At 42.7% G+C, this 127,463-nt stretch overlaps 8 protein-coding genes across 17 annotated transcripts in view; 3 read left to right on the forward strand and 5 right to left on the reverse strand.

Moving 5' to 3' along the window:
- The window catches only part of LOC113155945 (cholesterol 25-hydroxylase-like protein), a 1,801-nt gene extending 918 nt beyond the window's left edge, over positions 1–883 (reverse strand). The window contains exons 1-2 of the mRNA XM_026350697.1: positions 439–883; positions 1–173 (exon numbers count right to left, since the gene is read on the reverse strand). The exon at positions 1–173 is cut by the window's left edge and continues 918 nt beyond it. Coding sequence (XP_026206482.1) covers positions 1–173; positions 439–861 — 596 coding nt within the window. The 5' untranslated portion in view covers positions 862–883. The remainder of the gene's footprint in view (positions 174–438) is intronic.
- A 4,459-nt stretch (positions 884–5,342) lies between these two features.
- Positions 5,343–12,458, reverse strand: LOC113156690 (interferon-induced protein with tetratricopeptide repeats 5-like). The gene is made up of 10 exons (XM_026351936.1): positions 12,382–12,458; positions 11,942–12,082; positions 10,999–11,188; positions 10,341–10,532; positions 10,019–10,246; positions 6,766–6,913; positions 6,211–6,334; positions 5,878–6,019; positions 5,544–5,591; positions 5,343–5,462 (listed from the first exon to the last, which is right to left on the reverse strand). Exons 1-10 carry the CDS (start codon positions 12,456–12,458, stop codon positions 5,343–5,345), a joined length of 1,410 nt encoding a protein of 469 aa, XP_026207721.1.
- A 3,505-nt stretch (positions 12,459–15,963) lies between these two features.
- LOC113156691 lies at positions 15,964–31,136 on the forward strand. The gene is made up of 19 exons (XM_026351937.1): positions 15,964–16,034; positions 16,441–16,602; positions 16,917–17,106; positions 18,158–18,349; positions 20,063–20,284; positions 20,636–20,783; positions 20,964–21,132; positions 25,322–25,463; positions 25,585–25,632; positions 25,924–26,119; positions 27,572–27,761; positions 28,211–28,400; positions 28,577–28,768; positions 28,882–29,106; positions 29,293–29,434; positions 29,520–29,643; positions 29,735–29,876; positions 30,099–30,146; positions 30,716–31,136. Exons 1-19 carry the CDS (start codon positions 16,030–16,032, stop codon positions 30,911–30,913), a joined length of 2,925 nt encoding a protein of 974 aa, XP_026207722.1. The 5' UTR covers positions 15,964–16,029; the 3' UTR covers positions 30,914–31,136.
- Positions 31,137–31,596: 460 nt separating this feature from the next.
- On the forward strand, positions 31,597–39,998 carry LOC113156022 (interferon-induced protein with tetratricopeptide repeats 1-like). 4 transcript variants are annotated; one of them, XM_026350827.1, is made up of 10 exons: positions 31,597–31,696; positions 31,935–31,965; positions 33,259–33,438; positions 33,773–33,962; positions 34,324–34,752; positions 35,594–35,735; positions 38,709–38,832; positions 39,185–39,326; positions 39,421–39,468; positions 39,551–39,998. In XM_026350827.1, the coding sequence occupies exons 3-10, from the start codon at positions 33,284–33,286 to the stop codon at positions 39,770–39,772; spliced, it is 1,452 nt and encodes a 483-aa protein (XP_026206612.1). In that variant the 5' UTR covers positions 31,597–31,696; positions 31,935–31,965; positions 33,259–33,283; the 3' UTR covers positions 39,773–39,998. The 4 variants fall into 4 exon arrangements, with proteins under 4 accessions (XP_026206612.1, XP_026206608.1, XP_026206607.1 ...); XM_026350822.1 differs by having other exon boundaries at positions 31,603–31,696; positions 31,918–31,965; XM_026350823.1 differs by having other exon boundaries at positions 31,599–31,696; positions 31,935–33,438.
- A 706-nt stretch (positions 39,999–40,704) lies between these two features.
- noc3l (NOC3-like DNA replication regulator) lies at positions 40,705–47,750 on the reverse strand. The gene is made up of 21 exons (XM_026350821.1): positions 47,610–47,750; positions 45,969–46,173; positions 45,597–45,723; positions 45,335–45,489; positions 45,166–45,240; positions 44,736–44,866; positions 44,497–44,658; positions 44,316–44,409; positions 44,040–44,215; positions 43,612–43,740; positions 43,389–43,520; positions 42,990–43,070; positions 42,815–42,915; positions 42,657–42,729; positions 42,499–42,562; positions 42,300–42,371; positions 42,017–42,198; positions 41,761–41,889; positions 41,490–41,587; positions 41,268–41,352; positions 40,705–41,187 (listed from the first exon to the last, which is right to left on the reverse strand). Exons 1-21 carry the CDS (start codon positions 47,616–47,618, stop codon positions 41,038–41,040), a joined length of 2,430 nt encoding a protein of 809 aa, XP_026206606.1. The 5' UTR covers positions 47,619–47,750; the 3' UTR covers positions 40,705–41,037.
- Positions 47,751–49,114: 1,364 nt separating this feature from the next.
- Positions 49,115–53,227, reverse strand: si:ch211-207i20.2 (C2H2-type zinc finger protein). Of its 2 annotated transcripts, none has more exons than XM_026352178.1 (5): positions 52,739–52,822; positions 52,113–52,272; positions 51,734–51,792; positions 51,552–51,648; positions 49,115–50,890 (listed from the first exon to the last, which is right to left on the reverse strand). In XM_026352178.1, the coding sequence occupies exons 2-5, from the start codon at positions 52,252–52,254 to the stop codon at positions 49,866–49,868; spliced, it is 1,323 nt and encodes a 440-aa protein (XP_026207963.1). In that variant the 5' UTR covers positions 52,255–52,272; positions 52,739–52,822; the 3' UTR covers positions 49,115–49,865. The 2 variants fall into 2 exon arrangements, with proteins under 2 accessions (XP_026207963.1, XP_026207962.1); XM_026352177.1 differs by having other exon boundaries at positions 49,116–50,890; positions 52,804–53,227.
- An 893-nt stretch (positions 53,228–54,120) lies between these two features.
- On the reverse strand, positions 54,121–60,683 carry nudt13 (nudix (nucleoside diphosphate linked moiety X)-type motif 13). Of its 5 annotated transcripts, none has more exons than XM_026352198.1 (9): positions 60,637–60,661; positions 58,960–59,125; positions 58,736–58,878; positions 58,331–58,438; positions 58,130–58,236; positions 57,796–57,921; positions 57,493–57,604; positions 57,244–57,398; positions 54,127–55,313 (listed from the first exon to the last, which is right to left on the reverse strand). In XM_026352198.1, the coding sequence occupies exons 2-9, from the start codon at positions 59,049–59,051 to the stop codon at positions 55,122–55,124; spliced, it is 1,035 nt and encodes a 344-aa protein (XP_026207983.1). In that variant the 5' UTR covers positions 59,052–59,125; positions 60,637–60,661; the 3' UTR covers positions 54,127–55,121. The 5 variants fall into 5 exon arrangements, with proteins under 5 accessions (XP_026207984.1, XP_026207983.1, XP_026207980.1 ...); XM_026352195.1 differs by having other exon boundaries at positions 54,128–55,313; positions 58,960–59,128; positions 60,637–60,683; XM_026352197.1 differs by having other exon boundaries at positions 54,128–55,313; positions 60,016–60,669.
- A 1,595-nt stretch (positions 60,684–62,278) lies between these two features.
- Positions 62,279–65,153, forward strand: rpp30 (ribonuclease P/MRP 30 subunit). Of its 2 annotated transcripts, XM_026350682.1 has the most exons (12): positions 62,279–62,466; positions 63,021–63,079; positions 63,235–63,291; positions 63,365–63,430; positions 63,510–63,581; positions 63,805–63,894; positions 64,007–64,123; positions 64,239–64,268; positions 64,355–64,392; positions 64,564–64,643; positions 64,738–64,830; positions 64,988–65,153. In XM_026350682.1, the coding sequence occupies exons 1-12, from the start codon at positions 62,385–62,387 to the stop codon at positions 65,026–65,028; spliced, it is 825 nt and encodes a 274-aa protein (XP_026206467.1). In that variant the 5' UTR covers positions 62,279–62,384; the 3' UTR covers positions 65,029–65,153. The 2 variants fall into 2 exon arrangements, with proteins under 2 accessions (XP_026206467.1, XP_026206466.1); XM_026350681.1 differs by lacking the exon at positions 64,988–65,153 and having other exon boundaries at positions 64,738–64,981.
- Positions 65,154–127,463: the final 62,310 nt, after the last annotated feature.

Here is a 127,463-nt window from a genome sequence, read left to right on the forward strand (position 1 = left end):
CAGTGGTCCTCCACCGACAGCCAGATGTTTAGCATGAAGAAGGCCAGCTCGGTGAGGGGGTGGCAGCCCAGCAGGAGGGGGTTGGCGGCAGCGAAGACACCCAGGCTGAGAGTCTCCCAGGCCCCGGAGTATTCAGCAGTCAGGGCGGAGGTGGAGGTGTATGTGTGGTGCACCTGGATGAGGAAGAAAAGAAGAAATGTGAGTTAACTGTTTCAATTACTTTAGCTTATTTCTAAGTCTGATGTTGTTATTACCATGTACACAGTAATACTACAACTACATAATTAATAATTTTACTCTAATGAACAGGCTGTGATCATTTAAAAAACTAAGTTACAGCACAAAGGGAAAATATTTTTTCTAGAAGACGACCTGATAAATGATGTTTCCCTCAAGCTGTTCATTTAGTTTCTGCAGCTCTAATCGTGAAGTACAAACCTTGTGGAAGGTGCGGTAGAGCCAGGGCACTCTGTGGTGCAGCAAGTGCCATACGAAGCTCTGGAAGTCGAAGAGCAGGAGGCAGACCAGCACCTGAATTAGCAGCCGGGGGAGGGCCGGGGCCTCAACGGGCAGGTGCACCGGCCTCAGGTACCAGTGCATCACGGTCAGGGGGAAGATGAAGACCAGGTGGTTGTAGAGCGTCAAAGCCAGGCAGCTCCGCACCGAGGCCCAGCTGATGGAGCTGTGAGGCTGCAACTTGTACCTGCGCACCAGGGTCCACCTGTGGGCCAGCACGTCCAGCAGCAGGAAGGGCAGACAGAAGGACAGGTAGACAGAGAGGGAGAAGAGGACGGGGAAGAACGGGGAGTGGAGCAGGGAAGAGTGTCCCAGGAGGAAAGTCCAGAGAGGCTGCAGCAACATTATACCGTCTGGTTAGTGTGAGTTTGAGATCTGGTCTCTGAGTTTCATCATCTGCTCCTTTTATTTCCTGCGGCTGCCCCTAACCCAACCCACCAGGTCCTTATAGGGACTCCAGGAAATGAGGAGGCAGGTTTCAGATGAAAACAGGAAACTGGGGACAAGTTCTGACACAAGCACGTCATATGGCTGCAGGGTTCACTTTCCAACTGCTGGAAACTTTCACTGAAACCCAACCCACATGCCAGCTATCATGGCAGTGACTGACTGAAAGATTAAAAACGAGTTTTACTGACTGAAAGATTAAAAACGACTACTGAAAGAGAATGAAGTGAAATCATACACTGCAATACTGTAATAATGCGATAATGTGATACTGTAATACTGGGATACTGTAATACTGTGATAATGTGACACTGTAATACTGTAATACTGTGATACTGTAATACTGTGATAATGTGATACTGTAATACTGGGATACTGTAATACTGTGATAATGTGACACTGTAATACTGTGATACTGTAATACTGTGATACTGTCATACTGTGATACTGTAATACTGTTATACTGTCATACTGTGATAATGTGACACTGTAATACTGTAATACTGTGATACTATAATACTGTGATAATGTGACACTGTAATACTGTGATACTATAATACTGTGATAATGTGACACTGTAATACTGTGATACTGTAATACTGTTATACTGTGATAATGTGACACTGTAATACTGTGATACTATAACACTGATAATGTGACACTGTAATACTGTGATACTGTGATACTGTTATACTGTGATACTATAATACTGTGATAATGTGACACTGTAATACTGTGATACTATAATACTGTGATACTGTAATAATGTGACACTGTAATACTGTGATACTGTAATACTGTTATACTGTGATACTATAATACTGTGATAATGTGACACTGTAATACTGTGATACTATAATACTGTGATACTGTCATAATGTGACACTGTAATACTGTGATACTGTAATACTGTAATACTGTGATACTGTGATACTGTAATACTGTGATACTGTAATACTGTTATACTGTGATACTATAATACTGTGATAATGTGACACTGTAATACTGTGATACTGTCATAATGTGACACTGTAATACTGTGATACTGTAATACTGTAATACTGTTGATACTGTCATAATGTGATACTGTAATACTGTGATAATGTGATACTGTCATAATGTGACACTGTAATAATGTGATACTGTGATACTGTCATAATGTGACACTGTAATAATGTGATACTGTTATACTGTGATACTGTCATAATGTGACACTGTAATAATGTGATACTGTGATACTGTGATAATGTGACACTGTAATAATGTGATACTGTTATACTGTGATAATGTGATACTGTCATAATGTGACACTGTAATAATGTGATACTGTGATACTGTCATAATGTGACACTGTAATAATGTGATACTGTGATACTGTCATAATGTGACACTGTAATAATGTGATACTGTTATACTGTGATACTGTGATACTGTCATAATGTGACACTGTAATACTGTGATAATGTGATACTGTCATAATGTGACACTGTAATAATGTGATACTGTTATACTGTAATACTGTAATACTGTTATACTGTGATACTATAATACTGTGATAATGTGACACTGTAATACTGTGATACTATAATACTGTGATACTGTCATAATGTGACACTGTAATACTGTGATACTGTAATACTGTAATACTGTTATACTGTGATACTGTAATACTGTGATACTGTAATACTGTGATAATGTAATACTGTTATGCTGTGATACTATAATACTGTAATACTGTTATACTGTGATACTATAATACTGTGATAATGTGACACTGTAATACTGTCATAATGTGACACTGTAATACTGTGATACTGTAATACTGTAATACTGTTGATACTGTCATAATGTGACACTGTAATACTGTAATACTGTGATACTGTCATAATGTGACACTGTAATACTGTAATACTGTGATACTGTAATACTGTGATACTGTCATAATGTGACACTGTAATACTGTGATACTGTGATACTACAATACTATAATACTGTAATACTGTGATACTGTCATAATGTGACACTGTAATACTGTGATACTGTGATACTATAATACTGTAATACTGTAATACTGTGATACTGTCATAATGTGACACTGTAATACTGTGATACTGTCATAATGTGACACTGTAATACAACAGCAATCACTGGTTTCCAGTTGGTCTTTGAATTGATTCTAAGTTGGAAGTCTTTAAATAAACTACATGTTGGAACAGTTTGGGACATGACAGCTTTTAAGGTTGCTTTCACACCTACAGGATTTAGTTCGATTAAATCGGACTTAAGTTCGTTTTCCCTCTTGGTGCGGTTCGTTTGGTCCGGTGTGAACACGGTAATCGCACTCGAGCGCGCACCAAAACAACCGCACCGAGACCCCCAAAACAAGGTGGTCTCAATCCGCATCATCTATCGAACTCTGGTGCAGTCCTCCTGGTGAGAACCCGTACTGAACCAAAACGGGACCAAACGCGATGAATCTCATGATTTGAGGACTTTGGGTAGTGTGTAGATTTTCCTCTTTTTTGTTTGTCCACCAAAAACATGCTGTCTGACTAATGGAGGACAAACGTGGAGACGTGAGGAGGTGAAGTGTCTCACAGACACCAGGTGTGATGTAACGTAATAAACAATAATCAACAGGATCAAGGACCAACCTGTGTTTACCTTCATAGTGAAATCACCTCCCTACTGTCACACAAACGTACAGTAGAACAACACTTCACCTTCTTCTTGTATTTACTGTTTCTGTTCAGACACATCTGACCAATAAGTGACGTGTTTTGGTTCGTTTGGATTTTTCTCGGTGTGAAACGAAACCGAACTGAAGAGAAACTGATAGAAACTTATCAACTGATTCAAACCAAAGCAAACGAATTAAGGTGTGAAAGCAACCTTAATCATTGCTTAAAACGTTTTTTTTTTATACATAGAATTGAGATGTCTTCTGTATTTATTTTAGTTTTGCTTCCTTGTAAATAATACATTTATTTTGTAAGTAAAGAACTTTTACTGTTTTAAAGTGCTGTATTAATAAACTTGATTTGGTTGGTTTTGTCTTGGACGTTTTTTGTTTGAATAAAAAAAAAAAATCTACTAAGCGACACGCTGACATCTGGTGGATTGTTGAAGCTTCACAACACAGAATCTGGTTTGTACAGTCTCAGTCTCACGTGTGAGACAAATCCAACACGGGCTGCAGGACATGGACATGTTTAATGTAATGTAAAATCTTTTTGTGGACACATGAAGGAGCTTTAATGGTTTCTCGTGGTTTAATGTGATTAATAATGTGATATTTCAGGATGCATCATACTGTGATGTCATATGTTTTTTTCAATTCAGTTCAGTGTATTTAGACACCAAATCAAAACAGAAATCCTCTTAAGGTACTTTACCTGGCAGGATTACAACCTCACAGAATTATATAAAAAACAACAACAAATGAGTGAGCTGGGGGTTTGATGCTGCACAACGTGAAACGTGCACCTCACGTGAAAATAGAGTGAAAACGTTTATTAAACGTTCTGATGACAATTGGTATCAGGTGGGGGGCTAGTGATTGGGTAGAAAATCAACAAAGGGCTCAGACCTTGTGTTGCTTAAGCCAAGGAGAACTTTAAAGTAAGGTGCTTTAGGAGGAGCTGTGTCAGTTACATGGGGTATAAGTGCATATATAGTATATAGTGTATAGTGTATATATATTCCCACATAATATGATGAATATTAAAACATGGGCTCAGGAGAACTTTGAAAACCACTTAACATGGTCTACTTCTGTATCTAGAATTGCAACCTGAAAGAGGAAGCCAAACATCAGTTCTTTCCAGAAACACCATAGAGTTCTCTGAGCTAATATCAGACAAATTCCTCCCGGACTGTACTCAGTGAAAGGTTCAAAAGCATCTGTGATGGTGTTGGGTTGCATCAGTGCTCGTTTTCTACCCTTAATGAAGGGGAAGTAGTGAGTAGTAAGGATGTCTCCCCCTGCTGGAGCCCTGAGGTAATAGGCATTGCTAAAGTTAGCCCACTCAGAAAACAAATGACACACATGAGTGTGACACAGCGTTGATCTTTGGAAATTAACTTGTACTGTAAAACTTGTAAAAACAGTATTTTAGTGAAAACACTGGAAACGTTTTCTGTTTCCTTTTATTGGATAACAGAAGGTTTTAGAACTTTTCTGATATAATAGTGATTTAAATAGTAAATAGTGGTTTGTAATAGTATATTGTAGAATTTTTACTGGATTCACAGAAGTTCTGCAGCTTAACTGAAAACAGGACTAACTGGAAACAGGACTAACTGGAAGCTGGACTACCTAGAAATAGGACTAATTGGAAATATAACAGTAGTTCTCAGTATCTCCCAGTAGCTTTCTTTTAAAACTGCCCAGCTGTCCTCTCTTCTCCCTCACATCTGTTCACCAGACCCAGCAGACCATGAGCCTTGATGTCGCTTCTGTCTCTGACCAGACATTGTTCTGCAATCTTTCTAAGATTCTGTAACAGAAACAATGAGGAACATCTGAAGGTGACACGTAACTTTCCAAATGTAAAGTGTAACAACATGCTGATACCGACCTGAGCACACTGTCTGCCCTCCATGGTCCTCGTCGTGATCAGCAGACCCTGTTGGACAGAATCGTGTGCAGAATGCATTCATTTCACTGCAACATAGTGGTGAACTGGGAGACAAGACGACAACAGAGACAACTCAGGCTGACAAAGAGACGCACTTTCATGGGTCAAAGTTCATTCAGAGCTCAGGTTGATGTGTCTCATTTAATGTAGAAATGATGTAGGAGCTAATCTGAACTGACTGCACCTTGATGTCATGGAGTCAGTAATCCACACCTGCATCATCACCTGGTTCAGACTGTCCCCATTAAAATGATAAATGTGCACACGCTGGTACCTGTGTGAAGTGTGTGATAGCCTCGTGCTCCTGGTTGTTGTGGTGCAGGTAGAACTGTCCACTGCGCAGGTGGACGAACTGACGAATACGCTCGTCCCTGTTGGACAACAGGTCCAAGGACTGTAGGATCAGCTTCTGAGCCCTGAGACAAAGACAGGTTCCTTGAACATGATCCAGACCTTTACTATAATGAATACGTCCAGTATACAGTACAATATGTAGTGTATATGTACATGTTCATGTGAAAGTCTGACAGAGATAATTTAATAAAGTAAAGGAAGAGAAGAAGTGATGTGAAGTCCGCAGTTGGTAACAGATACACAGATGTGTTACCTGACAACATCTCCCTCTTCCATGTACTGCTGTGGCAGTTCAGCCAGTGCGAACAGGAAGGTGGGTTTTATTGTGACGGCTTCCTCCAGATGCTGAATACACAGACGCCTCCACTCACGGATTTCTGAACACAGTTTCAGACCATCAGCAGTGGTGCTGATATTTTAGATACTGTTCTACATCAGTCTGACAGCATTAGTTACAGATTCAGATTGTAAATATGAAATATAATAATCTATGATTGATTAATACAGAAAAGCAGGGATGGTTTCATCTGTGCTTCACTGCAAATATCCAAATATATCCTAAAATGTTTCTTTCAGAACTACAACAAAGATCCTAAAGAGTTCAAAGGCTCTGCTGTGGACTGTGTGGACTGTGGACTGTGGAGTTGTGCTTTGTTGTAGGAAATGTACTCTGTAAAAGTGCTATTGGTACACTGCAGTAATTTTACACTGTAGTTTTACTTCTTTTACTTTAGACACCTGCTGCTTCTGATTGGTCAGGAGTCAGCCTACAGTCTGCTGTGATTGATTGGCAGGTGCTAGTCCAAACCTCTTTGTGCAACAGTGGACTGTCTCCTGGTGAAAAGGTTGAGCTTCTTCTTCCTGTAGCACAGAGCCAGCTGATGGTGGATGAAATGTGACCGGCTGCTCCTCCTCAGAACTCGCTGCAGCAGATCGATCGACCGATCCAGCTGACCCTGAGACAGGAACAGGAACCATCATGATCCTAGTTCTCTCCTGGGTTAACTTTGTTTTTAACATTTGGTAATAACAGATTTATTTTCTTTTTCAGTAGTTCTCATTAACATTTTAGTAATTTATTTTTTATTTAGTTTTATCCAACGCGACTTACAAGTTACAAGGTACAAGTGTAGGCAGGGCAGCGTGAGGAGGTCTTGCCTAAGGACCGCTACTGGAGGTAGGACACAGCTGGGATATGAACCCCAGTCTCCCACATGAGAGGCAGTGATGTTACCACTACACTAACCAGCCGCTGATTCTCAGTAGGTCTCATTAATTCTCAGTAGTTCTCAGTAGTTCTAATTAGTTCTCAGTAGTTTTCTGTACTTCTCATTAATTCTTAGTAGTTCTCATTAATTCTACGTAGTTCTCATTAATTCTCAGTAGTTCTCATTAATTCTCTGTAGTTCTCAGTAGTTCTCATTAATTCTCAGTAGTTCTCAGTAATTCTCAGTAGTTCTCATTAAATCTCAGTAGTTCTCATTAATTCTCTGTAGTTTTCTGTAGTTCTCATTAATTCTCAGTAGTTCTCATTAATTCTCAGTAGTTCTCAAAAGTTCTCAGTAGTTCTCATTAATTCTCTGTAGTTTTCTGTAGTTCTCATTAATTCTCAGTAGTTCTCATTAATTCTCAGTAGTTCTCAAAAGTTCTCAGTAGTTCTCATTAATTCTCTGTAGTTTTCTGTAGTTCTCATTAATTCTCAGTAGTTCTCATTAATTCTCAGTAGTTCTCATTAATTCTCAGTAGTTCTCATTAATTCTCTGTAGTTTTCTGTAGTTCTCATTAATTCTCAGTAGTTCTCATTAATTCTCATTAATTGTCATTAATTCTCAGTAGTTCTCAATAGTTCTCAGTAGTTTTCTGTACTTCTCATTAATTCTCAGTAGTTCTCATTAATGCTCTTTAGTTTTCTGTAGTTCCCATTAATTCTCAGTAGTTCTCATTAATGCTCTGTAGTTTTCTGTAGTTCCCATTAATTCTCAGTAGTTCCCATTAAATCTCAGTAGTTCTCATTAATTCTCTGTAGTTTTCTGTAGTTCTCATTAATTCTCAGTAGTTCTCATTAATGCTCTGTAGTTTTCTGTAGTTCCCATTAATTCTCAGTAGTTCTCATTAATTCTCTGTAGTTCTCAGTAGTTCTCATTAATTCTCAGTAATTCTCAGTAGTTCTCATTAAATCTCAGTAGTTCTCATTAATTCTCAGTAGTTCTCATTAATTCTCAGTAGTTTTCTGTAGTTCTCATTAATTCTCAGTAGTTCTCATTAATTCTCAGTAGTTCTCATTAATTCTCAGTAGTTCTCATTAATTCTCAGTAGTTCTCATTAATTCTCAGTAGTTCTCAAAAGTTCTCAGTAGTTCTCATTAATTCTCTGTAGTTTTCTGTAGTTCTCATTAATTCTCAGTAGTTCTCATTAATTCTCAGTAGTTCTCAAAAGTTCTCAGTAGTTCTCATTAATTCTCTGTAGTTTTCTGTAGTTCTCATTAATTCTCAGTAGTTCTCATTAATTCTCAGTAGTTCTCATTAATTCTCAGTAGTTCTCATTAATTCTCTGTAGTTTTCTGTAGTTCTCATTAATTCTCAGTAGTTCTCATTAATTCTCATTAATTGTCATTAATTCTCAGTAGTTCTCAATAGTTCTCAGTAGTTTTCTGTACTTCTCATTAATTCTCAGTAGTTCTCATTAATGCTCTTTAGTTTTCTGTAGTTCCCATTAATTCTCAGTAGTTCTCATTAATGCTCTGTAGTTTTCTGTAGTTCCCATTAATTCTCAGTAGTTCCCATTAAATCTCAGTAGTTCCCATTAATTCTCTGTAGTTTTCTGTAGTTCTCATTAATTCTCAGTAGTTCTCATTAATGCTCTGTAGTTTTCTGTAGTTCCCATTAATTCTCAGTAGTTCTCATTAATTCTCTGTAGTTCTCAGTAGTTCTCATTAATTCTCAGTAATTCTCAGTAGTTCTCATTAATTCTCAGTAGTTCTCATTAATTCTCAGTAGTTCTCATTAATTCTCAGTAGTTCTCATTAATTCTCAGTAGTTCTCAGTAATTCTCAGTAGTTCTCATTAATTCTCATTGGTTCTAATTAATTCTCAGTAGTTCTCAGTAGTTCTCAAAGTTCTCAGTAGTTCTAATTAGTTCTCAGTAGTTTTCTGTACTTCTCATTAATTCTCAGTAGTTCTCATTAATTCTCAGTAGTTCTCATTAATTCTCAGTAGTTCTCATTAATTCTCAGTAGTTCTCATTAATTCTCTGTAGTTTTCTGTAGTTCTCATTAATTCTCAGTAGTTCTCATTAATTCTCAGTAGTTCTCAAAAGTTCTCAGTAGTTCTAATTAGTTCTCAGTAGTTTTCTGTACTTCTCATTAAATCTCAGTAGTTCTCATTAATTCTCTGTAGTTTTCTGTAGTTCTCATTAATTCTCAGTAGTTCTCATTAATTCTCAGTAGTTCTCATTAAATCTCAGTAGTTCTCATTAATTCTCTGTAGTTTTCTGTAGTTCTCATTAATTCTCAGTAGTTCTCATTAATTCTCATTAATTGTCATTAATTCTCAGTAGTTCTCAATAGTTCTCAGTAGTTTTCTGTAGTTCTCATTAATTCTCAGTAGTTCTCATTAATGCTCTGTAGTTTTCTGTAGTTCTCATTAATTCTCAGTAGTTCTCATTAATTCTCTGTAGTTTTCTGTAGTTCTCATTAATTCTCAGTAGTTCTCATTAATGCTCTGTAGTTTTCTGTAGTTCCCATTAATTCTCAGTAGTTCTCATTAATGCTCTTTAGTTTTCTGTAGTTCCCATTAATTCTCAGTAGTTCCCCTTAATTCTCAGAAGTTCCCATTAAATCTCAGTAGTTCTCATTAATTCTCTGTAGTTTTCTGTAGTTCTCAGTAATCCTCAGCACTAGTTCTCTAACTTGTGTGTTGTTTTCTGCTTAGTCCGTTCTGGTCTGAGACATTTCTCAGCTCACAGATGAATCTGATGTCCTCCCATTGTCTCACATATCATTTTTTTGATAAATTAACTTTAAATGGAATATGATTTTTTGAACATTGACTGTGCAGCGATACCTGTTGGCGAAGGTACCGGCCAACGTGGCAGATGACCTGTGGATCGTCAGGACTGAGCAGCAGTGCTCTCTCTACCAGACTTTTAGCCTCCTGGTGTTTGTGATGGGCTGCAAGTTTCAGAGCCAGCAGAGCCAGCAGGAAGCCATCATCAGGGTCCAGGTCCAACGCTCGACTGAGCTGTTTGGTGGCTGGAGAGTCCTCAGCTCCTGGAGTTGTTTCTGCATTTCTCTGTGAAACCAAGTTGCAGCAGAGACTGACTACAAAGATACACAATGCACAAAATGACCACTAACACATGCTAATCGACGCCGTGCAATCGTACCGGTTCTGTGCGGTACAGAGCTATTGTGTAGCCTTTGTTCCACTCGCTGGCATCAGGCTGCAGCTCCAGCGCTCTGCAGAAACAGTCGATGGCTTTGTGGTGGTAGGATACAGAGAACTTGAGGAAGGTCCAGGCCTTCTCTCCATAAACCTCTGGGTGGAGAACAGCGGGGGAACCAGTGGGATGCTGAAACTGCAGAGTTAGAGATGTTGTAAGATGTGATCAGAACAGCTACAGTCATGATGTACATGACACCTGTGTCCTTTGAATATCTGCTGCAGCTCACGTGGAGGTAAACTGTGTTTCAGTGTGCTGATCACGCTCAGAGGTGATCCCAGTGGATCCTGAACTGAGGACTAAGGCTGTAAAGGCTGAAAAACCACTGAGACAGTATCAACAAACTATGATTTGATTTAATAATCTGAAGCAAGAAGTACTAATTGAGTTCCGAATACCTAAATAGATTTAATTAAATAATGAAATATTTCACCTCAGTGGAGTCACTCGCCAAAAAGAGTAGGTTAGGTTAGGCTAAGTTAGGTAATTAAAAGTAACTGGTAACTACAACTGTAGTGGAGTATATGCACCATCAAAGTGTACTTAGTAATGTACTTAGTTACATTCCCGCCCCGCAGGTGATGCTGTTGGTGTTTTGTACCAGAACGTCCTGGACTCTCTTGTAGTAGTTCTGCGACTGTGTGTAGTCTCCTCTGTGGTACTTCAGCCAGGCCAGGTCTCCGTACATCACAATGAGACGAAGATCGCTCTTCTCACCGTAACACTCTCTGATCTTCTCCTCTGACTGGCTGAGAATTGATTCCGCCTCTTCTGGTCGACCCTGAAGATACCTGAGGACAGGTGAGGAGGACAGAGGCTGAAGTGAACTAATGGATCAGTGGTCAGGATCAGAACAGGAATAGGAATCTGAACAATCCTTCCTGAGTTCTTCCCTGGGTAGTTTGTTAACAGCAGGGAGCTGTTAGAATCATTTTATAGAACGTGGTGTTCAGTCAGACTCAGAGCAGAACCTACACCTACCGACACCAACCTACTACTGTGAACCTGTCAGCACCTCAGTACTGTACTAGGACCAGAGCATCACACTTTTCATGTGTTTCTAATCATGTTATTCACAGTTGGAACCACTTTTAAATTTAGTTCTGACCCACTAGAAGTCACAAACGAAATGTGGAAACTGGTTCCTTGGATTAAATTGTTGTGCTGGTGGTGAAGGGGTCGAGATCAGAGCAGCGCCATGTTAACAGTCGGGTTTGAAACAGTCTTTGTTTTCGTTTGCATAATGATAATAATAATTTAGCTTCTTTGTAAAACACTTTACATTTGTGTGTTAATCAAAGCATAAAACATATCAAACATACATCAAAAGGAGAAAGTAGCAGTGTCATTAATTCTCTTTAGCTGTTTTTTGAAACAGTCTACAGTCGGCCGAAGCCTCGAATCAAGAGAAAACGTCACCATCGGGAAGCAGGTGGCTGATGAAGTCTGTTTGTGGACAAATGCTGACGGTGTTCTGTCTGTGCACTGTCACCCCGCTAGATTTGAACCTGCCAGAATAAATCAAATCAGTGATGGTCCTGTACCTGACATAAGCCAGGTGGCTGTAAGCATGGAACTGTTCACCCTGCTGCTCTCTGGCATCTTGGAGTTGCCTGCTCAGGTCGTCCAGGTCCATGTCTTCCTGCCTCAGATCCCAGGTGAAGCGATCTGTGTCTGCATGACTGCTGCAAGGACAGAAAGAGAACATCTGAAGAAGAAGAACATCTATAAACTGAATCTTCTCTTTTTATATCACAATCACTCAGATAAGATCAAATGAGACCTCGAGATTGAAGGTGAGTTCCAGCACAAACAAATGAAAACCAGACCCACAGAACAAAACTGTGCAGCAGAACCTACAGTATAACATAGTTCATGCAGAAGTAGATAAATGAATCATCTAGAATATAAAAATAATAAAATACTTGTTTGACTTGAAGTTTTTTATGTTCCTGTTTTTTATTGAGGACTGAAATCAACTCACCTCATGTTGAAATATTCGTGATACTCAGCAGAGAAAAGTCGCAGCACTGATCCAGATGAGTCCAGAGGCTGATTCATTGTGATAAGAGGAGGAAGATGATGATGATGGTGATGGGAAGAAGGCTGATTAGGAGTATGACTGGGAGAATCTCACAGTGAAAGTAACTCATCATCCTGCTCTTCACACAATCATATCAATGTGAAGTTATCATTGAAGTGTGGAGCCGACAGCAGCAACACGATGACTGAGGAGTTTGTGTCTGATTCTGTTTTAGCTGATGAACAGTTGTCACACAGCATCAGACTGTGAACCTATAAAAAATGACTCCTTCTCTTTTTAAAACTAAAGGTTTTCTACCTGACATCACCCACAGTTCTTCTACTTCCAAAACACAGATAAGCTACACTTTGTACTGCACCTGAATGCCTCCTGTGTTGACACACATGCAGCATCGAAGCTGAAGCTGTTGCTCTGCTAACGTGCCGATCATGCTTCTCTTTCAGTGCAGACACAGTGTAGGTCTCTCCTTTACATGATTTCAGACTGGGCAGTGAAAGCATCATCAGACTCCTGTTCAGTTTCATTTCTTCAGTGTGAATCTGAGGCCTGAGTTTCTGTTCAGTCTCAGTGGGATCAACAACACCTAGTCCTCCTGTTCACCTTCAACATCATAAACTGTATATGATGATATATAGATTCCATGTTTTTGCCTTAAAAAGAGTCGAGTTGCTTTCACAGTATTTGGATTATTGTTTTTCGGTTAAACACTTATTGTCTACAGACGACATCTAACCTGTGATTCAGTCAGTCACGGAGTTCTGGATGAATCTATTGTGTCTTACCTGTGATCGTATTTTGTTTTTCTGGTCTCTTCAGTGTTTCTTGTGATTATTTGATTGACACAGCAAACAATTCTGAACCTGTTGTTTGTCACTGACCTGTTCAAACACACAGTGACACAACAAAGCTGCTACTCAAGAAGCCAAAGTGGCGCACAGGAAGAAACTTGGGGTTCTTCACTCCAAAAAATGAAAGACTGACTGTAATTTAAATTTTGTCAATAGTTTCCTCCAATTTGTCTTATTTTAGTTTTACAGCAAACATGTTAAGCTTCGTTAAGATTTAGAACTTAAAGTTTGGTAATTTAACTAATTAAATTAAATTCTGATGAACACAAGATTATTATTAAGTATGAGCCACCTCAATTCAATGATGTTATATTGACTTGAATAGTATATTTACAATCTACATGTTTGACCTGTGTAATTTTAACATGTCAATTACCATTTAGATGAACTCAATTTTAATTTTTTTCAGCAGGTTCCACTCAAGTGACGCCATTAGACCCAACAAGTCTATTTCATTTTCTTTCTTTACCAGCCTCACACTGATTCAATAAAACATTTTTGTGTCATTTGGTCCAAAAATGCAAAACATAAACTTTGATAGAATTAAACATAAACATAACGAATTGAAAGCAAACCACAAACTTTCTGATGGAAACTTGATCTAAAAATGGAAAAAATTTACAGTTGAGTTTCATGTTGTGACATGGTCTTTGCAGTCAAACATGATGGCGACTACCTGACAACGCAACACACTTCCAACAACGCAAAGGAAAGAAATATACCCACATTCATGGGTGGAGTGAAATTCAATCCAGGAACTCAACTTGATGTTTAAAGTAAAATATCATTTATTAAATATGGGCCAATGCCTGAAATAATGAATACTAACATGCTCACAATCCCGTTACTGTCTAACTTTGGGATTTTATCATGCAAACATTTGTTAATAAAAATGATGCTCATGGTACTGTGGATGCTGATGGGAAAGTGTTTAGCTTTTCAGATATTTGACCACATGTGGCTGGATTGTCATTAAGTTTCAATCAGTACACAAACCAACCATCAAACAATAAATAATCAACGTAACACTTTACGGTGTGGGAACAAATTGTGCACTTCACTGAAGTTTAACTCATGTATAACTCGAATCAGTGCTGAAGATGTGCCATACATCTTGTTCACCATTAACACATTATCCCGTCACTATGGCCTTAGGTGATCAGTTACTAGTCACCATCATCATCACTGTTGTTATTCTGGATACACAAATGTTCATTTCTTCAGCCTCTTCATTCTGGAACCAGAGCAGTACGTTTTACCATGAAACCTTTTTCCTCTTTCATGTCCCAGACAATGGTGCATGAAGATCTAAATCATTTAGAAGTTTTCATTTGACAGATTAGAGGAGAATGTGGATAGATGGAACACATCGCCACAGTCTCTAAGTCGTGTAGATATGACCTCCACAATATCAGAAAGATCAGACCCTACCTGACGGAGTACACGACCCAACTCATTGTACAGGCGTTGATCTTATCTCGTCTTGACTACAAACTACAATGCACTGCTGATGGGTTTACCGGCATCCACGACCAAACCCCTCCAGATGATCCAAAGTCAGCAGCACGCCTTGTTTTCAATCAACCAAAAAGGTCTCATGTCACACCGCTCTTCAGATCTTTGCACTGGCTTCCTGTGGCTGCAAGGATCAAGTTCAAAGCTCTGTCTCTTGCCTACAGAGTGGTGAACTCCACAGCTCCATCTTATCTCAATTCAATCGTTCAGGTCTACATCCCCTCCCGTCCACTGCGCTCAACCAGGGAACGTCGTCTGGTGGTACCAGCACCACACAGTCGACACCAAGGAAAACTGTTCAGCTCAGTGATCCCACGATGGTGGAATGAGCTGCCAAACTCTGCACGCTCAGCCACCTCACTTGAATATTTAAAAAACTGCTGAAAACAGAACTCTTCACCATCTTCCTTTGCACTTTTGTTCTCACATCTCTTGAAACAGAAACTCTTCTGTTTTCACAGTTTTTTCTCCTTGACTTAGATTTTTTGCCTTGTTCCTCACTTGTAAGTCTCTTTGGATAAAAGAGTCTGCTAAATGACTAAATGTAAATGTAAATGTGTGACTTGATCATTTATTAATGGTGAACAATATCATTAATGACACGTCTTAAATTAGGTCAATGGTTAAATTATCACAAGTCATGCAGATGACTCACGTAACACCAAACTCTTAACTGGAACAACTACTAAGATTACCCCCCAGGCCTTCCTCGGAGAGGATGCTTGGGTCTTCATTCAGGCAGAACAGATGTCTCAGGTTTTAACGAGGATCAGACCATCACTGGGAGTTCTGTTGATTCACAGAAACTTTGAGAGCAAAAATCAAATTGTGATTTTATAGAAATTTAAATTCTAATTACTTTTAAATGATCTGAAAATAAAATATAAATATAAAGTGCACAAGCCCCCTAGTTAATTTTAAAGGTTATCAAACCCTATCAGACCTAGTTAGTGCTGCTGTTCCTGATCTGTCATCTGTCCAAGATGAAACACACACATATGACACTATAACCAGACAACAACATGTGGAGTCTTAATAAGATGTCTGTGTGAGTTGTGAGGAATTCTTTTCTAACAGGATGTCAGAGGAGACAGTGAAGGCATCACTAGTTTTATTTCCTGATGTCAGCTCTTACTTTCTGTTTAGTTTCTTTCCTTCTCATCACTGATGCTGCTTCACTTCACAGCAGGACACTTGATCCCAGCTCACAGCTCCAAACCTGAGGATGACGTGAGTTTGTTACTGACTCTACTTTATTTCTTCTCTTAAATGTTTCAGCTGTTTTTTTTTTTGTTCATGACTACTTCAGGCGTCAGAATTAGTTTGTGGAAAATCAAATCAAAGATGACATTAAATTCCAAATGGATTTCTCAGTTTCATCATTTCATTTATTATCTTATCTTATTATTATTTTATTCAAATAGCATCAGAATAAAGTTTTACACAGCAAATAAACAGAGAAACAACAAGAACAGAAAAACACTAAAAGTCTGAAAATGCCTAAATAGGAGGAAAAATCTGAACATCTAAATGTTTGACAGTGCAGTGAAACAACCAGCTCCAACTTGTGGCAGCAGCTGTAAGCAGGAGCAGTTTACATCAAGGACATAAAGAAGATTTTGTGTTTGTGTTTCAGTGATGCAGGCGAGGATCTGTATTCTAGACTGCAGCAGCTGCAAAGTCACTTCACCTGGGATCTGAAGAAAGAAGACCTGGAGCTGGAGCAGCAGGATGAAGACCAGGAGCTGGGACAGCAAAGGGCGGTGGCCCACTCCTGCTGCTTCCTGGCGTATGTCAGGTACAGGACTGAAGCTGTGTCCACACAGAAGCTGTTTCAGTCTGTTTTCCAGTAAAGTGTGTGTGTAAGCACTGTGATGTTGTAACTAGCTAAGAGCAGAAAAAAGGGAAGTTCAGCAGTTCTTCAAATCAATACACCATTACCCACGTGTCTGTGCATGACAAGGGAGCAAATATAATTTAGTTTCTACAGCTTTAGACAGATGAAGCTCAGCTGAAACAGAATTTGTCCTAGTGACAGAGTTGAACAAAAGATCTAATTTATTAGACCAGCACAGTCAGTGATGATTTAAAAACCTCCTCACCTGTCCTCAGGTATCTTCAGGGTCGACCAGAAGAGGCGGAATCAATTCTTAGCCAGTCAGAGGAGAAGATCAGAGAGTGTTACGGTGAGGAGAGCGATCTTCGTCTCATCGTGACGTACGGAGACCTGGCCTGGCTGAAGTACCACAGAGGAGACTACACACAGTCGCAGAACTTCTACAAGAGAGTCCAGGACGTTCTGGTCTGTAAACACAAGAAGGGAAAAAACTGCAAATTACAAACCCATTTCCAGAAAGGTTTTTCCAAAGGTTAAAAAAGAATCTGTGAGTTGTTCACTCAGAGGAGAATGTTCCTGCTCAGAGCTATTGTACAGTAGAAGCTTCTGCTTCGTCTGATCTGTTTCTGACATGTTTCTGCTGAAATTCTCTAGGAGAACGGGGTGAGGCAGGAGTCATCCTGAGGGGTGAGGGATTTCATCAAACTCCCTCCAGGCATCTCTGACACATTGATGAGAATAGGAAACATGAAGTTATAGTAACCTGTAGCTCTTTAAAAAATAATAAAAAATAAAAAACGAAGCAGGTCCGGATTTTGTTCCATATTCAAAGTGGAGTCACCAACAACCACAGAACAGGCTATTACAAGTTTAAACCTTGGTGATTCTCAGACATTTGATTCTGGTTTTTCCATTCCCGTCTACAAATGTGCAGTGTTCAGTTCTCTCTGTCCTGATGTGTCTAAAACTTACTGCGAACGGTTGACTCACTCGTGGCCTCACCACTTCTGTTGAACTGTTGTTGCGTGTCGTCAGTGCCTAGGACTCATGGGAATTTGAGTTATTTAAAGACCACTACAAACCTAAGTAGTGAATAAACAATTATTTAAGATAAATTTAAGATAAGATACCTACTTTACCTCTCTAAACACACCAAATACTATAATACAATATTAATTAAGACTGTGTGTCAAGGCTGGAAGAGCTTTAGTTGTTAGTGATGTTAAACATGTTCAGAGAGGAATTCTTATTATTGGAACATAATCTGGTTTCGCTTAGGCTCCCGATATTTGTTTAGTCTTGTTGGATAAAGACTTCAGCTGCAAACTGCTTCAACAGTCTGTGGTCGCTGTAGTTTGAAACTCTAAATACTGAAAATAGAGTATGATTGAAGTTCTTAGCTGACTTCGACACAAAATGCCACAAAGCCAATCAGCTCTAAAAGAAAGAAAGAATCAGAAACATGTTCAAAAAGTGGATAAGAGAAGATGTATGTCTTGTTTCTCACTCTCGGCAGGTGAAGTATCCGGTTGACTCCTCCACTGACCTCCACCCAGAGGTGTATGGAGAAAAGGCCTGGACCTACCTCAAGTTGTCCAAGTCCTATTACAGCAAAGCCATCGACTGTTTCCGCAGAGCCCTGAAGCTGCAGCCTGACAGATATGAATGGAACAAAGGCTATGCTATCGCCCTCTATCGCACAGAAGAGGTACTTTCTATCAGCCAATCACTCAGTCAGACTGATCAATCGATCAATAAATAAACAGCTGTAGACTTTTATCATGCTGAACATCGATTTAACAAATTCATTTCCCCAGGTTAGTTAACTGTTATGTGATGACAGTGACTTTGTAGTCAATATTTTATTTACTGTTGCCCTCAGTTATACCAAATACGAAGCACTACAAAGGACAAAACAATTCAATTCAATTTATATAGCACAAAATAACAATAGAAGTCACCAACGAATATACAAACAAAATATAACTGTATACAGAGTTATATAGAAAACCCAACAACCTCACTGAGCAGCACCAGGAGACCGAGGAAAAGAAAAACTCCCTTTAGAGGAAGAAACCTCCAGCAGAACCAGGATCAGGGTGGGCGGTGGTGAGTGGTGAGAGAGAGAGAGAGAAAAGAACAGCAGGCAACAAAAAACAACAACAAGCAGCAAAAACAGTGTACAGGTTGGTAGGACCAGTAACTGGACAGGAGGATACCTGCAGAGGAGAACAGAGAGAGAGGGAGACAGAGAGAAGGAAACAAAACTACAGGAGAGAGGAGACACAAAGTTAATGACATGAAATGGCAGAATTTGAGCGAGCGAGAAGAAAGGGGCGAGGAGAGGAGCTCAGTGTATCCGTAGGAGACAAAATAACCTTCTTGTCTTGTCTGGATTTAGAAGAAGGAAATTGGAGGACATCCAGGCCTTTATGTCTTTTAAGCAGCTTGAAGTTTGAATAATTAATTAATTTCTTCTGGTTTCATAGATAAGTGTAGCTGGGTATCATCTGCATAACAGTGGAAATTTATAGTGTTTAGAGTGTTTCCTAATAATATTGCCTAAGGGAGTATACATATATATAGAGTGAAGAGGGTCGGTCCGAGCACAGATCCCTGTGGAACTCCATAGCTGACTTTACTGTGCATCGAAGACTCATCATTAACGTGTACAAACTGAAATCTATCCGATAGATACGGATTTAAACCACTCTAGTGCTGTTCCTTTGATTCCAATGACATGTTCCAGTCTGTGTAATAAAATGTTGTGATCTATAGTGTCGAATGCAGCACTAAGATCTAACCTGACGAGTATAGAGAGTAGTCCATTGTCTGATGCTAATAGAAGATCATTAGTGACCTTTACCAGTGCTGTTTCTGTACTATGATGTACTCTAAATCCTGACTGGAAATCTTCATACAAGTTATTACTGCGCAAGTGGTCATACAACTGCTTAGAAACTACCTTTTGAAGAATTTTAGAGATAAAGGGCAGATTGGATTGGTTAGAGCAACTTGCCTGTGGTACGTAGCCTATTTGTAAAGATAGATTGATCTGATCTCATATATTGTGCTGATCAAAGGTAAGATATCTTTGAGGAGTCTAGTCGGGATGGGGTCTAAGAGACATGTTGATGGTTTAGATGAAGTAATTATTGAAATGAACTCAGCATGATCTACGGGGGAAGATGCAGTCTAAGTACCAGTAAGGTCTTACAAATGAATCTAGAGCTGTACATATGGGTCCATCCATGCTTCAGAATCTGATCTTTTTTCCCCTTTTTCCCCTTTTTCCTTATGATTTTATTTGTAAAGAAATTCATGAAATCATCAACCCACTTCAATTTCCTTCAGCTTCTTTAACTTGAAAGTTAAGTTTACTAAAGAAGTCCAACCAATTTAACTGAGCTCTGATCTGCAGAACATTACACAAACAATTACTGAAGAGTCACCAGCCACCAAACAGCTTCACCGAGCCTTGGAGATCAACCCTGATGATGCCATCCTGCTGTCCATGCTGGCTCTGAAGCTGGTGTACTACCAGAAACCCCAAGAGGCCGAAGGTCTGGTGGAGAGAGCGCTGGAGATTGGACCTGATGATTCTCATGTGATTCGCTATGTAGCCAAATATCTTCGCAAGCAGGTATCTGCAAACACTGTCTTTTTAGTTTAGATAGGAAAAAGTAAAATATCGCAACATGTTGAGTCAATCTTTAGAACTCACCAAACGATTAGCAGTTTTACCCTGATTTATTCTTTTCAGCGCAAATGTCCAAGCTGCGTAGTAGTGTACGTGGTGTTCCTAGTGGATCTAAGGGGTCATCTACTTCCATAGCTCCAGTGGTTTCTGAACAGTGGTTCAGTGTGTTGTGTAGTGGATTAAGGTGTCTTCCTTTCTGACAGTAACAGCCAGACAGCAACTTAATTTCAGAAACACACATAATCTTTAAATACTGGTTTCTGAGATTAACTTTAAAAACTGTCCCTGGACCAGGATCAGCTGGATCCATCAATTGAGCTGCTGCAGAGAACACTGAAGACTACATGTAACAGGCAGTCAGCTTTCATCCACCACCAGCTGGCTCTGTGCTACAAGAGGAAGAAGACCAACTTATTAACCTTAAAACCACGTCCTGAAAGAGGTACAAACACTGAAATATACTATTGTACATTGACTTATTTCATTACTTTCTACACTAGGCTGCACTTTTGTATACTGAACTGTGCAGAACTATTCTGTGATATGTAGCTGTATATGAGTATAGTACAGTGTAATGAGCAGCTTTTCATTCAGTGAGTAAAGAGTAACTGATCTGTTTCAGTAAACTTGCTCCTCACTCATAAAACACCACATCCCACTTTGCTAGAGGTGCAGCATTGGAGGAGTCTCTGTATCCACCACCTGGAGGAAGCTCTCAAGTTGAAGAACAACTTAAACCACCCCAAAGCTATTCTGGCCCTGGGGTACGCCGAGGAAAATGATAAAGACAGGTACTGCAGTCTGTCTGTACTGTACTGTACAAAACTATATACTGAGTTGAGCATGGGGGAGGGTGATCTTACCACTACACTATCCAGCGTGAAACAATCTTACAACAATTTTACAACATCAAGGACTGAATTAGATTCAAGATTCAAGATTCAAAAAACTTTATTAATCCCAGAGGGAAATTGTTTTGCCTCATTACCATTGTTCTCAAAACAGACAGAAAGAAAAGGAACCACAACCAGGAAAGATCCAACACCAACATAAATACACAAACATAAATACACAATAACATCAATACTGAAAAAGTCAATATATATACAGAATATGTAAAATAGAAAATAGATAAATGAAATTGGGTCACAAGTATATGACAGTTTCACTTCCCCAACCCCTTACAGAGGGGGGAGGAATTGTACAGATTGATGGCCACAGGTAGAAAGGATCTCCTGTGGCGCTCTGTGGAGCATTTAATGTTAATAAGTCTTTGGCTGAACGTGCTCCTCTGTCCAGCCAACACACTGTGCAGTGGGTGGGAGGGATTGTCCAGGACTGAGAGGAGTTTGGACAGCATCCTCCTCTCAGCCACAACATGTAGAGGGTCCAGCTCCACCCCCAGAACAGAGCCAGCCCTCCTAATCAGCTTGTTTAGTCTGTTAGTGTCTGCCACCTTCATGTTGCTGCCCCAGCAGACCACAGCATAGAAGATGACACTGGCCACCACAGACTCATAAAACATCCGCAGCATGGTGCTGCAGACGTTGAAGGACCTGAGTCTCCTCAGGAAGTACATCCGGCTCTGAGCCTTTCTGTACAGTACTGATGAGTTCTTAGTCCAGTCCAGTTTGTTGTCCAAGTACACTCCCAGGTATTTGTACTCAGATACAGCCTCCACCTCCTCCCCCTGTATAGAGAGAGGAATGACAGGACTCCCAGATTTCCTGAAGTCCATCACCAGCTCCTTTGTTTTATTGATGTTGAGTTGCAGATGGTTGAGTCCACACCAGTCAACAAAACTGTCCACCACTCCACGGTACTCTGTGACATCTCCACCCTGAATACATCCTACAACTGCAGAGTCATCAGAGAACTTCTGAAGATGACAGGACTCTGAGTTGTACCTGAAGTCTGAGGTGTACAGGGTGAAGAGGAATGGAGACAGAACTGTCCCCTGTGGAGCACCTGTGCTACAGATCACAGTGTTAGACACACAGTTCTGCAGGCGGACGTACTGTGGGCGGTTAGTGAGGTAGTCCATGATCCAGGAAATCAGGGGAGTGTTGACCTGCATGTTTTTTAATTTCTCTCCCAGCAGTGCAGGCCGGATGGTGTTGAATGCACTGGAGAAATCAAAAAACATGATCCTCACTAAGCCCCCAGGCTTGTCCAGGTGGGTGTAGGTGCGATGTAGAAGGTGTATGATGGCGTCATCCACTCCAATATGGGGTTGATAAGCAAACTGGAGGGGGTCAAGTGAGGGTTTGACCAGAGGTCGGAGGGACTCCAGGATCAGCCTCTCAAAAGCCTTCATGATGTGTGATGTCAGAGCCACTGGTCTGTAGTCATTGAGGACTCTGGGACGTGGCGTCTTATTCACTGGAACCAGGCACGACTTTTTCCACCCTAGAGGAACTCTCTCCAGGTGCAGGCTGAGATTGAAGATGTGTTGGAGAACAACACATAGCTGAGTAGCACAGGCTTTCAGCACCCTTGGGCTGACTCCATCAGGACCTGCAGCCTTTGTGGGGTGAAGCCTGTGCAGCTCTCTTCTCACCTGCTCAGCTGAGACTGTGAGGGTGGTGGCTGAGTCGTGTGGGGGAGGGACTGAGGAGCAGTTGGTGAACTGAAGTGGGCTCTGTTGATCAGCCTGGAATCGATTGAAGAAATTATTAAATTCATTGGCTCGGTCCACTGTCCCCACATTCTCCTGGCTGCTGGACTTGTAGCCAGTGATGGTCCTCATGCCCCTCCAAACCTCCCTGGCGTTGTTCTGTTGAAGACTCTGTTCCAGTTTTCTCCTGTAAGTCTCCTTCCCCTCCCTGATCTTGACAGACAGCAGTCTCTGGACCCTCCTTGCTGCCTCCCTGTCTCCTGATCTGAATGCCTTCTTTTTTTCATTCAGGATGGCTTTGATGTCTTGAGTGACCCAGGGCTTATTGTTTGGGAAGCAGCAAATGGTTTTTGTGGGTACGTGGGTGTCCACACAGAAATTAATGTAGTCAGAGATGCAGTCTGTCAGTCCATCAATGTCCTCACCGTGAGGTTCACAGAGAGACTTCCAGTCTGTCTCTTCAAAGCATCCCTGCAGGGCAAGGTGTGCCCCCTCTGTCCACCTCTTTACAGTTTTAATGGTGGCAGGCTGCCTCTGAACCAAAGGTGTGTATTGTGGGATGAGATGTACCAGGTTGTGATCCGACTTTCCCAGAGGGGGGAGGACAGTGGAGCTGTAGGCATCTTTAACATTAGCATACATCAGGTCCAATGTCCTCTCCCCCCTGGTGGGACAGCTCACAAACTGGGTAAAGGTAGGAAGTGTCTTATTGAGGGTGGCGTGATTAAAGTCTCCAGAGATCATAAAGAAGGCGTCGGGGTGTCTGGTCTGCAGGCTGGAGGTGACCGTCTGAATGACGTCACACGCAGCAGCGGCGTTAGCGGATGGAGGAACGTAGACGGTGGTTAATATGGAGTGAGAAAACTCTCTGGGTAAATAATATGGACGAAGTCCCACAGCCAAAAGTTCAATATTAGGGCTGCATACCCGCTCTTTCACAGTGACATGACCAGGATGGCACCACCTGTTGTTAATGAGAACATCACCCCCCCCCCCTCTCCTCTTACCACTCTCCTCTCTCCTCCTGTCCCAGCGCACGGTGCTAAAACCGTCTATATTAACACTGGAGTCAGGAATACCATCATGCAGCCATGTCTCTGTGAAACACATTAAACTACACTCTGTAAAGATTTTCTCCATCCTCACCAGAGCTGTCAGTTCGTCCATCTTATTGTCCAGTGATCTCACATTACCCATAATCAGAGAGGGGAGATGAGGTTTGAATCTTCTCACCTTCTCTCTGAACATCGCTCTTCTCCGTTCCTTATTTCCTTTTTGCTGTTTTTTGCCTCCTCTACATCCCCTCGTTGTCCTTCTTCTGATCTCTTCTGGGATGTTTAAAGTCCCGGACAAAGTTTGATCCTTTACTCCGGCCGTCCTCAGTAAGATCAGCTGATCCCGGGTGTAAACAAAAGAGCTGGCTCCATGGTGATGGAGCAGCTGTTGCGCTCCGGTCTTTCGGATTAGTGAGAGTATGAAACCAAAGGTAAAAACGGAGATAAAAACTCTCTCGAACAACATGATCTGAGAGGGTAGAACTTAATTTCAAAGCTAGTAACTTATCTACACAAAAGGAATAAAAATAATAAGATAAAATACAGAAAAAGACATCACAAGATGAGAACAGCGGTAAATCGGCTGCAGCAAGGCTCGCGCCTGCGCACTAACAATTAGTGTTTGGTTTGTCAACCTCCTGCATCATATTATTGTTTCTTCAGCAATCCACGCTCCTCTTTAATCATCATACTGTCACTAATTAGGGAAAAGGGACGAGGCAGGGATGAATGGAAACAGGATTTATTATAGAAAATTACACAAAAGAAGCAGGGCTAGGAGCAGGGCTGATAGCAGGCTGGGAATAGACAATGATCTGACAGTGGGGAGGGAACTAAGGAGAGGTTTTGTAGGGAAAGGGGAACACAGGTGGAGCCAATATGCAATTAATGACTGGGAGACCAGAGATAGAGGCGGAAAACCCACAGTTGGGCAGGTGCCGGGCTGAAACGGTGACACACACCACCTGTACGCTGGACCACATCCCCACATACACACTCAGCTCAGCTCTTACACAAATCATTAATACATCTCTCACAACAGGCACCTCCATTTAAACAGTTCCACTTCCTCAAGTTTATATTATGATGCATTTAGGGTTTAAATTAATGTCTTCTTGCTGATTTAACTACTTGCTTGATTTATATGAAAATTATAAGTTGTTTTGAATAAAGTGTATGAATTAAGGTAAATGTGCATACAATACATCTAGTGTCTAATCTTTCTAATCATGTCCTTCCAGCTTTTCAACTTCAGTTCATTGATCCAGTTTCTCAGTGGTAATGTGAACCAATTTAATGTGTCTGCAGAGCTCGGGAGATGTTTAAGGAGGTGTTGGAGACGGTAGAGGAGGAACCTGAAGGCATGCGTCAGTTTATCTATCGGTGCTACGCTGAGTTCTGCCACTATCACATCTTCCAGAAAGACCTGGCCATCGCCTTCTACACCAAGGTACAGCTGTCTGAGTTTCTCAGTACACGACCTACTCTACTCACTGATTTTAATCATGTCTGACAGAGAGTTGATGAAAAACTCTACTGTTCTACTGTTTTCTCTTCTCTTCATTTAACAGGGTCTGAAAATCAGTGCCACCACATCAGAGGGGAGGCACTGCATGAAGGTCTGTCAGCTTCACACTGCTGTTCATGATAGATCGAGGTTTCAAATGAGTTATTGTTTTTCCTCCAGAGGTCACATTAGGTAGCCTACAGCTTCGATAGAACAAAATAACATTTAATCTGTCAGACTCTTTTGGCATCATAAAATCCAGTCCACGTAAATTAACTTTTATTATTATTATTATCAAAGCTCAAACTATATGGTTTTATATCATTAGTCCTCCATATCTGACATACACAACTGAACACTTATACTTCAAATATCAGCCACTAATCTGCAGTTTTCTTTTTAGAAACTAAAGCTGATTGCGGAGCGACGACTCTGCAACATCCCCAGAGATGCCGTGGCTTATGGCATTCTGGGAGCAGTGGCCAAAGCTGAGGGTGAGCCGAGGAGAGCAGTGGGATATTACCAGAAAGCCCTGGAAAGAGACAGGAACAACGACGAGTATCTGTCAGCTCTGTGTGAGCTGCGTATGGAGCTGGACTGATGCTTCATGATGATGATCAATGACCCTGAAGAATGCTTTCTAAAAACAATTTGTCTTCAGCGACCATCCAAAGAATCAGATTTTGGCTAGATAGATCTACACACGCTCAGTGGGAGCAGAAATGAGCTGAAACACCTGGTGTTAAGTCTGTCTTAACACCAGGTGTTTCAGCTCATTTCTGGAGCTTCTGATCTTCTTTAGGATTCAGTCATGTTCATGTAGACGTCATCTTAAAAGTAGGTACAGCAGAAGACAACAGGACTAGGGTCTACTAGACCAAGGTCTTCATGGGTCTACTTGGTCCTGTCCCAAGTCATGTCAGGTCCAAAGTTTTGGACCAGGGCAGACCTCTACTAGGAAGAACAAGAGGGTAACAACTGTGACGCATTGTTCATTATTCATGTTGTGTACTGTAATTTAATGTACTCATTGTAGTTTAATGCACGAACAGTGGTTTGTAGAAGGAAATACAAAATAAAGGTTACATTATCCTGTTTCCACTCTCATATATTATTTTATTTATAAAATGAATGCCCATCATCTCCATTTCCTTTAAACTTAGGAGTGAAGCTGGCCATTTCACATTTAGTTTAGTTTCATTCAGAACAGCTGCAGGAAAACACGTGTGGACCAGTGGTTGTCCAGGAAACAGCGCTCGCTCTGGTGGTTGTCTAGAGACAATAAATTACTTCATACGTGGCTGGGCAAACATTTCTCAACGTCACAATATCAACGAAGCGTATGTGGAGCAAACTGCTTCATCTTTTTTTGATCTTTTTTAAATTTCCTTGTCACATAGTCCATCTTCTTAAACGATTTCAGGGTTTTAGTCAGATTTAGACAGTTTTAGTTTCGTTTCTTCTGTTTGATCTCAGGTCTTAGTTTCAGTTCAGTGTCTGAGATGACAGAGCAGTAAAACTCCATCTTCGTCGTCCTCCTCTCACTTGTTATCGTCGTCAGGAGCAGAAGCAGCAGCTGTGGTAGTAGTAATAGTAATAGTAGTTATAGTAGTAGTAGTAGTATTTCTCCAGTAATTCTGAGGAAAGATGACGTGTTTTTTCAGCTAAGACTCTGAACCCTCACATCTCGGCATGAGGTCAGTCGGCTTCAGTTTCAGTAACTGTATGATGGGATGTGATCGTTCTTAACAACGATTCCTTAATTGAAATCAACCTGTGTGTTTAATCTGACTCTTTTCTTTGCTCCAGCATCTTGTTTGTCTGTTCTGATCACATCTGTAGCTGGAGTCACATTTCAACATGTGTATTGCTGCAGACAAACATTTTATTTTCTGTTCACGGATAAATGTAGAGAAATCGAGATAATATGTTGAAGTACAGTGTCTCCCTTATTCTCTAAACTTTACATCTGGTTCTGTCATAGCCTCAAATATAAGTCTGTTTGCCGCACTGGTACATTGTTAGATTAGAAACCTGCTTTTGCTTGTGACTCTCCCGAAGTGACTGTTGCAGCGCTCTAAGCATGCAGCTGCAGCAGCTGCAGAGTCGTTTCACCTGGGATCTGAAGACGGAAGACATGGACTTGGAAAACCTCAGTACTCGACTCCAGGACCATATAGAGCTTAAGCTGGGACAGCGGGGGGCCTTGGCCCGCTCATACAGCTTCTTGGCTTATGTGAGGTACAGTAATTAAAGTGTTCACTCCTGTTTGGTTTGTTCTTTAAGAATTAATTTTATATATTTATTGGTACATTGTGAATTAAACAGGTTAGTTTTAGTGCAAAAGTGTGAAGAGATAAGATTCTTTAAGAACCTCAGAGGCAGCTGTGGCTCCAGAAACTGGTTGGCTGTTCCATCTCCTATTCCATCAAGTGTGTGAATGTGTAAGTGCAGTAAAAGTCCATTCTTCATCCTACAAGCTTCCATCTGCTACTTCACTGACTGTGAGACTTGACCCAGGTTAGTTTTTTATTCAACTATACGCGACAGACCAGAACAAAACAGCCAGAAGGGTCTTTAAAGGCAACGAGGACAAAGATGAACAAACTTTATCGTGATCACAAACCTTTAGACTGAACTGCCCGAAGAGATTTGTAATTTTCACCTGTACACCTGCTCTCTGTCCTCAGGTATCTTCAGGGTCGAACAGAGGAGGCGGAGTCACTTCTCAGCCAATCAGAGGAGAAGACCAGAGAGTATTATCATGAGGAGAGTGAGCTTCGCCTCATCGTGATGTACGGAGACCTGGCCTGGCTGAAATACCACAGAGGAGACTACACACAGTCACAGAATTACTACAAGAGGGTTCAGGACGTTCTGGTCTGTAAACAGCAGAGTTATTATCTTATAGTTCATTAATGCATATTCGTTAATAATAATAATAATTCAATTACCTGAGAGCAAATAGTGACAAAATCTAAACTAACTAGAAACTAGTGTAGTTGTAGTTTCTCAGTAGTGTCTTTCTTCACACGGCCTTCCTTCCTGCTCTACAGTTGAAGTTTCCTGCTGGTTCCACGACAGCTCTCCACCCAGAGGTGTTTGGAGAAAAGGCCTGGACCTACCTCAAGTTTTCCAGATCTTACTACCACAAAGCTGTTGACTGTTTCCGCAGAGCCCTGGAGCTGCAGCCTGATGACAGCGAGTGGAACGCCGGACTCGCTATTTCCCTCTACCGCATTGAATCAGTTAGTTTTCCAATAACATCAAGCTTTAGGTCTGAGATGAGATGAGAGAACATCTGTGATTTGTTCAGAATCACTGGTGCAGCTTTATGCAAACTGTCCAATCTCATTTGCAGGATGCAAAACAATCCCAGGACTCAGAGGAGTCACCAGCCACCAATCAGCTTCGTCGAGCCCTGGACATCAACCCTGATGATGCTGTTCTGATGTCAATGCTGGTTCTGAAGCTGGCTGGCTCTCAGAATCATCAAGAGGCAGAGGGCCTGGTAGAGAGGGCATTGAAGCTGGACCCGGACAACCCTCATGTCACTCGCTACATAGCTAAATACTTTCGGCATCAGGTGGGTTAGAAGTCTTCTCTATCTTAGTATTCAGTTTGAGCTTTTTGATGCACCAACACCACACTTGCTTGGGGTGACACCTCAGGTTCTTCAGGCTAAACCCAAATTCTCTCATAGGCCTGCCACTGGGTGAGGACGAGGTGACTTTGTCTTTTTGACCTAAGATGATATGACTGTCTGTCATAGGGTGAAGTTGAGCGGTCTATTGATCTGCTAAAACAAGGCCTGAAGAGGACCAGTCAGTCTGCTTTCATCCACCACCAGCTGGCCCTGTGCTACCTGAAAAAGAAGACAGCTGAACAGAGCAGGAAGCCCTTCAACAATCAAAGTACACACACATATGCAGGTCTGTAGGTAATTTCTTACCCCACAAACTGCTGAAAACCAAACTGTGTTCTGCTGCACTACCCTAGAGGTGAAGCAGTGGAGGCATCAGAGTATTCAACATCTTGAGGAAGCTGTCAAAATAAAAGCTTCATTTGTCCTTGCACTGGTTGACCTAGCACTGCTGTATGGAGAGGAAAAGAACTTAAGCAGGTACTTATGGCTATCTATTCATCATCAACCCCCTTCTCTGTCCATCGTTCACTGATGCTTGAATTCATCATCATCAGTAATTCTCTCTCAGGGCTGAAGAGCTGTTCCAGCTGGGCTTGCAGAAGTTATCAGAGTCTGACAACGGCATTTGTCAGATCTTCCACCAGCGCTACGGTGACTTTCATCTCTATCACAACAGAAAAGAGGAGAAGGCCATCGATCACTACACCCAGGTAGGTTTCAGGAGAAGGGTGTTGGCAAAGGCTGGCCTGTGTGATCTGATTTAAAATGTATTTTACTCTAAGTGTAGAGGGTAAGATCACTCTCGACTCTGGTTTTAACAGAATAAAACTCAACAACATTTAGAGAAACAGACTGCTGATATCAGAGAGCAATACTGAAACTGTCTCCGTATTGAACTGATGTGTTCCCTGTGGACTTTACTTTTTCTTCAGGGTGTTCTACTACCACCGAGAACATGGGAGTGGAAACTATGTGCTAAGGTGAGCATCAGGTTTTACTGAGCTGTAAAGTAGTTAAGTTCAGACAGTCCCATTCTTCACAGACGAAACAGTCTAAACCTTGGTTGTTGTTGAGCACCAAATCAGACGGTCAGCACAGACAAAGTTCAATTGGCTGAGATGAGGTAGGACAGGTTTAGATGCTGCCTGGTACATGTGGACCACTGGGTCATGGTAGAAAGGAAAGCTTGGTAGTAGAGTTGTCACTGAAGAAACCTCTGTCCTTCAGGACAGGACAGACTGGAAGTGATATTTACTGGTTTCTGGTTCTGCTGCCTCACCTGGGCCAGCGGGTTTGTTCAACCAGATTGTTCACACCACATATTGCCTCATCTGTTTGGGTAATTTTTTAAGTCCAAAACTTCAGGACTTTCACAGTAAGAAAAAGGGAAAGTGGTGACACAGTGGTGTCATTCGGGTCCTTAGTTAACAACTGTAGTGAGCAGGAATATTGATGCCAGAGGCTGCTGTTGTCTTTACCACCACACATGTAGTGTAACGTACCCTGAGCAGACCTAAATGAACCATTAAATGTTCGTGTGTTATCCCAGAAGCTGAAGCGGATCGCAGAGCAACGTCTCTCCACAGATGAGAACAACGGCCAGGCTTACGGCCTGCTGGGTCTGGTGGCCAAAGCTGAGGGCAACAAGAAGAAAGCTGCTGAGTTTTATGAGAAAGCTCTGGACTGTGACAAAGACAACGATACGTACCTGTCTGAGCTCTGTGAGCTGCGTATGGAGCTGCAGTGATGACTTCCATAATATCTCTGAATGCACTTTAACTTGGTTTAATTGCAATCTGAAGAATCACTGATGTACCTGTTTACTTAAATGAGAAGTAATATAATTGTTATTCAGTGTGATCTAAGATCTAAGCTTGGTTTGATACCCTGATATTAGTCTAGCCTGTTGTTAACTGTCCTGTTGGGACACAAATCACCTGCATTAAAGGCTCATTTAAACAAGTCCTGCTGTTTCTCACAATGCTTTAATCGTGTGTGTTACAGTCACCTGCTGCTGTTTAACTCCATGTTTGTGTTGTGATGAAAAGAGTTAAGAGACTGGACAAACAGAGAGTCAAGTGGAGACGCCGAGTGAGTGAAACCTACAGAGAAGGCGGGGAGTGATGCTGCTTTCATGTACTGTGGGAACTCAACTCAACAACTTTCACAGTAAGAAAAAGGAAAGTAGTGACACAGTGGTGTCATTCGGGTCCTTAGCTAACAACTGAAGTGAGCAGGAATATTGATGCCAGAGGCTGCTGTTGTCTTTACCACCACGCATGCAGTTTGTCACCTAACGTACCCTGAGCAGACCTAAATTAACCATTAAATGTTCGTAAAAGTTGTTGTGGAATCTCTGAGCAGACAGAAGAACCTGAAACCTGATGTGTTCCTGAAGGCATCATCACTTGTTTTCCGTCTCTGTCTCTGACTTTATATTTGGTTTCACTCCTTCTCATCACTTCACTGCTCCTCACAGACACAACAGGAAGATCATTTCAAGCTCAGAGCCTGAGGATCCTAACATGACGTGAGATTATTCCTGACTTTTCTTAATTTCTTTTGCAAAATGCTTTGGCAGCTGTTTTTAAGTTGTTCAGATGTCAGAATGAAAGTTTGTTTTGACAGGTTGAAGTTTGAAAGACAAATCCTCCTCCTGTGTCTCTATTTGTCTATGTGAAAATGATTCTTCTGTTTCTAGACTAAACTGACAAAACATACATGAGTGTACAGTTTTCTCCCACTTCACAGGTGTGTTTCTTCTGCAGCACAGGACGGAGTCCCTGCAGGTCTGAACAAGTATGTTTAATAAACCGCTGGCTGGGGAAGCAAGTTCTACTGGAGGGAATTTTGATCAAATCATTCTGAACACTGTCATTTTAGTAGCTGCCAAATCTGAATGAGAGACTAGATGGGTTGATAAGAATGAGTCACAAGTCAGCATCACTCTGGTGACTCCCTGGGACACTGGGAGCCTGATAAAACGTTTCCAAATCGCAAACAGCAAGAAACCTGTGAGATTTAAACAGTTGTCTGTAAAAAAATTACTTCCTGAATTTCTCATGCAGAGTCAGAGACAGTTGGACCATAGACTGGAACATGTGATCGGGGTTAAAGGATCAGCACCCGGCTGGTTTAAATCATATCTATCAGATAGATTCCACTTTGTGCATGTTAATGATGAGACTTCCATGCAAAGCAAAGTTAGCTACAGAGTTCCTGTCAAGATCAGAGTTTTGTAATTCCTGTCCCGTGAACTCCAGCTCTGTCCTGGGTTGTCCTCTGGACTCAGTAAGAAAGGGGGGGGGGCCAGAAGGGTCCAGGCTAAACTAGCATCTATGCTGGACCACGAGTCTCACCCCCTGCAGGACACCCTGTCTGCCCTGGAGAGCAGCTCAGTGACAGGCTGATCCACCCTCGCTGTGTGAGGGAGACATGCCCACATCTTTTCTTCCTGCTGCAGTCAGACTCTACCACGAACACTAACACTGTACATTTGGCTTCCATCTGCTGTAATCGTGATATACAGTAGTCACTACTGTATTTGTTTATTGATCCATTGATATCCATATACTGTACATACCCATTGGGACATATTTATACCACTTTAATTTCTTATTTCTCCTACATCTTTGCTACTCATGGGACTCAGTTGTGTACTTGTACTTTGCTTTTGCAACAATGCAATTTTCCCATTGTGGGACAAATAAAGGTTTTCTTATCTTATCTTATATTATTTTGATGTTTTTTGTGTCTCCCTCCATTTTCCAGTCCCCAGCTTCACACAGTCACCATTACTGGTTTCACCTGTGCCCCTCTGCTGCTATTTAAACCTGCCTCAGTTGCCAGGGCTCTGCCAGATTGACAGTTTGCATACTGCTCTCCAGCCAGTTTTCTTGCCTTGCATCTAGCTTCTAGAATAAATCGTGTCTAAGTCTTATAATCCTGCAAAATAAATAATCAGAAAAACCTCAGAACACTGAAATATTTGTCTGGAATGAATCATGGACAACTCATGCACGCTGTAGTAAGTGAAAGGAAATAAGGGAACATGCAGATGTGCGATTGGTGTAATTTGTGTTTTTGTTGCAGTGATACAGGCAAAGATCTGCTCTCCATGCTGCAGCAGCTGCAGAGTCGCTTCACTTGGGAACTGAAGAAGGAAGACTTGAAGCTGGATGACCTCAGCAAGCAGCTGCAGCACGATATAGACGTGGAGCTAGGAGAGCCGGGGACTGTGGCCCACTACTACAGGTTCCTGGCTTATGTGAGGTACAGGAGGCTGCGCTGTTGAGCTCAAATGCAGAAAAACAGCAGATAGACATTTCTGCGAGACACTATTGATGTTTTTCTAAGAAGGATGTCCATGTACAAATACTTGTTGATCCAGCAAGCAGCTGCTGTTGTTCTGGGGATTTGACGCATGGTGCAGCTGGTTGTCGAGATGTCGAGATTCAGTTATCTAATGACTAAACGCAGAAACTAGCACATAATAATAAAATAGTAGAAGCAGCATATATAAAGAATATTGCCATGCCACTTTTGGACAAGCATTTCCAGCAAACCAGCAAACAGTCAGACTCATGTCTTTCTAACCTGTCCTTAGGTATCTTCAGGGTTGGCCAAAGAAGGCGGAGACACTTCTCAGCCAATCAGAGCAGAAGACCATAGAGTGTTACGGTGAGGACAGTGAGCTTCGCCTCATCGTGACGTACGGAGACCTGGCCTGGCTGAAATACCACAGAGGACTCTACACACAGTCACAGAGCTACTACAAGAGGGTCCAGGATATTCTGGTCTGTACAGATTTGTTTAGCTAAGTTGGGCAAAACAACAGGGGGAAACCCACTTGTCTCCCCTGAACCATCCCGTTCAGTTTTCTACCTGGTTGATGTTGATGTTTCTGTATTGGTTATTAGCAAATAGCTTTCCACTTCTCATCTGAAAGGTGCTAAAAGAGCAGCAGAGGCTACAAAAGACAGATGTGAACCGTTGAGAAAATGGATTTTGGTTTCTCAAGATAAAATTAACTCATCAACTCAAGATATGGCATCAACAGCTGTTCCCAGCTTCAAGCACCACTAACAGTGAAGACAAAAACCACAAGGCTGAAAGGGACTTTTTTTCTTTTAAACTATGTCATGTTGCTCTCTGCAGGTGAAGTATCCGGTTGATTCCTCCACTGACCTCCACCCAGAGGTGTATGGAGAAAAGGCCTGGACCTACCTCAAGTTGTCCAAGTCCTATTACAGCAAAGCCATCGACTGTTTCCGCAGAGCCCTGGAGCTGCAGCCTGACAAATACGAATGGAACAAAGGCTATGCTATCGCCCTCTATCGCACAGAAGAGGTACTTTCCATCAGCCAACAGACACAAACAATTACTGAGGAGTCACCAGCCACCAAACAGCTTCGCCTAGCCTTGGAGATCAACCCTGACGATGCCATCCTGCTGTCCATGCTGGCTCTGATGCTGTTGTACTATCAGAAACCCCAAGAGGCCGAAGGTCTGGTGGAGAGAGCGCTGGAGATTGGACCTGATGATTCTCAAGTGATTCGCTATGTAGCCAAATATCTTCGCAAGCAGGTATCTGCAAACACTGTCTTCTTAGATTCGATGGGAAAAAGGAGAACTACAAAATATGTTTCACATTTATCACAACAAATGTGAAGCTGGAATGAAGGTTCATGAAACCAGGTTGGACATAGTCTTTTCTAATTGGTCTTACTTGGATCCGGAACTGTTACAATAAGGCAGGGTTTCCATTTTGGCAAAACATCTGATCTACACTAATGGTAAAGATGAAGCAGCAGAGTGAGTGAGGACATGGTTACTAACCATCACAGAGCAGAGTCCTACAACTCTTCAGCTCAGCAGAAGGTCACATTTTGCATAAGTACTGAGTTGGTTCTGTCAGTGTCAAGCAGGTCTGGTGATTGCTCCTTACATCACAATTTAAATAAAAAGCTGTGTTACTGAAAAAGCCAGCTACACTCTGTTGAACGTACTGTCTAACAGGGTTAGATTTTAAAAAGGCCGCTCACCCCAGTCTCTGAACCAAAGTCAGAAATCCCAAACTTCAATAAAGTGAAATAATTTATCATTACGAAATAACTGAAAGAGTGACACAAATATGTAATAGTGTAACTCAGGGGGAACCAAGTTCAAAGCAACAAACAAAAGTATCTTTCACCGAAGAAATAGTCCTGACAAAGGACGACATTTACTGAACCCAATATACCATGAATACAATGATGATGCTCTCTGATAGTTCTATACTCTCAGTCTCACAATGTTCACTGTAAAACGTCTGGAGGTCGAGGGCAGGAAATGGAATGAAAAGACACCAGGCAGTCACACAACAGAGCACCAGGTCTGCAGGTTTCATGTTTTTATGTGTCAATTAACTTTAGAAATCCTGTTCTAGGATCATCTGGATACCTCAATTCGTCTGCTGAAGACCATACTGGAGAAGAACAGCCAGTCAGCTTTCATCCACCATCAGCTGGCTCTTTGCTACAAGGAGAAGAAGGACAAACTGTTAAAGCTACGACCAAAACCTGAAAGAGGTATACACACTGTACTATACTCTACTAGGATAGATCATAAACATTTACATTTAGTCATTTTTCAGAAGCTTTTATCTAAAGCCACTAACAAGTGAGGTACAAGGTACAGGCAGGGTAAGCGTGAGGACTTATTATTATTAGCAGATGACTTGTTGACATATGTGAGTAGTCCGTACAATACCGGTTTTCAATTCAATTCAGTTTTATTTGTATAGCGCCAATTCACAACAGAAGTTATCTCAAGGCACTTTACAGTATTTAAGGCCTTACAGAGAATAATTATACAAAAAATGATATAGAAAACCCAACAATCCCATTTGAGCAAGCTTTAGGCAACAGTGGAGAGGAAAAACTCCCTTTAGAGGAAGAAACCTCCAGCAGAACCAGGCTCATAGTGGGCGGCCATCTGCCTCGACCGGTTGGGGTGAGTGGAAAGAGAAGAGAGAAAAGAACAGCAGGCAATAAGACAACAACAAGCAGCAAAGATTTTACTATCTATATGAGGCAAATTATGGAAAGTTAATAGGCGAGGTTAGGTTGAACTTGGAGAGGTGGGAGATTTTACCTTTGACTTTAAAAGGGAGAATAGAAACAATAACCATGAATATCTTGCCAAGGCTATTGTTTCTTTTCCAGTCTTTGCTTATTATGATTCCTAGTGCAACTTTTAAAAGGCTTGACAAAAATATATTAAGTTTTTATGGCAGAATAAGAAGGCAAGACTTAAATATAAGCCCCAAAAATAGGGGGTTGATTTTGCCCAAATTAGGGCCACCGTCTATGGTGGAGCAAAGTGTGTGTCCAAAAACACCACTTGAATCACTGCATTGTGTGACTGGAACAAATAGAAAAGGTATAAGATTAATAATGAATGCATTGTTGGAACAATGGAAATATGGACATTAATTTAAAGAAAAAACACCAAATCGGAGTCTGTGTAGGGCCACAAAATCCAGATTTTATACCATCAACTAAGATGGTAACTAACCCTAACGACTGAGAGGTTAATATACATAGCACAACTCTTCAGAGGTGAAGTTCTAAAGTCGTTTGAGCAACTTAAACAAGAGTTTGACATGATTTTTATAAATATCTACAATTGAGTGAACAATTGAATCTTAAGACGCATAAGAATGGGATAATTTATGCAAAAAACCATCAGCTGGAGGAGCTGTGTGTTATTTACAGAAACAAAGAAAAATGTACTAATCACTACAACATGATTATATAGAAAATAATATGGAGGTCAAAGGAAAATGGGAACTAGAAGCAACTGTTATTAGAGAAGCTGAAGAGTGGGATGAAACCTTAGATAGACATAGATTGACAAGTAGACCAACAGTTGTTTGGAAAGTAAAAATGTGATAGAACTCTAGTTATTATTATGATGGATATTAATAATGCAGAGCATCTGATCTGTGCTGGAGAGACTGTGGGATAGTGGGAGATCTCACACATATACTATGGGACTGCTTGGCTAAGGCTGCAGCCTCCCAGTTTCACAATGGAAATAAAGAGTAAAGAATGTAAATATGATGGAGAAGATTAGAACGAGATTAAGGTTGAAACCAAACTAAACTAACAAAGTTTGGGCACCGGTACAACAATTGATGCTGGAACCTTAGATGCTTTGTGTGTGTGCGCGACAAAGATTATTGTATTTTGTTATTTATACTGCATATACCATGTACGAGGGGATGGGGGTGGGCTTGAGAGGGTTCCTGTACACTATGCCGGCCACTTGGTTATGGCGTTCCATGTACGCCCTGCCTGCCAGCATCTTGCATCCTGCTGTTATGTGCTGGATTGTTTCAGGGGCATCCCAGGGTAGATCCCAGCCTCTATTGATCTTGTACTCAGAGCCTGCTCCTGTGCTGCTAGGTTTAGTGTCTCTGTGCTGTGTCTATCATAAAAAAGTAAAAAGTAAAAAAACAAAACTCCCTGCTCCCCCAGTATCTTAGCTGTTCCTAGGACTGCTCTCGTCTGGACAGAGGTCTACTGCAGACACTCTCCCAGTGTTTTGATTACCAAGGGAACCACTGTGGCCTGCACCTCGGTGTGGTTGACCCTAGCCTGATCCTGTACTTAGAGCCTCTCTGCTATCTTACAGTCACTAGTAGGAAATTCTCAATATCAGCCGGGGGTGCAGTCTTTACTAAGCATGTCATCAGCTGAGGCCATGTTCCTGATGTAATCATGGACCTCTGTTGTTTCCTCCTTGATAGTGGCTCACTAGTCCTCGGCCTTCTTCCTCCCACTTAGCATATAGTCTTGGGGTGCTGGATTCGGGGTGAAACCCTCCATGAAATGTAAAGTGCCTTTTTGTCTTGATGTCAGTGGCTTTTATCTCCTCTTTTGGCTGAACAAGTCAGTCACCAGACCTTATCCCCACTGAACATGTGATTCACCTGCTGAAGGAATTAAAGGAAGAAATCCCCAAAACAAACAACACCTGAAGGAGGCTGCAGCAAGAGTCTGGGAAAGTAAATCAAAACATGAAACCAACAGTTTGGGGTCAGTGATTCACGGGATTGATACAGTTACTGGGATTTGAAACCAAATATAAATTTGTACTTTACTTTACAACTATCTGTTCCAATACTTTTGCTCCCAATAAAGGTATGCTGTTTATCACATTGAGGTGAACATAGCATCAAGTACATGCAGAAATTCCAACATCTTCAGTGAACAGCAATGTCCCTCCAAAACATAATGAATATCTTATATTGAGTATGTACATATTATGCATGTCTGTGACACTGCGTTACTATACTCTACTGTATAGAACAGTATATTTTATATTTTACATGGTACTGACATGTAGTATATCATAAGAAATCAGTTTGGAGTGTTGTTTTTTATGTTGTATGATGTTGTTTGCGGCTCTGTGGTCGTTCATTGAGTAATGAGGAACTGGTTTGTTTTCAAATAACTTGCTCCACACTGATAACACGTGATACTCCTCCTGTCTAGAGGTGCAGCATTGGAGGCGTCTCTGTATCTCGCACCTAGAGGAAGCACTCAGGTTGAAGAGCACCTTAAACCACACCAAGGCTATGCTGGTCCTGGGGTACGCCGAGGAATATGACATAGGAAGGTACTGAAGCTGTATGTGCTGATTTTTTTTTTTTGAAAAGCGGCTTAACTGATATCTGTCTGATCACAAACATTTCAAAACAAACTTACAAGTACTGATATAGTGATATATCATCTATTTATCTATCTATATCATATCCCTGAGCCCCATCATCCACTCACACAGGTTTTGTGAGTGGATGATGGGGCTCCACTCACAAAAAACTCACGTTTTGTGAGTGGAGCATGTCAGGTTTTGTGACATGCTACATGACTGTAGCATGTCTTCTCTAAATGTAAACTTCAAACCTTTAGGCCATTGATTCACCTTCTGGGTGTTAGTGACAACAAATCCAATCTGTGCCCCTGTGCAGAGCTCGGGAGATGTTTACGGAGGTGTTGGAGAAGGTAGAGCAAGAGCCTGACAACATCCGTCAGTTTATCTATCGGTGCTGTGCTGAGTTCTGCCACTATCACATTCTCCAGAGAGACCGGGCCGTCACCTACTACACCAAGGTATAGCTGACTCAGTTCTCAGGACATGACCTGCTCTGCTCACTGACAATATGACTAGTGAAAATATTATAAAGAGAATTCTACTGTTTAACAGGGTCTGCAGATCAGTGCCACCACATCAGAGGGGAAACGCTGCATGAGGGTCTGTCAGCTTCTCATTTTTTATGCCCGTTTCATCAGGTCAACTTAACCATTATCAATAATCCGGAGTTCTTTCCCTGTAGAAACTGGAGCTGATTGCAGGCCAACGACTTCAAGACAACCACAGAGATGCTGCGGCCCATGGCATCCTGGGAGCAGTGGCTAAAGCTAAGGGGGAGCTGAAGAGAGCAGTGGAAAATTATGAGAACGCTCTGGAAAACGACACGAACAATGATGGATATCTGTCGGCTCTGGGTGAGCTGCTTCAGGAGCTGAAGCTTTACGATGATCATCGAGGATCCTGAGTGAAAGCCCATTTGGTTTTAGAGGCCACAGCGGGAACACTTTATTCTCCAGCATGTGGTTCGATTAGAGTCCTGGTCTTACTAACGATACGCATGTTCTACACCAGCAGTCCCCAACATTTTTTGTGCCACGGACCAGTTTAATGTCAGACAATATTTTCACGAACCAGCCTTTAAGGTGTAATGGATAAATACAACAAAATAAAATGATACGACCAGAATAAAACTGGTATTTCTAAATATATAGGGGTTTTCTGATCAAAATTAGATTTTTGCCGATCAAAATGAAGTGGGGAAGCAGTTTTAAAGGCTTTGTTGTCTCATTAGAGAGCCGGTCGCCGCATATTCTGCAGAGCTGGCTTGATGCGTGGGATCAACCTGTCGCAATAAATCCATATTTACAGTAGGAATCCTGGCACTGTCTGTGAAATGCAGCTTTCTTTTTCTGTGAAGTCATAGGCTCTTCTTCTGGCTCCTGACTGGCTCTTTACCCTGCGCAAAGAAACTTTCCAAAGATGTTTGTTTTTTGTTCATTTTGTTAGCTTGGGGGTTTCAGTTAGCGGTAATATGTGATGTGTTACCGACTGGAGCTGCCCCTTTAAGAAGGTAGATGTGTAGATCAGACATGTGCGGCCCGGTATCAATTGACCCATGGAACAGTGCTGGTCCGCATCCTGGGGGTTGGGGACCACTGTACTATAGGATCTAGGTCCAATATTCTTTAGCATGAACAACATAATAGGATTTGATCAGTAAAATGTAAATGTGACTGTATTGCTGGCAGGAGCATTTCTGGAGTGGCTCGGATCAGTAATATTTCACTCATATTAATTATGGTTGAAAACATGTGGAACAATTTGAGTAACTAAAGCTTCTTGTGTGTTTGATATGGGACAGGATCAATGGAAAAAAAACACGTTACAAATACAGTATTCATTTTCAGACATTTCTTGTTGGTGTTTTTATAAAATACTGCATCGTTTTATATCTTCAATAACAATCAGAAAGTAAAATTGTCTCTGCTTCAAAGCGACTTATAAAAACTTTTTAGATTAAAGAGAGAAGTTTGGGAAGCCAGGAACTAGGCATCATGACCACTGCTTTTCGACCCAGAGAGACGGAACATTAGCATTAAGCCAGTATCACCTGGTATAATCTCTACTTGATCAACACTTGTAGAGACCGTGCTCCAGCTCAGTCCCTGGCATCAAGAGACAAATTTGACACAGTCATCGTCTTATAAGGCAGAAATATTGTGTGGGCTTTTATTTTGAAGGCAAAGTCCCGATGTTTGTGTGCGTGTGCTGTGCCACTGTGGTGAAGTCCAGGTCCGCCTCCTCGCATGAGGTAAGCACACTCTGCACTCGACTCTGCAGTTCAGCGTCAAGCAGCGTTGCTCCGACGGTGAATCGATCCTGTGGACAAATCAAGATTAAAAACTCAGAAATCAGCTGATTGGAGACAGAACATGTGAAGGTGCGTTTGATTCTTGTACCTTCTTCTTCGTGGCGGGCGGTGCTACTGGAGGGTTAAAGTTCATGTCTTTAACACTGTAATCACCAAACAGCTCCACTGGAGACCTGCACAAGGCATCAACAAAGACACAAACCAGTTTGACATCAGATTCATTCGGTCATAACTGTTCTACACGGGACAAATAAAGACGCCGTCAAATCATTTGTCAGTGGAGGAAACTTTACGGTTCTGTTGGTTCTACCTGCGGCTCAGCTTCACACCAAGAGCTGCTGATCCTTCACTGGGAGCTCCACGACTCAGGTGGACCGCAAACTGCCGCACCACCGGATGGTAATGTCTCTATAGAGAGAGTGAGAGAGAGAGTAAGACAACGTGTGAGAGAGAGAGAGAGAGAGGAGAGAGAGAGAGAGAGAGAGAGAGGAGAGAGAGAGAGAGAGAGAGAGAGAGAGAGAGAGAGAGAGAGAGAGAGAGAGAGAGAGTGTGTGTGTGTGTGTGTGTGTGTGTGTGTGTACCTGCAGTGTGTGTAGCTCCCACAGAGCTGTGTTCTGAGCGTTGCAGTGTTCAGGTTCCTCGAGCTCCGGCAGGTAGAACCCGCTGCCCTGAACCTCGTTGTCCAGCAGGAAGTCACACTTGGGGAACGACTGACACGAACAAGTGTGATAAACAAACAGGAGCCGGTTAGTTTACTGATCTATCTGAGGTTCAGTCAGCAGCTGAACCACATGAAGCCTGAACCAGGTTTTGCAGCAGTCACACTGTCGGACTCACGTGCACAGCAGCTCTGTTGGCGGCGAGGATTCCCACGCTGGCGTTGGGCAGCACATGAAGACTGAGCGTGCTCAGTCGTTTGACAAACGCCATCGCCCTCTGCAGGGTCACCTGCTTCCTGCGGCGGGTCAGCATGGCATCCAGACACCGCAGAACGATGATGATGTCATCATTGGGTGCCCCTGTCTCAGACAGGATAAGAGTCATTAACGTTTCCATTCTCAAAGTAAAAACTGCTCTTCCTACTAAAATACTGCTCAAGTGACGTCCAGCGGTCTCTGACCTGCGTGCAGCCGCGGCAGCATCCTGTAGAGCTGAGAGTAAAAGTTGAGAGGGTCGATGTTCAAGACGTCACCTGATGCACAAACAAAGATCAACATAAAGAAGCTTATTGATTCATGTCAGTTTAACAGTGGTCAGGATATTCATGCATCCTTTCAAAATAAAATGTTGTTGATTTCATGATCTGCCCTGTCCCTGACCTTGTCCTGATAGGATGGTGAAGACAGCCTGGATGCAGTGGAGAGTCTCCCGATTGGTCAAATCCTGGAGAGGTCACAGCAGCATGATCAATATGACCAGTCAATAATCAATCGATCAGTTTATGAAGCTGCACTGATTGGAATACTGAAATACTCACTCCTGATTGGATGAGGCTTTGCAGCACATTCAGCAGGTCGTCGAAGAACTCCAGGTTGATCAGATGAGAAAAACTGATAGGAAGTGACATCAGAGTGAGCATTACAATACTACTAAAGTACTACTCCAGAAAACTACGGTACTTAGCGTGTGTCGTACTTGGCCAGTCCCTCGAGAACAGCAGGAAGAAGAACAGACTTCTGAGCCTTCTTTAGAATCCTGAAGTAGATGAGGAAGACGATGTTCAGAGTCTCTGTGTGCTGAGGAAGAGGAGGAGGAAGAGTTTAATCTCAGTGATTACTGTGCTGCAATGTTTGATCAGCTTTCAACTCACCAGCTTGATCTTCTTCTCTTTGCTCTCTGAAGCTTCAGCCTCCAGCAGCTCCTTATCCAGCTTCTCCTCCGCCTTCTTCCACTGGACACACATAGATCACAATCGACCGCTCAATAACAGAACGTCACACTAAGGCCTGAAACTCTGTCAGTGGACGAGTGGTCTCTAAAGTCTCCAAACGCCAAGTTTACCAGCCTGAGACGTGGTTTGGAGACAACGACCTTCTTCACCATAAAAGACGTTTACATGGTCAAAGCCGCACACAAGAGTCTGAAATTTGTTCTATTTCTAAATCTTAAAGTCAAACTTCAGGATCAGACTGTGTACTATGTTCCAGCAGAGATTCCACCATGATGCTGAATTTTGATGAGATATTATAATTTCATCAAACAAACAAACCTTCCTCTGCATCCTCGACAGCTGCTTCTTCTTCTCTTTGTTGTTCATGAACTTCTTCTTTGGTGCCGTGTCCTCTATGTCCTTCTTCATCTCCACCTCCTTAATCCTCAGACTCAGCAGCGTCCTCAGCAGCTGTGGGGTGGAGGGGCTACATCTCAATAATCCATGACGGGAAAGAGGTGTTCAAGTAAGGTTTTGTTAAAGTAAAGGTTTGACTCGTTACCTCAGGTCTGACGTTGTAGTTGAGGCTCTTGACAAGACCAGAGATGACGCGAACGGTGGCCAACGAAGCCTCACCCAGTTTGTCCTGGTGAAAGAGCTTTTTGAACGCATCACAGCACATTCCCGACACCTGTAACAGACACCTGAATGCATCACAGCACATTCCCGACACCTGTAACAGACACCTGAATGCATCACAGCACATTCCCCAACACCTGTAACAGACACCTGAACGCATCACAGCACATTCCCGACACCTGTAACAGACACCTGAACGCATCACAGCACATTCCCGACACCTGTAACAGACACCTGAACGCATCACAGCACATTCCCGACACCTGTAACAGACACCTGAACGCATCACAGCACATTCCCGACACCTGTGACAGGCGGGTGATGTACCTGATCAATCACAGACTCTCTCACCTTCTTCACGGGGTCGTTCATCAGAGGCACAAGAGCAACAATGATGTTGTTGTGGAAGTTGAAGTGAGGCAGAGCGAGCAGCAACTCACACAGGCAACGGGCGGAAACTTCAGCCAAGCTACGGTACGACTGGAAACCCACGGCCTGACTGCGCTTCTTCTTCTTCTGCTTCCAGTCTGAAGATAAGATAATGCGTAAGATCCGGGAGGAGCAGTGAAACTGAAACCATCTGTTCAGACGTGCTGTGTGTCGTTGAGTGTCGCTGTGGTTTTGTACCTTTGATGGTCTGCTCCAGATCCTCCAGGTAGAACTTGTACTGACTCACCAAACCTTCTTCGAACTCTCGGAGCTGCTGAGTTTCCTTCTTCACCTGCAGGACAAACCAACAATAAGAACAGGCAGGTCTGAAACTTCTCAGTCAAACTTTGGTACATCCCATATAAATTGTGCAGTGTACCTTGACGGCTTTCTCTGCAGGGGTCAGAGGTCGTATTCTGTAGGTGGGGGCGACATCTTTAAAGATCTCCATCAGAGAAACCATCACCAGCTTCCTGATGGTCACGGCCACACAGGGGTCCGACTCCATCAGCATCCCACGGAGCTCCTTTAGCCTCTTAATCTGATCATACACAGTCAAATTACACAGACTGGACCTTTAAACAGTGCATCTGATCCTGGACCAGAATCCAGACTTACATTATGGACAGGGTCCGAGATGATGGCTGATCCCAGGCTGGCGATGCGCAGCTTCATCTGGTTTATCTTCTGTGCACGAAGCTGCTCTCTCTCTGCCGCTGACAGCCCAGCAAGACTCCATGGCTCCCCCTCTGCACAAGAGGACACATTACAACCACATCAACACCACAACAAGTCCAACAAGTCCCAAAACCAACAAATCCAGAGTGGAAAAACCAAAACAACCAAAACCGGCAACAGCTGAAACCAACAGTTCTGGAGTCAAGTTCAGCTGAAACTAATCTCAACTCTAACCCATGAAACACACCACCTTCAGTGGAGGTCCAAGGTTATGAACAACCTGGTGAGTGCAGATTTACAGTCAGAACAACAGTCGAACGTTGGACATTTGTCCATCACTGAGCAGCTGGTCTGAAGGTTCTGTTCTTACCGTTCTCCACCTCCTCCGGCTCGTCGGCAGGACCCTCGTCCTCCTCTTCTTCGTCCTCCGACGGCTTATTGACGACTTCAAACAGAAGCAGCAGAAGTGACGTTTACTCTACAGTCAGTGAACCGATCACTCGATCATTAATTAATCGATTCATTGATATTAATTTGACCTCTCTCTACGCTCTGTGGGATGACCCCCGTCCTGTCCTTGATAGGCAGCAGGTGGATGACCTCCTTCTCCTCCGTCCTCGCCATCTTCCTGGGAACCTTCTCGTAACTCCGAACCACGTCCGAGGTGCGCTTCTTACCTCCGTGCACCGGCCCACTGGGACGTCCCGGCACACAGAACAAACACACCTCAGTCATAGCCTGTCTACATCTCACCTCAATCCACCACAAAAACAATTCAAGGCGTGTTTGTGTTGGCATTACCATGACGACAGGTCTCTGGTGATGAAGGATGCCTGCCGGGCCATGGCCGTCATCTGCTGCAGGTCGCCGTCCTCCATCATGTCCGTCGGCAGAGTCTCCAGGAACTCCTCCTCACCCTCCTCTTCATCTGCGGGGACAGGTGAGAAACTGTGAGCAGCAGATTTGAAATGTTGTGCAGGTGAGTGACCCTTTAAGTTGTGGAAGAATCCTCACTACATCCACTACACTTCTAACGGAGGGAAGAAAGCGAGCTTTAAAAAACTGAAAGTCATTTTAAATTATTCTCCTGCATCAAACATGAACCTGAGTACGCACACAGCAAGAGCTCGTTGTTTCTTTAAAGATGGAAACTTTCCACCATCGTACTCTCACCTGGTCTCCTCCTGTACGTCTCAAGTGGACGTGGCGTCCTGATGACAGCATCCTTCACCGCCTGTCTCAGCTTCTTCTGCTCTTTGCGCTGCTTCTTGGCGACGTTCTGCTGCTTTAGCTGACGGTTCTTCAGTTTGTTCTCCAGCTTGACGCCGCTCGTCTTCAGCAGGCGGCGGAACGTTGGCCGGCGCTTCTTTGACCGTGGCTGCAATGAGTGAAGAGAAAGAGAGGTTCCCACAGGTCAGTCAAAGGTCGCTGCACAAGGTTAATGACGTGTTTTATCAACAGTTCACACAAACGCTGGAAGCCAGAGACTAAAAACAACCTGAAACACTTTCTCTGTAATTTATGACGATGAATGAATAATAAATGAATCCAAAAGAAGTAACCTTTAGACAAGATGTTGGATTATACACCTCCATTCATTATTTGTACGTACAGCTCGGATATCTTTATACAGTGGCAAGAAAAACTTTATGAACCTTTTGGAAATTTCATTGTTTTCTTCATTAATTGGTCATAAAATGTGCTCTGATCTTCATCTAACTCACAACAATACAAAAACACAGTCTGCTGAAAATAATAGTACACAAACATTATATGTTTTCATGTTTTTTTTTTTTTTTACATAACATGTAAACATTCACAGTGCATGGTGGAAAAAGTATGTGAACCTTGCTCTGTGTTCTTGCTCTGTTTGCACTAGGTTGCACAGGATGCACTTTATGTGGCTAGGACAACTTAGCAGTCCTCAGCCCCATGTTCTGTCTTGTTACCATCTTATGTAGCACCATGGTTCTGGAGAAACGTTGTCTCATTTTACTATGTACTGCTTCAGCTATATGTGGTTGGAATGACAATAAAGCTTCTCGACTTGACTTGCCACTGTACTATGTTCAGCATGACAAATAAGTAGTTTCACCTGTAAACATGAAAACTTTAAATTTCCACATTTCTCTATGGATTCTGGCTGTGGAATGTTAAGACTTAAACTGAGCATTTACAGAACAATGATCATTTTCTGTTTCTCTTTGTGTAAGGGTGTTGCAGGTTGGACTTATCAGTGTATGTTACAGGAATACACGGAAAATTAAATTAGCTGATTTCTCTATGGAGTCTGGCAAAGCTTCATATAGAAAGCCCAGCTTCTAGTTGTACTGTGGGTTTTATTAAATAGCACTTTCATCAGTGTTAGCATGGAGATCTGGGTAAACAGACTACACTTTGAAATTCAGTAAAATGTTAAATTAAAAAGCATAATGCTCTCCGATTAAAAATAATTCATGAAATATTAATGAAACTTCAAATTCACGGATTTCTCTATGTAGTCCCGTAACAGGCAATTTGATAAAGTTCTAAATCACGAAATTCTTCTCTGGGGTTCATTTAATAGAAAAACAGATAATTATTTTCAGTTTCCGGTCTTTTCAAAGTGCTCTGCTATTGAATTTAACGCTAAACGCGCGTTTGGAAACGTTAAATTCGCAGATTTCTTTATGGAGTCTGGCTCTAGGTGGTACCCAGTTTTCCATAACTAGAACCGCAGCTTGGTCTGAACACGAACCGGCTCGGCTCGGAACGTTCATGTAAGTGTGATGAAGTCCAGTTTCTCCTCTTTTCAACTCTCCGGTGTGGACTTACCGGACCCATGTCGGTACGACCGCAGCTTCAACCCGACGTTTGATCAAACCTGCTCGGCCACTGTGATGGACTGTGTCGGTGTGTTTTGGTGGAGAAGCAGCATTTGTTTCAACACGCGTGTTGCTGAGAGAGGCGGGTTCAGACCGGTGACCCGGAAACGGTAACCAGTTGACCTCATGTGGGAAACCACAGCGACACCAGCGGCAGGAGGACGAAAGAACCTGAACAGCACTGAACTTCACCGGAGAGTAACTAAAAACATCGGTACTCTGAGTTACTGTAGTATAAAAGTGAACGTGTGTTAATGAAAATGAACTCATTAATTTAAAATTTAAATTTAAAAATTTTCACAAACGATTTAATTATTAAAATGTGTTTTTTATGATGGAAATAAGATGTTGAATTGTTCTTATGATACCAAATGATGCAGGATCTTTCCAAAGTAAGTAAGAGTAAGACGCAGAAAGATTTGAATAAAACAGTTCAGTTTTTAAAAAGCAGACTAAAACCCTGGATAAAAAACGAGTTCAGAGATTTAAAATTTAATTATTATAAAAAACGAGCCATCGATGAGTTCAGCTGCTTCACTCAAATTCTGAGGTTCATTTTGTGTTGTTATACCCCGGACCACTAGATGGCAGTGCTGTGTATGTTGTGTACTAGGACAGATTTCCTAAACAAGTTACCTTGCTCGCAGTTTGGCAGGTTATTGAATCATAGCTTGTTCCTGGAATAAGGAGCAGTGGTGTGGGGGATCGACTCCGCTGTGAAGGCCTCGCCCTCTGAGCTGACCTCGTGGAGGTCAGAGGTCAAATCCCCCTTCTGTGAGCCAGAATGATGTAGAGCTCACGTGACACCTTCACATCTTTCTCGGAGCTATCGGATTTTTATGTATTAGTTAATTAGCATTAGTATCCTGTCTATAGAAGATAATACATTGTTCTGCTATTAATGGTTTAAAAACAGTATTTGGATTTTACTTTGAAGGTAGGTCTAATTTACCCGGTACAGTTATGTTTCAGGTTTTATTGTGAAGGCAAAGCTCGCTAATTTCCGGATCTCTTCTCGCAAACGACCCCGGCTTTGGCTGCTGCTCCTCGGTGAACCCAGCGTGGTCCCCACCGTGGTCCCCACCGTGGTCCCCTCCGGAGCTTCCTGACGGGAGACAGCGATTCATCTCCTGCAGCTGTGACGTTACTACATTTATTCCAAGTTCCAAACTGATAAATAAAAGATTAAGGTTTCTGTTAAAGATGTTTCACTTTGAAGGTAAATTCAATAGATAATAAAATAAGTAACTAAAACTAAACACCAACATTTTTGATTTATGTCCTTTATCATTATGGAAACACACAGATAGTGTAGTGGAAAGATCGCCGCTTCCTCCTTACCCTGCCTTGTACCGTGTAAATAATCTAATAATAATTATAATCTAAATGTACATGTAGGCATTATGACTTTTTTTTAACTGTATTTTAACAACATTTTAAACATCAAAAAATGATTTCTATATTTTTTATTCTGTCGGTACTGTTCATAACACTGTATAAAACTGTACTGAACTACAAGTCCCAGAAAGCACTACTCACAGAACCATCCAACCAGAGAGCCTCTGAATTCAAATTTAGATCTTTGTAGAACTTTGTTTATGAACTAATTTATCAACCAAATAAAATATTATGTCTCATTCCTGATGGAGTCGTCTCCATAGCAACGGCTACTGAGGCTTGTGGGTACCGTAGTGTTAAAACTAGAGGCTCCGCCCACTTCAACACCTGCCTGACTTTCTGTTCAACAATTTGAACGAATACGACCTAAACGTGTACATTTCACAACTTTTCCTCCGATTGTTCCAAACTTCAATGGAGGACCATGTCAATTTTATTCAGATAAAAAAATTGCTGAATATTCCAAACTCCATGAAAGAAAATATAAATTTTATTCTAAACATTTTAGAAAGTTCACTGAAGAAACTTTACATTTTATTGCAGTATTTAAATTTGCAGTTGGTGCTCTCTGAGACCAAACTCCATTGAAAAAGCTCTGAATGCACCAGACTCCAATGAAGAAAGTAAATTTTACTCCTGTGGAATTGAAGTCTGGTTTTCTCTTAATATGCCAAACTTCACTGCGAAAACTGTAATTTTACTCCAATATAAAAATTTCAAACAGACCAAACTCTGTTGAGGAAACTGTACATTTTCCTGCACACATTCTGGCTAAAGAAGGAACCAGTCGTTGGCCGTGTCATTACATTCATGCGTAGCCGCACTTGTGCAGCTTCAGGTTCCGTTGGTCCGAGTATCTCTTCCCACACTTGTCACAGATGAATTGCTTGCCACCTGCATGCACGTGTCTCTTGTGTGTCCTCAGGTGGCTGCCCTGGCTAAAGGTCTTGCCGCAGATGTCGCAGCCATACGGTTTCTCTCCGGTGTGGATGCGCATGTGCAGCTTCAGGCTGTTGGCATTGTTGAACTTCTTGTCGCAGGAGTCGCAGTGGAACGGCTTCTCTTTGGAGTGTGTGCGGCCGTGTGAGATCAGGCTGCTCTGCTGGCTGAACGTCTTGCCGCACTCCTGACAGCTGAACGGCCGCTCGCCCGTGTGGATCCTGCGGTGGATCTTCAGGTTCACTGATTGGCGAAAGCTCTTCCCGCAGATGTCGCAGCTGAAGGGCCGCACGCCGCTGTGGATCCTCTGGTGGTTCTTCAGGTTGACAACGTGTCGGAAGGTTTTGGGGCACTGCCCGCACTCGAACGGTTTCTGCCCGGTGTGGATGAGCTGGTGAGTTTTCAGCGTGATGGCGCGGGTGAAGCCTTTCCCGCACACATTACAGACAAACAACTTCTTACCGGTGTGTGTGTGTGCGTGGCGGTGCAGGTTCTGCAGCAGGTTAAAGCGGCGGCCGCACACTTCGCAGCCGTACGGCTTTTCCCCGGTGTGGATGATGGAGTGCGTTTTGAGCTGTGCCTGTTTGGAGAAACACTTCCCGCACTGTGGACACTCGTAGGGACGCTCGCCCGTGTGCGTGCGCATGTGGCTTTGCATGCTCTGCCGCTGGCGAAAAGCTCGGCCACACTCGCTGCAGGAGAACGGCTTCTCCCCAGTGTGGATACGATAGTGAGACTTCAAGTTGCTCTGGGACGTGAAGGATTTCCCGCACGCCGTGCACATGAAGTACTTCCAGGTGACGCTCTGCAGGATGAACTCCGGGGAGCTGGAGACTTTGGTCGACTGCTGCTGGAGCTCAAGAGGAACCGGCTGCATTGCTTCAACTCGAGCTCCTGCAGAGACAGAAAACACAACATGGTAAACAGACACTTGGAAGGAGAACAGCAGGTTTCTGAGGGTCCTCCTTAAGAACAGGGACCAGAGCCTCAGGAGGGTCAGAGATCAGAAAACAGACAGTTATAGGAAGGTGGATTTTTCTCACTAAAAACATTTTATGAGGTTGTTTATACATGTTTGTGGCTACACGTTACCACACGTGTGGAATTTATCCTCAGATTTCATTGACTTCGGTCACATGTAGCTCATCTTTTGTTTGTCCAATTAGTTTCACCTGTGAAGCTCTGTGTAAGTTCTGACTGATTCATTTAGATTACTTTGACTGATCTAAGCTAACAGCTTCCCTTTGGTTCCAGTCTTTGTGCTAAGCTCTCTAAAATGACAGACTGCTCCTTTAAGACTTAAAATTGCTGTTCACACAGAGTCTAAACATACTGAGATTTTAACTAACATAAATCATTAGTAATATTTATTCCATATATCTGTCTTGTTTTTAGTCTTCAGAGCATTAAGCTGCTCCAACACTTCACTTCCTCTTAACACCTTCAGCATAAAAGCCTTAAGTGCTAAGAAATACTGGAGGCTTTATTGTAAAAGAGAGAGGAAGTGGTAAATGTTCTAGCAAACAGGTTGTGATGTGACAGATCAAACACTCACTCTCGGCGATGGCTCCCAGGTCGATGTTCCCGTGTTCGTCTTTAACGGTGACTGCCAGAACAAACGGTGTTTCCACTCCATCCTCATCTGCTCTGTTCTGCAGTGACACGTTGTACAGACATCAGTGGGGTCAGTGAATGCACCACTGATGGACATGTGAGCCGGCAGATAAAGGGTCTTACCTGAGGCAACTTATCCTTATCGGAGCTTGGGGGTCGGACTCCATAGGAGTGTTCAACTTCTGTAACAAACAAACTGTCATTAATGTGACTCAAGACTCCCATTACAAAAACTGTCAATTTAAGGAAGAAAAATGCTATAAGGATTCGTGTGAATCTGAATGTTAAATTGTGTTTATTTGTTGTGAGTTGAACTTGGAGGACTTCAGGTTTTATTTAGCCCTGTGTATTTCTGACTTGTGCTTTATGAAATGACATCAAATCATGAAATTTAATTTTCGCTTAGTGACTTTGTATAAAATGATATAATTGTAAGAATATTTTATATTTGAATAAAATATTGTACAGCAGTTTTAGAAGTGTGATAGGTCTGTGTTCGCACCAACTCGTGCTGTATTGAGGATGTTGAGGATACTGGTCTGTGGTCTCTTGCCCCCTGTCCCAGACTCCAGCTCCACCAACATTTTGGCTTTGTCCACGATGTTGATGATCTTCCCCAGAGCCTCGTTGCCCAGAGTCTCCATGATGGAGGCAAACCGCACCTGAGGCCAGAGAAATTGAGGCCAGTTTATTTTCAATATTAAAGAAGATAACCAGTCAACATTCTGATGAATTATGATTTAAAAGCTCTGAAAATCACAGAAGATACGAAGTCAGAGAACAGAATTGAAAACACCAAACTAAAAAATGAGCATTCACACATTCGTCTGAGAAGAAACTATGAAGATTCATCAATCAATCAATAACAAAATATCAGCAAATATTAATTATTTATATTTTTCACTTTTAATGCAGTAATATTAGTGTCACTGTCAGCTTCTTAATTAAAATGAGATTTTTCTGTAGAGTACATTTTACTTAGATCAGATGTAATAAACCTGGATTTATTTTAATATTTTATGTTTTGTTGTCAGATATTTTATTTAGACATTAAATCTTATTAAACCACAGAGGAAAAATTACAAACTAGCATTTTACATTTTAAATGTTACTATAATTATAATTTACCACAAAGAGAAAGACATATTTCTAAGAACCACCAAGGACCAGCTCTCCAGCGTCCCGCTCCTCACCGTCTTCTCCCGACCCTCGGCCTGCACTTTGGCCGGCAGAGGCAGCTCCTCTGCGGCCTTGCTCCCCGAGCCGCCGGTCCGGACCTGCAGGCTGAGACGGGGAAAGGAGTTTTCCTCCACCAGCTTTTTAAGCTCCGCTACTGCGGCGTGGACCAGAGACTCCATGACGGCGGCCAGCTGAGTGTGCAGGCCGACGGAGGAGCTCATCCTGCCGCTAACCGCCGCCGCCGGACCCGGGACAACCACGGCTAACGGCTAACGGCACCTCCTTCTTCCCGCCCTGCGGAGAACATCTAAGGAGCTCCGTTAGTCCTGGTTCGGTTTTTAGAAGATTAAAGCCGTAAAACCCGAACTAGAGAGCAAAGTAACGTGGCAGCAGCTGGCTAAAAACAAACTAGTGGAGTCAGAACCTGGAGGAAGTGTTTGTCTTTCTCTTCCGGGTCGAACAGGAAACAAATTCTTCTTTAAAGAATTTCAGTGTTTCTCTCTATTAAAACAATTGTTACTGCTCTTACTTTCATTTATGTTTATGCTATTACTGATAACCTCCTTTATTTTATGTACTTAACTGTATGTCTACTCAGTCTCAGTTTTAATATAAAGCGATATTCTGTCTATGTTGAGAACAACTGTAATGAGGCAAAACTATTTCCCTCTGAGATTCATAAAGTTTTTTGAATCTTGAATCTTGAAGGTACAACATTCCTGCAAAGTTTGCTGCAGTGCATTCTGGGATGTGTAGTGTGTGCGGTGACCTTCACTTCCTGCTTTGCAGTGTCCTCTGTTTCTCTTTACATCCCATAATCACAGAGATTTTACTGTGTCTGATATTGTTAATAGCTCAGGTTCAGGTTAAAAAGTTTGATGCAAAAACGTATAAAAAATTAAAAACTAGAATAACATAAAAAACTGGTTAGTTTCTCATTAAATTAAGCAGGGATACAACAATGTTGATTACTACAAACAAATACACTTTACTGAAAATACTACCTGAGTAAAAGTACAGAAAAATTCTCAATCCTTGTCATACAGACTGAGCCCCTTAATGGTGGTAGATAAAAGATGAGAAAAGAAAGAAGAATCTAAAATAATTATAAAAGCACTGGTGCATTAATGAGTTGTTGATTTAGCTGAATATTTATAATATATAAAACAGTATAAAGTTTGGGGGTGATTTCCCCTGAAAAATAACTGTTGTTGTAACTTGATAACACTTCATTAGCAGAAATATTTCAACCGGTTTTTAATATGAACCAACCTGTTGACATAGAAAGAATCTCTGACTGTGTCAGTTAGTCCAGTCTGCATCTTTGTCGGCTGGAAACAAACTTTTAAAATTGTTCTCAGTCTGAACTGATTGTTACTTGATTACAGCCAGAGAACTAATGAGTTTGTCAGTTATCTATATAACTGAAGCCTCAGGGAAACGAAGCAAACTCTGGATTTGATTCCTACCAGAAGCACATTGAAACCATTTCTCTGTTCCTATAAACCATGACAGACATAAAAAAATCAGCTCCCAGTTCTGTATTTACAGTATATTACATCAAGTTCTTTTTTAAGATCCGGATGAAGAAAACAGCAGCTGAAATATGAAAATGTCTCAGTATCAGATGTGATTAATGTTTTTCACTTTAATTCAAAAACAAAGTAAAATCACTCAGAGGTAGATGCTGTGTTTTACAGTTGGTTAAATACTGATTTATACAGTCTGAGCAGTCATTTCCTGTGAGAATCTATTACCATTAACACAGATAAGAGATTAAACAGTAAATTTGAAAACATTAAAACCATCCAGAGACATAACGGAGACACAGCTGATGTCGGATTAAGGCACCATGATACAGGAAAGGCAGATTCAGTTTCTCACTCATCATAAAAGTTTGCCGTCGACACAGGAGAAACGAACAGGAGAAACGATTGTTATGAGGAAACTGCAGCATGTGGTTTAAAGTCTCTCATGTTGTTGTTTATCAACTCATCACTTTTTCATTTTCTGTCCTGCTGCCATTCAGTTTGTCTCCTCACTGAGAGCAGGACATTATTTAAATTATCAGAACATTCAGACATGTTGAAACAGTAAAAAGCACCAGTGACATCGTCACATTTCACTTCTGCGTCCACGTTACTTTATCACTTTGAGAAGACGACGGCTACAGGCACAAAGTGTTTACAGGAAAAATATTTTAAAACGAACAATGAACTGTGTTGATCCAGTCAGAACCAGATCCACAATCTGACACTACTGGAGTTCTGGGGCACAGACAAAAAGCTAAACCCCGTTCAGCTTTAGTCTGCCTCGTCTTGGGCTCTGGTTCTCAGCACTCTGAGTTCTGAACCTTACTCTGCACCCACTCAGTGATAAGGCGGTGGGCGATGGCTTGTTTTGGTGGAAGCCACAGGATGGGGGGGTCGCCTCTGCTGGGGGGAGTCTTCACCTTCAAGGCGGAGGTGACTTCCTCCAGGCTGAACCAGCGAGCGTCTTCCAGTTCTGTGTGGTCCACCTGTAACTGCACAGGAAACAGCAGGTCACACGACAACTTCTACCTGCTCGGGTGTCCCTCTAATTTTCTAAACTGTGTTTGTCTGGTTTGTCCCAAAGGGATCTACTGAATGTTTTTTTTAAACCCCTCAAAACACCTTAATTTGAAAAGGCATTAACAAACAAATAAAGGGACACAGAATAACCACGTAACTTCCCCAACTGACATGTGAATGTTTAAGATTTGTTTCACAACTCTGTTAATTATGAAGCTCTTTTTATGGTATATAATTATATTATAGAAATTTAATACAAATATCTCTTTTAATTTGGAAACATAATGACACACACCGACATACATTTAAATATCTGATTCACTTTTTCCTTATCAACCAAATTAATTAATTGTTTTCTGTGTGTATAATGGATTCTCACCATGCTAAATTAAACTTAAACATTACATTATTTTGAAAACCCTTAATAAACAATTTAAATTTAAAGTAAAGTATTTATTAAAGTATTTACTTAACATTTAATACTTAGTAATTAATAACTAAGTTATTAATTAGCTGGATGAAGGTGAACATTTTTGACACAATTAGTTTCCATAAATGTTCAATTTTCCAAAGTTATGGAATAGCCTTCCAAATAGCGTTCGGGACTCAGACACAGTCTCACTGTTTAAGTCTAGGCTGAAAACCTATTTATTTAGTCAAGCAGTTGAGTAAATAGATCTGGGAAGGACTCATGGACGTAGAGCATTATGGTGAACTGGGATGTTTAGATGCTGTCTTCCCAACTCTCACTGATCACTCAGGTTTGTTGATGGTGAAGTGTTCGGTTGCTCCCAGTGCGCCCTCATGTCTGTGTTTTCTTCTGAACCCACCCTTTTAGTTAGGCTGTCATAATTAGTCCTGCCGGAGTCCCTGCTGCACTATTCTAAATATACATTCACCTCAAACTTTATCTGACTGTGATCATATGTAACTGCCATCTGTCCTCTCTCTTTCTCTCCCTCTCTATTTCCCTCTTCCTGTCTCTCTGTCAAGCTACACGTCATTCCACCCTTTGCCTTCTGGACCTGTCTAACTTGTCCTGGTGCCTAACGTCTGGATGGAGATCTCGTTGCTTGGATCCACCGCATGGCCCCTATGGGATGCGTTTGGAGACTGGAGTTGGTCACACACTACTATGATGTCGGTCTTTGCCTCAGCGGACGTCGGAAGCTGTATCTTTGAGGTCTCGACTCAACACTCGATAGTCCAGGACTGGAATTTCCTACAAGTCTACCAGAGCCTGCAATAACTAACTGGACTCCACATTAACTTAAAGACTTTAACTGTTGTACTGGACTGCCTGCTGCCTACACAGCATGTAATCACCCATATGAGGATGGGTTCTCTGTTGAGTCTGGTTCCTCTCAAGGTTTCTTCCTGTTGCCTTCTCAGGGAGTTTTTTCTTTGGCACCGTCGCCCTCGGCTTGCTCATCAGGGACAATCTGATTATTATGATTCATACACATTCACTGTTCATGTACTGTTCTTTGGTTGTGTAAAGCTGCTTTGTGACAATGTCAATTGTAAAAAGCGCTCTACAAATAAAATTGAATTGAATTGAATAAATCCTTAACTCTAATTGATATCGTTTTACTAAAATAACATTAATTACCTTTTAATTTACCAAAGGTAATCAAAATCACGGAGAACCCTTCATTTGTGCTTTAATTTGAAATGCCCTCGCTTAACAAATTAAGTTTCCCTTAATCTTTATTATTAGTTAATTGTTAAGTTATTAAGGTGTTTATGAGGTAAACAGGAGTTAATCAGAAAATATATATATTTGCTGACGATAATGTTTCAAGGGTTAGGGTTAGGGTTTGAGTTGGGTTCTGACATTTAGTCAAGGTTAAGGTGGGGATTACATCACTGATCAGAATACGCAGTATACGCAGAGCTCACCTGAGTGTGGGCGGGGCTGACAGAGGCGTGGCAGCCCAGCATGAGGGAGCTGTGAGGGAAAGGCCAGTGCTGTGAGGAGCTGTAGGAGATGCTCTGAAGCTCCAAACCCACCTCCTCTGCCACCTCCCTGCACAGAGCCTCCTCCAGAGACTCACCTGGGACAAGCAGACAAACAGGTAGGTCAAACAAGGATACAGACAGGAAACCAGGTGAGCAAACAGGTAATCAATTAAAACAGGTGAGTCTGACCCATGTCACAGAAGCCGGCCAGAGCACTGTACATCCCCCGAGGAAACGACGACTGGCGGCCCAACAAACACCGCTTCCCATCAGAAACCAGCACGATCACCACCGGGGACATCTGCCGGAGCACCGGGAGAAACCAGTAAGACCCTTAAGGAACCAGTTAGACCACTCAGAAACCACCTAGAAACTAGTCAGATCGGTTCAGATGTATGTGCTTGTTATAGATCAAGTGCAGATCTGGTTCAAGTCTCGTTTAGATTAGTGTCAGATATGCTTTAGATGTGATCTGCTCTGGATCTGGTTTACCAAAGGATAGTAGACGATGCCGCTGCTGCTGCAGACTCTCTGACTACCCGCCTGGTTGCGGTGGGTGGGCTGACCTGTAGCGCTACAGAATCTGTTGGTTTGATGCCAGCGCAGCAGAGCCTTACCCTGAGGGACAGACCGGATCAGGATCAAGATCAGTATATGGATGAAACATACAGACAATCCAAAGTACACACTGGAGACGGCTTGTGCAGCTGTGATCAAGTCTTTGTGCTTAGAGATTTGATATTTCTGCAGGATTTTCAAAGTAAAAGTGTTTGATAATCCTAAACGACTTTGGAGAGACAATGAGAGTCCTGTTGCAATGCCTTACCTTGGCCAGTAGATGCGCCTCTGCTCCTGTCAGCAGAAACAAAGATTTCCTCAGGTCCATAAAGTTTCCCTCACACTGTTCTTCTACTGCCACCTGATCCAGTTCTCCTACAACATCAGAACAGAACCAACAGTCAGTGAAGAGCTAACCACACTGAACAGAGGCCACAGCCACAGTAATTTCAGTGTTACATGTTCTTACCAACGTCCAGACAGAACAGAGCCTGGTTCTGTTTAGAACAGCCAATCAGAACCGATCTCTTCAGCAGGGATCCATCTGAAGAGAGTCTTTGCAGGACTGACTGCACATCTGGACCACAAAACATCCAGAGTGTTAGAACATGAAACACGTTCTCTATCCGAGCTTCTATGACATTTTTGTCAGTGAACATCCCAAGATTCTGTACTTTCTGAACCTTGGGTTCTAATTAAGGTTAATCCGGAGTATATCTGGTTCTCTACTTGTGGTTCTCTTTCTGTGTGTCTGAGTTCTCCACCTGGGACTCTGTACCTGTTTATTTTCACAGACCTCTACCACAGTGGTACTGTGGTTCTGTACGTATCTGTCTCTAACTATGGTTCTCCTCTTGGTTCTGCTGTTCTCTACCTGAGGTAACGAGGGGTGCAGGTTTGAGGGTTCCTCTTTCTGTGCGTTGCAGCAGAGGAGACAAACGGTGGAACAGGAAAATGTGACCGTTCTGCAGCGCTGCGAGGCACGCCTCATCGTCCTCCTTCAGCCGGTTCATGTACCTGAGAGAACCATCCATCAATCGATACATTAGTCAAATCATCAATCAGTGAATCAGCCAATCGGTGTCTGAGTTACTGAACCTCGCCCTGGAGATGAAGCCTGAGCAGCAGCGGGACGGCAGACACTTTGTGGCACAGAGGATGATCCTCAGATGTCTGAACACAGCTGCCATTCTGGACCGGACCAAACCGGTCTGAACTGAACTGAAACGGTTCTGATGACTGCAGACAGGGAGGAGGCGAGCATCTGCTGTACAGAGAGGAAAACTGTTAGCCTAGCTTAGCACAAAGACTTAAAGAAGGGGGACTCTGTTAGCCTAGCTTAGCACAAAGACTTAAAGAAGGGGGAAACTGTTAGCCTAGCTTAGCACAAAGACTTAAAGAAGGGGGAAACTGTTAGCCTAGCTTAGCACAAAGACTTAAAGAAGGGGGAAACTGTTAGCCTAGCTTAGCACAAAGACTAGAAGAAGGGCAAAACTGTTAGCCTAGCTTAGCACAAAGACTTAAAAAAGGGGGAAACTGTTAGCCCAGCTTAGCACAAAGACTTGAAGCAGGGGGACTCTGTTAGCCTAGCTTAGCACAAAGACTTGAAGCAGGGGGACTCTGTTAGCCTAGCTTAGCACAAAGACTTAAAGAAGGGGGAAACTGTTAGCCTAGCTTAGCACAAAGACTAGAAGAAGGGCAAAACTGTTAGCCTAGCTTAGCACAAAGACTTAAAAAAGGGGGAAACTGTTAGCCCAGCTTAGCACAAAGACTTGAAGCAGGGGGACTCTGTTAGCCTAGCTTAGCACAAAGACTTGAAGCAGGGGGACTCTGTTAGCCTAGCTTAGCACAAAGACTTGAAGCAGGGGGAATCTGTTAGCCTAGCTTAGCACAAAGACTTGAAGCAGGGGGAATCTGTTAGCCTAGCTTAGCACAAAGACTTGAAGCAGGGGGACTCTGTTAGCCTAGCTTAGCACAAAGACTTGAAGCAGGGGGACTCTGTTAGCCTAGCTTAGCACAAAGACTTGAAGCAGGGGGAATCTGTTAGCCTAGCTTAGCACAAAGACTTGAAGCAGGGGGAATCTGTTAGCCTAGCTTAGCACAAAGACTTGAAGCAGGGGGAATCTGTTAGCCTAGCTTAGCACAAAGACTAACCTTCACATACACGTCTTCTATGTCCAAGGTTGGTCTCGGAATGGAGGCAGAACACTGGAGATTTTGAACTGATATGAATTTTGAATGTTGAAACAGACTACAGTACCGAACCCCCTTTAAGAACCATACACCTCTACTACATTTAAATCACCATAACCCTATACACATATTAAAATATAACAAAACACGTTTATGTGACTTAAGAGAATCACCCGAAAACTTCGGCGCATATTTCACTAAACAAGCTGAACAGAAACATCAACGAATGAAAAAATCCTCCTCCATTTACTGTGTGGACAGAAAAAGTTATCGTAGTGTGAAACAACAGGACACTTGTGACATTCGCTTTATTCTGAGTTCTTCTTTTATTCTTGAGTTTTGCGGTGAATCTCAGGTGAACTGGTATTTAACATTTAACCGATCTGTTTACGGATAGAAGAGGTCTCTTAAAATGAGCCGGTTTCGAATGGAGTTTGGCAAAAAAAAAATCGAATGCAATTCAAAGCCCGTGAAAGATAGCAGAGATAAAGAAAACAAGTCTAACTGTGTCATGACAGCAAGTTTTGATTCACAGCTGTCACTAAATTCTGTGTATTTATAGTGTTTGTGTGGATTTATTACCAGCCGCTACTATCCTTCTTCTTCTTCTTCTTCTTCTTCACCCTGAGTCGCTTTACTTCTTCTTCTCTTTTGTTCTACAGCAGCCGGTAGCCTGCCCCCTGGCGTCAGACCAGTTCGAACTCCGTTCACAAAGTGGAGAATTGTATCAGTTTGTGGTATTTGAATATTAAAAAGACAGATCATGTATTTGCATATCCAATAATAGAAAAAACACAGATAGTAAAAGAAATCAAACGAAATCAAAACAATATTAACAAAGTCTTTTTGCTATTTGCTCCTTCAGTGGACGACTGATCCACCCTCAGTGTAAGAAGGAGCGGTACCGCAGATCATTCATTCCCATTAGACTGTACAACTCAACAGTGTAACAAACAGTACACATACAAGTTCATTAGTAATCTGTCTCATCTCAGGAGTTTGTTTGTTTTATTTTAGTTTATACCTATAATTGTAAATCTTGGGCCTGTAAATAAATTTGTAACTGTAACATGTTTCATTTTTGCACTTTTCTTGCACACTTTTCTATTTTCATTCTTTTGCACCTTACTATTGTCTTGGAGCTGTTGTAATAATTGAATTTCCCCACTGTGGGATCAATAAAGATTTATTTTATCTTATATTATTATATTTGCACATGTGCGTCAGAATGACAGCAGCTGTTTGGAGGAGCACGTGGAACAGCGATACCCGGGGTTCACCCATGTCTATATGGATGGATATAAGGATCCCAGGTCTGACAGAACCTGTGCTGCAGTTACAGTGTTGAGTCATAAAACGGACATATTCAAAAGAACATCGAAGGATTTAAGTGTATATTCAGTGGAAATGTATGCCATTGTATTGGCACTGGAATGGATAAGGCAAGCTAGGCCAGGTCAGGTGTTGATATGCAGTGATTCTGCTTCTGTCCTGTGCAGCATTAGGTCCAGTTCATCTAAGAACAGGCAGGACCTGCTGTTAACAATGCCATCAGAGGTAGTAAGTGAGGGCATGGAAATTAGGTTTGTGTGGACACCTACTCATGCAGGCATAACGGGGAATGAGATAGTTGATAAATTAGCCAAGCAAGGTTTTAATCAAGAACACGTAGACATCGATATTAAATTGTCAAAGTCTGAGGGGAAGAGTATTGTCTGGAGGGCCATAAGTAGAAAGTGGCAGCATGACCGGGACCAGGAGAGGAGGGGAAGACATTTACATAGAATACAGAGGAAAGTGGGAGAGGACCGAGGACGGAGCACAAATAGACGAGAAGAAGTGTTTTTACCAGACTAGGACTAGGACAGAGTAACTTAAATGGTGCATTACGTTTAATAGGGAAACATGAAACTGGGATGTGCAGAGACTGTCAGGAGCCAGAGACAGTGGAACATATAGGATGTAGGGGGTACAACCGTGAGAGAGGGGTCATGATGGAGGACTTCGGGTGGGGGGTTACAGGCGACTGATTTAAGTAATATTTTGAATAGTAGAGGCTCCGACAGACGAAGTGTCTTCAACTTCTTAAGAACGTCTGGACTCATGAAGAGAATTTGAATAAGGCAACGCAATAAGTTTCCTACAGGTGGCAGTGATGCAACATTTTTGGATGCCGGCTGCCTTAAAAACTCAGAGAAGAAGAAGAAGAGGCCGAAGCAGAAGAAGACGAAGAAGAAGAAGCTGGTTCGAGGAGGGACTACGGTTCCCAGCAGGCCGGTCGGCTGCACACACGTGGTGGAGCGTTGTGGACAGCAGGCAGCAGCAGCATCATGTCTGTGTTTATGGATTTAAACCTGAGCTACACGACGGACAAGAACCGGCTTCAGAGTGTGATAGAGACGGCCGCTCACCGTGAGTCTCCTCTGAACAGGTTTAACACTAAAACCTGAGTTTTACAGGTGAAGTTTGGTGGCTGCTAAGCGGAGGGCTAACCTGGTTAGCACCTTAGACCTCCGAGTGTCCAGAAGCTCTGCTCTGAGTCCAGGTAATCCAGAGACACCTGCTGGATCAGGTTCTTTACTGGTCTCACCTTTGAGGGCACAGGTGAAGACCTCGAGAAGCTGACAACACACACTGCACCAGACTCTGTTCAAAAAACGGCCATTTGAAAGTTTTTAGTTTTAACATGTTTGTGGTCATAACTACACGGGTAATGTTTAGTTTATTGATATATATTAATTACTAGAAGTTTAGAGGAGACTGTGATACCAGACTATTCAAAATGTTCACATTTAAAGTTTCATCTGTTCTCGTTTAAAATAGACTGGATGTGAGATGGTTTAAAATAAAGTTGAATATACGAACGTTGAACCAGACTCTATTCAGAAATGTGTTACTTTAAAGATTGTATAGATGTAAAATAATCAGTGATTGAGACTAAATCATCACGTGCTTTCTTCCCACAGTCGGATTCTCCACAGTCGCCATCAACTATGGGTTTGAACCCACAGCCAAGAAGAAACAGGTGAGTGCTCTCACCTGCTGTGCTGCATTCAGGAGCACTGTCACACGCAGGAAAACACAAACACCAGTTCAGCTCTGATTACTCTGTGGGGACAGGCTGGACTCAAGCGCACTAGCCTTTTATTTTGTAAATCTGTGTTTGTTTCCTGTTTGCAGGAGATTCCCACCCCTAAGCCCATCAATGAGCTTATCGATCAGCTGCCCATTGTGCAGGTAAGATGATGATGAAAAAAGGTGAAAAGGTCTGTGTTTACTTTGTGTGTTAACACCTGTGTACCTGTGTCAGGGTCGCTCTCGTCCAATCAGAGTGCTGAACAGACTGACCGTGGTGATGTCAGACTCCAGCCACTTTGTAAGTTTTAGTGTCATGTGTAAATTGAGTTAAAGTCATATGTAGTGCAGTGTATAACTGCATGTATTTGTGTGTACAGAGGCCGAATGCTGCAGAGTATCGTAGCTTTGATCTGCTCGCTGTGCAGCCGACCACAGAGAAACTTTTCCATGTAAGATACCAACTCGCACACCAAACATCACGGCTGCTGAGTACAGTTACTCGAGTCCTATTTCTGTGTTTATACTACTTTATACTTCGAAAATCCACCACACTGCTCACAGAATAAGGCATCAACAGTAAACATCCACTAACATGTCATATGACACGGACAGTTGCTCTGCACATTGAGTACTTTTACTCAGATAATATTCCACTGGTGTTTGTGTTTGCAGTCGGCCTGCATGTTACTGGACATCGACATCATCTGTATCTCAGTCACAGAAAAACTTCCCTTCTTCTTCAAAAGAGCACCAGTCAATGGGGTAATTTTTTTAATTCATTATTATTATCAGGTAGTATTGTAAGTAGTAGTAGTTGTAGTAGTACACAACATGATGTCATATTTAATGAGAGTAACGTGTGTCGTGTGTTGAGGCCGTGGACCGAGGCGTGGTGTTTGAGCTCTGCTACTCTGCAGCCATCAGAGACTCCACCATGAGACGCTACACCATCGCCAACGCCCTCAGTCTGATGGAGAGCTGCAAAGGGAAGGTACAGTTCATTCTTTCTGCCGCCGAAGGCTCCCGTAGCTGTGACCTCACCGTGACCTCAGCTTCAGGTCACAGGCTTCACTTCCAGTGTGTTAATCTGACTGTTTGTCTTTCAGAATGTGATCCTGTCCAGTGCAGCCGAGAAGGTAAGTGATTAGTGACACTGTTCAGTGTTAATCGATGATGTTGATCAGTGTAGTCGAGTAAATCTAACCCTCATGTTTGCCTTCAGGCTCTGGAGCTCCGGGGTCCGTATGACATCACCAACCTGTATCTTTCTGTATATGTAACATGTAGATTTCATACTATGTGTATTATCACATCTATATAACTATAGTACTGTAGAAACATCATTGAGTGTAGATGTAGTACTCTGTATATTCTGTGTAATACTGCAGTACTGTGTGTGTACCGTGTTGTTCTCCTGATGTGGTTCTTCAGGGGTTTGTTGTTCGGTTTGTCTGACGCCGAGGCTAAAGAAGCCATTTCCTCCACTTGTCGATCAGTTCTGCTGCACGCTGGTAAGTACTAAATACTACTACCGTCAGTCTGAGTACTAGTGCCACAGCAGAGCTCTGTGTTTTTATTGGATCAACGCCACTGTGTGTCTGTCAGAAACCAGAAAGACGGCCAGCGGCATCATCTACACCACGAAGACCTGCAGCGACTCGACCTGTCAGCAGGAGGCTCCGGCCCGGTCTGAACTCTGTAGGCTCATAGTTCACAGTGCAAAAAGAAACGTGTTACTTTAAAAAAACAAAACAAAAACATGTTAATTAAAAACTGATGAGTCGATAAAGGACCGCTGGCTCCGACTCCAGCTGTGCAGCCGGTACCTGAAACTGTTTTTCTTTTACCTGGACAGGTGAAGCACCTGCAGCCAAGAGACCTCACTTGGCTGAGTGATTGACAGCTGAGGAGGGCGGGACATGGACTCATTTGTTCTTCAGTTTTATTTCCAACAGGTTTTCTCTCAGTTCTGCTTTAAACAGATTTATTTTTTGGACTGAATAAACAGTTTGAACTCTGAAGGTTCTGAGGTCCACATCGTTCCATTTCTGCTGCTCGGGTCCGACGTCGACATGTTTACAACTTTTGCACAGCTTTAAATTTTAGATTTAAAACTTCACCAACATGTCTGTAAAAGACAAACATCTATCAGTCTGATACAAACCAAAATGTCTGATTAACACCTGAAGGCATCACTGAACGTAACATGATGACATCACAGTGAACCAATCAGAGGAGATGTTGAATACTCTGAGCTCATGACCCTGAATATACTCATACTTTTACTTGTCATAAAGTATTTCCACAGTGTGGTATTAGTACTTTTATGTACATAATTACTTGTTCAGTACTCCCCCTGAAAGTAAAAAGTCAAGTTTTACTGTAAACGTACTTTTGTTTGAAGATTTGTTGTTGTTGGACAAAAACATGGAAAAAATTCAACAATAACAAAAGTGACTAATCAGCTATTGATTACTGCTCAGTTGGCTCAGTCTGATAACTCTGACATCATAATATAATGGATCAGCTGCAGCCTGTCAGACAAGGTTCAGGGTTTAGTTTGAAGCAAGCAGAACACAGAAGGTTTCAGTCAAATGTTTTATTTTTTAAAATCTGTACAAAAGCTGTGCTCCGATGGGTCAGATCAAAAATACTTCATCAAAATATAGAATTTGTTTAACAAAAGTATAAATATACAAAAGCACTGTTTTCCCTGTTAGTGAAAAGTTTACCGTTGTTGCTGTCGAAGCTTGACTGCTTTTTACCAACTGACTTTAAATGCGACACAGAACCAGTTTTATCAAACACTGGATCAGCTCCAACAGAACCGCAGCTGTTCTGTTCTAATCTCAGTCCAGACTCGGTCTTTATTAAAGAGTGATTCCGCTGCGCCCAGTGTGGAACTACTGTACGAAGATGTTAGACGAAGGTGTAAAACATCAGATGAAGGAACCTAAAGCGAAGTGTCAGTCGGACCAGGTTACGGATCATAACAGGCTTCATATACTTTACTGTATATAGTACAGTATATTATAATACTTGTACTAGAATCCAGGAGTCATTAAGTTTGTCGTCCAGCACCTCAGACCTGCCCAGGACCAGGTTTGTTTATCAGTGTAAACCAGATCACATAGGGATGGATTGTTGAATTTAAACGCCTCAGAGCAGGAAGTTGGTCCAGGGTCCAAAGTACAGAGGACATGACTTTAAGTTGGGGGACGGAGACACCATGTTGTGAGGAACCTGCTCTTTTTACAGCCGTGGTAAAAATGGTTCTGATGTAGAAAAGGAAAGAAGAAGGAGCTAAGACCAGCATCCGGACTAACATGGATCCATATGCAGCTCCACACAGGATCACAGACCTTGATGTTCCTCTGGCAGCGCGGTCCTCACAACATGTTGTGAACAGAACCGGCATCAGCACCAGCATCGTCTCAAATATCTGAAACCTAAAGACGAGTCCTGCTCTGATCGCTTTCTGTCTGAACTTTGGTTTTATACCAGCAGGAAAGACGACGACAGTTGGAACAAAGAGTGGACGTCATGTCTGAACAGGTAAAACACCTGACGTCACCTGTATGGGATCAAGACTTTGTTATAACAATCATCTTACTTAGAAAGTGCATTAAAACAGTGTACTGGCCCTTTGCAGCCTGCAGCTGTAGACAGTGAACGCCTCATAAGGAGAGGTCAAAGGTCACAGTGATCAATTCTTAATTAATTATTGGCTGATGTGTTCGCTGCAGGTTGGAGGAATTGCCGCTGCTGTAATCACGTGTCTGACAGAACATGAACCAATCAGGTTTCAGGGGTTCTCGTTGGATAAGAAGGGTTAAAGGAGCTTGACTGAGGTTGGTTCAAGGACATGTGGATGTGAGGTTCAGAGTGGGCTGTTGAAACCTGAAGGAACCAAAACAGAAAATGGATCATTTTCCATTTAGTCACATTTCCAGCGTGTAGTGGTAAGATCACCACCTTCCATGTGGGAGACTGGGGTCGAATCCCAGCTCCAGTAGGGGTCCTTAAGCAAGACCTCCATACCCTGGATAAAAGTCTGCTAAATGATTAAATCAAATGTAATGTTCAAATGTAAATTTCCACTGGTGTTAGAGTGAGATCAGTCAGCCCTGGGTTTTACTGACTGTCCCTGAACACATCAGATAGTTCGTCCTAGTTGTGACAAATTCAGCTGGGGACGAATATGATGTGTGGCTGAAAGGTCTGGAAAAAGTGGAGTGTTCAGGGCAGCAGGAGTGTAAAACAAAACACCTGACTGGTCAACTGTGAGTGGGTGCGGCTGTGGTGACATCAACAGAAACGGGAAAAAAGCATAAATGTGATTGGACGGCTAAGAGACACTAGAGCACGGTTTCATGTCTTCGTCGTCATCGTCCGTCGGATCGTTAGCAGCTTACAGACCCAGGATGTGGTTGATGTGACCCTGAAACACAAAGAAACGTCACAGCTGCAAAGTCTCGAAGGTTATTGATCATTAATGATCAAATCTGTTCTTTGTTAATTATTTTTTTCCGTTTCACCAAAATAAAAACTTCACGAGATGTTTGATCTTTGAACATGAAAAAATTCTAAGCTATCAGATTCATCAATCAACATCACACTGACAGTCAGAGGCCAAAGGTCAATCTGTACACCTGAGTTTATCACCTGAGCCACAGCTGATCTCAGCTCTAAGAATAAACACAATAACTAAGAATCATCTTACTGGTTCTCCTCCGAGACACCGAAGGCAGCAGAGCTGAGGTTTGGGCTGAATCACATCAACCTGCATCCACACACACACACAAACACACAAGGACATTATTGTAGCCGCAGTACTGTGACTGTGTACATACAGAATAAAGTACTGTAAATATATGGACAGGTAATAATAACAGAAATCTATATCAATTAATAATCAATTATCTACATTGTTGTTAGACAGCTGCACCCAGATGTTTTTACTGAACAGGTGATATAAATGTGATTACTCAGACTTTGTACCTGTTCCTGCAGTAAACTGACTCAACATCACCTGCTACTGATCTTTGATCAGTGATGCTGTGATACGGGAGACAGGTGCAGGTCGACAGGTGCAGGTAGACAGTATTTGCTACATGTAGTTTACTGCTGTATATATATCAGTTTACATACTACAGAATATATCACACCCACATAGAAAGTAGAAATGCACATTTAGATAAACAGTAAACTCAGCTGTTGTACCTGTGTAACTTATTTTTGCAGTATCGCTACACAAAACTGGTTGTCATGACAACCAGCACTAACCTGCTGTTTTGGCTGCTGATTGGTCAAAGGTAAAGTGTGGCTTGTTTCCATTGGACAGTCAGTCGCTGTGAGATCCGCCTCCAAACACGCGCGCTTCTGAAAACATAAACAAAAACTCTTTATCATCATGTAGCTGCTGTGTGAGACCGGTCTACTGAGACCAGGGCCGCTCAAAACCACTGAGACCAGGGCCGCTCAAAACCACTGAGACCAGGGCCGCTCAAAACCACTGAGACCAGGGCCGCTCAAAACCACTGAGACCAGGGCCGCTCAAAACCACTGAGACCAGGGCCGCTCAAAACCACTGAGACCAGGGCCGCTCAAAACCACTGAGACCAGGGCCGCTCAAAACCACTGAGACCAGGGCCGCTCAAAACCACTGAGACCGGTCTACTGAGACCAGGGCCGCTCAAAACCACTGAGACCAGGGCCGCTCAAACCACTGAGACCAGGGCCGCTCAAAACCACTGAGACCAGGGCCGCTCAAAACCACTGAGACCAGGGCCGCTCAAAACCACTGAGACCAGGGCCGCTCAAAACCACTGAGACCAGGGCCGCTCAAAACCACTGAGACCAGGGCCGCTCAAAACCACTGAGACCGGTCTACTGAGACCAGGGCCGCTCAAAAACTGAGACCAGGGCCGCTCACAACCACTGAGACCAGGGCCGCTCAAAACCACTGAGACCGGTCTACTGAGACCAGGGCCGCTCAAAACCACTGAGACCAGGGCCGCTCAAAACCACTGAGACCAGGGCCGCTCAAAACCACTGAGACCAGGGCCGCTCAAAACCACTGAGACCAGGGCCGCTCAAAACCACTGAGACCAGGGCCTCAAAACCACTGAGACCAGGGCCGCTCAAAACCACTGAGACCAGGGCCGCTCAAAACCACTGAGACCAGGGCCGCTCACAACCACTGAGACCAGGGCCGCTCAAAACCACTGAGACCGGTCTACTGAGACCAGGGCCGCTCAAAACCACTGAGACCAGGGCCGCTCAAAACCACTGAGACCAGGGCCGCTCAAAACCACTGAGACCAGGGCCGCTCAAAACCACTGAGACCAGGGCCGCTCAAAACCACTGAGACCGGTCTACTGAGACCAGGGCCGCTCAAAACCACTGAGACCAGGGCCGCTCAAAACCACTGAGACCAGGGCCGCTCAAAACCACTGAGACCAGGGCCGCTCAAAACCACTGAGACCAGGGCCGCTCAAAACCACTGAGACCAGGGCCGCTCAAAACCACTGAGACCCGTCTACTGAGACCAGGGCCGCTCAAAACCACTGAGACCAGGGCCGCTCAAAACCACTGAGACCGGTCTACTGAGACCAGGGCCGCTCAAAACCACTGAGACCCGTCTACTGAGACCAGGGCCGCTCAAAACCACTGAGACCAGGGCCGCTCAAAACCACTGAGACCGGTCTACTGAGACCAGGGCCGCTCATCTATCTAAAGAATCCAGTCACTGAAGATACTTCAGCTCAATAAACTGCAACAAATCAAATGAGAAAACTTTTATAAACTGGTTTCAAATCAAATCTGAACCAGTTCGACACCAGTAACTCCAGCTACCAGTACATAGAAAACACACACCCTTCAAACAATCAGCCGAACTAATCAGAAATCTAATTAAAACCGATTAACCGAAATTGTGTTCTTGCGGATGATGGACAGAATCTGTGGAAGGTCCAATGATCCACTCAGAACCGGGTTCGTGTTAAAAACCGACCATCTGGCTTCATCAGACATCTCAGGTCCGTTAACGTGAACGGAAACCGATGGTCCGATCTGTGACCTAAGAAACCGGGGTCTGGTTTTTGATCTTAACCATTAAATTCACGGTAACTGTCGCCTTATTCAGCTCTAATCATCATCATCATCATCATCATCATCGTCGTCGTCGTCTTCGGGAGTCTCACCGCTCGGCAGCTCCACGGCTCCGGATCCAAACTCCTCTTCCTCAGGAGGTTAGCACACTGCATGCTAACGGCTAACGGCTAACAGCCTGCTCACCGGCTGGGGACGCTTCTCTTCAGTTAGCCTGGAAGCTAACCACCCGCATATTAGCATTAGCTGACAGCAGCGGAAAGTTCAGTTTCCCGCTCACAGTGAACAAATACAGAAATAAAACCTGTTTAACTTTCTGCTGTGAGTGAACTCCTAACAGTTGTTGTTGACCGACCTTCTGTTGACTGCTATCTTCAACTTTACAGCTACTCTTCCGGTGCAACATCAACACAGTTCTTCACAATAAAAGCATCAGTGCAGACGCATTTTGTTGTACAAGGTTAATTAAAAATTAAACATTGCGGGTGAGTAACTGGATTCTGGAGATATACAGCTCCAAGGAGGAGGATACCTGCAGAAAAGTACAGAGAGAGGGAGACAGAGAGGAGGAAACAACTACAGGAGAGAGAAGACACAAAGTTAATGACATGAAATGATAGAATTTGAATGGATAGAGGAGAAAGGAGAGAGGAGAGGAGCTCAGTGTATCAGTAGAGGTCCCCCAGTAGACTAACCTATAGCAGAAGAACTAAGAGATGGTTCAGAGTCACCTGATCCATCTCTAACTATAAGCTTTATAAAAGGAAAGTTTGAAGTCTAGTCTTAAATGTAGAGAGGGTATCTGCCTCCAGAACCTGAACTGGGAACTGGTTCCACAGGAGAGGGGCTTGATAGCTAAAGGCTCTGCCTCCCATTCTACATTTAGAAACTCTAAGAACATAAAGTTCTGCTGGGAACATATGGAACTATAAGGTCTTTAAGATAAGATGAAGCCTTATTATCAAGTGATTTACAAGTGAGGAGAAGTGTTTTAAATTCAATTCTGGATTTTACAGGGAGCCAATGGAGAGAAGATAAGGTAGGAGAAATATGATCTCTCTTACTAATTTTAGTCAGAACTCTGGCTGCAGCATTTTAGATTCATATACATTAATAATCATATTTTGATGACCTATTGTTTCCTATATTTAACAATTTAGCACATCAAAAAGAAAAGAAAATGACTTCAGCTAGTGGGCACAGGAGAGTGGATTTTCTGAATAGGGTAGTTCTGCTGTCTGAAATTGACATTATTGTCCAGTCTTTGTTTTCCTCTTTTTTTTATTTTATTTTGTTGTTAATTTCTCACTGTAGTTTTTTAAAATAAAGCATCTATTAGCTGCAAATTTTCAACGAAATAAGTGTTTCTCTTTTATTTATTACTATAAACAGTAAACTAACAGCAAAATAAAAGCAGGAATGGAAAGAGCAAGTTCTTAACCTTTTATTTTATAAAGCTCCACTGCACCGGAAGTCTCACTTTCGTCTCTTAGACGTCACGTTGTTGCTTTTTCAACGTGACGTCTAAGTCAAATGAACCAATCAGAGCGAGAACCAACTCTCGCGAGACTTTGAAACGAACCACGAAGCCTAAGAAACATGAATTTACTGTTGCTGATCTAAACTGAGACTGATGCTGCAGTTACAGGATGTGAGCAGCAGGTGGAAGCAGACTGTTGATTAGAAATCCGACTCCACGGTTTCTACTGTGTTTCTACTTCACTGTTGTAACTGATTCACTGAAGGTTGTGACTTAAACATAAAAAAACATGTTCAGTTTTTCACATTTTTAAATCATCAATACGAGAAATTAAATGAATTGAATTCAGTTTCACTTTAATACTGAACAAATTAACATGTCTGAGGAAGAAGAAGTACTATTACTTATAATAACAATACTTTAGAAAAAGATTTTTAAAAAACTTTATTAATCCCAGAGGGAAATTGTTTTGCCTCATTACAGTTGTTCTCAACACAGACAGAAAGAAAGGGAACCACAACCAGAAAAGATCCACATCAACATGAATACAGAATAACATCAATAGAGAGAACTCAGTATATGTACAGAATATGTAAGATGGATAAAAATAGGTCAAGTTTTATAGTCCAGGGTGGAATTTCCCCCCTACCCTTACAGAGGGGGAGGGATTTTACAGTTTGATGGTCTCAGGTAGAAAGGATCTCCTGTGGTTCTTTGTGGACCACTTGATGTTGATCAGTCTTTGGCTGAACGTGCTCCTCTGTCCAGAAGCACACTGTGAAGTGGGTGGGAGGGATTTTCCAGGACTGAGAAAAAGTTCTAAAGTCCCACTGTAAAAACTGTAAAAACTGTTAAATCAACTCAATATATGTGATGTTATGATGTGACCCAGCTCCTCCTTAGAGACCCTGTGGCGACCCCAGACCTGGTCTGGTGTAAAGATTTAAGGTGGTCTGGTGTCAGGTAAAGATTTAAGGTGGTCTGAAGTCAGTGGGTAAAGATTTAGGTGGTCTCATTTAAGGTGGTCTGGTGTCAGGCTTTGGTTAAGATTTAGGTGGTCTGAGGTCATGCATTGATAAAGATTTAAGGTGGTCTGAGGTCATGAGTTGGTAAAGATTTAAGGTGGTCCTGTGTCAGGTGATTGGTAAAGATTTAAGGTGGTCTTCGGTCAGGCTTTGTTAAATATTTAAGGTGGTCTGAGGTCAGGCGCTGGTAAAGATTTAAGGTGGTCTGAGGTTAGGTGACTGGTAAAGATTTAAGGTGGTCTGAGGTCATACGCTGATAAAGATTTAAGTTGGTCTGAGATCATGAGTTGGTAAAGATTTAAGGTGGTCCGGTGTCAGGTGATTGGTAAAGAGTTAAGGTGGTCTGAGGTCAGGCGCTGGTAAAGAGTTAAGGTGGTCTGAGGTCAGGTGCTGGTAAAGAGTTAAGGTGGTCTTCGGTCAGGCTTTGTTAAAGATTTAAGGTGGTCTGAGGTCAGGCGCTGGTAAAGATTTAAGGTGGTCTGAGATCACGAGTTGGTAAAGATTTAAGGTGGTCCGGTGTCAGGTGATTGGTAAAGAGTTAAGGTGGTCTGAGGTCAGGTGTTGGTAAAGAGTTAAGGTGGTCTGAGGTCAGGCGCTGGTAAAGACAGACTGGCAGACAGATTGAGGCATTTCTCCTGAGAATCTGTTAAACCTTTTGAAAGAACAGGAAATAAAAAAATGAAGGAAACGAGTGAAGGTCAGAGTGAGAAATGTTGTTTGAGATAAAGTCTGGTCCCTCTGGTCCTCCCCGTCGCTACTCCGTCCTTCTCCACCCCCTCCGTTCTCCCCCATCAGCAGCTGTGTCCGACTTGTTCCATATTATCTTCATGTTAAAGGATTTTGAGCGGAAAATTTTTGTCCCTGAGGTTCAAAAACACTGAAAATGCTTCATCCCATCGTTCTCCTTTAAACCCAGGTGATTTCTGTTTGGTGTGGGTTTATTTCGTTATATTTTTTACATGGGGGTGTGGGGCACAGACACAGCAACTCTGCAGCATGGCCGTCTGGGGGGGGGGCACAAACACATGCATATGATGTACACTAGGAAACGTCGTTCCTAACACACACGGTGTCTGTGCGTGTTGCTGGAGGTTGGCAGGTTTTGTTTGGGTTGCTCTCAGGAAAAGTAATCACTAAATTAAAATGGCCCCTTGCTCTCGACTAATGATGCTGCAGCATGTTTTATGCTGTGGAGGTCAAACCTAAACCATTATTCTCTGAATTAAAACGAGTTTTAGCTTTAGTTTTTGTCCTTAAACCAGATAGAGTGTCTGTTTGACATTGTAACCATGACGATGTAACAATCCCAGTCTCTAAAAAAGATTTTTCAATTTGTCCGACTCTCGGTTTGTTTTCTTCTTATGAATTAATGAAGTGATTTTCTCTTGTTTCCACTGGAACAGTGAAATGCTCCTTTTCTTCATGTTGCCGTGGGCACTGAAGCGTCTCGACAGAAAACTGTGTCAGAAATAAAAAAAAATCAAACATTAAACATCAGATCGACTGTAACTGTCAGATTAAAAGCTCCTTTTAGTTACAGTTTTAAGGCTTTTATTTTGCTGAGCAGAGACGTTGCTGATAAATTCTTCATGAAGCCAAACTGTGTTGAAAAGGTTCTGAATATATCAGCAGCTTTTCTCTTTCAGATTTCACGTTTAAAACTTTGGGACAACACAAAGTTCATTTTCCTCACATTTCTCATTCTGGTTCCAGTTTTGTCCTCAACATGAGAAATTGTTGGTTCCCCCGGTTTTTGTCTGCGTGGACAACACAGTTCTTATTGATTGATTGACATATTGATTGGTAAGTACCCTGAAAACAGAAACATCCTGTCCTCACTACGATGGTTCTGACTGTGGTGGGTGGTTCTGGTTCTATACTCTGGTTCCCTCGGCCTCCGATGAAAATGTAACTTCACTGATTTGTGTCTGACTGAATCTCAGACAGAAATAATTCTGTTACTGCACAAGTGATCAGGAGACAGATTCACGACATTAAGTCCCTTATTTAGTCCTCCTCAGAACCGTTTGGCCTGATGTCTCGTCATCGACCAATAGGAAGCCTCCACCTGTTCCACCTGTGTCTGTGTGTGTGTCTCTGTGTGTGTTTGTGTGTGTGCATCTGTGTGTGTTTGTCTGTGTGCATCTGTGTGTGTTTGTCTGTGTCTGTTTGTCTGTGTGTGTGTCTCTCTGCGTGTGTCTGTGTGTCTCTGTGTGTGTTTGTCTGTCTGTGTGTGTTTGTCTCTGTGTGTCTGTGTTTGTCTCTGTGTGTCTCTGTGTGTCTGTGTGTCTGTGTGTGTTTGTCTGTGTGTGTCTGTGTGTGTTTGTCTGTCTGTGTTTGTCTGTCTGTGTGTGTCTGTGTTTGTCTGTCTGTGTGTGTCTCTGTGCGTGTTTGTCTCTGTGTGTCTCTGTGTGTCTGTGTGTGTTTGTCTGTGTGTGTCTGTGTGTGTTTGTCTGTGTGTGTCTGTGTGTGTTTGTCTGTGTCTGTGTGTGTTTGTCTGTGTGTGTCTGTGTGTGTTTGTCTGTGTCTGTGTGTGTTTGTCTCTGTGTGTGTCTGTGTATGTCTCTGTGTATGTTTGTCTGTCTGTCTGTGTGTGTGTTTGTCTGTCTGTGTGTCTCTGTGTGTGTTTGTCTGTCTGTGTGTGTTTGTCTCTGTGTGTCTCTGTGTGTCTGTGTTTGTCTGTCTGTGTGTGTGTGTGTGTCTGTGTTTGTCTGTCTGTGTGTGTCTGTGTGTGTCTCTGTGTATGTTTGTCTGTCTGTCTGTGTGTGTGTCTCTCTGCGTGTGTCTGTGTGTCTCTGTGTGTGTCTGTCTGTCTGTGTGTGTTTGTCTCTGTGTGTCTGTGTGTCTGTGTTTGTCTGTCTGTGTGTGTCTGTGTTTGTCTGTCTGTGTGTGTTTGTCTCTGTGTGTCTCTGTGTGTCTGTGTGTGTGTTTGTCTGTCTGTGTGTGTCTGTCTGTGTGTGTCTGTGTTTGTCTGTCTGTGTGTGTCTCTGTGTGTGTTTGTCTGTGTCTGTGTGTGTTTGCCTCTGTGTGTGTTTGTCTCTGTGTGTGTCTGTGTGTGTCTCTGTGTATGTTTGTCTGTCTGTCTGTGTGTGTGTCTGTCTGTGTTTGTCTGTGTGTCTGTGTGTGTTTGTCTCTGTGTGTGTCTGTGTGTGTCTCTGTGTATGTTTGTCTGTCTGTCTGTGTGTGTGTCTGTGTGTGTGTGTCTGTGTGTGTGTGTGTGTCTGTGTGTGTGTGTGCAGGGTGGGTATAACGCTTTGATTGACATATGTGACAGCATCATGATTGATTACCCTCCAACCAACCACAGCCTGATGTGTTGACCCTCCACAGTGTGTGTGTGAGGTCTCTGTTACAGTGTGGGGTCACAGCTGACAGCTGGGTCAAAGGTCACATACCCCCCCCCTTCTTAAATGATCTTAATGAATCGAAACAACTGGACTTGTGGCGATAATGGGGCCAGTCTGAACCTGAGGAGTCACTGACTGAAGACAACAAACACCAGTGGAAGGAAAAGTTAGAGAGTTGGGGGCCGACCTAACGGCCACATACTTTATCCTAAACTCATTTATCAGAAATGTGCACCCAGATGATATCCATCCACATGTTTGCAGTTTCTGATGAAAGAAACCTGAAACTCCTACAATGACAAAATGAAATGTGTGTAAAACTAAAAAACTGGAGAAATCAAATCTGTCTGCATTTAGTTTGTTCGCTCATGAGAAACAGAAAATCAATTAAAAGAAACAAGTTCAGCTGAAAGTCAAACAGAACAAACTTCAACAGAGGAAAAGAAAAAAGAACGAGGTCAGAGGAGACGCGAGTTCCCTTGAGCAAGGCACTGGACCAATCAGAGCGTCAGACTGTCGTCGTCATGGAAACCAAGTGATGCTCGTTAGGAAGAGCAGCTTTCTGTCGTTATGAAAGTGTCACTGATCATCAGACTGAATCTGAGAGGAGGAGGAGGAGGAGGAGGAAGGCTTTCATTGATTTCCTGTCAGTTTGCAGCAGAGAGAATAAAGAAATGCAGTTTGGCCAAAATGTTCAAATAGATTCCCGGGGGTGTGTGTGTGTGTGTGTGTGTGTGTGGTGGGGGGGGTCTGTGAAGCTTTAGAGATTTTAACACACACACACACACACACACACACACACACACACACACATTCAGACATGAGAGGAAACAACAGACGAGTGTGTGTTTCATCTGAATGTTAATTAAAGTTAATTAAAGTTAATTGATCAACTCGTTATGGTGCCGGCCCATCAGGGAGCCCCCACCCCCTCCCCAGTGAAGAGCAGTTAGAACAGTTCCTGTTGAGTATTTAAAGAGTCAGTCGGGGGTTGGGGGGTGGACGAAATAATAGGAACACATTCATTTCTATGTTTTCCCTTTAAAAGAAAATTAACTAACTACAAACTAAGTTTTTGACTGAGGCTGAACTGGATTTGTACTTTGTACCTGAGCAAATACGTAAAGATTATTTTCAGCTTTACGATTTGACAGCAGCATCTCCATCTTCACAGAAGAAGAAGCTTCTCTCAGTTGGACGTGAAAATGTGACTCATGTTTCACACGTAAACCTAAATTAACTCGTTACTTCTGTCACATTGTCTTAACATGATGTTCTGTTAAAAAAGATTTTCAGGTTTTTACTGGAACTTTACTGGAAGGTACTTGTACTTATATTTCTACACCACTGTACTTCAGAAGCCTGTTGCCCTGGTTGAATCAGGGCTTCAGATAAATGTAGGTAATTCTAAGGAATTATGTCCAAAATGTGGAGTTAACGGGTTTTTGAAGGTGTCACAGAGAGGTCCTGAGTTCTGTTCTCATCCTGTTGGTGGAGCTGTGGCTGCACAAAAAATCACAGTATTAATACTGTGATACTACATACTACACATACACCAAGTTCAAACAGCGTGAAAACTGAAGATGGTTTTCAGAACTGAGATCGAGTCAAGAATCAGAGAAAAGTTTCACGTCAAACAGAGATTTCTCTGATCAAAGATAGAAAGTAAGAAAGAAACCAGGGCATCTGCCGCGACCGAGGGAAGAAGGATGGAAGTTTTCCCACAGAGCACAGAAAACTGTGACCCTGTCTCTGTTAGAAAGGTCAAATCAAAGCAGGCTCAGTAGTACTATTACTACTCCCATCTACTGTTCTACGTTGGCAGTAGAACAGTAGATGGGATTCACTCTGGAATCTGGTTTGACAGAACTGAACATTCAACATTGAAACTGGATCCAGGACTGCAGACACAACAGACTGCTCACTGTGAGTTGTACAAAAGGTCAAAGGTCACCATCAGCTCACCAGGACGCCAGCCACACTCCCTTTAAAGGTTCCTCACACCATCTATGGTGCGCCCTGGTTGCTGACGGGTAAATGCACATAACCACAGTGTCTATCCCAGGTCTGCGGTCCATTTGGTCCAGAGCCCGACTCACCAACACACTGGGACAGACTGGTTTCCAGTGTGCTGCAGTGATATGTTACTGTGGAGACGCTGGTGATGACAGAGACCAGCTCCTCCTAACATTTACTTTGGGTCGAGTCGACAGAAAGAAGAAGAAGAAAAGTTTTGACTTTGACCTTTAGAGAAAAATAAAACTGACACAGTGACACAAAGAGACATCGGGCGTGTCCCATAGGAAACAACTCTCTCTCTCTCTCTGTCAGGGTCAGGTGGTGTGGTCCTCGCATGCCCGGCTGAGGGACCAGTATGTAAATCTGTTTCCACACTCAGTCTCACACACACACACAGACATACACACACACACACACACACACACACACATACAGACATACACACACAGACACACACACAGACATACACACACACACACACACAGTGAGTGAGTGTTGGGTTTGTTGGTTTCTGGCTTGGTCACCTGCAGACACTTGACCTTGAAAAGACATCAGACAGGCCTTGAAATCATCTGGAGAGTCCTGGATAGTCCTGGTGGATCTTGGAAGGGTTCAGAGCTGAGGGACTGGGATCGGTTTGGGTCCAGACACCAGAATCAACAACAAACAGCTGATCCAGAGCCAGTTTATCAGAGAGGACAAAGAGGAGCCCAGGGAATGGGACTTGGACTGGTACTGCTTCTGCAACACAGACACACACACACGCCGATCCACACAGCGATGCACAGTGTGAAGGTTCAGAGTGTGATGTGTGAAACTGTTTAACTGTAAAACAAACAAACGTCTGCTGCAGCTGATCTGAGGGTCCAGAGGGACGAGCGTGGTTAAGATGTGGAGCCAGAACCCTCTAAGGGGATTCTGCTGCAGGATCATCAGGCGGGTCGGAGTCTTTGGTTCAGTTATAATGAATAAAAAAAAAAAAAAATTCATTCAAAGTGTCCAAAACTAAAAGCAGCAGGTTGTAATTCAGTTCGCCTGCCACGCGTCTCCAGGGACACAGGATGATAGTCGAGCACTCCCCATCAAAGTGGGCACATTCTGTAAAGCTGGGTGGGGACAGGTCAGGACTCCCTAGAGGTGCTTTTCAGTGGCAACTGGACTGATGAACATGTAATAAAGGAGCTGTAGTGACTGAGGGAGGTGTCATAGATCGGCCCCTGATCAGCTGGCTTCCTTCACTCCTTGTTTGCACCAGCGGTCTACTCGGCCCAGAACGTGGACCTCTCGGTCCCTCTGTCTTTTAGATGGAGATGGACTGCTGAGTCTCCAGGACCAGATTCCAGAGTGACTGGCAGGGACCAACGTCTGCATGTCTCTGTGTGGACAAAGACTTTAGACCAGAGATTTAAGGTGCTGACTTCAGGTGCTGGGATGGAAACAGCTGAGCTCGCTCTGCAGGTCAAAGGTTGGCTGGTAATGAGACGATATTTGGGGGAATCTGCATCAGGTAAATGAATTCTATCGACTGCAGGATGCGAGTGTGTGTATGTGCTGTTTACTGTGTGAGGTCAGAGGTCAGCTGATAATGAACAAGTTTACAGTCAGAAATAAAGTGAAAGTTTCCCGAGCCTGAGGAGCCAGAGTTTGACACAGCTGAACTCTGTGGGTTAATAATTCATTCACACTAAATCGTTTCATAACAGCCCACCTCGCTGTGCTTCAGATCAATAAAACCTGTGAATTATCAGAGGAGGCTTGGAGTGTGCTCCCTGCTCAGGTCTCAGTCAGCTGCTCTGAGGTCAGAACGCTGCAGCTTAATGAGTGTAGAAGAACAAGAATTAACGAGAGAGAGGAGGACGACGTTTACATAAAGTAAACCAAATCTCTTTCACAGGAATGAGTCCACAATACCTGAGACCAGCAGAGGATCAGAAAAATGTTTTATCACCACATTTCCAGAGTTATTTAACTTTTTTCTGGCTCTGTTTAGACATGTCCATTTCCATTACATGTACGTTTAGACTCTGGTCCTGCACAGTTGACCTGGACTGTACCAAACTGAGAGAAGTCAGGTTCAGGCTGCTGCACTAGATTCTCCTCAGAGATAAGCTTCGGTATGTTCGTGTACTCAACTGATCCTTGCAACCCCTCTCTGCCATCCATCCATCCACCAGCCTTACTGAGCTCTGAGCTGTGACTGAAACATGGAAACTCCATTAGCAGCAGGATGCTAACATTAGTTGCTAACAAGTCCTCTGTCTGTCCGATAGATCCAGAAATCCTCCAGATACCATCCAGGGGCCAACAGTCCTCCTCCCTCCCTTTCCTTCCCCTGTCAGGTGGGAGACATTAGAGCAGTTAAGATTAAAGAGTGAGGGATGAAGAGAAGGAGATGTGAAGGTTTAATCAGAAGCTCATTAGAGACACTCTACACCTTTAACAGGTCTTTAACGAGCTTTTCCAGCGGTTTCCTGTTCCTCCCACACACAGATTCAGACCTCATTAGATACCGAGAGTCACATGATCCACGAGAACACCACCACACCTGACAGAGCAGAATCATGCCTAAAATGGACTTGAACTTGACCTGAGCCAGGACAGAACCAAGGACGAACCACTAGGCCTAAATTAGAATGATCAAAAAGATAATCATTACTTTTTGAAATAGGAAATAAAATAAGATAATTCTCTCTGGTCTCTGGTCTGGAGAACTAAAAACGATGCTGGAATGATAGTAGGTAAATGTTTATCTCTGACTTTAACCGATAGAACTATTGATCACTGATCCTTTCATTAGACTTTTGGCTGAGTTAACTGTTTCCATGGTAACCATCATTAATGAACATCCACTGACGACGATGATAATGAAGATAAATGATGAAATTTTAATGCTATAGGACTTGTCATAAACACACCTTCACTTTTTATCTTTTATTTATCTGTTCTTCATTTATCTGCTGCAGGTTTATTCAAATCATTCACTTCACCATATTATTTAGATTTAGATCTAAATTTGATTTAACTTCAAAACTTGTTTTGCACAATAATTTTAATTTGATATCTCATTTTATTTTCATTTACAGTATGTTTAGCACCTGCTAAGCAACATGTTGTTAATTACTGTTAACACTTCAGAGATTCAAGGCTCAAGGACCTCTGTCACATTCTCAAGGACCATTTACATTGCTTCAAGGATTCCTGAAACCTCCTCCAAGACAATATGACCTAACCAAGGGTTAAAATGACTTCACACAATTTTTCCTTTTCCTTTAACAACACAGATTAAACATGAGTTATGATTGACAGCTGTCCCCCAATGTCTGTGCTCACATCTCGTCACCTACTGTTGCCATGGTTTCAGAAGGTGTGGTCGTTACGGAGACAGATGCATTAACTGTGTTTTATTGGCTGATCTCCGTCTGTCTTAACGAGCTCTCATCAGCACCTCGTTAAGGTGGGGAGGGGTCATTAACGAGACAAACTGACCAGCCTCCGGACACGCCCCACCACACACACACTCACACACACACACACACACACACACACACACACACACACACACACACGTACACACACACACACGTACACACAGCAGCTGTGTGATGACCACCTCACATTAAAACTTTCATTTTTTCTTTTATGAGTCTCATTAAGTTTTTCTTTTTTTAGACCCCCCCACCACCACAGACTCAGGTATAATGTAGTTTTTATTTCTGTCATTAGCTGCTGTCGACCTTTAGAACAAACTGACAGATTCACTGAAGAGACACAAAGGTTTTTGATTAGAATCACAAAAAGTTCAGAATTTAACAAATTTAACAACAAATAAATGTGAGAAGAACTCAAACCTGTCCTCACAGTGATAGAAATGTGAGGTCAGTCCTACAAACTAAAGAACTGTTAGTTGACAGATTTTTATTTTCAGAAAGTCTCTGAGGACACGTCGTCTCCCAATCACATTTTTTTGAGAGAAATTTTTTTTACAACAATGAGCAAGTTGTCATTGTTTGTAACATTTTTCCATTTTGCCAGACACCAGTTAAATCAGTCATTTGTTTAAATTTGAATCTGAACTGTTGTAGATTAAAAGTATAAAGTGTCATAAAAAGGAAATAGTAGAACTTGACTTGACTTGAATTGCACTCATATACTTGAGTAAATGTACTTAGTTACTTTCAGCTCTGGGAATAAAACGTGTCCATGTGAAGTGTGCAGATAAAGAGGAATAATATAACGTGTCAGAAACACTTTAAAACCCTGACGAGCGTGTGTGTCTTTCCCCCAGCGATGGGAGCTAATCTTCTCTGATGACCGCTGGGAACGACATGATCGTCACATCATCTGACGACAACAACACACACACACACACACACACACACACACACACACACACACACACACTCTACTCAGTAATTAGTCGTCCTGTGTTCCTGCTGCCAAGCTGCTACTGTGGGCTCTCAGCTGCCAATCACAACGATCCCCTGTGTGATTCAGCAGCCAATCAGCCGCAGAGACAGAGCCCTGCAGCTACAAACAGACGGACAGAGAGAGATGAAGAGAGAGGAAGATGGAGGAGAGAGGAGAGGGAGTCAATTAAAGAGTGAGAGATGCTGTGCTCAAGTAAAAAGACCAAACCACTGAAGGAGCACAACAAGATCTGAGACTAGATCCCGATTCAACATCATCTGCTCTGAAGTTCAGACCTGGTCAGATCATCAAACAGAAAATGAATCTCAGCTTCCACGTGTTCCCTTCACAGAAACACAATCAAACGGCCTTACTGTGGATTTATTTTACAGTGACCAGAAAAATAAATTCACATAGTTGAGGCTTCATTTGGGTTTATTTGACAATGTCTGTAAGATATAAACAGTTAAAGAATAAAAACTAACAGACATGAACGTTCATGTTGTGTGTGTGCAGCTGGATACTGCGTGTGTGTATTTCCGGTCAGGTCCACAGTGACACAATTTTGATCATTTCAACAAAATGTTCTTGTGTGAGATGAACTGGATGATGTGGATCTTTAGTCAATGTTGTTAGTTTAACAATTTGATGATAGTTTGCTGCTCAGTCATGGTCAGCTGGGTGTTGTTTCCTCTTTAGGTCTACAGTTGACTGAACAAGCAAAACTAATCAGGTGTTGGCAAAGATAATATTTGGTTAATTCTTAAAAAGAAAAAAACTATTGAACTGCTCCGATTTACACAAATTTAAAATCTCTTTAAAAGAGATTAAATGGCTTAACAGTGCAGATGGACTATGACCTGAAGATAATGTGAAAACTAGATCCAAGGTTTTTTTTGACAAATCAAAGAAAAACTTTGCAAGGAACACACTCCAGTCAACATGACTTATTATCTAAATTAAATAGCACAGTAAACAATAAACAAGTAAAAATCAGATAAGTATCCTCAGAACTCTACCACAAGCATTATTAGAAAAAAATTACTTCTGGTTCCAAACCTACAACGAATGCCATGGAACTTACTCCACAAATGAAAATCTGTGGGTTTCATCAAAGCTGCAATCTTAGGGCTTATTTTACAAGAAGATCTCAAAAGGTGGATGTTCTCTAGTTCTGGTCCTATGAATGGATTACTGAATGTATCTAACAGCTGGGCCTGTGCCTCTGTAGGAGGTGACGGTTCATATTTTGGTTCAAAATGGATATTCACAAAAACAGACAATGAATGACCAACAGGATGTAAAACTGGTCAATTATGTTTTATCTGTCCATACCTGGTGCCTTACCTCGTGGAGTACCTCAGAGTAGTGTCCTGGGAAAGACATATTCCTAGATCCTGAGTTAATATCAGCATATAGTATGGTGAACTACAGAGTAAAGTATTTCTGTCCTCCTTATTCATTTACCATCACTTTTATATTAATTAAACAGGAGGGAGGTTTGTGATTAACAGCCCAGTGAACATTTACACACTAAAAACAATTAAACAATTAGTATAAAAACTGTTTGTGTAAACACACTGAGTTGCTCGTTAGGTAGCTTTGATGCTAACGGGTGGATATAGGTCCTGTTAGTATCTCTAAGTAATTAAATCATTAGTGGTACATCCAGCCTGTTAAACTCAAGGCCAGCTCCTTGTTAAGGCTCTCAACACTAACAAGCTCACACTGTAAACTAATTAAATTTGAGTCCATGCTGCTAATGAGCTTGCATACACAAACACAGCACTGTTAAGCAGTGTGATGTTGGTATAACTGAGTGTTTGTGTGAACGGATAAATTATCACTGCCTAGTACCAGCGTACAGATCAAGGAAGAAGAAGGAGATACACAAACACACATAGACACGAGTTCCCACAATGTCAGTGAGCATACAGGGTCCCTGAGATGTGATGAATACCAACACAGACACACACAGTCCTTCAGATCATTAACTCTAGCTAAAACCTGTGTATTCTGATTAGCGACTGTAAAGCTCCGTGGCACGGCCTCTGTCCTCTGACCTGTTAAATGTCAGGGATCTGAAGCTGATCTGGATCCAGCTGTGCAGCCTACAAACATGTGGTGTTGGTGAGATGGTCGTCACGCTACAGCTTTGAACACAGTCAGAGTCGTGGTGCTCAGAAATGTCAGTGCACATGTGGCTGATAACTTCAGTTATATCTGAGCGTGGAACAGTAAAGAACAGTGCTCACACAGAGATGAACAATACGCCTCAGATGGGAACATCGTGAGCAGCTGCTGAGATGTTTGGACAGATCCAAACCATGCCAGGACAGACAAACGTTCATGTTTCCCACCAGGTAATTCAATCTAATTTAATATTAATTATTAACATGTTAGAAAAGCACCAGTGTCAAACTCGTCACGATCTTCGTCATAACTGTTATTACAGGTTGGAGATGCTGAGTCGGAGAAACTCAGCCACCGCTTCACTGTTATTTAAATGTGTCGAACAGGGACTCGGCTTCTGAAGGCTGAGCTACACACACCGCTCTTAATTAGCTCTGTCAATCATCCAGCTCTGCGTATGTGTATGTGAACATATTCACACTCCATCCTCCTTCGTTCTTCAGGTCTGCGTGTGATTGGTCTGTTTCCACCTGTCAGTCTACTCTAAAACAGCTTTGAAGAAGTTTCCCTTATCTGTCATTTGAATGTTTATATCTCGTTCTCTGAAACCTTGACAGGCGTCCTGGGAGAATCCGGACAAAACTGTTCCCGTGCTTCAGCAGTTGTATCCGGTGGACTGAGCCCTATCCGAGACCATTATGGTTCTAAACAGTGTTGGTGCAAAAACCTGTTAAATCTCCTGTGTTTGACTGAGGCAGGAGCTGAGACAGAACCCGGGTCTCCAGCTTTACACACTAACAGTACAGAGGTGTCGTGGTCTCGGGGGGTTCTGACCGACGCTGGCGGTCATCATATTCAGTGCTGGAGTGTGAAGGTCACAGGTTTAAACTGTGGAGCAGCAGCAGTGCCCTGGAGCAAGGCAGCAGCAGAGAGTCCAGCTGTCTGCTGTCTGCTCCTCACTAATTAAGATTAATGACCTGCTCGTTAATTTACACTCCCGAGGAGAGACGTGACAGGTCAAGGACAGAGACAGACATGGACCATTAAAACACTGCTGTGAGAATAGATAAAAAATCTGCCTTGTACTTTTACTGCTTCTGTGTACTTTACTGATGAAGTACATGATGTGAAAACTATGTCGACCACTGAGAGAAATAGTTTTAGTGCTTTTCCTCTAATGTCTTTTCCTCGGGGGCTGCTGGGAAGTTTGTCAAAGTTCAGCTTTCTTTAGTCCAATCAGAGCGCTCAGGTGAACACAGCCTGGCTGCTGATTGGCTGCAGGTCGTGACTCAATCTGTTGTGCGTGTCCTGTATGTTTAATGCAGGCATCTATAATGGAGCCAGCAGGCAGCGTGAGTTATTAAAACAGCTGCTGCCACTCGCTCAGTCCGCCTTAAAAACCACTTAGTGGGTTAAATATTAAGCGGGGCTCTCCGGGAACACGTCCTCCTTAAGTGGCCTTGCTGCTGGTTTCACACCGACTTCAGCCCATTAGGCAGCTGACGGAGGAGAATCGAGAGTCCGGTTTATTTTAGCAGAAAAATTCATGTTTGGACAAAATATCAAGCAGAGAAATGGTTCAAATAATCATCTGAATAACTGAGCAGCAGATGAAATCAGGCGCAGTATGAACCAGGTCAGGAGTACTGCATACATTACTACTAACAGGGTATCAGTGTGTACTCTGGTCCAAAACTGTCAAAGGATCAGTTCAGTAAGAGAAAGATCAATGTGGTCTTAATGCTGATGAACAGTACTGAGCCTGGATTACTGAACACGACCGGATCTGGGTTTGTACCGTCTCACTGTACCTGGGTTCATGGGATTGGAACCAGAACCGAGCAGCTGTCTGAGGTCTGGGCTGTGGTGAGAACTGAGGACCAGACCAGACCAGAAGACTTAATACAAAATAAGAGCATCACATGGAACCGACGAGGAACTGAACACACACTGATACACACTGATACACACTGATACACACAAATACACACTGATACACACAAATACACACTGATACACACTGATACACACTGATACACACAAATACACACTGATACACACTGATACACACTGATACACACAAATACACACTGATACACACTGATACACACTGATACACACAAATACACACTGATACACACTGATACACACTGATACACACAAATACACACTGATACACACAAATACACACTGATACACACTGATACACACAAATACACACTGATACACACTGAGACATACTGATACACACTGATACACACTTATACATACTGATACACACTAATACACACTGATACACACAAATACACACTGATACATACTGATACATACTGATACACACTGATACACACTTATACATACTGATACACACTAATGCACACTGATACACACAAATACACACTGATACACACAAATACACACTGATACACACAAATACACACTGATACACACTGATACACACAAATACACACTGATACACACAAATACACACTGATACACACAAATACACACTGATACACACTGATACACACTGATACACACAAATACACACTGATACACACAAATACACACTGATACACACTGATACACACAAATACACACTGATACACACAAATACACACTGATACACACAAATACACACTGATACACACTGATACACACTGATACACACTGATACACACTGATACACACAAATACACACTGATACACACAAATACACACTGATACACACTGATACACACTGATACACACAAATACACACTGATACACACAAATACACACTGATACACACTGATACACACAAATACACACTGATACACACTTATACATACTGATACACACTAATACACACTGATACACACAAATACACACTGATACACACTGATACACACAAATACACACTGATACACACTGATACACACAAATACACACTGATACACACTGATACACACAAATACACACTGATACACACTGATACACATAAATACACACTGATACACACTAATACACACTGATACACACAAATACACACTGATACACACTAATACACACTGATACATACAAATACACACTGATACACACTAATACACACTGATACACACTAATACACACTGATACACACAAATACACACTGATACACACTAATACACACTGATACACACAAATACACACTGATACACACTGCTACACACAAATACACTCTGATACCCACTGATACATACTGAAACACACTAATACACACTGATACACACAAATACACACTGATACACACTAATACACACTGATACACACAAATACACACTGATACACACTGATACACACAAATACACACTGATACACACAAATACACACTGATACACACAAATACACACAAATACACACTGATACACACTGATACACACTGATACACACTGATACACACAAATACACACTGATACACACAAATACACACTGATACACACTGATACACACAAATACACACTGATGCATACAAATACACACTGATACATACAAATACACACTAATACACACTGATACATACAAATACACACTGATACACACTGATACATACTGATACACACTGATACACACAGATACATACTGTCATTGTGTGTCATTGTGTGTGTCATTGTGTGTCATTGTATGTTTTATTGTGCTATGTGTGTCTGTGTTTGTATGTGTGTCTGTGTGTGTCTGTGTTTCATTGTGTGTCATTGTGTGTTTTATTGTGTTATGTGTGTCTGTGTTTGTATGTGTGTCTGTGTGTGTCTGTGTTTCATTGTGTGTCATTGTGTGTTTTATTGTGTTATGTGTGTCTGTGTTTGTATGTGTGTCTGTGTGTGTCTGTGTTTCATTGTGTGTCATTGTGTGTGTCATTGTGTGTCGTGTGTTTTATTGTGTTATGTGTATCATTGTGTGTCATTGTGTGTTTTATTGTGCTATGTGTGTCTGTGTTTGTATGTGTGTCTGTGTGTGTCTGTGTTTCATTGTGTGTCATTGTGTGTTTTATTGTGTTATGTGTGTCTGTGTGTGTCTGTGTTTCATTGTGTGTCATTGTGTGTTTTATTGTGTTATGTGTGTCTGTGTGTGTCTGTGTTTCATTGTGTGTCATTGTGTGTGTCATTGTGTGTCGTGTGTTTTATTGTGTTATGTGTATCATTGTGTGTGTCTGTTTGTATCATTGTGTCATTGTGTGTGTCTGTTTGTGTCATTCTGTGTGTCATTGTGCATTGTTGTGTGTTTCATTGTGTTGTGTGTGTGTCGTTGTGTGTCGTACCAGCCCCGCCCCCTGACCCTCGTCATTGATCTTAATGGGAACAAACAGATTCTCATTCATTAGGACAGAACAGATAAACCTCGTTAAACTTTGATGCTCAGTGAATTTTTCAGCAGCACAGAGTCAACAGAGCTTGTTAGATGTGCATGTGAGCGTGCATGTACATGCGCACGTGTGTGAGTGTGCATGAATTATCCATCTGTGATATTAAATATTAAGACGGACTTCAGCTCTGATCTGGATCACTGCTTCATGCGTCCAGACACAGCTACACGTGTCTGCTGCAGATCACACAGGGTTAAACATGATCCAGATTCATGTGATCCGGTTCTTAGTCCAGTCATATGAGCCCGTTTCCTCTTGTCTGTGTCCTGGTGCTGCTCAGTGGATCTGTTGGGTTTTCCACATAACATCAAATTCACCAGGAAGGACACTAAAGACAGGTTGACCTTCCTGGACTGTGCGGCCATCACTGGGACAGACGGCAGACTCGAAATAGAGGTTTACAGGAATCCCACCAACACGGAGCAGTACCTGTGTTCGACTCACAGCCCCCACTAAGAGTCATTAGGACCCGGAAATAGAGAGTGAAAAACCTCCACATCTCCACAAAAGCCCAAAAGATGGAAGACGGGGATCTGAAGACAGCTCTTAAGACCTGTGGACCCCCAGTAGGCCTTCAAAAGGCAGCACCCTGTTCCAGAAAACAAGAACAGAACAGCCGGAGTCCCAGGTCCAAAGCAAAATCTGGTCATACCTTACATACATGGCGGGGTTTCAGAGAAGCTGAAAATGATTTTTAGAAAACACAGCACAAGTGTCTACTTCAAACCCACCAACACACTGAGACAGAGACTCGTCCACCTCAAAGACCGGACTCCAACACACAAGATGAACAAAACAGTGTCTGTGGTCCAGTGAAGACGCTCTGAGCTGTAGACTGAAGAAACCAAACAGTACCCCCTCAGGACCTGGATCAGCGGTGGACTTTCATCTAAAGGACAAAGGACACTAGAGGACAGTGACATTCAGTGACCTGTCCTCTTATCTGTCTCCTATTTATCATGCTGCCCCTTCATCCATTCCAGAAAGATCAGGACCAGTTCTCACCTGCACCAGGTCGGACACCTAACGACCCACTTTAGGTTGACAGAGGTGTGACTATCACATCCTTCATGTCCATTGTTTCACCTGAAGAGTCTGTTCAGTCCGGGGTGGTAGTGAAACCAAACCTGGAGGATACATTAGTGTCTCTAACCAACTGTCTTCAGACTGAACTAGAAGGAAGTCCAGATACCAGGACTCACCTTCACCTGGACGACCGAGAGTCTTGACAGACATCTAAAAAACACACACACACACACATTTTGTGCATCATGTTGTAGTTATATCTGTGTAAACAGTACACAGGTTCAGTACTAGTACACCAATAGAAATACTTGCAACACACTCTGTGACTTCCTGCAGATTTCAAAACAAACTGCAACTTTTCAGCCACCGTGACACACTGAGCCGCTCCGGCCAAGCACAGTCCATCACATCACACTAATGGACTGCCAACTGGTCAACACACACATACTGCAACCCAACACACACACTGCAACACAACACACACACTGCAACACAACACACACTCAGAGGGTGGTGACCTGCTATTACTGAGCTTTTCTGCTTCACTGCAGCCTGGTAATAATGGTCAGTTTGTGTGTGTGTGTGTGTGTGTGTATGTGTCCGGAAACTAGTAATGTGTCGGTTGACTAACTGAGTGATTGACAGCTCCTCAGAGAGAGGGAGGAAAGGAGGGAGAGAGGGAGGGATGACGGACAGTGTGACAGGAGCGGACGAATAGAAATGGAGAATTGGAAAAAACAGGAAAGTGAGAGTGTGTTGACCCGTCTCTCTTTTCTTGTCCAGAGTTCAACATCAGACCGACACCAAATAAAAAGGCTACAACACACACACACACACACACACACACACACACACACACACACAGACAGAGCAGGTTTTAATTAGTGATGTAGTTTTAGTTGAGTGATCAGCTTGTAAAATCAACAGTGCTGCTGCCCTCCGCAGAAACACAACCGCTCATTTCACCGGAGTCACACAGAGCGGGGAAATTAACGCAGGTTAAATCAATTTCATTTTGTGCTTATGGGATGAAACGTTGAGTCTCTGTGTCAACAAACAGCAGCCGTGTTACACGTGTTCATTAAAACTCAATTTTCTGCTGCAGCTTCTATTGACCTGACTTATTAATTCTGTGTGATTAGGTTTAATATGGGACCTGGTTCACACTGCGCTGATCTGTGGACAAACACTCTACATCCTGCCAGAGCACCGTGTGTCCACACAGTTAAATACTCAAAGCCTGATTGGTGCACTTTGTGCGCAGAACCCTCGTAGTCCTTGTTGTCGTCCTAACCCGGTGAAATGTGGACACGGACGTGAAACGTGTTGATGATTCAGCGTGAATCTGCTGTGATGTTCATCCAGGGTTAGGGTTAAATGGAGGCTGCAGAACTGCAGACACGTCACCCACTGGAAACAGAAAACAGAACCGAAACCAAAAGAGGCCTTGGACTGTTGAGCAGCTGCCAAACTGCTCCAACTTTTCTGGCATCAAATTCACAATGAGCTCGTGTGTTTTTAAGGATCAGACTGAGTCTGTCTGAAAGCAGGTTCACTTCTCAGAAATAAATGGAACCAATTAACCCTTCAGTCCTCTTCATCTGTCCTCCTCTTACTTTTCTTCTTTCACTCTCATCTGTCTTCATCTCTCTCTCCCTCTCCTGCTCTCCATCACTCCACATTAGCTCTGTCTCTCCTCTATTACCTCCCTCTCTCGTCCATTAGTAACACCTGAATCCTTCTATTAGATTGAGGAAGTCGGCCTCATAAATTCGCCGGCGTCTCAGCGCAGCCGAGCGCCTGTTTTTGATAATGAAAGGATCCTGGCTTAAATTCACATTACCTTTGTAATGTACTTCATGCTTGATCATATCAGGCTCTTTGATTTTATTAACGTCTCTGAATGGATTTCTGCCTCTCGCCCCCGTCCATCTCCGTCTGTCTGCCCCCGAACGTTTTCTCCAACGACGGCTTCGTCCTCCGAGCTGCTGCTGAAGGTCGAGGTCCGCCGCACACTGAACCCCACGACTGCTGACGGGCTGCAGAAAGGCATGATGGGAAGTTTTCTAAGAGCGTTTAACACGAGAAGAGAACTAAATGAAAAAAGTCAGTTTGTCTTCAAAGGAGCACGAGAAAACAAAACAGTTTTTTTTCTTTGTGAAAGTCTCCTCTCGGCTTAAACCCATAAACCACCACAGCTCTGAGCTAAACCTGGTTCTAACCCTAAAACCCGAGCTGAACAGGCATCTGAAGATGTGAGAAATGTCCTCACAACAATGGCAGACATTACCACAGTGACAGTCTGACAGGCTGTGTGTTGGGAGGCAGCGGAGCAGCGGCGAGGTCGACCCGGGTTAAATGACTCAGTGTGTGTGTGCAGAAACATTTTGGTTTCACCACGTTAGCAGAGCGACCGCTGTGCGTTTGTGTTTCTGTATCACAGCTAAAAACTCATAAAACCACTTCAGCGTCCAATCACAGATAAGAACTTTGACCAAAGCCCCGCCCCCTGGCTATCAGTCAGGTGGGTTGATTGACAGATGATCTAACAGGAGCTCACAGTGAAAAATGTTAGAAGAGAAATAAAGAGACAAAGGAAACAGTAATTGTACTTTCCTGTGGATTTTGTGATACTACTCTGTGCTTTTTACTTTTATTCGTTGTACTTCCAGTATTCATCGCTTTAGTCAGTTGTCAGGAAGCTAGTTCTGTTGCTCTGGATCTAGGAGGTGGTTACTGAAAAAACAGCTTCAGTTTGAATTTTTCAGATTCCTTAAAATGGCTGGAGGTCTGAGGGGGGTCTAGAGGAGCTTCTAAGGATTTTTCAGTACTGGGCTGGGCATAGAGCAGTTTGGGTCACTGGTTCTGAGGTCTTTGATCAGGTTCCAGGTGTCATTGGGAGGTTTGTGTGTTCGTTTACTATTTCTAGTTGTTGAGGCTTTAGGGTCTTCGTGGTGTCACTGGAGATTGTTGAGGATCTGACACCGGTTCCATGTTCTAAACAGTACATGAGAACAACCAGGTTTATCCTCAGCGTTTAAACACAGAGCTGCTCTTCTTTCTCCTCTCCAGGTTTATTGTTCTGCTGATACTTTACTCACCTGAGACAAAGGTTTGAGTTCTTCTTCCACCTTTGCTCTTTACAGACACATCTCTACACGCGTGTTAACGGGACTTTATGGAGCTCGTATCATGAAAATTGATTAGTCGTACAGAAAAGAAGGTTAATCTGGACCTTAAATAAGAACTATAACTCCCTCTCTCTCTCCAGCAGGGTGGGAGGTGTCACCCTCGGGTGCTTTATGGTGCCGCCGGCCTTAACGACGTCTAACAAAATGTCAGCAGCCGACCAACGACTCACTGGCAGCGAAGAGAGGGAGATTTAGTCGAGTGGGAAGTCTTTAAGAGTCATTTCAGAGAGAAAGATAAAAGGGGGAGGGGGAGGTTTAAATCAGCAGAGGTGTTAGAGCAGCAATTTTCTGCTGAGGCGGCAGTTTCTCCGTCATCAAGACTGTAAGAGAAAAGACAAAAAGAGTTTTGTCCAGCACAGAGCAACACAAATGGTTTGGTTCAGGTTTTGCGCTGGTACCAGGTTCCCCTGGCTCTCGTCTGACCACGGATCCTCCAGCAGGACCCTGTCCTGGAACAGATCCCTGATCCAGACTGGAACAGACTGAACAAATTCATTTCATTCATATACTGATGACTTCTGTTGTTTCTGGTTCCGTTTGTAAAAACAACGTGAATTCAGTGGACGAGACATGAATGTGACAAACTGAGTCTTAAAGATGAGATGATTCCACAGTTTGTTGTACAAAAGTTTAACTGCTTTCATTTGTAAAGAGCTTGTGGACGATCTCTCCCTTGGTTCAATCTGGGCAACAGAACACTCTGTGTCCAGCTGTCTACTCTGTCCTTCACTGATAAAGACTCTGTCCCAGACTGGAGGTTAAAGTTGTGTGATGACACTGAACTAACCAGGGTCCGGATGCGGTCCAAACATTTGTTGGATTAACACACCCGTGCTTGTCTGCTTGTCTTGGTGATTGTGTTCAATCCACTTCTCTCTCTGATTCTGTATGATTTCAAACATTTACCACCAACACACACTCATCCATCATCAGTGTTCACAGCGGACAGACATCAGCTCTAATTGTTCATTGATCAGTTTGGCCATTAAACGTTGAAACTTTCCCTCTTTAAATGCTAATGTTCGTGTGTGTGTGTGTGTGTGTGTGTGTGTGTGTGTGTGTGTATATGTGTGTGTGCTTTTTATGAATGTGTGTGTGACTGTGTTCTTTAAACGTGTGTGTACAATTATTTTCCAGGCGGTGAGGAAATCAATCAATAATTCCCTTGTCGCTGCTGCAGCAGAAAAGCCAATCAGGAGAAAACAGGGAATCATATTTATGAAGCTACAAACTGCTCACGCAGCAAAACGGTGTGTGTGTGTGTGTGTTGACAGATGTCAATAACTCGTTTTGTTTTTACATAGAAAGCAACCAGAGACTTAATTATCGCTGCGAGCAGCAGCTTCACACACACTGACAAATGAAATTTAAACTGCAGAAAAACACTGAATTCATTTAAAGAGAAACAAAAATACGATGGAGCCATTTTCTTATCAATATGTAAAACTGAACCTGTAATTATCATAAGGACACATAAAAAAAAACTTTTCTCCAAAGTTTATAAAACAGAAATAAATGTGAAGTGAATAAACAGTCATGATCCTGTCTCTGTGCTTTAATTTTTTATTTTAGTTTCTCATCGAACATTGTCCTCACTTCTCCAGCTTCCCTTAATCCGTTTCACGGATTGCACCTGTTCTGTCCTGCCACCATCTCCTTGATCAATTTCACCTGGTCCTCCCGTCCCCTTCTATTTCGGCAACTCCCTGACTTCATGCCAGTCGTCACACTACTTTTCCTGTCTCACCCTGTCTTGTTTCTTACCTTGTGGTTTTTTTGGATGAACTTGCCATTTAGTGTGGTCCAAAAAACCTGAACCCTGACATAAACATGAAAAACAACGAGAAAACAAACAAAGACGATAAGAAGAAAACACATATTGGTGAACCGACTGTTGTCATAGTTTCAACAACACACATGTACCTCTCATCACAACACTGCAGGTGAGTCCAGGTAACTCCGCTGAAAAAAGAAAATCAACATATCAAAGCAACTGAGTGTTTCTCCTCAGAGTCTCTGCTGCAGCCGGACGCACTCGTCACAGCCACTGTGGGAAATGATAAAACTGCAGGTCAGCACGTCGTTATGATCCTGTTCACTGTGTAACCACCTGATGTGGTTTCCACATGTTTGTAATGAGATCATGGTCTGATTAAATAGTTGATATGCATCTAATCGATTCGGTGTCTTGTTTTCTGTTCTGCACTTTTCATGGGTTCACTTCTTTGGGTATTTGGAGCTGCTGGACCGGTGCAGTTTGTCCCATCCTGACACAGACCAGAGTTGACATCAAATCCCCACAGTGGTTTTACTGTTGTGGCTCATGTGAAGTTTCTCAGTCTACAAAGTTTCTAAACATGAGGAGAAACAGGAAGTTGTGTCTCACGTGATGATTCAGTTTTAATTAAAACGTCTTTGACAGTTTCACTTGCTGCAGAGAAAAACCTCCCACCCACTGAGGCTGAAAACCTGAAAAATAACTGCACTTGTGAAAATGAATTAATGTGCAGCATCCCACAGGAAAACAGGAGTGTAAAGCTGCTACTACTATTTATTTAAACTCATCTCCTTTCTTACACATCTGCTTGTTCCAGTTCTGACTCACTATTTAAAAAGAATAATAACTTTATTTTATGGTGGGAGGAGTCACCTCCTGCTTCGCTGCACCACAGGGGTCTGTCCTTGACTCTCACTCTTTACACTTAATTAACGATATTTTACCTAAGTTCTACGAAGATGACACTGTTCTATCTTCAATCCAAAACTCATCTCTGCATTTCTTGTACAAAGACTAAACACAGATGAGACAAATCCACCAGCTGAGAGGTATTTAACTAGAGTCCACAGTGACATCTTCAAACTGTCTTTTAGTAATTTCTCAGTTTGACAATTTTTATATGTACATAGTTTATTTTTAATTCAGTTTGATCATTTCGTTTTGTTAACTGTTGATTTATTTGTAAAAATCTTAATTTGTATCCATCCATGCTAAAATTAAATAAATGCTTATCTGCAGCTTTCATTTTAATTGTAACCAGCTGAAATGAAGAAAAAAATATTTTTTATTTTAACTCCGAAGCAGATGAAGCCGAATAATTTCACTGACAACGAACCAACAATCTGCATCACACTTGTTTTGCATCTGATGTTTGAACTCGACTGACTGGGTCTTGCTCGCTGTTTTGATTATTTTGTCCACCCCCCTGTTTTGCAGGCTGCCCGTGTGTCTTCAGCTGATCGTTGCTGCAGCAGCATAAGTGGTGGAGGTGTGTGATAAGGCTGTGCTTGTTAATTAACAGCTGGAAGCTTTCTGGCCGAGACAAAAGACACTAATAACGGCTTTGTTCCTGTGCAGATTGCTTTGGTCGTTATTAAAGAAAGTGGACGAGTTCTCCTGTTTAACCTACTTAACAGGAAGCCAACTAATGAGGAGAAAACTGCACGTCGGATTATTATTATTCTGTTTTCAGTGGATTTAACACAAAAAGTGACCTCTGGCTGCTGGCACAGCCCACAGAATGGAGCCCTCCAGGCTCCTGTAGTCCGACCACACTGGCAGTCGAATGACACTCACATTTAAAAATGAGGAAAATTTCCTACAGCTCTTCTTCTCTTTAAATTCCATCTGAACGTCAAACCTGACAGCAACTGCAACACAAAAAGAGTTGATGGCACAAGAAAGACATAAAATAAAGGCAAAAATACAATGGGCATAAGCTGAGGGAAAACAAAACGCTGAGACTGGAAGTTTGTTCCCCAAAGGGAACATTTTGTTCCACTTTGATTTCCACACAGCAGCAAAAAGGAGAAAAACAGCTCATCCAGCCTCTTCAAGACTTTATTATTCAAAGTCCAGTCACTGTGCTTTTACAGGCCCACGTTGGACGGGTTGGGTTCCAACCACTGCAGCCAAAACCTTGGAGGAGAAACTGAGGAATCGTGTCTTTATAAAAAGTCTGTCTGTAATGATTTATGGTGATTTTAGAAGAACAAGTTAAAGGTTCACCAGTCAGAAGCCCTAAGAACACTGAAACACGTTGTACTTACTTAGCTCAGCTGTCCTTTTCATACTGGTGGAGATGAGGTCCAAACCCAGCAGTCGTTGTTCTGTATGAAAAGCTTTTCAAATGTGTTCCAGTTCCTCCCTTTGTCCCCTGTCAGTTGGTTTGACTTTTGTTTGTTCCACCTTGTCTCCCTCCCTCTCCTGCCACTTCCTGTTTGCCCATACTTGGACTTCCTCTACCTCCACTCGCCGGACTCATTAATCGTGGATTCAATTCACCTGTGTTTTTCGTTCCCTTTATAGCTCCCCTTAGTCTTCTGGTTCACTGCTGGTTTGTTGGACTTTTTGCCTCTAGTTTGTTTGTTGGACTTCTTCTCATTTGTTCGTTTATTGGATTACTTCGGACTGGACTTCACTAGACTACTGGTTCGTCTGTTAGATTTCGTTTGGACTCTCTCCTTTTAGTTCGTGAGTTGGTTGCCAGAGATTTTCGTTTATTACTTTGAGTTCCTTGTTAGCATGTTAGCTACATTTGTTGTCTACATTAATGTATAGGTTTTGTATGTATAGTCTGTGTGTTTAGTTAGTTACCTGCTTCAGAGCAGTGTTTTCCGTAAGTACTATGATTCTTAGTATATTAGTTTGATCTTTGTCAACATTAGACCTTTGATTTTTGTTGGTACATTTTATGTTTTCCCTTTGTGTGTTTCCCGTCACTGCAGTGGAAGGAAAGTCACTAAAAACATTTGTACTAAAAGGCTGCAGCTCTGGAAGAGTCTACTTAATGGGACTAATGCTCACAGATAAACTAATTGTCATGATTTCGGCCTGGCATCAGGCCAAGCTGAGGATTTCCCTCACTGCTCCACCTCACTCTCCCTCTGGACTCCGCCCACCAGCCAGTTCTCTCCCTCTGCTCTTGCCAATCAGCAGCATATTGGACTCACCTGTGTTCCCCTCACACTACATAAACTCTCCTCAGACCTTCCTCCCCTGTCAGATCGTCGTCATTCCCCCCTCTTGTTTCCAGCGTCGTTTTCCCCAACCTGTCTCCAGCCTGTGGTTCCTTGCCTGTGTTCCTGCCTGTTGTTTCCCTGACTGTTGCCCAACCTTGCCTGCTCCTGCTCATTCCTCCTCAGCCCTGTCTGCTTCCCCCCCTGGACTCTGGATTTTGGACTCTCTAGACTTGTTTTCCCCATCCTGAATCTTTGGACTTTGTTACCCTGTTTCAGTGAGTGTTTTCCTGCTATCGTGCAGTGGTTTTTGGTTTTGTACTTTGGAGTCTTGTTTTGTTACTTTGTTCCCAGTCGCACTGATGGTTTTCTGTTGTTACTTTGTCCTCGTGTTTTCCCTGTTTTTGTAGTGTCTGTTGACACCCACCTTAGTTTCCCTTGTTTTGGTACTTTTTGCTAATGATTACAGCAGTAGTCTCTCTGGTCAATTCCTGTTAACACGAACACACAACTCTTGTTTTTGTCCTTTTACAGCGGTAACACACAGTGAATCGAACGCCTCTGAAATCTGGTCATGGCTGCCACAGTGCCCAAAAGCAAGCCACATCTAGAATAAGAATCAGCTTTATTGGCCAAATTTGCACAGGACAAGCAAGAAATTGAATGTGGTCTGACTCCGTCTTTTGTGCCCTCTGGTTGCATTAAAATAAATAAATAAATAATTTACATACTTAAGTGCAATTATGTACATAATATACACCAAACTATATCACATGGGGTTATTGCACTGAGTCCTTGCTTTATGGGATTGGACAGTTCAGCACAGACACAGCTTGAGGGAAGAAGCTGACTCTGTGTCTGATGGTTCTGGTACAGGTGTTGGATGGAACGAAGCTCAGTCCCAGTGATTTTCTCTGCTGACCGAATCACCCGCTGCAGTCTGTGCCTGTCCTGCTTGGTGGCTGAACCAAACCACAGCAGCTCCTGGGGCAGATTGAACTTCCTGAGCTGTCTGGGGAAGTACAGCCTCTGGTGAGACTTTTTGCGGACTGTTTCTATGTGGGAGGACCACTTCATGTCCTGGGAGATTGTGGATCCTAGGAACCTGAATGAGTTCATGGTAGATACTGTGGTATTGTGAATGGTGAGAGAGTGGGCAGGTGGTTCTTCCTAAAGTCCACTGTCACCTCTACAGTCTTGAGCGTGTTGAGCTTCAGCTGGTTCTGACTACACCACTGGACCAGCTGCTCCACCTCCTGCCTGTATGCAGACTCATCACCGTCTTGGATCAGTCCAATAACAGTCATGTCGTCTGCATACTGAGTTTCACAGACGGGTTCCCTGAGGTGCAGTCATTAGTGTACAGGGAGAAAAGCAGTGGAAAGAGGACTCACCCCTGCGGTGCGCCAGTGCTGATGGTTCGGGTGTCAGATGTGATGCCGCCCAGCCTCACCTGCTGCCTCCTGTCAGTCAGAAAGCTCCTGATCCAGAGCTGAACTAAAGTCCACGAACATGATCCTGACATTTGTGCCAGGGAGGTCCAGGTGCTGCAGGATGTAGTGGAGTCCTAGGTTTTCTGCATCATCAGCCAACCTGTTTTTCCTGTAGGCAAACTGCAGGGGGTCCAGCAGGGGTTCTGTCTGGCGCAGACTCTCAGACAGGTTGGGGACACACCATTGGGTCCCATAGCCTTTCTAAATTTCTGCCTTTGAAGGAAGCGACAGACGTCGTCTTCACAGATCTTAAGTGCAGGTAGGGGGTCTGAAGACAGGAGGGTGTGAATGTTGGGGGGTGCAGGTAAGCCTATTGTGTGGCTTCTTTTCAAACCGGCAGTAAAAGTTGTTCAGGTCGTCTGGCAGGGGTTTGCTAGCCTCAGGGTGTGGAGATGGTTTCCTGTAGTTGGTGATGTGCTGCAGGCCTCTCCAGACTGACGCAGGATCGTTTATTGATGAGCTGTTCTGCAGCTTCTCACCATAGCTCCTTTTAGCTCCTTTGACCTCCTTTGTCAGCCTGTTTCTGGAAAGCCTGTACAGGGACTGGTCAGCACACCTGTAGGCTTCTTCCTTGACCTGGATCTCTCACTGCAGCTTCAAAAACCTCCGACAGTGCAGTCAAAACAGCCCTGCAACTCCAGTTTTGACTAACCCTAACCCTTTTCACCATCCTGACCACAGGTTTATTGGTTTTAGATTTCTGCCTGTAAGTTGGGATGAGGTGAAGCAGACAGTGATCAGAGAGTCCCAGTGCTGCCCGTGGGACAGAGTGGTAGGCCTCCTTTACAACAGTGTAGCAGTGGTCCAGTGTGTCCATATCCCTGGTGGGACACTTCAAATGCTGCCTGTATTGTGGAAGTTCGTTGCTCAGACTCACTCTGTTAAAATCACCCATGATTATGAGCAGGGAGTCTGGATCTTTTCTTTCCAAGTCCGTTATGTGGTCAGCCAGGTTCTGTAACGCTGTTGATCCACAGGCCTGAGGTGGAATGTAAACGCCGACCAGAACAAACGAGGCAAACTCCCGCGATGAATAAAAGGGACGGCAGTTGATAAAAAAACACTCTAAGTGAGGGCTGCAGAACTTCTTCAACACTGTGACATCTGTACACCAACCATCGTTAATATAAAAGCAGGTTCCACCTCCCTGTGTTTTCCTGGAGAGCTCCATGACACGGTCCGCACGGAGCAGCTGGAAGCCGGGAAGGTGTAGAGCACCATCAGGGATGTTCCCCCTGAGCCAGGTTTCATTGAAGCACAGGGCGGCTGATCTGTTTAAGTCCTTGTTTTTTGTGCTGAGGAGCAGAAGCTCATCCATCTTATTTACTAGGGAGCACACATTAGCCAGGTGTATTGACGGGAGCGGCGTTCGTGAGCCCCGCTGTCTCAGTCTGACGAGCGCCCCCACGCGTTCTGTAGATCCGATAGAGAGCCGCTGCGCCTCTGACAAGGATCTCCGCGAAACTTTCTGAGCCTGTAAAAACTGTAGGAAAGGTGCCAGGAGATATCTTTTCTAGGTTCAGGAGTGCCTCTCTAGAGTAGGTAATCCGTGAAGCCGCGAGTGGCAAAACACTAAAAACATCCAAAAAGTAGCGTCTGCGGCGCCATCTTGGTCTATTACGAGTAATCACAGTGTGAAATGTCTAGAAACGTCCCCACAGAGATAGGAATGTCCCCGCAGAGACACCCTAACCCCACAGAGACAGGAATGTCCCCGCATAGACAGGAATGTCCTCACAGAGATAGGAATGTCCCCGCAGAGACACCCTAACCCCACAGAGACAGGAATGTCCCCGCATAGACAGGAATGTCCTCACAGAGATAGGAATGTCCCCGCAGAGACACCCTAACCCCACAGTGACATGAATGTCCCCACAGTGACAGAACTCTCCCTGCAAAGACATGAATGTCCCCACAGTGACAGAACTCTCCCCACAAAGACAGAAATGTCCCCACAAAGACATGAATGTCCCTGCAAAGACATGAATGTCCCCACAGAGACAGAAATGTCCCCACAAAGACATGAATGTCCCTGCAAAGACATGAATGTCCCCACAGAGACAGAACTCTCGTCACAGAGACAGAAATGTCCCCACAAAGACATGAATGTCCCTGCAAAGACATGAATGTCCCCACAGAGACAGAACTCTCCTCACAGAGACAGAAATGTCCCCACAAAGACATGAATGTCCCTGCAAAGACATGAATGTCCCCACAGAGACAGAACTCTCCTCACAGAGACAGAACTCTCCCTGCAAAGACAGAAATGTCCCCACAAAGACACAAATGTCCTCGTAGAGATCTGTTAGAGCGGCCGAGGACGGGACAGAGCATCAGAGTGTTTTTAGAGAGGAAGACAGCCCCCCCCCTTATTTTTTCACCTCTTACACTCTGATTCTCACCCCCCCTCCCCGTCTCCCCCTCCCCCCTCGTCTTTTTTACATTTACATCTCCTCTCTCCCTCCCGCCTCGCTCTCTCTCTCCAGGGAGGGACGGCAGATTGCTTTTCTCACCCTGCTGCTCTAAATGTCATTTTCCTGAGAGCAGGGAGACGGACGGAGAGACTGAGGAAGGAGAGAGGGGGACACAGAGAGACGCCGCCGGAGAGTTTCTGCAGCAACAACTAACCACATTTTTATTTAAATCTCAGCCAGTTTCCTCAGAAAGAGCTGAACCAGAGTTTTATATCAAACCTTTTATCTTGAACCAGTTTGTGTCTGGAGACTCGTCGTTTTCCTAAAACATAAAACCAGTGAAACCTGAGACGTGAAGAGAAACTTAACGAAAGATCCTCTGAGTGGGACATGAAACACTTATGCTGAGTTTATTGGAACTCACTGATTTAAAATACTCCAAATATTCTACGTTGGTGTGTTTTATTAATACTACAGTACGCAGCACAAACCGAATTTTTCTATTTTTATTTAGTTGCTGTTTGTATAAAGTGCAGCGTGCTGACGAAAAAACACTTTTGATCATAACAAGCCTTTTTATTGTTTGCTTGTAGAAGTATAAAAGTGTAGAAAGAAATTAAACAATTTAACCTGAGGCTATACTGCAGTTGTTATCATTCAAATAGTACCTAGTACCTAAAAGTATTTCTGCCAAAGTAAGTGTGTACATAAGAAGTATCTAAAGTTCTCTAGTTAAAAAAAACTTGTGAGGTGGTTTAGGAGCAGACAAAGAACTGATCCATGTTTAATGATGGACACTGGAGCAGGGAGACAGTGTGTGAGCACAGTTTTACAGCTCTGTAACAGAGTGGTGTGCGTCCACATCGCAGCTGGAGACATTTCTCCTTTTCACTTCCTATTCTTTTCCTGGATGTGTTGTTCTGTTCCTGTCCACTGGGGGGAGCTCTGCACCTTCTCTGCCCCCCCACACTTACAGGTCTCAGAGGAGAACAAACTCGCTTCCTCCATTTCTGCTTCTCTCACATCTCCACTCTGTTACCGCTCTGTTCCTCCCCCCGTCCTCAGAGACCCAGACAGCAGCCGTCTCTTTGTTTGCAGTTTGCTGTGGTTTGTAACATGAACATGCTCCACTGCTGCACACACTCACCACCATCACCATCATCATCATCACCACCATCATCATCACCACCATCATCATCACCACCATCATCATCATCACTATCATCATCATCACCATCATCATCACCACCTCCATCATCATCACCATCATCACTATCATCACCACCACCATCATCATCACCACCTCCATCACCACCATCATCACTATCATCACCACCACCATCATCATCATCATCATCACCACCATCATCACTATCATCACCACCACCATCATCATCATCATCACCACCATCATCATCATCACTATCATCATCATCACCATCATCATCACCACCATCATCATCACCATCATCACCATCATCATCATCACCACTATCATCATCATCACCACCACCACCATCATCATCATCACCACCACCATCATCCCCATCATCATCATCATCACCATCATCATCACCACCACCATCACCACCATCATCATCACCACCACCATCATCACCACCATCATCACCACCACCACCACCACCACCATCATCATCATCATCACCACCATCATCATCACCACCATCATCACCACCATCATCATCATCATCATCATTCAATTCAATTAAATTCAATTTTATTTGTATAGCGCCAATTTACAACATAAGTTATCTCAGGGCACTTTACAGTGTTTAAGGTTTAAGACCTTACAGAAAATATTTATACAAAAAATTATAGAGAAAACCCAACAGTCCCATTTGAGCAAGCTTTAGGCAACAGTGGAGAGGAAAAACTCCCTTTAGAGGAAGAAACCTCCAGCAGAACCAGGCTCATAGTGTGCGGCCATCTGCCTCGACCGGTTGGGGTGAGTGGAAAGAGAAGAGAGAAAAGAACAGCAGGCAATAAGACAACAACAAGCATCAAGAACATTGGGCAGATGAACTGGATTCTGGAGATGTACAGCTCCAGGCCGAGGATACCTGCAGAAAAGTACAGAGAGAGGGAGACAGAGAGGAGGAAACACAACTACAGGAGAGAGAAGACACAAAGTTAATGACATGAAATGGTAGAATTTGAATAGATAGAGGAGAAAGGAGAGAGGAGAGGAGCTCAGTGTATCAGTAGAGGTCCCCCAGCAGATTAAGCTATATCAGCATAACTAAGAGATGGTTCAGAGTCACCTGATCCATCTCTAACTATAAGCTTTATAAAAAAGGAAAGTTTTAAGTCTAGTCTTAAATGTAGAGAGGGTGTCTGCCTCCCGAACCTGAACTGGGAGCTGGTTCCACAGGAGAGGGGCTTGGTAGCTAAAGGCTCTGCCTCCCATTCTCCATTTGGAAACTCTACTCCACAAGTAAACCTGCAGTCTGAGAACGGAGAGTTCTGCTTGGAAGATAAGGAACTATGAGGTCTTTAAGATAAGATGGAGCCTGATTATTAAGGGATTTATAAGTTAGGAGAAGAATTTTAAATTCAATTCTGGATTTAACAGGGAGCCAATGGAGAGAAGCTAACGTTGGAGAAATATGATCTCTCTTGCTAATTCCAGTCAGAACTCTGGCTGCAGCATTTTGGATTAACTGGAGGCTCTTTAATGAGTTATTGGGACATCCCATTAATAAGGAATTAAAATAGTCCAGTCTGGAAGTAACAAATGCATGGACTAGTTTTTCAGCATCACTTTGGGACAGGATGCTCCTAATTTTAACTTTAATGTTTCTTAGGTGAAAAAAGGCAGTTCTAGAGATTTCTTTTATGTATGAAGTGAAGGAGATATCCTGATCAAAAATAACTCAGAGATTTCTTACAGTATTACTTGAGGCCAGAACTAAGTCATCAATGGTGAGAATGTGTTTAGACATAGTGTCTCTGAGATTTTTAGGCCCAAACAGTATAACCTCTGTCTTGTCTGGATTTAGGAGAAGGAAATTGGAGGACATCCAGGTCTTTATGTCTTTTAAGCAGCTTGAAGTTTGACTAATTGATTAGTTTCTCCTGGTTTCATAGATAAATATAGCTGGGTATCATCTATCATCATCATCATCATCATCACCATCATCATCATCACCACCATCATCATCACCATCATCATCATCACCACCACCATCATCATCATCATCATCACCACCATCATCATCACCATCATCATCACCACCACCATCATCATCATCCTCATCATCATCACCATCATCATCATCATCATCATCATCACCATCATCACCACCACATCATCATCATCATCACCACCATCATCACCACCATCATCATCATCATCATCACCACCATCATCACCACCATCATCATCATCATCACCACCATCATCATCATCATCACCACCATCATCATCACCATCATCATCACCACCATCATCACCATCATCATCACCACCATCACCATCATCATCACCACCACATCATCATCATTATCATCACCACCACCACCATCATCATCATCCTCATCATCATCACCACCATCATCATCATCATCATCATCATCATCATCACCACCACCACCATCATCATCATCCTCATCATCATCATCATCATCACCACCATCATCATCATCATCATCATCATCATCATCATCATCATCACCACTATCATCATCATCACCACCATCATCATAAGCATCATCATCATCACATCAGGAAGGCTGCTGACTGCTTTTATCAATTAACGTGATTCAAGCTGTGAATTTATTTACAGATGTTTCAAAGATAAAAACATGTTTTATTGATTCCACACAGGGTAACTTAAGCTGTTAATATGAATAAAGAACAAAGTAATGGAGAAAATGAATGAGGAGATGATGATGATGAGATTTTAAAAACTTTCCACAGCTCTGATCAATGAGCTGCAGTTTTACTTTTCATTGGACTTTTCCTGTTAGTATAAAATCACAGCATGAACAACAGAGTTTTTTTTTTAAAACGTTAGAGGTCAAAGTGAGGATGATGATGGTGATGGTGATGATGATGATTTTCAAACACAGCTGAATCACATGTTTAAAACTGAAATAAATAATTCACTGAATTCTTAGTGGACATTAACAACAGTTAACAACCTTTATACTTTGTAGTATTCTGTTCCAACATCACAGTTTGGATTTTGATTGACTGTCAGCATGGGATGATCCAGACTGAAAAAACTGATGTGAATTTAACAATAGTGATGAAGTATCGGTGACATGGGTCCGTTTCTTAACACCTGTAGTTAAACCTGGACCAGTAGCAGGTTTTTATAATCCACCATTCTGAAGAAAGGAGATGTGGAATTAGCTGTTTTTGAATAGACTGAAACCTTTAATCAGATTTTACTCCTGAAGTCTCTGTTTAAATTACTAATATCACTGCTTAAAACAATAAAACACACACACACACACGTGTCTTTCTGCAGAAATGTCCCCACACCGACAGAAAGACATGCACAAACACACTGGTTAAATTAGTCTCTGTCTTTGCGACTGTTTCCTGTTGCAGGGCTGCGATGATGGTGATGATGATGTGTGTTTCCATGGTAATTACTGAAGCAGAACAGCCAAAAGACGGGTGGGGTCAGGAAGGTCAACCATCACTGACACCACAGCTCCCCCACCACCACCCAAACTTCAGTTTTTCCTGTTTTCTCTGGTTTTCCCTCCGTTCTGTTGCTTCATTAAAGACACAGAGGATGATCTGTGCAGCCAAACCAAGCCGTCCGCTGCTCGTTGTTCTCTGCTCGTCACTGGGACTCTTTAGTGCTTTAATTTACTCTGGCTCTTATGTTAATGGCAGGCATGTTCGAAACAATCTTTAAAAATCTGCAGGAAAGATTTTTAAATTCTGCGTCCTGATATTTTCAGATGATCCACGTCTTCAGAAAAAACTTTATGTAGTTTAAATGTTTATTGTCCAACAGTAAGTTTGGATCAGACAGGATCCCAAACCAAAGAGAGGCACAGGACCCACTGGAGATGCCAGTAATCAATAAAGATTAATAAAGTAACATAAATGTAGTATTTTGTGGTTTTATTCTGAAATGACTACGGGGGGATAAGAACCTATTCTCAGTAGATCTCAAACCAGACAGAGGGTGGTACTGACTTTACTGAAGGAAACCACTGTGCAGTGAAAGGGGGCAGCTCACTCGGACCTGGTCTATCCCAAAAAATACCAGAAGACCAATCACAGCAGAGAACGGTGAGTGGATGTGATGGAATAGAAGCAGAGCGAGTGTTCAGTGTCTAGACTTCATCTTCCTGCTGTGTGTTGTTACACATCGCAAAATACAGACAGAACCTGGAGACAAACAAAGAGCCGAGCGTCTCATCCCCTTCTCTGTGATAATGAAGTGTTGGACTGAGCCGTCTGTTTGCCCTTAAAGTCACTAATGCATTCAGTGGCTGCTTCCTGCTTCTCAGCCAATCGCTGAGCTCCTCCTCTCATCATGAAAGCACAGAGGGGTCAGCAGCAGCCAATCAGGAGGCAGCAGGTGAGCGGTGGGGGTCAACAAGTTATTTTCCTGCTCTGAAGTGAAGTGTGTGATAATGAAAGTGACGAGCGAAGACACAACCTACGCTGTTCTTTTCCCCGAGGCTTCTTCAGTGAATCGGTCCTGTTTAGGCGTCATCACATTAAAACAGGACCTGGGTCAACAAGACCTTAACAGCTGAATGTGTGTTGGGGTGAGACAATGACTCCTGTGGTTTCATGAGTTTCAGCAGCAGCCCTCTGAGCTCAGGGTGTCGGTTTGGTTGCCACTTTCTGCCTGGTTCTGCTGGAGGTTTCTCCCTCTAAAGGGAGTTTTTCCTCTCCACTGTTGCCTAAAGCTTGCTCAAATGGGATTATTGGGTTTTCTATATCATTTTTTGTATAATTATACTCTGTAAGGTCTTAAACCTTAAACACTGTAAAGTGCCTTGAGATAACTTCTGTTGTGAATTGGCGCTATACAAATAAAACTGAATTGAATTAAATCGAATTGAACTTTCTTTTGTCCATTCACTGAAGTGTCCTTTGACAAAATACTGGACCGCACCCAGCTCCTAAAAGTCAGAGCAGCTAGAGATTTTGGTTTGAAGTACCAGTCATGTTTCTGCTTTTGACACCAGCTCTGATCATCACTACACTGTTTATTTCACACTGAAACACATGAACATTCTGATGTGAAATCCTCGCTGCTAATTCACCCGGCAGCAGAAACCCTAAATCCTGTTAAGACACACTCTCACACAGAGACAGGATAAATAGAGTTACATCCTGTGTAATGCTGGTGGAGGGTCAGTCTGAGACTATGTCTCCATTAAACTGGTTCAATCCTAGAAGACAAGAAGAAACTGAACTAGTTGTGTTTCTGCTCTGCTCAGTGTTTATAGCCTGGACCTGCTAGAGAGCTGGACAGCAGAACTCACAGGAACCCATCCACTGGTGGTACTGTGGTTTCTTCCAAGAAAACAAAAACAGGGTTGTGCTGCTGCCTCCATCTGTTTTGTCACTGATATAACCACGTTTTTACAAAGCTCTGTTCACTGGACTCAGACGTCCGGTCTCTCTCACCTGAACGTTGTTCATTAAAGACCACCAAAAGTTAGCACCATTAGATCATTTAGGAAACGGCTGAGGCCGCTACTTGGAATCTTTCTCTGTGTGCTGTATGGACCAGAGTCTGTTTGTCATGAGATCTCAGTCAGACAGAGGATCTGTAGACCTGGATCAGGAAGTTCAGGTAGGAAGGTGCTGTTGAGTTGAACACTCACTGGAGGTGGGAGTCAGACCTTTGAACCTGATGCAGCAGATACAGGAAACCAAAGCAGAGAGCAGTGGTGACATTTGTCCTTTTTGACGGATGAAAAATGAGATGCTCCTGTTTTTTGGGTCATCTGGAGTGGACTGATTGTTGACGATGTCCGTCCTGCCCGTTGGACACCCAGTAGTCAGGACCAGAGAAGATCAGTGTCTGTGCCATGAGCTGGGTAGACTATTCAGAGAGGTTCAGTCTGATGTTGTAGAGGTGGAGGAGATGTGGTCCGCTGGTCATCAGTGATGCTGCCACATCTCTGTGGAACATGAAGTTTTTGAGACCCCCAAAATGAGGTGGTCTCGATCTGAATCACTTAGCGAACTCTGGTGCGGTCCTCCTGGTGATAACCCGTACCAAACCAAAACGGGACCAAGCGCTATGAATCGCATGATTTGAGGACTTTGGGTAGTTTGTAGTTTTTCCTCTTTTTTGTTTGTCCACCAAAAACATGCTGTCTGATTAATGGAGGACAAACGTGGAGACGTGAGTAGGTGAAGTGTCTCACAGAGACCAGGTCTGATGTAACGTAATAAACAATAATCAACAGGATCAAGGACCAACCTGTGTTTACCTTCATAGTGAAATCATCTCCCTACTGTCACACAAACGTACAGTAGAACAACACTTCACCTTCTTCCTGTATTTACTGTTTCTGTTCAGACACATCTGACCAATAGGCGGAGAGGACGTTCTTGCGTAGTTTGAAGTGACGTGTTTTGGTTCGCTTGGATTTTTCTCGTGTGAAACAAAACCGAACTGAGGAGAAACTGCTCCAATGTTACAAACTCATCAACTGAGTCAGACCAAAGCAAACGAATTAAGGTGTAAAAGCGACCCAAGTTATTAACTGAACCAGAATCAGAACTCACCTCTCTCTCTCTCCTACACACTCACTCACCCACTCTTCATACACATCTTTGTGCAAATGATCTCACGGAGTGTTTGTCCTTTAAATTAAGAAGAAGAAACTCGCGCTCTCTCTTTCTCTCTGTCAGTTCTTTGTGGGTGTCTCTCGCCCTCAGACTCTCCCTAATAAAACTGAAAGTTGTCTCAATGTCACTTCACATTTGACTTTCACTACATTTGGTTTCTTTTTAAAAATATATTTTTTATTCTCTGGTCTGTTTGAACTTTTTATTGCCTGTTGAATAAAGAAAGTTTCACATTTTAATATTCAGGAATGTTTCCTGTTTAATATTCCTGGATATTTTATATTCAGAGCTGGGAGTCGGTCTCTGCACTGACATTTATCCAAGACCAAGAATAATTGTCTGTCACTTTACTCCATGATATGCGACAGTGTCTGATCACAGCACTTTAGTAATTGACCAATCAGAGTTATTTGATCATTAATCACTCCAGTTAATTATTATTTATTTATCTGCTTTTGTTTTGAAGGAATGAACATGGAAACAACCAGTCCTACTCCGCCTTCCTACGTGGCTCACAGAGTTCTTTAGATCATGGTGGTCGATGGTTGGAAGTGAAGTTTTTGGATCCCTAACTATGGTTTGACTTATCCACAGACCGTACATGACTGGTTGGCTGTTCATCAGGAGGTCATTCATTGACTGCAGGGTTAGTGGTTCGATTCCCGGCTCCTCCTGCGTCTTTGGGTAAGAAACTGAACCCCAAATAGTTGAGAGTTTCTAAATCAGTTAAATCTTAGACAGAAGAAGGAGGAACCCAACAACCTCTTTATAATCTCTATGACATCATCAGTGATGTTATGGGGTAGACCAAGTGTGTCATCACATCACATCTTAGTTACATGTTCAGGGTTGAGTCCAGACTGTCACAGGTTGGATTAATTGATACCTGGGGGCTGAGGGCAGCAGAGTTGCCCATCGTAGCTTTAACCAGGTACATTGATCTGACTCAGTTTTGAAAAAGCCTTTCGGGCTGTTGGTTCAGATTTCAGACTTTTTAAGGACCAGAACAGAGAGAGTGTGATGGATGAAGGCCATCGGCCGAGGTCAGTGTTAACAACATCTCTGTGTTGTCTGAGTGTCAGTTTGTAGTCTGTGATTTATGACCCCCCTCCATCTTCATCCTCCTCCTCCTCAGTGCTTATAGAAGCAACAACATGGAAGAAAGAGGCAGAAAAAGAGGAGGAGGAGGAGAGGAAGGAAACACTGTGTGAAGGATGAAGAGGAGCAGAGGTGAGGATGTTCAACACGACAACAGGCAGCACACGGCTTTATTATTAACAGTTATTAAAGAGATTAGAAGTGAGGAGGAGGAGGGTAAACAGTCAGTGAGGTGAAGAAGAGGAAGTTAAGGTTTAAAGGAATCAGGAATCTGATCCGGTCTGGGGTCCTGACACCACAGAAGAAGCTGCAGCTCATGAAACACACACGCACACACACACACACACACACACACACACACACACACACACACACACACACACGTCTATTTTACTGTTTGGTTAGTTGCGTGTTACTGTATCACAGCTGATTTTGATCAGTGTGTGTGTCTAATGAGGAGGTGTAACCTCTCTCTGTTCTCTTATTGACACTGACTGTGTGTGTCAGATCAAACACGCTCTACACGTAAACCAGGCGGGCTGTGAAATGTCATCAGTTTCACACAGAGTTTCACAGGCTGTCTGAGCTAATGAGCGGATGTTGGACCATCCAGGTGGAAAACTGTATGACACTGTATGTCAACAGGAGCCATTAGCACTGTGGAGCCCGAGCTGCTCGGTCGGATCTTCATCATCACACTTGATGCTCGTCTCTCAGGTCCCTGTGAACATGGAAACAGGTTTTTCTTTCTGTAATCAGGGACATTACCGAACGTGTCCACGTGTCTGAATGACAGAAGACGAAATGTGGACGCATCCATCTGAAGTTAGTTTGTTGTCTCACGTTTTCTCCTTTTTACAGTTCAAACTGTGACGTGTCAGGAACCTTTAGGTCTCATGCTCTGACTTATTTTAATCTGACTCGGCATCTCTCCATGTGAAGATCCAAAAGGACCCCTTTTGACTGACACTGTGTGTGAAGTCAAACACGTGATGAAATATTTACGTGTCATTTGTCAGGCTGCAGTCACTTCGACGTCACAATGTACCGATCCATTATTAATACGTGTCATGTTAGCTTTCAGAAACAGCCCATAATAACTTATACTGGATAAAATATTGATCTGATGTTAATATTCATTGGGGCTTTTAGGCGTCTCTGTGCGCTCAGCTGGAACTCACAGTTTAAAAGTTAGAAAATGACTAAATCTGAACTTACACGACGTGATGGTTTAAATGGACGACAGTGAAACCTGAACTCTCTTCATGTTTCTTTCATTAAACGCATCAGCTCGAGTCGGAACGAGACGTCTTCATCAAACAAACATTCACTGTGACATTTTAACAAGTTCACATTTAGAAAATAGATTTTCCCTCTAAATGTAGCAGCTGACTGAATGTTTGGGGATTTTACTTTTTAAATATTAGAACAGGTTCAATTAGTCTTTCTGCTGCTAAAAGCTTCTTCAGAGACATTTTCTCACTGAGACAGACAGACAGACAGATTATATATAGATCTTACAATTATATATTCATGTAGACATTAAATATTATAAATATACTGCAGCCCGTTTAGGTCTTTTATTGGAAATTGGTTCTGTATAAAAAAACTGTGGATGTAACTGAGGAACAGCAGCAGCGTGCAGGACGTTCCCGACTCTACATCCAACTGTGCTAAACAAATACAAAACAGCTTTGCCCACAGTAATAATCCTAATGATTCTGACCATGTCTCAGTCTTCTTCACTAACACTGAGCTCAGGTGTCATCAGGTCTGTGTGGAGCTGAGGTTGTTTTTGGGTGTGACCTCTGACATCAGACCGTCCTGGACTGAATCATTAATGACTGTGGACGGAGAGGTTGCAGGTCAGACGGGTCGCTCTGCCTTTAAAAGAAGAATTTCACATTCATGTTTTTCAGTCCACAAAGAGGAGGCAGCGTCTTCCTCCACACTGAGGCTGCTCAGACCCTGATCACAGTCAAGGTCTGGATCAGCTTCAGGACCTGGACAGTGGTGCTGTATGAGACTGGTCAGGCAAAGTGAAATGTCTGACTGGGAAATCCTACGTCCTAAATCCTGCAGGTAAAAAACAGCAGTCAGTGTTTGACTCATTTACTTCGCTAACCACCTGTACCTGGGCGTTTCAGATCCAGATCCCTGAGACCTGGATTCTTCACAATTTCTCTGCTGCTGTTCGACTTTGTTATGTTACGTTCACATATCCCAGACCTGCATCATTGGTAAACACAGAGAATAGAACGTTATAAAACATGAAAAAAAGAATAAGAAAAAAACTCAGACTTTCGGAACAGAATCAGCTCCTTCAGGCGAAGATGATAAATTCTAATTTATTGTCTCTACCTCAGGTAACATTTGTCCTCTGCTGCTACTAAACCACCCGGCAACCAATTATGTCATCACCTTGGCATTTAACTACAGACCATAATGCTCAAAACAGGAGATCCTGGCTGGTAATTATGGAGGTCAGTGTGAGAGTGTGTTCCCCACAGGGGGAAACTCAGCTGCTGAAAAGGTTCCTGAACCAGACTCGGAACCCACAAAATGTCACAGAGATAAGAAGGAGCCAAAGAAGCGATGCTGACCTCTCCCTAAACCAAAAAAACTGTACTGACAGCACTACAGTACTAACAGCACTACAGTACTAACAGTACTGACAGCACTACAGTACTAACAGCACTACAGTACTACAGTACTAACAGCACTACAGTACTAACAGCACTGACAGTACTACAGTACTAACAGCACTACAGTACTGATAGCACTACAGTACTAGCAGCACTACAGTACTGACAGCACTACAGTACTGACAGCACTACAGTACTGACAGTACTAACAGCACTACAGTACTGACAGCACTACAGTACTAACAGCACTACAGTACTAACAGCACTACAGTACTACAGTACTAACAGCACTACAGTACTGATAGCACTACAGTACTAGCAGCACTACAGTACTGACAGCACTACAGTACTGACAGCACTACAGTACTGACAGTACTAACAGCACTACAGTACTGACAGTACTAACAGCACTACAGTACTGACAGCACTACAGTACTAACAGCACTACAGTACTGACAGCACTACAGTACTGACAGTACTAACAGCACTACAGTACTGACAGCACTACAGTACTAGCAGCACTACAGTACTGACAGTACTACAGTACTGACAGCACTACAGTACTGACAGTACTAACAGCACTACAGTACTGACAGCACTACAGTACTAGCAGCACTACAGTACTAACAGCACTACAGTACTGACAGCACTACAGTACTAGCAGCACTACAGTACTGACAGTACTACAGTACTGACAGCACTACAGTACTGACAGTACTAACAGCACTACAGTACTGACAGCACTACAGTACTGACAGCACTACAGTACTGACAGTACTACAGTACTAGCAGCACTACAGTACTGACAGCACTACAGTACTGACAGCACTACAGTACTGACAGTACTACAGTACTAGCAGCACTACAGTACTGACAGTACTACAGTACTAGCAGCACTACAGTACTGACAGTACTACAGTACTGACAGCACTACAGTACTGACAGTACTAACAGCACTACAGTACTGACAGCACTACAGTACTGACAGTACTAACAGCACTACAGTACTGACAGCACTACAGTACTAACAGCACTACAGTACTAGCAGCACGACAGTACTGACAGTACTACAGTACTGACAGCACTACAGTACTGACAGTACTAACAGCACTACAGTACTGACTGCACTACAGTACTGACTGCACTACAGTACAGTACAGGACCACGTCCAAGAGCAGAACCATCCAAAAATGTTGGGAACTCCTCCCTACAATGCCACTGATCATGTTGCCATGGTGATAATTAACACTAATCACCAGAGAATTGTTGTTACCATGACCACAGTGGCTGTGGGATGGGATGAGGAGGTGGTGGTGGGGGGTGTTTAATACTAAGATAATTAGAAGGTCAGCAGGAAATGAGGAAGATGATGATGAAGAAGAGCAGACACACACACACACACACTGACTGTGTTCTGTTCAAACTGAATCATTCTTCGGTTCTGATCAGTTTCATCTTAGAACTTTTCTGCGTTCACGTCACTGTGAACTGAACCAGACTGAATATGGCGCGGTACCGTTTCACTTTGTGAACCAACCTTCAGTCTGAAAACTCAGGTGTGAACAATTAAAAAATGTTGGACTGGAAACATTGAAGAGCAACGAGCCAACAGACACCTGCAGATCTGTTTTTGTCACATTTATTTAAAGTGTCACATTAAAAGCAGCTGAACTCTCAGTGATCTGCTGCTGTTTACAGAAAACAACCAGATGTTCAGTCAGCTGTCACAGTTTTACTGCCATACTGAGGAAAACCTAAAAACATCAAGATTCTGAAAGTTCTGCAGCCTCTGTTTTGAGATGATCCTCAGGAAGGTGAAGTCACATGGAATCATGGCAACAAGTGTTTCAGATAAAAAATAGAAACTAAGTATTATTAATAAATTATAGTTTTATTTCTTACACATGGACCACATCAATGGTACTCAAAGTAATTACATGTACCTGTGCAAATAAAAAACTAATTGGCTCAGCACAAATCGGATTTTACACTGACATTTACACCGAATATTTTAGTTTTCCTGCACATATCTGTTTATTTCAATAAGAAGCTGCAGGTTTAAATCAATCAAAATGAGCTCAGAGATTCAAAGACATTTTAAACTTGAACTTTTATTTACTGTAACTGTTAATAGTGTAAACAGAAATATTCAGTCACTTTACTCTCAGATAGTTTAGTCGTTGGATAAAGAAAAACCAATGAGCCACATTCAGGTGGATCAGGTTTAGGTGGACAGGGACCATATAGAACGGCAACCAGGTGGAACAAAGACCGAATGGCAGGATCAAGTCTACAGGGAAAACAGAGGAATGTTTGAGACTCACAGCTGATTTGTTTCAAAATGAGGAACAGGTGAGGCGGCTGTGAGAGACAGAGCTGCTGATTGGCTGAAACCAGACAGGTGAGAGAGACTCAGACTCAGTAGTTATTATTGATTATTACTGATTATTGCATTCAGTGACAACCATCATTTTTTATCATGTAGCTGCTGAACTTGGACCAGGACAACATATCTTGTGCTGCTGTGTCCTGGTTTGGACAGGAACTCTGTGAGGAAAACAGATGTTAACTCTGTGTTAACATGTGTATGTGTCCAGTTCCTCCAGGCTACATGTCCAGGTGTCTCTGGACAAAACAATAAAACCCTGTCACAGCATCCGTGTGAAGCAGTTTCCCCACAGGGATCAATCCGGTCAATAACAGTCTCAGTCATTAGGATTTGAATGATCTTATTTAACGACTAACAACGATTTCCTCGCTTGTCTCTACTGGGACTTCTACTCTGGCAGCCGACTCCAGGACTCAGTCTTTGTGTGTCTGATGAAACTGGTCCAGCAGCAGAGACGCTGGGAGAGGATTTCTTCTTTGGGACCACAGCAAGTCTGCTGCTGTTAAGAAGTGAAGATGAATTTCCCGGCAGCATCACACTCGGCTCGCGCTGCGTCGGGATGATAATTGACTGGGCTGTAAGTGTCTCACACACACAAATAAGACGAGGTCGCGACCTCAGAGCGTCGCAACGTGGCGGCGTCCCGGCGGAGCGGACACACACTTCACATATCGCACAGTGTGTGAGGATTTAATGACGGGGGTGGGTGGGGGATAATTACAGTCACATGGTGTCTCCAGCAGCAGAGGAGGGGGCAGAGGACTCCACAAACACACCGACTGTGGTTGGACCTTTGACCTTTGACACATAATTAAAGGAGCAGTCTGTCGGTTTGTTGCTGCTCAACATGTTTCATGCAACACATCGTTACCTGTGGAAGCTCTTTGAAGTAAATCAGAAACTTTTGTCTTTGTCCTGGATCAGAACAGGCGGTGGTACAGAACATTGGAACTCAGAAACAATGGACCGGAAAACCTGTGTGTGTATTTCACTGTGTGTTACACTGTGTGTGTATTACACTGTGTGTGTGTGTGTGTGTATTACACTGTGTGTGTGTGTGTGTGTGTATTACGCTGCGTGTGTATTACACTGTGTGTGTGTGTTACACTGTAGGTGTGTGTTTGTTACACTGTGTGTGTGTGTGTGTTACACTGTGTGTGTGTGTATTACACTGTGTGTGCATTACACTGTGTGTGTTTGTGTGTGTGTTACACTGTGTGCGTATTACACTGTGTGTGTATTACACTGTGTGTGTGTGTGTGTATTACGCTGTGTGTTTGTGTGTGTGTGTGTGTTACACTGTGTGTGTGGTACACTCTGTATGTATTACACTGTGTGTGTGTGTATTACACTTTGTGTGTGTGTGTGTTACACTGTGTGTGTGTGTGTGTGTGTTACACTGTGTGTGTGTGTATTACACTGTGTGTGTGTGTTACACTGTGTGTGTGTGTTACACTGTGTGTCTGTTACACTGTGTGTGTGTGTTACACTGTGTGTATGTTACACTCTGTGTGTGTATTACACTGTGTGTGTGTGTGTTTTACACTGTGTGTGTGTTTTACACTGTGTGTGTGTTACACTGTGTGTGTATTACACTGTGTGTGTGTTACACTGTGTGTGTGTGTGTGTTATACTGTGTGTGTGTTACACTCTGTGTGTGTGTTACACTGTGTGTATGTTACACTCTGTGTGTGTGTTACACTGTGTGTGTGTGTTACACTGTGTGTATGGTACACTGTGTGTGTGTTACACTGTGTGTATGTTACACTCTGTGTGTGTGTTACACTGTGTGTGTGTTACACTGTGTGTATGGTACACTCTGTATGTATTACACTGTGTGTGTGTGTATTACACTTTGTGTGTGTGTGTGTTACACTGTGTGTGTGTGTGTGTGTGTATTACGCTGCGTGTGTATTACACTGTGTGTGTGTGTTACACTGTAGGTGTGTGTTTGTTACACTGTGTGTGTGTGTGTGTTACACTGTGTGTGTGTGTATTACACTGTGTGTGCATTACACTGTGTGTGTTTGTGTGTGTGTTACACTGTGTGCGTATTACACTGTGTGTGTATTACACTGTGTGTGTGTGTATTACGCTGTGTGTTTGTGTGTGTGTGTGTGTTACACTGTGTGTGTGGTACACTCTGTATGTATTACACTGTGTGTGTGTGTATTACACTTTGTGTGTGTGTGTGTTACACTGTGTGTGTGTGTGTGTGTGTGTTACACTGTGTGTGTGTGTATTACACTGTGTGTGTGTGTTACACTGTGTGTGTGTGTTACACTGTGTGTCTGTTACACTGTGTGTGTGTTACACTGTGTGTATGTTACACTCTGTGTGTGTATTACACTGTGTGTGTGTGTGTTTTACACTGTGTGTGTGTTTTACACTGTGTGTGTGTTACACTGTGTGTGTATTACACTGTGTGTGTGTTACACTGTGTGTGTGTGTGTGTGTGTGTGTTATACTGTGTGTGTGTTACACTCTGTGTGTGTGTTACACTGTGTGTATGTTACACTCTGTGTGTGTGTTACACTGTGTGTGTGTTACACTGTGTGTATGGTACACTGTGTGTGTGTTACACTGTGTGTATGTTACACTCTGTGTGTGTGTTACACTGTGTGTGTGTTACACTGTGTGTATGGTACACTGTGTGTGTGTTACACTGTGTGTATGTTACACTCTGTGTGTGTGTTACACTGTGTGTGTGTTACACTCTGTGTGTGTATGTGTGTTACACTGTGTGTATGTTACACTCTGTTTTTGAGTGTTAGACTCTGTTTGTTTGTGTTACACTCTGTGTGTGTGTTAGACTGTGTGTATATTACACTGTGTTTGTGTGTGTTACACTGTGGGTGTGTGTGTGTGTGTGTGTTACACTGTGTGTATGTTACACTCTGTTTGTGAGTGTTAGACTCTGTTTGTTTGTGTTACACTGTGTGTGTGTGTTAGACTGTGTGTATATTACACTGTGTTTGTGTGTGTTACACTGTGGGTGTGTGTGTGTGTTACACCGTGTGTGTGTGTGTTACACTGTGTGTGTATTACACTGTGTGTGTGTGTTACACTGTGTGTGTATTACACTGTGTGTGTGTTACACTGTGTGTGTGTTACACTGTGTGTGTGTGTGTGTGTTACATTGTGTGTGTGTGTTACACTCTGTGTGTATTACACTGTGTGTGTGTGTGTGTTTTACACTGTGTGTGTTACACTGTGTGTGTATTACACTGTGTGTGTGTGTTACACTGTGTGTGTGTTACACTGTGTGTATGGTACACTGTGTGTGTGCTACACTGTGTGTGTTAGACTGTGTGTATGTTACACTGTGTGTCTGTTACAATGTGTGTATATTACACTGTGTGTGTGTTAAACAGTGTGTATATTACACTCTGTGTGTGTGTTACACTGTGTGTATGGTACACTGTGTGTACTGTGTGTTACACTGTGTGTGTGCTACACTGTGTGTATGTTACACTCGTTGTGTGTGTGTGTGTTACACTGTGTGTGTGTTACACTGTGTGTGTGTTTCACTCTGTGTGTGTGTGTGTGTGTGTTACACTCTGTGTGTGTGTGTGTGTTACACTGTGTGTGTGTTACACTGTGTGTGTGTTTCACTCTGTGTGTGTGTGTGTGTGTGTTACACTCTGTGTGTGTGTGTGTTACACTCTTTGTGTGTGTGTGTTACACTGTGTGTGTGTGTGTGTGTTACACTCTGTGTGTGTTACACTCTGTGTGTGTGTGTTACACTCTGTGTGTATTACACTGTGTGTGTGTGTGTTTTACACTGTGTGTGTTACACTGTGTGTGTATTACACTGTGTGTGTGTGTTACACTGTGTGTGTGTTACACTGTGTGTGTGTTTCACTCTGTGTGTGTGTGTGTGTCTTACACATGTGTGTGTGTGTGTGTGTGTATTACACTGTGTGTGTGTTACACTGTGTGTATTTTACACTCTGTGTGTTTGTTACACTGTGTGTGTGTTACACTGTGTGTATGGTACACTGTGTGTTTGTTACACTGTGTGTATGGTACACTGTGTGTTTGTTACACTGTGTGTATGTTACACTCTGTGTGTATGGTACACTGTGTGTGTGTTACACTGTGTGTATGTTACACTCTGTGTGTGTGTTACACTGTGTGTGTGTGTGTTACACTGTGTGTATGTTACACTCTGTGTGTGTGTTACACTCTGTGTGTGTGTTACACTGTGTGTGTGTTACACTGTGTGTATGTTACACTCTGAGTGTGTGTTACACTTTGTGTATGTTACACTCTGTTTGTGAGTGTTAGACTCTGTTTGTTTGTGTTACATTCTGTGTGTGTGTTACATTCTGTGTGTGTGTTACACTGTGTGTGTGTGTTACACTGTGTGTATATAACACTGTGTTTGTGTGTGTTACACTGTGTGTGTGTGTTAGACTGTTTGTTTGTCACACTCTGTGTGTGTGTGTGTGTTTTACACTGTGTGTCTGCTTTACACTGTGTGTGTGTTACACTGTGTGTGTGTGTTACACTGTGTGTGTATTACACTGTGTGTGTGTGTTACACTGTGTGTCTGTTACACTGTGTGTATGGTACACTGTGTGTGTGCTACACTGTGTGTGTTACACTGTGTGTATGTTACACTGTGTGTCTGTTACACTCGTTGTGTGTGTTACACTCTGTGTGTGTGTGTGTGTTACACTGTGTGTGTGTTTCACTCTGTGTGTGTGTGTTACACTGTGTGTGTGTGTGTGTGTGTGTGTTACACTGTGTGTCTGTTACAATGTGTGTATATTACACTGTGTGTGTGTTAAACAGTGTGTATATTACACTCTGTGTGTGTGTTACACTGTGTGTATGGTACACTGTGTGTGTGCTACACTGTGTGTGTTACACTGTGTGTGTGCTACACTGTGTGTATGTTACACTCGTTGTGTGTGTGTGTGTTACACTGTGTGTGTGTTACACTGTGTGTGTGTTACACTGTGTGTGTGTTTCACTCTGTGTGTGTGTGTGTGTGTGTTTCACTCTGTGTGTGTGTGTGTGTGTGTGTTACACTCTGTGTGTGTGTGTGTTACACTCTTTGTGTGTGTGTGTTACACTGTGTGTGTGTGTTACACTCTGTGTGTGTTACACTCTGTGTGTGTGTGTTACACTCTGTGTGTATTACACTGTGTTTGTGTGTGTTTTACACTGTGTGTGTTACACTGTGTGTGTATTACACTGTGTGTGTGTGTTACACTGTGTGTGTGTTACACTGTGTGTGTGTTTCACTCTGTGTGTGTGTGTGTGTCTTACACATGTGTGTGTGTGTGTTATACTGTGTGTGTGTGTGTATTACACTGTGTGTGTGTTACACTGTGTGTATGTTACACTCTGTGTGTTTGTTACACTGTGTGTGTGTTACACTGTGTGTATGGTACACTGTGTGTTTGTTACACTGTGTGTATGGTACACTGTGTGTGTGTTACAGTGTGTGTGTGTGTTACACTGTGTGTGTGTTACAGTGTGTGTGTGTGTGTTACACTGTGTGTATGTTACACTCTGTGTGTGTGTTACACTGTGTGTGTGTGTGTTACACTGTGTGTATGTTACACTCTGTGTGTGTGTTACACTCTGTGTGTGTGTTACACTGTGTGTGTGTTACACTGTGTGTATGTTACACTCTGAGTGTGTGTTACACTTTTTGTATGTTACACTCTGTTTGTGAGTGTTAGACTCTGTTTGTTTGTGTTACATTCTGTGTTTGTGTTACATTCTGTGTGTGTGTTACACTGTGTGTGTGTGTTACACTGTGTGTATATAACACTGTGTTTGTGTGTGTTACACTGTGTGTGTGTGTTAGACTGTTTGTTTGTCACACTCTGTGTGTGTGTGTGTTTTACACTGTGTGTCTGCTTTACACTGTGTGTGTGTTACACTGTGTGTGTGTGTTACACTGTGTGTGTATTACACTGTGTGTGTGTGTTACACTGTGTGTCTGTTACACTGTGTGTATGGTACACTGTGTGTGTGCTACACTGTGTGTGTTACACTGTGTGTATGTTACACTGTGTGTCTGTTACACTCGTTGTGTGTGTTACACTCTGTGTGTGTGTGTGTGTGTGTTACACTGTGTGTGTGTTTCACTCTGTGTGTGTGTGTTACACTGTGTGTGTGTGTGTGTGTGTGTGTGTGTGTTACACTGTGTTTATGTGTGTGTGTGTGTTACAGTGTGTGTGTGTGTTACACTGTGTGTGTGTGTTACACTGTGTGTAAGGTACACTGTGTGTGTGGTACAAAGTGTGTGTTACACTGTGTGTCTGTTACACTGTGTGAATGTTACACTGTGTGTGTGCTACACTGTGTGTGTGTTACACTGTGTGTATGTTACACTCTGTGTGTGTTTTACACTGTGTTTAATTACACTGTGTGTGTGTGTGTGTGTGTGTGTGTGTTACACTGTGTGTGTGCTTTGCAATGTGTGTGTGTTACACTGTGTGTGTGTGTTACACTGTGTGTATGGTACACTGTGTGTGTGTTACACTCTGTGTGTGTTTCACTCTGTGTGTGTGTGTGTGTTACACTCTGTGTGTGTTTCACTCTGTGTGTGTGTGTGTGTTACACTGTGTGTGTGTGTGTTACAGTGTGTGTGTGTGTTACACTGTGTGTGTGTTACACTCTGTGTGTGTGTGTTACAGTGTGTGTGTGTGTTACATTGTGTGGGTGTTACACTCTGTGTGTGTGTGTGTGTGTGTTACACTGTGTGTGTGTGTGTTACAGTGTGTGTGTGTGTTACACTGTGTGTGTGTTACACTCTGTGTGTGTGTGTGTGTGTTACTCTGTTTGTGTGTGTTACACTGTGTGTGTGTTACACTCTGTGTGTGTGTGTGTGTTAAACTGTGTGTGTGTGTGTGTGTTACTCTGTTTGTGTGTGTTACACTGTGTGTGTGTCAGAGGAAATAACTGCAGAGGGAAAATGTCTCTTCCTCTGAATACTGATGATATTCCACTGTCTGCTCCAACTCCCTCGACACACACACGCTCTCTTTCTCCGTGTCTCTCAGAGATGATTGGTATTCAGGACAGTCGGCCGGGACAGGATGAAGCAGACTGACAGTCGTCCATTTACATCTCTGTCTATCTTAGAGACAACACACTGACACACAGACAGGTGAAGATACAGTCAGGTAGACGGGTGGACAGACAGGTTTAAAGAGTGTGATGATGTTTTGATTGACAGTTTGCCGTCCAGTCAGGTGCTGGAAATTTTGGTATAGACGAGGTGATGAGTGGCAGGTAATGGAACCTGCTCCGCACACACACACACACACCCTGTAACACACACACAAAGACACAGAAACAGTTTGTGTGTTTCAGAATTGTACTTTAAGCTGCTGATATTAATTATTATTACTGTACTAGTAATACAATTACTAAAAGTGATTGTAGAAAACAATATGACACACGTATGAAACCTCAGTCATACTAGTAGTAGTACTCAGTGATGTGTACTTTCCAACACACTCTCAGTGTGTGTTTGTTATGGTCTAATCTTGTCACACAGAGCTACACAATGCTGCAGCTTTGTTGAGTGACAAACCCGATAACATCAGCTCACACATCCTTAAAACAGCAGATTTATAAGAATATTGCACCAGTAACTTGAACAGTAGATACTTAGTTCTTCAGCAAGTGGAATCTATGCTGACTGCGGACTCTTCCATTTCCAGAACACCCTCATCATTACGTTTCCACCTCCATGCTTCACACAGAGAAATATTTGTTTGTTTTACAATGTTTGTGGGCACAGGGCCTAGTAAAAGTTTTCACCTTTTAGTTTTTACTTTTACAACAATGAGTCCTGGCTGATTTTATTTGACTTTTTAACAGAAATTTACAAAAACAATCTCAAAGTGTGAACAGATTTCTGCACAGTCATGTTAGCTAATTCAAAATATTAAAATAAAATAGGTAATTAGGTTTTCACCTAAAGCATCACAGTTGTTTTAAGACATCACATAGGTAGTTAAATGAAGATCACCTGAGTGCACTGTATGTTTCTCAGTGATGCATTTACCTACACATTTCCAAGAAAAGATTACTGAAAGTCTGAGGATGGACACAAGGAAATGTCCAAGGGTGCTTTCACACCTTAATTCGTTTGCTTTGGTCTGAATCAGTTAATGAGTTTTTAAACTTGGAGCAGTTTCTCTTTGGTTGCGTTTCGTTTCACACACAGAAAAATCCACGCGAACCAAAACACGTCACTTCAAACTACGCAAGAACGTCCTCTCCGCTTATTGGTCAGATTGTTTCTGCAGCGGGAACAGAAACAGTAAATACAGGAAGAAGGTGAAGTGTTGTTCTACTGTACGTTTGTGTGACAGTAGGGAGATGATTTCACTATGAAGGTAAACACAGGTTGGTCCTTGATCCTGTTGATTATTGTTGATTACATTACATCAGACCTGGTGTTTCTGAGACACTTCACCTCCTCACGTCTCCATGTTTGTCCTCCATTAGTCAGACAGCATGTTTTTGGTGGACAAACAAAAAAGAGGAAAATCTACAAACTACCCAAAGTCCTCAAATCATGCGATTCATAGCGTTTGCTCCCGTTTTGGTTCGGGACACGTTCTCACCAGGAGGATCACACTCGAGTGTGATTACTGTGTTCACACCAGACACCAGAGGGAAAAACAAACTTGAGTTTGATTTAATCAAACTAAATCCTGTAGGTGTGAAAGCACCCCACGTCTGTGCATCTCTTTTGGAGAACAGTCGTGTGTAAATCTGCTTACAGCTACAAGTCCTCAAAAATTTAGACTAATAAGGTAATAAATTAGCCGTTCCTGCAGAGCAGAGTGGGGTTAATTCATAGGTTAACACAAAATCATGTTTACAACAATCTGCTCATTAGACTATATTAAGTGGTAACTAATTGTTTACAGCCTCAGTCTCAGTGTGTGTGATCACTGAGGCTGATAATGAGCCAGTTATTCATCAACATACAAACACACACACGCTCCAAGTCCTGATCACTGTCCTATATATCTGCAGGTCCACAGTGACATCTCTGAGGTGGTGACAAGACTACACAACACTTTTCACTGTGAGACAGATAAAGAAATATAATTTTATTTTTCAGTCCAACATGTGTCACTAGTTTAATTTCTCATTTCTTTATAATATTACGCTTTGCTTGCTCCAGATTTAATGTTTATGTTTGTCTCCATATGAAAAGGTTCAACATTACATATCTCGAGAGATGGAAAACATGCATAATTGTAGTTAATTTTTCAATATATATTGTGTTTGGCCCGCGACTTCGTCCCAGGTGTTAATTTTGGCCCACTGCAAATTTGAGTTTGATACCCCTGCTCCAAACCCTCTGAACCAAAGGAACCACCCTGAGAGGAGACAGTACACAAAAGAAGAGTCTATCTGGATCAAAATATTCTGCTGCAACTAACAGGATAAACACAAGTACCTCCATCACCATCCTCCAGGTGGTGGAGAACCTTCAGCTCGATGGACTGCAGCAGATGAAAGTCTGAGAGGACCTTGGGCAAGAAAGGCTGGGTTGAGCCGCCTGGAAGGATTCCAGTCTATTCTCGTTTCCACGATGGCCATGACTATGCCCCGTATGGTGACCACAGACTTCCCCATGCTGAGGCGCAGCTGGAGTTAGGCCAGAATGTCTTGAATCCACATTGAGAAACCTGCACCAGTTAGTGAAAGCCATCCAGCAGTGTGTCTAAGCAGCCCTTGTGGAAGTGTAAATGTAAAATGTAAATGTAAGGTGCACATGCTTGTGGAAATGTAAATGTAAAATGTAAATGTAAGGTGCACATGCCCTGAACACGGTGTCCAACATGGCATCAGAGAGGCCCAAGGCTGACGAGCCTGCCCTCTTAGGGGCCGGGCCACTGGTCGGAGCCTAGAAGGGAACGGGGGGAGCAGTGTGCCCCTGGTCCCCAGCCAACTGGGGATGCATCTGTGGATAATAGTTGGCGGTAGGTAACCGGATTACCTGATCATCTAGGTAGTTCAGGAGAAGCCAGGACTGCGTCTATGCACTGGGTGAAGGTCTGGGTTGCCAGGGAGATGCTGAACGACAGGACTCGTAGTCCCTGCCATTAAACGTGAACTAAAGGAACACCACTGGCTGGACCAGTTAGGGATATGGGAGGAGGCGTCTGTCGACTGACAGTTTAACTACCTGGACAACTGGAAGGATGCAGGTGGGATTATTGTGCTGTTTTTGGTAAGATAGTTTAGCTACCACTGAAAAAGCTGCAGGCAAAGATCAGTGTGAACAGGCGGAATAACAACAAGAAAACCTGTTTCAACTTTTCAATGAGCACCTGGTGCTCAGCTTAAAGCTGCTTTTAGACCTGCACTGGAACCCTGAACTTCTCTAGACTACTGTGTGAGCTACATGTGGGAACATAAATGTCCAAGTTGTTTGGCTGGGACCTTAAATTGACTTTATATTATGGACTAGTACAAAGTTTGAGTCCATGTGTGAATACAGCAGGAATTAATCCAGAAGATTTACAGATTAGAGTTTGTTTCTCTCTTTTACGCAAACAGGGTTCTATACATAACATATTGTTTCATCATGTGACGGGCCTCATTCAGAAACCAAATGGACTATTTTCCTACATGTCTGACCTGGACTTTATCCTGCATGTGGTAAAAAGAGAAACTCTGAACCTGATTCTTCAGACATTGTCCAGAGTGCATATGTGCTTAAGCTACACAGCCTTTTTCAGCTTCAACAGCTTCTGCTAACACACACACACAGAGTAGATTTAGTTCAGTAACAGAAACATACTAATTCATACTAAAACTGACACTTTCTTTCTCTGTTATCATCTGACCACTGTCTCTGTGCTCGCTCGCCCTCAGCCTGGCTAATTACCTCGATGGCTGACACTGGTGCACTCAACAGTGTGTTTTACAGTGTGAGAGTGATGATGAAGTGAAGCTTCTTTTAATTAGCCTCCTCTTCTCTCTCTCGCCTCTTGCTGAGCTCTTTGATTAAACCAGTTTACATGTTCACACTGTGATCATCTCACACACACACACACACACACACACACACACACACACTAAAGATTAGTGACACTAAGACAGCCGTCAGTGAAGAGATTAATATTAGAAAATAAAACAAGAAAAGACCAGCAGTAAGTTAAGCCTCAGGATTTACTTGAATAAAACTGAAAGATCCACAGTTCCCACCAAAGTACTGGAACCACACGATAACTCATTTGTTTTTGCTGTTCACAGAGACATATGGGTTTGACATGAAAGTTCGGAATGTTATATTTATTTCATGCTATGTTCCTCAATATGTTAAACAACAGAGAATCAAATACTGGACATGTGACTGACAGGTGTTTTTGTTGCCCAGATGAGTCCTATTTTATATAAT

This window comes from Anabas testudineus, chromosome 19, assembly GCF_900324465.2.
Source record: "Anabas testudineus chromosome 19, fAnaTes1.2, whole genome shotgun sequence".
NCBI lineage: Eukaryota > Metazoa > Chordata > Actinopteri > Anabantiformes > Anabantidae > Anabas > Anabas testudineus.

Bases quoted from the DNA above. Each gene is read 5' to 3' on its own strand.
- LOC113156691 (XM_026351937.1), top strand. The intron at 17,107-18,157 runs GTCTGTAAACAC...CACTCTCGGCAG, and splicing joins AGAGAGTCCAGGACGTTCTG to GTGAAGTATCCGGTTGACTC. The intron at 28,769-28,881 runs GTTAGTTTTCCA...TCTCATTTGCAG, and splicing joins CCCTCTACCGCATTGAATCA to GATGCAAAACAATCCCAGGA.
- rpp30 (XM_026350681.1), top strand. From the start codon at position 62,385: ATGTCTGTGTTTATGGATTTAAACCTGAGCTACACGACGGACAAGAAC. The intron at 62,467-63,020 runs GTGAGTCTCCTC...TTCTTCCCACAG, and splicing joins GATAGAGACGGCCGCTCACC to TCGGATTCTCCACAGTCGCC. The intron at 63,292-63,364 runs GTAAGATGATGA...TACCTGTGTCAG, and splicing joins ATCAGCTGCCCATTGTGCAG to GGTCGCTCTCGTCCAATCAG.
- noc3l (XM_026350821.1), bottom strand. The intron at 43,521-43,611 runs GTAACGAGTCAA...TCCACCCCACAG, and splicing joins ACTACAACGTCAGACCTGAG to CTGCTGAGGACGCTGCTGAG. The intron at 42,372-42,498 runs GTCAGGGACAGG...TTTGTGCATCAG, and splicing joins CACCATCCTATCAGGACAAG to GTGACGTCTTGAACATCGAC.
- si:ch211-207i20.2 (XM_026352177.1), bottom strand. From the start codon at position 53,010: ATGAGCTCCTCCGTCGGCCTGCACACTCAGCTGGCCGCCGTCATGGAG. The intron at 52,273-52,803 runs GTGAGGAGCGGG...CTCTGGCCTCAG, and splicing joins CCGAGGGTCGGGAGAAGACG to GTGCGGTTTGCCTCCATCAT. The intron at 51,793-52,112 runs GTGCGAACACAG...TGTTTGTTACAG, and splicing joins CCTCAATACAGCACGAGTTG to AAGTTGAACACTCCTATGGA.
- LOC113156690 (XM_026351936.1), bottom strand. From the start codon at position 12,458: ATGAATCAGCCTCTGGACTCATCTGGATCAGTGCTGCGACTTTTCTCT. The intron at 10,247-10,340 runs GTACGATTGCAC...TTGGTTTCACAG, and splicing joins CTCTGTACCGCACAGAACCG to AGAAATGCAGAAACAACTCC. The intron at 5,463-5,543 runs GTCGGTATCAGC...TTTCTGTTACAG, and splicing joins AGGGCAGACAGTGTGCTCAG to AATCTTAGAAAGATTGCAGA.
- LOC113156022 (XM_026350822.1), top strand. The intron at 34,753-35,593 runs GTATCTGCAAAC...ATCCTGTTCTAG, and splicing joins CCAAATATCTTCGCAAGCAG to GATCATCTGGATACCTCAAT. The intron at 35,736-38,708 runs GTATACACACTG...CCTCCTGTCTAG, and splicing joins ACGACCAAAACCTGAAAGAG to AGGTGCAGCATTGGAGGCGT.
- nudt13 (XM_026352198.1), bottom strand. From the start codon at position 59,051: ATGGCAGCTGTGTTCAGACATCTGAGGATCATCCTCTGTGCCACAAAG. The intron at 58,237-58,330 runs GTAAGAACATGT...CTGATGTTGTAG, and splicing joins TCTGTTCTGTCTGGACGTTG to GAGAACTGGATCAGGTGGCA. The intron at 57,605-57,795 runs GTAAACCAGATC...GTGCTCCGGCAG, and splicing joins GCATCGTCTACTATCCTTTG to ATGTCCCCGGTGGTGATCGT.